Source organism: Mytilus californianus, unplaced genomic scaffold (genome assembly GCF_021869535.1).
Source record: "Mytilus californianus isolate M0D057914Y unplaced genomic scaffold, xbMytCali1.0.p SCAF_1, whole genome shotgun sequence".
Taxonomy (NCBI): Eukaryota; Metazoa; Mollusca; class Bivalvia; order Mytilida; family Mytilidae; genus Mytilus; species Mytilus californianus.
The window spans coordinates 64,326,352-64,468,904 of record NW_026262581.1 but is presented as its reverse complement, the minus strand read 5'-3'; the positions used below and the strand labels follow the sequence as shown (position 1 = coordinate 64,468,904).

General features: G+C 32.6%; 2 protein-coding genes and 1 long non-coding RNA gene across 7 annotated transcripts; 2 read left to right on the top strand and 1 right to left on the bottom strand.

Moving 5' to 3' along the window:
• Positions 1–31,934: 31,934 nt before the first annotated feature.
• LOC127706532 (uncharacterized) lies at positions 31,935–68,489 on the top strand. The gene is made up of 5 exons (XR_007984526.1): positions 31,935–32,062; positions 51,030–51,086; positions 59,220–59,289; positions 60,163–60,253; positions 67,169–68,489. It is a non-coding gene; the product is annotated as an uncharacterized LOC127706532 (long non-coding RNA).
• A 5,277-nt stretch (positions 68,490–73,766) lies between these two features.
• Positions 73,767–95,636, top strand: LOC127706487 (39S ribosomal protein L13, mitochondrial-like). 2 transcript variants are annotated; one of them, XM_052211143.1, is made up of 7 exons: positions 73,767–73,811; positions 85,535–85,658; positions 86,596–86,689; positions 87,511–87,571; positions 90,273–90,359; positions 92,017–92,138; positions 95,466–95,636. In XM_052211143.1, the coding sequence occupies exons 1-7, from the start codon at positions 73,782–73,784 to the stop codon at positions 95,527–95,529; spliced, it is 582 nt and encodes a 193-aa protein (XP_052067103.1). In that variant the 5' UTR covers positions 73,767–73,781; the 3' UTR covers positions 95,530–95,636. The 2 variants fall into 2 exon arrangements, with proteins under 2 accessions (XP_052067103.1, XP_052067106.1); XM_052211146.1 differs by lacking the exon at positions 73,767–73,811 and adding an exon at positions 80,287–80,414.
• A 3,932-nt stretch (positions 95,637–99,568) lies between these two features.
• LOC127706021 (collagen alpha-1(I) chain-like) lies at positions 99,569–140,340 on the bottom strand. Of its 4 annotated transcripts, XM_052210415.1 has the most exons (39): positions 140,155–140,340; positions 139,734–139,793; positions 135,415–135,477; positions 134,474–134,615; positions 133,828–134,056; positions 133,108–133,278; positions 132,322–132,399; positions 131,504–131,533; positions 130,757–130,825; positions 129,838–129,936; positions 128,500–128,607; positions 128,138–128,191; positions 127,785–127,856; positions 127,601–127,660; positions 127,358–127,402; positions 124,929–124,982; positions 124,680–124,733; positions 122,691–122,738; positions 122,193–122,246; positions 121,393–121,437; positions 120,955–121,008; positions 120,717–120,761; positions 120,396–120,449; positions 118,003–118,056; positions 117,506–117,565; positions 117,266–117,319; positions 116,934–117,032; positions 114,887–114,940; positions 111,754–111,807; positions 108,321–108,383; positions 106,895–106,966; positions 106,688–106,723; positions 105,997–106,056; positions 105,729–105,761; positions 104,105–104,251; positions 102,887–102,941; positions 102,582–102,683; positions 101,635–101,802; positions 99,569–101,232 (listed from the first exon to the last, which is right to left on the bottom strand). In XM_052210415.1, exons 2-39 carry the CDS (start codon positions 139,786–139,788, stop codon positions 101,024–101,026), a joined length of 3,003 nt encoding a protein of 1,000 aa, XP_052066375.1. In that variant the 5' UTR covers positions 139,789–139,793; positions 140,155–140,340; the 3' UTR covers positions 99,569–101,023. The 4 variants fall into 4 exon arrangements, with proteins under 4 accessions (XP_052066375.1, XP_052066382.1, XP_052066387.1 ...); XM_052210422.1 differs by lacking the exons at positions 133,108–133,278; positions 133,828–134,056; positions 134,474–134,615; ... (1 more) ...; positions 139,734–139,793; positions 140,155–140,340 and having other exon boundaries at positions 130,757–130,839; XM_052210427.1 differs by lacking the exons at positions 132,322–132,399; positions 133,108–133,278; positions 133,828–134,056; ... (2 more) ...; positions 139,734–139,793; positions 140,155–140,340 and having other exon boundaries at positions 130,757–130,839; positions 131,420–131,521.
• Between the last annotated feature and the right edge of the window lie 2,213 nt (positions 140,341–142,553).

Genomic DNA, 142,553 nt, shown 5'->3' with positions numbered 1-142,553 from the left:
TCTGAGAACCTTTGGCTGCTGCACAGTCATCAGAAATTATACAAATGCATGATTATCTTACTTAATATCTTCATGTCAAAGTTTAGCATGGGGTTAGGTTTTCTTGGCTGCTCTGATTTATGTTGTATATCTTGACAGTACGATGTGTTGCTGAAAGATGATCAACAATGATCTGAAGTTATCACACCTTACAACTTTCAGAAGGTTAAAGACTTGAATGCTTCATACCTGGTATGCAGATGCCTTATCAATGTTACTAAGTTTCCATCTGTCGTCTGTCCATTGTCCTTGACCTCATTTTCATGGTTTAAGCAACTGCTTAATAAATATGTAGAGTTTTTTGTCACGTGAAATACTCACTTATTATGAGTAATATTATAACTATATTTTAGTATATGGGATCCTTGTACATTCAACAGGGTCAACTTGACCTTGACCTCATTTCATGGATCAGAGATCAAGATTAAATTTTTCGTGGTCAAGTCAGTATCTCAAATAATATCAGCAATGGATTAGCTGTATTTGGTGTGTGGAGTGATTTTAAGGTGTACATGTCTCTTGCAGGTTTCATCTGACCTTGACCTAATTTTTATGGTTCATTAGTCAATTTTAAGTGTTTTTTGTGGTTAAGTCTATTTTTGTCTCGCCTTGACGGAGTCAAAAAGCGAGACAGGTATGGTGTTTCCAGCGTCGGCGTCGTCAACAATGTATTAGTTTGTGATTAGGTCTAGTTTAAGGTGAACCACTAGTGGTTGGTTAATGATATTTGGATGCAGTTGTATTAGCACTGGCACATCTCATTTCCATGGAGATTATTTGGCCCTGCCCCCTCAGTCATGGTTTATTAACTTTGAAACTTTTGCTTAGTTTACATGTATTAGTTTGTGATTAGGTCAGTTCAAGGGGAACCATTAGTGTTTGGTATGCAGTTGTATTAGCACTGGCACATCTCATTTCCATGGAGATTATTTGGCCCTGCCCCCTCAGTCATGGTTTATTGACTTTGAAAATTTTGCTTAGTTTACATGTATTAGTTTGTGATTAGGTCAGTTCAAGGGGAACCATTAGTGGTAGGCCAATGTTATTTGGTATGCAATTGTATAAGCATTAGCACATCTCATTTCCATGGAGAATATTTGGTCCCGCCCCCTCAGTCATGGTCTATTGACTTTGAAACTTTTGCTTAATTTACATGTATTAGTTTGTGATTAGATCAGTTTAAGATGAACCGCTAATGTTAAGTCAATGATATTTGGTATGCAAATTTATTGGCATTTGCAAGTCTCATTTCCATGGAGATTATATAGCCCCACCCCCTCATCATGGTTCATTGACTGAAACTTTTACATAGTTTACAAGTCAATGTTTGTGTTTAGATTTGTTGAAAGGGAACGACTTATGATAAGTCTATGGTATTTCGTATGCAGTTGTATTAGCATTGGCACATCTCATTTCCATGTACCTTCAGTCATGGTTCATTGACTTTGAATGTTTGCATAACTTACATGTTAAAGTATTGCTATTTTATTTTCAACATATGCATTATCAAAAGTACAAAAAGGCGAGACATATCTCTGTGTTAATAGTTTATTGAAATACTATAAGCAATGGATCAGCTGTATTCAGTGTCAGGAACGAGTGTAAGGTGTACATGTCTGTCTCAGATACAATAAGTAATTTCCCCACAATAAATTCAATCAAAAATCTGTGCAGAAAACGATACTTGATTACTTTAAAGATAAAACTACACCTGTAATTTCATATACCTATACCAAACATGCTGCTTTCAAGATCTTCCACTACATGAGAGTATTAAAGACTTTTACCCTCAGGGATGTAAAATCCAAGCCTCTTGATTGCTTTTGTATATTATCCCGCTGATCATGTTAATTCCCCAGTCCATCAACTGGAAGAAGACCTTCAGATAATTGACGAATGCAGTTGAGTAATATCCCAGAAAATGGGCAAGCCAGATGAACCAAAACTTAACACATTTCTGAATGGATTAAAGCTGTTCGGTCACGCATTCAGAAGCTCATGTCAAAATCTACGATGTACAATGAGCTCACGGTTTCTGTAGCCCAATGTTGTACATATTTTATCCTTACTCAACGACAAATATGTTGTTGTTCCAGCAGACAAAGCCTCAATCAATATTGATTTTATATCCAAAATCAATTATTTGGAAATCTCACAAAAGAACTCTAAATTCAAAGCAAAATTGAGAATTCCACATTTACCCCTACATCATTCAAGAAAGATGAGATTTTAGAAAATTACAAACCGTCAATCTCTCCTTTGGTATTGATATATTTAAAGGACGATGAAAATCTCTCATCTTTATACTGGATACCTAAACTTCACAACAATCTAAAAAACGATATATATAGATATAAGAAGATGTGGTATGAGTGCCAATGAGACAACTCTCCATCCAAGTCAAAATTTATAAAAGTAAACCATTATAGGTCACAGTACGGTCTTCAACACGGAGCCTTGGCTCACACCGAACAGTAAGCTATAAAGGGCCCCAAAAAATTACTAGTGTAAAACCATTCAAAACGGGAAAACCAACGGTCTAATCTATATAAAAAAAGAGAAGCGAGAAACACTTATGAACCACATCAACAAACGACAACTACTGAACATCAGATTCCTGACTTAGGACAGGTGCAAACAAATGCAGCGGGTTTAAACGTTTTAATGGTACCAAACCTTCACCCTTTTTCTGAAACAATAGTGTAACATCACAACATAGAAAGACACACTATAAAATATCAACTGAAATAGCTTAACTCAATCAAAGGACATATTAACACCATTGAACATACACTGAACAAATAAATTTGACCTATGACACAATGTAAATACAAAATAAATAAACTAAGGGAAGAATAATAAAAGTAACATGTAATATCAGTAAGAAATGTTAAACAACTAAAGAAAAACAATAAGCTCGAACAAAATATAGTCGGTCTTCAAGATTTTTCGACTAAACACCTTTCTAAAGCTCTTACCACAATTCTTTCTACAGTAAAAGATGGTTTTCGGAAATATTTTGATGATGTATATTCAACTAGCGGTATCAATCAGATATGGATTCTTAAAAAATCTAAATATCTACTCTTAAATCTTCAATCAAAGTCCTTACAATTTTGCAGTAATATCAAAACCTTTGATTTTTTATAGCTTTACACTACTATTCCCCATGCTCACTTATTACAAAATCGACAACATTATCTCATGAAACGGAGCTTTTATGCTCACAAAAATGGGAAACGGAAATACAAATCCTTGGTTTAGGTCAGGGGAAAATCTTACTTTGTGAAGAACCACAATGATTCCCACAAAAAATACACCGAAGATGTCATCATCAAAATGTAAGACTTTTTCATCGACAACATATTTGTTGCGCTTGGTGGATTGACATTTCAACAGACAGTCTGTATTCAAATGGGAACTTAATATGAGGTCATACAGAACCTTCTCAAAGACATAAAGAAAAAAAAAACATCTTACTAAGTTCCATAATTTCACTTTCAGTTCTATCAATCAATAACCCACATTTCAATGAGAGCTTACATTTCGTTTGTCACAAGGAACTTCAAAATAAAGATAGTACCGAAAGTAGATGGTCTGCTTCGTATCTTCCTCGATATTGACAAAGATGGAAGACTTTAAATTAGAATCTATTATCAAAGAGAAGATTTTAACTTTCCAATTGTCAACCTCCCATTTCTAAGCAGTAACATACACTCTGCTCCATCGTATGGCGTTTACATATCTCAGTTAATACATTAAACTCGTGTATATAAATAAGAAGATGTGGTATGAGTGCCAATGAGACAACTCTCCATCCAAGTCACAATGTATAAAAAGTTAACAATTATAGGTCAAAGTACGGCCTTCAACACAGAGCCTTGGTTCACACTATACGGACTTCATAAACAGGAGTGGTGTGACCCTAAACGAAAACTGCTCCAACGGAGCTATTAAGGAAAATTGCCTGACTACATAAGTTTTACGATCACCATCACGAATCGATTGACCCGGATACGATGTGTCGGTGTTTCAACTCCCTATCGACATGTCTTCGTTGTATAAGATCTTTAGATACCAGTATAGTTGTTTGAGATCTTTAGATACCAGTATAGTTGTTTGAGATCTTTAGATACCAGTATAGTTGTTTGAGATCTTTAGATACCAGTATTGTTGTTCGATCTGTAATTTACAGATTGTGTCCTATTCCTGATTGTGACATTTTGACTTGAGTGTGAATTCGTAAGGTGGGTGATACATGTATATAACAAGAGACGTTTACCCTTTTGACGCATCCGGGCTTGCTCCTTTCGGAGTTCATGTTATTCCCTCAGTTGTTCTTTGTTATCTTAACTTGCGTCTTATTAATCAATTAACGAGATTTGAACATTTGTAAACTATTGTTGCCTTAATATACCACATCTTCTCAAAAGACTAATCAAAGATTGTCAGAAACACTCAGATTTTGACAAATTTCTCTAAAACAGATATTATCGAGATGGCTACATTTCTGATGACAAACTGTTAAAAATTAAAATTCTTTTATCAAGTCAGACGGTCGTCATTCTTATGGGAATCAAATGTGTTCCTCTTCTCTTCGTCTTGTTTCTTTGTTCGTATGAGACAGTCTTCACACAAGAGCCACGAATTCTCAAGTAAATGAAGGAAACCGTTAACGTTCTGATATATTGATGAGTTCTTATCTCAGAATAATTCAAAGGCCAATGCCTAGATTGATATAATCGGTATTCCATTGAACTTGAAATACAGGATATCACAAAAGGAAAAAGTTTATCCTATACGGTCTCAATTGGCAAATAAAAGTTACAGTAGGGGTTTGTTTGGAACAAAACTTCAGTACAAAAGCGGTTACTTCAATTTCCAGACGAGAACAAGTTACAGGGATTTTGAACATGGTAAAGCTGAAGTAATCTTTCAAAAATGCTAAAGATGCTGTCATGACTTAGCTAACCTTTACAGAAAATCTGTAACAGATAACGCCAAATATATTGCCACAATCCGCCTTCACTTTCTCATTTATAAACGTAGATGTCATCATATAAACATAGCTTTCTTCATACTTTTAAAAAAAACCTAGCGTATAGCCGACAAGCTGAAACCAGGTTAAACATGTATGTCATGTATTGATAATTTAATTGGACTGACCAACGCATCAACAGACACACCTTATATTTACATTTGTTTAAAATAAAATGTCAATGTATGAATAAATTCATACTTAACTTGTTTTAAGAACAGGGAAAATGTAAGTAGATAGAATTATAATTTATAATGTTGGTAGATAAAATTATATTTAAAATAACGTGATAAAACTTAAATAAAGTAAACAAATCGTGAAGTTTCAATTCCACGTCCATTTGCTCTTTTTTACGAATAATAATGGACATTGTATGATTGCGGAAATTCTTTGACATATACTTATACCTTTAGTAAAAGTCGAGATTCTATAAATTTTACAGCCGATACAACGCTTTGAGCCGTTTTTCGCCTTACATAAACGCTGTTACTTTAAGCATTCGTGTACGCGTAATCTCGCGACAGATGATGTTAGTGAGATAGCAGATGAGGTACGAAAATTGTATTTGCCGAGTTAAAAGGGATTTGTCTATTTTTAATCTAACGTAGGGTCTGCCCATCAGTTTCTACAGAATCTCCGTTTTCTGAAAGATATCGTTCTATTTTAGAAATTATCAACATTGACAATAAGGTCTTTCCACTTTTCGTGGAAAAACCCTTTTTTTTTGTTCTGATAATTTTTGGGAAGTTTGCTATAGCAATACTTTCCTAAGGCGGCAGCCTCAAACTTCCGGTGACAGACTATCGCAAATGTTCTGCTCCAAGATAATGTAGTACTAGTGTTTGAATACTGATTCTAGGAAGATGCTTTTGAAATTTTGAGTCCTGTTGAAAAGATTACAGCTTGAATAAAAAAGGAATGAATGTTCACCGACAATTCAGGTGAATTTAACTTCATTTTGAAAATGAGTATCACAAACACTACTTCGCAGATTTGCCATGCGCTGAAGAGAAAATCAAAAGAAATCTACGCGAGACATTGTTTCATTCATGAATATTTCATGAATGAACATTTTCCCGCGCAATTTCTAATGCGTACGATATTGCAAATGTTTATTATTAAATATAAAGTAAAAGCCCGAGTGTATCGAAAGAATCCCGTATGACTGACATAACTGAAACATGTTTATATTTTGACCAAGCCGTCGGATAATTGACAAGTGATAATAGTTTGATTGAAAATTATACACAAGGTGACAGAAATACTCGATAATCATATGGCTTATGTCACACGCCAAGGATGAGTAAAGGTAAATTCCGGTTATCATCGGATAGAAAAGTGCATGTTTATGTCAAAACATCGATCGGAAGGTTTTGATGCCAAAAACATTTGAAAACTTTTAAATTCCGCTAATTAAATACTAGCTATTTCACATTCCAAAATGGGTTTTAGGACCTTCACTCGTCCAGCATGCTCACAGTCACGTGGATCGTACGTATCACAGCCTCCTCAGTGTAACGTTACGATTAACAATTACATTTGTACAAAAATCGTTACAAAGATAAGGCAGACAAGTCAGCTTCTACTTAGAATAACTCAGTGTATCAAGACAAGTGCTGTAGCAATTATTTACATGATTAAATAAAAATCTGTCCATGTAATAGCAAAATGACTTTCTTACTCTTAGTGTTTAACCATGCAGTGGCTGATCCAGAACTTTTTATCCTTACTCCTGGATCAGTATGATTATTAAAGATTGACCTGTAATTAACAGTGTGTCATCTCAACACAGAGAATGATTACTATAGTATATCAAATGAATGGCTGAAAACCAAAAATCTCAAATGGTATTGCCTCAATGCTAAATTTCACAGCATCAACTATAAAATGTGTTACAGGGTTATAAATGAATCTAGTGTATATAAACTTTTTATTCCTGTCGTCATACTGCTATTGTTATGTTCCCACCGTATTAAGTTTTACCCTTTTTCTTCTGTAAGTATGTACGTCCCTTACTTGAACATATATACGTCCGTACATCCCAAAATTGGTTTCTGTTCTCTAACTTTAGTTTTCCTAAACCAAGTTGTATGAAACTTATACGCAATGCTTATTAACACAAAACACAGGTCAAGTTGAGTTTTGGTGGCGTCGATTTTACAATGCTAGAGATATGCTCCTTAACAAATTGAAAAGTTGTTCGAAATTTTTGTTTACGATCTCTAACTTTAGTTTTTCTCAACCAAATGTTATGAAACCTATACACAATGATCATTATCACAAAACACTGATTAAATTTGAGTTTTGGTGGCCTCAGTTTTACTGTTCTAGAGTTATGCCCCTTTACAAATTTAAAAATTGCTGATTTTTGTCGAAGGCTCGCCGTGACTTTTGTCGAAAAAGCGAGACATAGCGATCCTACATTTCGTCGTTGGCGTCGGCGGCGTCCACAAATATTCACTCTGTGGTTAAAGTTTTTGAAATTTTAATAACTTTCTTAAACTATCCTGGATTTGTACCAAACTTAGACAGAAGCTTGTTTATGATCAAAAGCTAGTATTTGGAAGGAAATGTAGTTCAAATTTTGTTCTTGTTTTTCCGTATTTTACTAATTAATTGACTTAGCTTTTCTTCCAGTTAACATTACATACAGTCTGCAGTTAAATTTTTCAATACATTTATTAGATTCATAAACTATCCTGGATTTTTACCAAACTTGGACAGAAGCTTCTTACAATCAAAAGATAGTATATAGAGGAATATTTTTATTAATTTTTGTCCTCATTTTTGTTGAGCCTGCGATTAACAGACAAAGTAGGCGAGACACCGGGTTCCGCGGAACACTTACAATTTTTTTTCAATTCCGTGCTCAAACTTTAGTGTGCCTCAACCAAATGTTACGAAATTTATACACAATACTTTTAACTACAAAACCAAGATCAAGTTTGAATTTTGGTGCCGTCATTTTACTGTTATGGTTAGCAATGGTTAGGGTTATGCCCAGTTACAAATGAAAAAAAACCTATAAAATCACAGGCCCTAGATATGGCATGGGCACATAAAGAAATTAACAGAGCTTTCTGTATATTTGATTTTTTTAAAACAACAGTTTAAAGGTTGCAATAGAGAATATCAAAAATGACAAACATATGAAAAAAAGTGATTTTTGATAATTGCTGAAAAGAAAATGGTTTAGTTAAAAAACAAAAACCGTGATTAAATACATATTTGAAATAATAGGCATCTATAACCTATTTGAAATAATACACATCTACAGTTGCAAACTTCCCAGAGGTGCTATCCAGCACTTTGATTTGTTCTGCCGTCTGAGATGTTTTTTTTTTGTTTGTTTCAAGACATATGGAAAGGATTTTTGGCCCATGCAATCGTACAGTGATTAAGGTTTCACCATTGACCTTGCGTTACCGAAGACTTATTTTTATAGGAGTTATATCCCTGCGCCTCTTCGTTATCTCCAGTCCTTTCTTATTGTAAAAGATATCGACACATTTTTTGTTTCAAATTGTTCGTTCTATCTTAAGGATGCTTCGGTCAATTTGACGGAAGTGATTCAATGACTTCTTATGGAAGTTATTTCCCTTTAGAATTTGACATCAGTACGATAAAAGATCATGGTCATGTTCTTCATTTTGAACTTTGCTTGTTATAATTATTCCACCGAAACCGTAACAGTAAAAAATAAATGGCTTTTGCCAAATATTTGGTTACAACATGGCACAACTTTGATGCATTTGAGTCGAAGTGTTTCGGTGACCTTTCATAGGAATTTTCTCTCCTTATATATTTGAAATCAGTATAACTCCTCAACCATACATGTGAAGGACCTGCGGTCTTTTGTTTTGATATCCTTGTCCTATGACCTTGAAATTGAGGTCAAGGTCAAAGGCTATTTTTTTTTCGAATCTGTGCAAGAATGGTTATCCTCTGACACCGTTTTTTTACGTGTTTTTTTAAAAGATGGTTACTTAATAAAAGTTCATGAAAACCTTTATTATCATCAGATGAGGTGGGAAGACATTCAATTGTTAGAGAACAATTGTTTTATAGTTTGTTTACCATCATTATAATGTTCCACATGTTTATTGGAATTAGAACATGTTATTATTTAACTAGAAAAGTCTCATCAAGGTCACTAAACTATTTGAACCAGTTTTGAGATATACAACGATTTACTATATAAGCTTAAAGGGCGGGGACATGAACTGGGTTTAACTCTTTTATGCATTCAAATATCTTGTCGTGACAAGCTATGATATACATTGTTTTGGGGTGAACATATAAAAATCATTTTTTTTACCTTAAGTTCAAATACCAAATATCAGATATACGCGACACATCGTCTTGACTGATGCACACATGAACCAAATATCAAAAGCAAAATAGAAGGATCGAAAAGTTATGTTCCGGACACGAATATTTCCCAATATCAGCTTTTGTGAACTAGGGTTAATTTTCATGGTCACACGAAAGATCATATATGCGACACACTTTTATGATTTTTTATATGGTATGGGTCATTTTAAAAAAATGTCGAATTTTGAAATTGAAAAATTTATTAAAAGTTACTTATTCAAACAACCCTCTACATAAGCAAATCAAAACAAACAGTACTTATAGAACAACATATTAAAAGATGCAATCTTAATAATGTCATACAAGAATATCTTGAAACATTTTTTGATAAGTGGTACAATATTTTGTCTCTCCTGTTACCATTTTCAAAAGAAATTTTGGGTTATTAAGAAGAGGTTTAGATAAAATTTTATGTTTGTTTTTCGTAGCCAATTAGATGGTTTTCAAGAGAATAAAATTTTATATATATTCATTTTGTGAAATAATAGATTATTTGCCAATTTTCCAGGTTGTACTGAAAAATGCCTCTAAAAATTGGTTTTCAAAGGTTGTAAAAATTACCACCAGTAATGCAAGTCTAAGATAGCAATTCATATTGTTCGGCATTTTTTCTCTCTTTCAAATAAACCCAACATCAAGTAAATCCCTCACATGTTAGTTTACTTTTGTCTTTATTTCATTGGTAACAGGAACGTACGTTAATGATATATCACTATATAAAGTTCTATCCTGTTACCTTTTTGTCTATCCTGTTACCGATATCAGTATTGCACCTGCAAATGCTAAATTGGGAAGATTAAGACGTTATAACCTTAAGATGAGTTCAAACAACGAAAGATTTCATTCTGTTTACAACTATATGTTATGATAAACTTTTTAACGACGTTTCTGTCTACAATTGTCTATCCTGTTACTGTAACCATAGCAACCATAGTAACAGGATAGACATAACAGGATAGACAAATTTCTTCATTTTCGAATGCTGTTGTGAAATAACTACTCCCTTTGGTGAGGTGATAATGTTTTTCTGTTGTGAATTTGGTTTCCAACACGTTATTGCACTTTTTACAAGATTACTTTTGGTGTAATTAATCAAAATTGTTGGTAACAGCATAGACATGAAAAAAAGTACCCTCTAATTTTTTTCACTAAATGTCTTGAAGTTTCTTTTCTCTACACTGTCGTTCAAGAAACGTGCTGTGTTATATGTAAAGGTTACTTTGCACTTTTGAAATCAACACTGACTAATTCAATATTCATAGCCTTTCTTAGAAAAAAAATATGAATAGAAATTCTTATATGATGCTATTAATTCTTTCACTTTGAAAACAAAGCCGTGTTCTTATTCGAACAGAAGATCGGCGGCAAAATATGTGTGACAACGTTTCTCTGTATTTTGACAACGCCAATGATCAAAATGGAAATGTTTGCGGATGTTACGCGGTAGAAAATTACAAAAAAAATCTTCAAAAAAGTCTGCATGAGTATATAGACTTTTTCGTCGATAAGCGGTTGGCTTTTTACAACTTTTTTTTTATTCATCAAATCAAAAATGGCTAACTTTTCAACGTGTAGTATATGATTTGAAAGAAAAAAGTTCTAATTTTTCTTGCTGGAATCAACATATTTCTTCCATGTCATGCTTTATGTTAAAAACATAGGAAGGCATCATATTTGTCAACATTTGACTCCTCGCTTATTTCCTAATTATACATTTGCATTTATCATGTATGAGTTTAACTGACAAAAAAGTTCACCTCTTTCATGTTATACTCATTCTAATGCAATATCAGTACAATTGTTAAAATAAAACATTGAATGATCCCGGAAACGTCGACTGCAATTGCACTACTACGTCGTAAACACCGCCGCTAGCCGTCTAATTGACGACAGACGTCGTCCAATCAAAAGACATTACATGTCATATTCCATCAGATTCTTATTTCTGTATACATGTCTTAAAATTGCCTTTAGATATGATATGTTAATAAAAAAGTATGTGTATAAGTTGCCGATGTCGAAATAGTAAAAGAATACGCGCGGAAAGACATTGTTTGTCTTTAAAAGGGACATTCGCTACGATTAAGACAAAACAAAAAAAAATGTGATATTTTTTTGTTTCAGACTTTTATAAATGCAAAATTAAAAAAAAAAATTGCACTAATAGCAGCCAGTTTGATTCATCTTTGTAAAAATAAGATTAAAAACACATCGCTGATGTATGATTGGCTTGCCGGTCAATAATTTAACCTGAGTTGAAATCGACAGACCAAGAAAAATGTCATTATTGTGTGTATATATATATATATATATATAAACAAGTCTAAATTGAAAACAACGTTCAAACCTATGATTGCGTTGGATAAAAACCGCAATTTTTATACGTGTGCATGCAAAACAAATTTCTTGTTAGAGGGGGTCTAAATACAGCACAAACAACATTTTCCAAAAGACCAAAAGAGTGAAAGAGTATATTTTAACAAAACGCATTTGACTAACAGGTCGAACAACAAATGTTCTTAAACCCTGCTGACTGCCATTGGCGATTGCCAAATAAACGGATCACCGATGTAATAAATGGATCTTAAATATAAATTTAATACTAAACAGAAAACAATAAACTTGCGGAAAAGATGTTATACCGTAAACAAAAGGTGCAAAGGTTTTTGTACACCATATCCGGATTTCGACAATTAATGTCTCTTCAGTGATGTTAGGAATCGAAACGGTATTTGTATATATATATATATAATTATTATATTTATGTTGATTACGGGTCATATGACCGTCGGCATTTTTCGAAGGTTATTTCGATGGTTAAATAGACTAAGTCTAGTCCAAGAAACACACGAAATGCTGATACTTTTTTTAAAAGTCCATTCATTTTTTAATTCTTTTCATTTGGACTTTTTGTACTTCTGGATATACGTTTCAGTATGATATAAATCAAATTTGGAAATTTGAGTAAAATCGGTGAACAAAAATTGTTACAGCAATTGCCCCTTTAAATTGATTTGCGATAACACCATGCAAATAGATTATATTTTATCAATTGTGTTCATCTAATTTTACTTTTCGGTCATGGTCACATCTCTCTCCTTTTGACCTGGGGTTTCTTATTACTACTTATGTTTATTTTATTCATTATGAATTTTAAAATACACAGAAACACGGACTGTTATGATAACTGATTTAGTGAAGTATTCTTAAGATAGTTTCTTGTGTTGCACGCTATAGGCTCAAGCTAGTTGCACACGGTTTACATTAATTGTGAACTTGCAATGATTTTTTTTATATATTTGAAATAACATAATTGTCGTGAACTCACATCTTTAAAGTTTTGACCTGTTAATTACAACCCTTCGAACAAGTTTGAGGGAGATGTTTTTAATGTACACAACTCATGAAAGTGGTTATTTGATTAGGCAGTCATATAGATCTTACTTATACAACGTTTTTGGTTTGAGAGTTACCGATGAAGGAAAATCCAAAAAAGCGCTTCGGACACACCAAACACATAAAATGTTATCACTGGGATGGACTGTTTGTATCCGAGGGTATCAACAGCCAAGTAGTCAAGCTTAGGTACTGACAATGAATTAGAACAATATGTTATTAAATTTTCCGTAGATAAATTTAGAAATTACTTACAAACTAATGTTCCAATTCCAATGAACTCGCTCGGACAAAGTTTACCTGAGATTTATTTTGTAATTCTTTCAAGTCACCCTTGGTCATATGATCCTCACGTTTCCATTTAGTTATATATCATTGGCTTTCAATCTTTTAGGTTTGAGCGTTGATGATGAAAGTTTATCCAGAAAAGCGCCCTGGATGCCCCAATTTATATAGTGTTATTTCACATACTAGCACTTGGTCGACAGCGCTGCTGGTGGACTGTTAGTCCCCGATGGTATCATCAGCTTAAATTCTCCGTTTATAAATTTATAAATTATAAAGAAAATATAGAATTACAACTCACTAAGCAAAGTTGCCTTTAGATGGATCTGCATTTTCTGTTTAGGTCTCTTTAGGTATATAGCTTCTCACGTATATTCAAGTACTTATATCACTGGCTTGCAATTTTTGGGGTTTGAACATTGCTGGTGAAGGAAAATCCAGAAAAGCGCTTCGTACGCACCATATTTGTAAAGTGTTAATTATTGTCATCTATATAACTATTATTGTTTATTTAAGACAACATAAGAAATGATCTTTGAATCTGTTGACCATATTGCGTAGGCACCCAATGTTTATGAAACAGAAATTTTTATTTAATGTTACGAACATTGCATCTTTTAACTTTTAACTCACAAAATTAAAAAATCGCATTTGTTCATTATAATGGTAGAGTGTTTGACGTTTTGATATGTTTTTGATTTACTATCTAATAAATTTGATAATGACAAACATACCAAATTTCCAATACTTTGATAGCTGAAACCATGACGACAAATAGGTGTCATTAGACTGTCTTTTCCTTGACCTTCGGCATTGATGTCATAATTCCAAAATCAGATCTAAACTGAAAATCACAATCATAAAAGTTATCTTGATTTGACCTTACATTTTTTGTTACTAGAGCGCTTATCGCCAGTCTTGTTCGGACGAAACACGCGTCTGATCTATTTGAATTAAAATATAAAAATAAGAAGATGTGATATGATTGCCAATGAGACAACTCTCCACCAGAGACCAAATGACGTAGAAGTTAGCAAATATAGGTCACCGCACGGCATTCAACAATGAGTAAAAGCCATACCGCATAGAAGGCTATAAAAGGCCCTGAAATGACAAATGAGAAAAAAGAGGTTTGTACAAAACAATAAAAAAAAAATGATATACAGCAACAAACAACAGCCACTTTATGACAATATTTGTTTGATTCTGTGGAACAACATTTTTCAAGTATTAAAGTATCAAGGACTTCAGTGATAAAATTTTCATTGAATTATTTATATTTATTTTTTGAGTGATCTCTTTGTACAAAAAACAATTTACCCATTTTCAAAAATAGTATTATTCCAATCAATAAAAACTCCAAGGGAATAACATGAATTCAATAGTACCACAATCGCTTATATTACTTATATATGAAATTTCTAGCCTGGGATACTTTTACTTCAATACACTGAAATACAAATACAACATTATTTATGATTAATACTTTTTGTCTGGTCAAATTCATTAAATTTACAAATTTATGTAAGAAACATTACGCATCCTATTAATTCATGCATAAGCATATCAGTTAGAATTACCAAAAAATACAAATTTTGATAAGATCATAATATATGATAGGCTTGATTTTCATTGTAAGACATATATGATCTGATTACAGTGTTATGCAACAAGTATATTTGTCATCTACAATTTTTCGCTATATATTTCATACAATAACACATTTACAAAAAACAAATAAAAAAAAAGACAATAAGAAGACATTTAGGGCATTTAAAAAGTCAGAATGTGAATATATATGTTCAAACTCTTTTAGGTCATTTTTTAGTAGCAATAAACAAAAAACTATGTCAATTGGACATGCTTTGATACTATATATGCCCTTGAATTTTTACTAGATAACATTTTTGTTCGCTTTGGAGATTCCGTATATCGTCAGGTTATCGGAATTCCAATGGGGACTTACTGTGCACCACTTATTGCGGACCTTTTTTTGTATTGCTATGAGTTACAATTTATGACAAAAATCAGTAAAGACCCATCGAAACAACATCTGATACACAAATTTAATAATACTTTTAGATATTTGGATGATATTTTGGCTCTCAATAATGACGACTTCAGTATGTATACTAAAGAAATTTATCCTGTTGAACTTACTTTAAATAAAGCTAATACTAACAATGACCACTGCCCTTTCCTCGATCTTGATATCTTTATCATTAACGGAAAGCTTAATACTAAAATATATGATAAAAGAGATGATTTTTCATTTCCTATCGTTAATTATCTATTTTTAGATGGTGACGTTCCCTTGTCACCATCTTACGGTGTTTATATATCTCAACTTGTACGATTCGCTCGTGTATGTAACAATGTTTTAGATTTTAACGAGAGAAATTTATGTATTACTGAAAAAATATTACACCAGGGTTTTCGATATCACAAACTAGTCAAAACATTTACTAAATTTTATCATCGGTATAAGGACATCATTCGTAAATATAGCTCAACATGCAGACTTCTTATACGTTCAGGTATTTCACATCCAATTTTTTATGGAAATATTCTTTATAAAGCACAAAAATGTCAGTATTCACCTCTGAAACTAACAAAACATTAAGAAGGGATATAGTTACGATACTGTTGTCAGGTCATTAAAGATTGCATATTTTGGCGTTAATATTGATTCACTTAATTATAGGGTCTTTGCATCGGCACTAAACACATTTATTTAAAAACCAGTTGTTGGCATGACACGGGTTATGTTCTTCTCATATATGTTATGATGGTATGATACTAAACCCCTAACGGGAAGGATTGTGCCTGATATTCATATGATGAAGACATAATCTTTCAATCAGTTTAATTGAAGTCTGGAGCTGGCATGTCAGTTAACTGCTAGTAGTCTGTTGTTATTTATGTATTATTGTCATTTTGTTTATTTTCTTTGGTTACATCTTCTGACATCAGACTCGGACTTCTCTTGAACTGAATTTTAATGTGCGTATTGTTATGAGTTTACTTTTCTACATTGGCTAGAGGTATAGGGAGAGGGTTGAGATCTCATAAACATGTTTAACCCCGCCGCATTTTTGCGCCTGTCCCAAGTCAGGAGCCTCTAGCCTTTGTTAGTCTTGTATTATTTTTAATTTTAGTTTCTTGTGTACAATTTGGAGTTTAGTATGGCGTTCATTATCACTGAACTAGTATATATATATTTGTTTAGGGGCCAGCTGAGGGACGCCTCCGGGTGCGGGAATTTCTCGCTGCATTGAAGACCTGTTGGTGGCCTTCTGCTGTTGTCTGTTCTGTGGTCGGGTTGTTGTCTCTTTGACACATTCCCCATTTCCATTCTCAATTTTATCAATTTCATTTAGGGTTGTCTTTCATCAGACTATGTTATGAATGACACGGAATTGTCTGAAGTAATTTACTTATTTTTTCATAACTTTGTCGTCAGTTATTTTTGTTTTCTTCTGATGACAACAAGTATTATATGTTTTTACAATTTGATTTGGTGGACTGCTATAGAAATTTCCGGACAAAAAATATGACTTGTGCTTTTATCAACTGAAAATGAGAATTTTTTACAATAAAAATATAAACTGGGGGCTAATAACCACATAAACATATGACAATTCTTTTGGTACCCAGTTGATGAAAAATCCAAACACAAATGACCCCACAATATTTGTTTGAAAAACGTAGTTTTTTATGAATTATATAGCCAAAAATATGGAAGGTGACAAATACTTATTGCACACATTGTAGTCGATGCATCACCCTAGACTATACCATATGCCAATTAAGTTTTTGAATCTTATAGTAAAGATGAAAAGTAATATTTATTCACTCTTGTTCTCTTTTAACAGAAATACTTACTTCCAAATTGTATTGGCATGGTTTTATTATTCATTTGTGAGATGAATTTGCCGAAATATTATTCTAAATTTCACTTTTTAGCCATCTTAAAGCAGTCTTTAATACACTTTTAGTCTAGGAAAATAAGGTGTATTTTTTATTTGTAATTAGCTTTAAACTAGCATTCAGAAACTGCGAGAACTCTTATACCGGTGCCTTACGAGGGTTTTTTGTGTGTCTTTTTTATGTTTTAATTTGTGAGTGCCCAGCCGATGAGTCAAGTCCTTTCCCACCTTTTTTTGCAGTTTGTTCTTATTTTGCTTTTTTACACCGGTCTTCCGGGTAAGGAAGAGGTTTAAGCGCTTACTAACATGTTTGACCCCGCCACATTCTGTAAGTGCCTGTCCCAAGCCAAGAGTCTGTAATTCAGTTATTAAAGCTGGTTGGTGTTTGTTTTTCGTTGATTGTTTTAGCATAAATCAGGCAGTTGAGATTTTTGTCTGAATTGTTCCACAGTTCGTCATACCAGGGTCTTTTATAGCTTACTATACGGAATAGGTTGTGCTGTTAATGGTCCTACGGTAACATTTAATTGTTAACACCCTCGGCCTTTGGTCTGTGGTGAAAAGTTGTCTCATTTGCAATTAAACCACACTTCCTTCCTTTCATATAAATTTCTAAAGATGTTCAAAATTAAAATATACTGATGTTTCAACATGAAAGTGAAGACATGCAGCTTTGATGCTATAAATTTTAGTAAAGAATGAAAGACGTTTTGATTGATTGGTTGATTATTGTTTTGTGTCAAAAGACATAGTTTCGTGCATTTTCATGACGAGATAGTATTGACGATATTCCCAATAAGTAAGTTTTGCAAATTGGGTCGACCAGGATGAAGGGCGGGAATTTCGCTAGCCACTGGAAAGTTATTGAATGTTGTACAATGGAAGAAAGTTATCCTTGCAACAGGTCACCTTTCAAAAAGTTGTTCTTTAATGTGAACCGATCGTGCTTCTCTACATACACGAAGCAATGGGGTGTAAGGTCGCCATTCCTTCCAGACGTAGCTGCGTTTTTATACATCCTGCACCGTCAAACGGACGCCCCTCTTTTCCATGGATTTATATTTTGGATGAGAGAAGTCGAGTGATGATGACCTTATTTCTATTTACCCCAGTTACATCTTTTGATAAAGGAAATTTAAAAGAGGTTCAATAGTGTGAAAAAAATTCAGGGGTGTTTGCCCTACCAAATGTCACAAATGGATGATAACTGTGTATATATTTTTTAATTATTATTCGTAAAATTAAAGATTTCAGAATGTTTCGAATCAAAGTAGACCCCCCAAATATTCAGATGTTTTTCATATTAATTCTTACTGTATCAGGACAGAAGCAAATGTCAATTACAACAAACTGTGCCAATTTTACGTTTATGCAGATATAATTGTATTGTCATAATGATTATTATTTTATTCCTTGTAGCTATTAGGTTAATTAATCGATTTTTTTTGGTTATATCGACTTAGAATTTACCCTCACATATAACATGAAGTTTTCTGGTCTTTTCTCGAAATCAATGATATTGGTAAATCAAAGTACTGAAGTACTGAACATCGGATGACCGCAGGTTCTTGTGTATGGTCAAAAGCACATGTCACAGAAACAGATCACATCTCTATACCTGAAACTGAGGTTAATTTACAGAGATTTTTTTTTCTGATACAAGTTCCTGCTTGGATGATGAATAAATGACAGGAAATTCAACCTCACCGTAATAACTATTATATTGTAGTGATACAAATCAGTATACCTTAGACTATTATACTAATATAATAATAGTTCCAGAGAATACACTGGTCTGTTGTTATATATTATATTAATATTACGGTTGCATGTATATATAATTTTCATCTATTTGTATATCATTCTATTCTACTATTATTATAGTGCAGTGCAAGTGCATGGTGGACACTCTTCTGTAAAAAAAATCAAAGCCTTAAAGGCTGTAAAAGCAATTGCTGCCATGTTAATGCTTTGTGGACTTTTATTTTTCATCCATATATATAAGAATTAAACCTGACAGGACAGGAGTGTTGACTAGTGAGAAGCAAGACGGTTTTAACTTTATATCAATAAAAGACTTTAGCAGGAAATCATTTTAAATATGTTTTATATTTCACAAGGAGACAACAAGTTTACCAGGCTAAAGTTGGGGTTAATTATACATGTGCTGAAACATATAACTAAAAAAAAAATCAATATGGATTGTCCCCTGGTAGTGTTTGTAACTGGGCAATAATTTCCTTTATTGATTTAATTTTAACAATTTTCATAATTAATTTAAATTAACCATTCAGTTAAAACATTTCAACTTTCCAGACGCAAATGTTGAAAAACGGGCAAGAAATAAAATATCTTCCAAGACATAAACATGTAAAAAATAAATATATATTTCAGCTTACTAAAAATATTTTCATAATGTTACTTTGACATCATTTCTTAAAACTAAGTCCCAAACATAATTGCTCAGTTGATATGTGTCATCCTCATGCGATACGAGATAACTATAATTCTGATGCAATCCCGAAAAGGGGGGTCATCACAAACAAACATGACATTAAATTGTCATTATACGAACTAGAACAAACAGCTCTATGTTGCTTTGATATTTATCAATTTTCAAGAAACATGTGACATAAATTTCAGGTCCATTTCATTATAGTGCCTAACAAGATTGTGTGAGGTAGACGAAATTGACCTTAAAACGATCGTATTGTCTTTTGATGTCCAAAAATAGGCATATCGGACATATAAGGACTTTATCTAATGACTACATAAATTTGAGATTTATTATTATTATAATATTCTAATGAAACTGAAAATTGTATTTTTTTGTTAGGATAAACAACAATTATACCTGGCGTAGCCGTGCATAAAACGTTTTTCTGCGAAAAATGGCGTATTTAATGGAATAGAACGTTAATACAGTAAACTTTCTCTTTTTTCTCCGCAATAGGCTATCAAAAATAATTTATCTAATGTGTATGTGGAAAATTATGTGAAAAGATAAAAAGTGGCAATTGTTACCTTTCATACCTTAAGTTTCATTCATATGCCGCTATTATTGTTGTTGTTACCAATTATGTAAATCAATTGTATCTGATTTTATGCCATTTATGGGCCCTGTAATTTGGAAAATACAAAAAAAAAAAATCTATTCATTGATAAAACGTAATATGGACTGGTCCAGTGTCCAGTTTGCAGGTCATTTAATTTACTGTACACATTCATGCACGCTCTGATTTAATCGATATACTCGTACGAAAAAGCATGAACAGTTTGAAGGTAATCTAATAATAACTTAATCCAATCAAATTGCATAAGATTCAATAACAATGTCCAGTCCACATCATAATGAGTAATAGGGGTAAACTTGGTAGGGAGATAATGACAGATATTTCAAGTTAATATTTATGCAATAACGAATTAAAATTTGTCAACCAAAAGTTTTGCTACAATTTCAAAAACATGTCGTTCTGTATGGGTATAGTTTTCGGATCTTTCATTAGCGTATTTAAGGCTATAAAAAGTTTGGGCTTCAAAAGTTCACACAATTATTGACTTTATACAGAAAATTCGTCCTTGTAAAACATTTAATAGTTTACAAATGATACGCGATTTTTAAGTAAAATTATTTCTTAAAACACTGCAAAAAAATTCATTCATATTGATAAAGTGGTATCGTCGTAAAGTGCGTTGAAATGAACAGTGGTATAGCAAACATCGAATTTCCTCACAAAATGTTATCACACACTATAGTAAGGGGAGTCATTTAAGTTTGTTTATTTTTAGATTACAGGTAATCATTTGACATTACGTATACAACCTGTGTGACCTGTGTAGTGATTTTGATTTTACGATAAATTCATGAATGAATGAACGATAATTTTATGAATGAACATGAGCACCTGACCTCTTTCTTAAACACCAATTAAACATATAAAACCGTATTTAAAAGGAGATAATTCAGTCAAATTTTCAGTACTAAATCAACAACTGAAATGATTCCATTTTTTGATGAAACATCGTACGAACGGAAAACGGAATCGCAGGTATAAAAATGCACTTTTTTCCCTTGTAATGACCGCGGATCTATAATTTTTATAGATCGGTTGAAATCCCAAAACTAATTTGCATAATGGAAATTTAGGCGATAGCAATACATCGGAATGACCTGAAGGTCATCCTCTGTAAAAACGGCAACAGTTGTTTACCGATGTTCATATCTCTTAAATGCATTCATAGAATACAAAAAAATTGAAAAAATCTGAGCTAATCGCAAGAAATTTCCGGTATCCTGAGTTCAAATATCGCGAAAATATATGTATTTCTCCAATTAAGACACAGGACACATCGTATCGGTCTACCAATTTGTTATGGCGAGCTGAAAAAAAATGTGTAGTGTTGAGCTCAGTCCCCGCTGATCATAATACTGTTTATAAAATGTTGAATTATTCGAAACATTAGAATTCTCTACCCACAAGCATAGATAGCCCTAACCATATTTGGCACATCTTGTTGGAATTTTTTTTCAATGTAGTAGGTCTTAAAAAATTTTAATTACTAGTATCCAAATATCTACAGTAAAAAAAAATATCCGTATTTACCTACATATGAAAACATGTGTTCGCACTTGGTTTATCATTATGCGCGACTGAAATAAGTTTTGCATGAACATATTCATTCATATCATGCGCATATATTACAATTGGGTCTTAAGACACTACAATTACCAAATAATGTGTAAGTTGTCCAAGCTAAGAAGCCATTAAAAGCATGGGTATGCACTATTTATTCACAAGTCAGACATCGTTTGTTTCCTTATATGTTATATGAACGTGCTGACTATGAGTCTGGTTTAGAAGAGAAATCAGCTCTGACTACCAAGTCTTTAAGATTTTTTTTACTTGTGAAAGCCCAAACGGTTGCTCGGTTTGTTAAGTAGCCGAAATGTTCTTCTTATCGCTTTTTATTGTCTTGATTGGTTAAAAAAATCCGTATATAATTCTTAGAGCATGTGTGTGTGGACGGCTTTCAGTACAATACAGGAAATTGCTTAAGGTGGTAAAAATTGGTACTTACACCAGGGCTTGCAGTAAATACCACCTGACACGATTCATCTTCATTTGTTTATGAGTGTCAAGAAACGAGTTTCTAGAGACGGAAAAACTCATCAAAGATACCAGGCTAAATATCTGATATCAAAAGACCAAATCAATACGAAGATGTAGAGCATCTAAAACCAAAACATTCTACAAAGGTTGTGCCAAATCTGACTATGGCCATTCATGCCTGGATCAGAAAATCTTAGTGTTTTGGATGATTTAAACTATTTATGAGCAGTAAATTAACCGTATCAATGATATTTTGCACCAGAACAAAAGTGCTGACTACCGGGCTCAGAGTATTCACTGGTACTCCACCACCAGTGTCATTGTCCTAGTGATGTAAATCAGCATTTAGTTTAAAATATAACCTAGCATCGGATGTGGATGATTCACATTTTTACTTTTACATCAACAACGTGTTAAGAAAAAGTGAAAGAATGAACTAAATCGTAAACTTAGACCAGCCTTCGAGTGTTCAGTATATATATTTGTTTTACACACCAAAACCGTGTGAATAACGTTTACTTTAGATTTTGCCCCAAGCTGATAGACAAGATGTCTTTGAAAATGTATTGTGAAATTAGATTATTTTCATTGCTAATCAAGCAATAAATTAATTTCATTAAGTAGCAAAATGATAATTTAAAAAAATCAACATTGTTATTTGTTATTTCAATATACATTTACACGGATTCATTCGGTATATCGCGTAAAATGATCGTGAAAGAATAAGTAACGGCGGTCAATTAATGCGAATGAAGCGTGAAAGATTGTTATCGGATCGTGAGTGCAATTAGATACAATTCAACTTCAAAATCTGTTGTTTTATCAAAAGGTGGAAAAAATCCACAACGGAGAATTAGAAAAAATATCAATCAAATCGATTAGTATTCTTCAACAAAACTGTGCACTAAGGTAAAGGGGAAAAGCAGTACTTTTTAAGGGAAAAACACAAAAGACCACACAGTATCTTATGTAAATCATTACAGAAAGAAACCGCTTTGAATCGTTCGTCTGAGCTGTAAATTCCATGCGATTAGCTCAGATTTTTTCAATTTGTTTGTAATCTATCATATTCCAATATATTATGATATATTTAAAACTAAATCTTTAGTGTGTAAGATAGTCAGTAAAATATATATGTGTTTATCCTTGAAAAGGTTCATATTATTTTCGAAATAGTGGGATTTTGATTATTTTAATCAAAATTGATCGTGAAAGATCGGACAACAAATTAGTTTGATCGTGAAAGGCAATGAGTGACCGTCATTGTGAAATAAGATTGCATTCACTAATTACTTTTTAGAAGTTGAAGCGGGTAATTTTCACTAATGACTAAACAAGAACGTAAATGAATAGTTTGGTCTTTCCACTTTTCCGTGGAAAGACCTATTGCTTTTGTTCTGATTATTATTATTATTAGGTCTTTCCACTTTTCCGTGGAAAGACCTATTGATTTTGTTCTGATTATTATTATTTTTTTTTTTCTTCCGCCTAATTTTTTTCTTGCGTAGTATTGTTGTTTTATAAGATGTCGCTTAGATATTTGGTATATGATATCAAACAGTTTATACGCTTTTGAAACAGACAACCGCTTAACCGAATACTTTACGTTGTAAGAGTTATCTCCCCAAACACTGTTTTTCTTGTGGCCGGGCCACTACTCCTTCGCAACCGTAAAAGATTACGACAAATTTATTTTACCAAATTGCTAGCTATATCTTCAGGATGTTGAGTTTGGTTTTCACCGAAGCGTTCCGGAGACTCCATATGAGAGTTATTTCCCCTCATGCATTTGATATAAGTGATATGCATTTCTAACTGGTAAACCATAAGTGATAGAGACCTAGGGTCTTTTGATTTGAGGTCCTTGGTCCAAAAAAAAGAAAATTTGGTCAAGGTCAAAGGTCAAGGTCATATTCTAAATTTTGATTTTGGCTTAATTTCACTTCTTTTCAAAAACCGTATAAGATATCGACAACATATTATTACTAAATTGTAAATTGCGACATGTCGTAACACATACATTTTGGTTTAAAGGGTGCGCTAACATTAAATTAGAGTTTTCTCCCCTCTTGTATTTAAAAATACGCGTATGGTGATATAACTCATTAACCATATAAAACTAAGACCTAGGGTCTTTTGATTTGAGGTCCTTGGTTTATGACCTTGAAATTGAGCTCAAGGTCATAGGTAAATTTGACGTTCTAGATTTTGACCTTTGCTTTTACCTCATATGTATACATGATTAAGCCATGGGACTTTTTGCATTAGGTTGCAAGCCATTTGACCTTGAAAAATCCAACCGGAAGTGATCTTGTGTAAACCGGAAGTAGCTATTTTTTGTTTATTTAATATAAAAGTATATAGAACCATATATTTTTGGAATCAGTGTCAAGTAAACATTCAAATTATACCGGAAGTAACATTTTTCAAACCGGAAGTAACAAATTATCTCCCTTATTTAAAAAAAAATGTATAGAAACCATATATTTTTGGAATCAGCGTACAATTAGCTATCATTTGACGCTGAAAATGACATTTTAAACCGAATTTTAATATTTTTATATCAAAATAGATCTTTATGGGTGGAAAGACCTTCAATTGTTCTCTGAACCATTGGTTTTTAATTTTTTTTTTTTTCTTCCGCCTAATTTTTTTCTTGCGTAGTATTGTTGTTTTATAAGATGTTGCTTAGATATTTGGTATATGATATCAAACAGTTTATACGCTTTTGAAACTGACAACCGCTTAACCGAATACTTTACGTTGTAAGAGTTATCTCCCCAAACACTGTTTTTCTTGTGGCCACTACTCCTTCGCAACCGTAAAAGATAACGACAAGTTTATTTTACCAAATTGCTTGCTATATCTTCAGGATGTTGAGTTTGGTTTTCACCGAAGCGTTCCGGAGACTCCATATGAGAGTTATTTCCCCTTATGCATTTGATATAAGTGATATGCATTTCTAACTGGTAAACCATAAGTGATAGAGACCTAGGGTCTTTTGATTTGAGGTCCTTGGTCCAAAAAAAAAAGAAAATTTGGTCAAGGTCAAAGGTCAGGGTCATATTCTCAATTTTGATTTTTGGTTATTTTCACTTCTTTTCAAAAACAGTATAAGTTATCGACAACAAATTATTACTAAATTGTTAGTTGCGACATGTCGTAACACATACATTTTGGTTTAAAGGGTGTGCTAACATTAAATTAGAGTTTTCTCCCCTCTTGTATTTAAAAATATGCGTATGGTGATATAACTCATTAACCATATATAACTAAGACCTAGGGTCTTTTGATTTGAGGTCCTTGGTTTATGACCTTGAAATTGAGCTCAAGGTTATAGGTAAATTTGACGTCCTAGATTTTGACCTTTGCTTTTACCTCATATGTATACATGATAAAGCCATGGGACTTTTTGCATTAGGTTGCAAGCCATTTGACCTTGAAAAATCCAACCGGCAGTGACCTTGTGTAAACCGGAAGTAGCTATTTTTTCTACTTATTTAATATAAAAGTATATAGAACCATTTATTTTTGGAATCAGTGTCAAGTAAACATTCAAATTATACCGGAAGTAACATTTTTCAAACCGGAAGTAACAAATCATCTCCCTTATTTAAAAAAAAAATGTATAGAAACCATATATTTTTGGAATCAGCGTACAATAAGCTATCATTTGACGCTGGAAATGACATTTTAAACTGAATTTTAATATTTTCATATCAAAATAGATCTTTATGGGTGGAAAGACCTTCAATTGTTCTCTGAACAATTGGTTTTTAATTTTATTTATATTTTTTGTGTACTTGTAAACTTTAAAACAGATTGAGTTTACGGGGATAAAAATGAAATAAATAAAAAATCCCACGAATTTTTAATTTTGTTTTCATATGCTACATTATTTTTCAGAACATGAACACACAGGCGTTAGATGTAATATGTAGTATGGAAGTTTACGACAGTTTTTATTTACATTTTAGAAAACAAATACAACATGGTAGAAGTTGGTTAGATGTCATAATGCCATGATAGCAAGGTGAGTCAGTTTATTATATAAATCAAGTGATGTAATTATTTAATTATTATTATCATTATTATTGCTTTAATTTTTTTCAATGTGTACATGGATTATTGTGAACAAAATAGTGACAGCTAGGTGACAAAGGAGTTTAGTACTGCGAAGGCTACTGTAGGTTTAATAGGGTTTACCTGGACTCAACTAAAATAAGTAAAGAAATGCAGTTCATTCAAATTGTAATGTAAAATTTTGTCTGAAGACAATGTTGTTTTCCCAACGCAAAGAATGTTTTTACTGATTTAAAACTTCAAAAAAAATTTCCTGATAAGTGGAGGTAATTTGATAATAGCTTGTGATTTCAATTTCCTCGTTTTGTTCCCTCTTGTCTGACTTCATTAACAGGGATGTGCTCTTTAAACAAATATTGCTCCAACAGAGTTATGAGGAAAACGGCTTAATTCGAGCCCATCAAGAATGGGTGACCGATACCATGGGCCTGTATCCTAACTCACTATAGTGACATGTTTTTCAGTATAAGATCTTTAGATACAAGAATAGTTGTCTGATATGTAATTTAACCGATTGTGTCCTCTTCCCGATGGCGACGATATGCCTGAGTGTGAATGTGAATGCTTACAGATTTCCCGCATTTTTGTTTGACTTCCCGATATTATCTGTCGAAAACTTTATCTAAAATATCACCTGACTCTTTTCATTCCAAATAATTGTGCTTCACCTGTGACTAGATATGAATAAATTTCTTTAAATAAAAAGAATGTTTATTTGTGGCTATAAAGTATATCTTGCCAAGTTGGCAAATTATTTTGTTGTTGCTGTTCAAGGCCAAAGTTATATCGTGTAAAGAAGCAAATTGTTTGTTTTGTTTTGTTTTTTTTTTTTTTTTTGGAAGGGGGGTCTCAATATGAAATAAAGAAATGTATTGTAACTGCCAATGAGACACGTATCCCAAAAATTTTAAGGAAGAGGATGTAAAAAACTGCAAGTCAAAATACAGCCTTCAACGATATGCAAAACAGTGCGCTATAACAGGTTTCAGAATAATCCAATTCAAAAGAATTACCGGCTTTAATGTATTGTTTAGATCTCCACGTGATATTGTGTGTTAGGTTTAAATTTTGATAAGTCAATATTAAGATCGGAACAAAAGAACCTATCCTATTCTTATAAAAGAAAAAATTATTCGGTCAATTTTTTTTTTTTTAACCAAATTTTAACTATAAAAGTAATGAATACATGCGTGTCTTACAACTTTAGAAAAAAACAACTATATAACTGTTTAATTGTGTACACAGGATGAATCGCACCTGTAAACATATTTATAATCCAGACGTTTTAGACATAAATATCGGACGCTTAACATATGTTTAACATGTGTTTACGTACAATTGAAGGGTGTTTTATGGACAAAAGACATTTCATCGATGTAAAATTCATCAAATATACCAGCTTCAATGTTTTAACGCTGGCATTCAATGAAATATCTGCGGCAACAATGATATTAAAATGCAAATGTATATTCTCATCACCGAATGAGACTTAATATTGAATTGTACCGTGAGCAACACGGCGGATACCTCGTGTGGAGCATTGTGCGCTCACCCTTCCGGGGCACCTGATACCAGCCCTAGTTATTGGTCGGGTTCGTGTCACTCAATCATAAGTTTTTCATTTAGTGTTATCGTTAGCAACTCTGTAGGACCAGAACGAGCGACGTTGCATCTGCCGTAATGTTAATTTCAACTATTCTGTGTTTATCTTTTAGTGCAACATTTCTTTGAACATTATGATCTACAGGTTCATATCAACGTACAGTCTTGTGCGAAAAACAAATACATATTTTTAATTTTGAATAAAACGTACTACTTCACATTTAGCGTATTTTTAGTACGTCGCATATGTTGCATTCCAATTTATAAAACAGGATACAGGGGCGGATCCAGGAGTTTTAAAAGGGGGCGTAATTCCTGATGAATTAATGTATATTGCCGAACGGAGCGATGCGCAAAAAAGTGTATCCGCCATTTGCATATAGACTGCACTCCCGGCGCTACCATCAAACGAAAAGGACCTTTAAAGCAGGGCTAGCTATGAGGATCATAGGAAGAAGTGTAAAAATGGTAATGCTCTAAAAAGATAATAATTGTAACCTTTATTTAGCATGTAAAAAAAAAACAACAGTTTTCCTTTTTTTCTTAACGTTAAGGACTTTTTTTGTAGGAGTCACTTGGGCACAATAAAATAACGGTACCAATTTTTCTACACCAGATGCGCATTTTGACAAGCAATGATTCTTCAGTGATGCTCGAGACATTTATGTTCTCGCTCTTTTTGCCGTTTTTTCTTCTTCTAATTTCAAGTATTTTCGTTTTTATCTGTGTCAGAAGGATTATATAAATTTACTAGAAATAATATTTCTTTACTATTTACTAATAATATCTAGTTTACTATCCACAGCGGTTACTAGATTATAATTAGTGTTGCTAAGTCTTAAGAAGTTTTCTATGTTGTCTTTTGTATACTGTTGTTTGTCTTTTTCGTTTTTTGCCACGGTGTTGTCAGTTTATTTTCTACTTTTGAGTTTGAATGTCCCTTTGGTATCTTTCGCCTCTCTTTTTTTTGATCGCTGTGGATAACAAACTGAACATCCTGAACAAACTATTACCTTTCAATAGGATTCTCAAAATGATATATGGGGGTGTTACCAATTTTCAAACAAATTTCTGATACTCTAATGACATATTTGAAGTCATTGCTAATTTTATATCTGGGTCAAAAACTTGTGTTTGATAAAACAGTAAGTATAGACATATTTCATCTCTAGTTCAAAATATCCCACCTTTTAAATGTGTTTGAATAATTTCTAATTGAAAGATATCATTAACCAATATAAATTAATTTGTATCTGAAAGACAAAACATAGCTTTACATCCAAATTAGTGTTGGTTTAGGTTAAGACTACCATTCTTATTCTATTTTTGCGATAAACACTCATATTTGCCAAAATCTACGTAGCAACAAGATCGATCCATTATTTGGTTACATGTTAAGAAATACCCCTATAATTTTGTTTGAACTTCAAAGTACGAAAGAAGAAGCTGTCATACTATGAATTTAAGTATATATATAAAAATATATCAAGGTGAATTTGTCCCTATCTTTTTATCAATAGATATCAACATAATAAATCTACTTACTTGCATTTTTTATGTTAGAGAAAGAGCGAATTCATTCTTCTTAAAATTCGTCTGACTCAATAACTGAGTTTATTAAAAGACATTTCATAAGGTAAAATGAAACTGTTCATATTTTAACTATAGTCAATTCTGATCTTCACAGACATTTACATGTACATCTCCGTACTATGGCATATGAGGAGAGGAAAACACACACACAAATAAAATAAAATAAAAATCACAAATCTAAGTATGATCATCATAGTGATTATACATCTTCCCTTTTTTTTTATATTTGCAGGTGGAATGCAGCCATGACAGCAGAATAATAAACATGGATTTTGAAGCCGAATTATTGTCACAACTGCATGACATAAAGTCATTTTTTAACTCTTTGTTTTTCTTACAGTGTGTAGCCTTATAAAGATCGTCATCTTAATATTGCAGTTTAGTTTTCTTTCAATATAAATGTCATTAAAGTATTATGATATCTCATCAATACTGTTTTGATCATTGAAAAAAAAAACAATTGCTTCGTATGCAAGACATTATTTTGCTTGAAGTTATGAGTCGTAATGTTTTAAATGTTCATAACTAATCAGTGGGAAATCTAGTGAAAAAGAACAAAATAAAATTACCTCTTCTTATGATAGAGTTGAGAAAATCAATTATAAAACAATGCCGGTGACGACACTGACCATAAGATATTTCTAAATAATAATTGTACATTTTTAAGAAATTATTTATTAAACTGTGCTATTAGAAATATACATGCAAATACACGATGTTTTATGTTCAGTATTTATCGAGATAATTGCATTAGAAGCTTGTGAAACTGAAATCTAAAAAATGTTAATCTTTGCTGCATATTCATAAAAAAAAATTGGAAAAAATCATGTACATACAAAATCTAAAGATCTTTCGGGTCACCAATTTTTGGAGTGTTCCACAAAGTCCTTAGCGTGTTACAATTTCCCAAAATATACTTTTTTTCATATTCTAATTTTTCGAGTACACCAGTCTGCTTTTGTCACATGAAAATTCAATATCGAAATATTGTCTTTTCATGAATACAACAATATAAAAGTCTGTCTGTGCAGGTTAAAACATTAAAGATAAATATTTTTATAAAGTAGGTATCTTTTTACTATTTTTTATACAGTTTTAAGTAAAGGTCGTCTCGATTTTTGTTCATGTATTTGCGGTCTTCTCGATCTATTCACATTCAATGTTTACATCGGGATAAGGTCCGTTTGAATTTGCTTAGTAACTTAATTTCAAAAGTGGTAATCTTTGCTGCATACCAAACGTTTCCTTTGGATTTTTTTCCCCGACTTTCTCTGATCTAGCTGCATATATATACGGATAATTGGCATATTCCAGAGAGGTATACAGCCAGTAAAAAATTTATTGAAGTTGGTACTCCAGGAATTTGTCGCATAGCAACATTTTAAACCAGTTTTACACCAAGCTCCTTTAGCCTGCTGTACTAGTCGTTTTCTATTTAAAGAGAGAAATGATAACACTAAATGGAAGTTTTGTTTTTATTTCATTTCAATTTTTACTATTTACCAAAACGTTTTCCTGTGATTTTATAATTGATAGCGTCCTTGCTAAAATGGGACAAACATTGAAAAGATCTAGTTCTTAGTGTTTACAGGGGAGGTAATATTTTGTCACTAGATTTCCCACTGTAATGGTTTTCGCATGTTTCTCGCACTACATCCCCCTTATACTTTTTTCATACGCGGTATGACACATTGGTTCACGGGCAGCTGTCCCTGTCGAAGGACGAACGATTTCCTCTAGATTTTAATTTTTGGTTTACCCTAGTCTACTTTTTGATTAAAAATAAGATGAAATAAAGAGGCTGGGCTTAGGATGTACAAATTATTTAATTGAGAATTAAAGAGTTAAATTCTGTATTAAACGCTTATAAAGAATTTGGGGTGTTACAGTCAGAATTCTTCTTCGTCAAAATTATCTCCCCATTACGCCAGTTATTTTTACAATCGTAATAATGAAAGCTATTGTAGGGATGATGCGCTGCCAATTTAGCTCTTGAAACCCGATAAATTTATCCACATAGCACCATTACGATCCTTATATGCCAGTTGTATATTAAAAGACAAATGTATCTACTAGCTATTGAGCATCATTTAATGTACTGTTCTGCATTTAGTCAACTTAAAACTATTGTCTGATCGGTTGCCAGGTAGAATTTTCGAAAGTTCAAAACATTTAAAAAAAAATCTAATTAAATATTTCGTGGAAGGGCAGACTAAAAATTTTCAGAGGTTGGAGACTAATAACCCTAGATAACACACAGACAAAATGAAGTATTTTTGAAGTTATGCATTTTTAAGATTCACTTGTAAAGTCTGTCGTCAAGTACTTTTAGTAAAAATGTTTTATTCGAAAACATCTCTCTGTTGTTATGACGCATTAAAATTATTTGGTCTACTTTCTCTATTTTTAAGGGAAAAAACGAAAAAATACAATTTAAATACCTAAATCCACTGGAGCGTTGAATTATATAATCCTTATCATAGGGCATGGATCGGCATGGCGTCCATTAGTAGTTATAAATGAACTTCCAGTTAAAATTTAAAAAACAAACAAACAAAGTCTTGATTATAGTTTTTGGCAAATATTTTCCATATAGACTAAGCTATCTTCAGGTAAGACAAGCTGATATATCTTTACAGCATTATCTTATCATTTTCAGTGGCGGATCCAGAGGGGGGCGTAGAGGGCGTACGCCCCCCCCCCCCCCCCCCCCCCCCCCCCCCTTTGCTTGGACTTTTTTTTGTTTTTTGTTTTTGTAAAATGATTAATCAGACTAGACTTCGTGAACTTTGCCATTTCCCGTGTATTTAATTTTTATGCGACAATTCTTTACTTATAAAGATATTTTTCGCTGGTAATTACTGATTATGTCAAAGTCATGTGATTCGCTATGGTGGAGTTGACCAGTGCGTCAAAAAAACGTCACTCAGTCATTTTGAAATTCAAATTACAGTAACACATTGCTTAGGCTGAGGATGACAACCATGATACCTTCAAAGCGACACAGGATTGAGCAAGAACGTAGCGACTTCTATTTCACAATTCAACCAAACAAAGTAATACATTATTACACTCTCATGAAAAAAAAACCACAGCAATATTATTTACCTACGAAAACATGTTTAACCCCAAACGCCCCAGCCTATTTAAAAATAACATGATAACTGAATAATGATCCCCAGTCAGTATATAAGCTCTAGATAGATTTAAAGTCTAAGGTACGAACCATTTGATTTGAGGAGGCAGTCTAAGGTATTTGAGAGAAAAAAATCTGACTCTGATTTTTGCATTAAATAAAATTCCTGGCCGTATCTGGATTGAAAACAATAATCTTGTCCACTTTTTTGCTATTAGAAACGAAAATTTCCAACAGAATTATCTTTAAAAACTTCGCCCCCCCTTTCCAAATTCTTGGATCCGCCCCTGATTTTAGGTGGGTTATATTTCACATTTTTAGAAGAAGAACAAACAAAGAAGAAATAGAACAATAGACTGCATATAATTATTCACATACTAATTGATATGTACAATTACCTTCTTTATACTGTCACATAATGTTGAATTTTTCGAAATTCTAAGGATTTTCTTCTCCAGGATTAGATTACCTTAGCTGTATTTGACAAAACTTTTAGGAATTTTGGGTCCTAAATGCTCATCAACTTCGCACTTTGTTTGGCCTTTTAACTTTTTTTGATTCGAGCGTCACTGACGGGTATTTTTTAGACGAAACGCCCGTCTGGCGTACAAAATTTCAATTCTGGTATCTTTGATGAGTTTATTTACCATCGTACACATGGTACGCATAATGTGAAAAAGGTTTTATAAAACTCGCAAGTTTTCAACAATTCTTCAAAATCATTTACATGTAACTAATAAAAGATGTTTATACAACAAAAAAATGTAGTTCTTTTTATGCCCCACCTGCGGCATTATGTTTTTCGGTCTGTGCGTCCGTTCGTCCGTCTGTCCCGCTTCAGGTAAAAGTTTTTGGTCGAGGTAGTTTATGATGAAGTTGAAGTCCAATCAACTTGAAACTTAGTGCACATGTTCCCTATGATATGATCATTCTAATTTTAATGCCAAATTAGAGTTTTGATCCCAATTTTACGGTCCACTGAACATAGAAAATGATAGTGCGAGTGGGGCATCCGTGTACTATGGACACATTCTTGTTTTCTTTTATTTATTTCTTAGATATTATTTCTGTGGAATTTAATACATTTGTAGAATGTAAATATACAGCCAGAACCCTTACAAGTTCAATTTTCCTTTTATAGAGGAACGGCGGTTATGTATTATGAATTGCTAGGATAATCATCCCGTGAGAGTTTCAAAGTATGGGATTTTACAATGAGATTGAAAATGATAAAAGCTGTGCTTACTAATCTAGAAAACAGTATTTCGTACGACTAGAGTATGTTTTTGTGCATATTATTTATCTGTTAAACGATTAGACACGTTCTTATTGAGTGTACTGATTTTTAAAACAACATCTTTACTGTCAAAATATACATATAAGCACATTTATTCTAAGGCGGAGTAAAGCAAACATCAATCATTCAATCAACTCGTTTAACAGACGGGGAAGACTTAGCGATAGTTTTTCACTTTGATATAAATCACATTCATATTTCCACGAGCGTATTTGTTTTAAAAGACTAGACAGTTACTCGCGGTTATAACTGAACAATCATTTATGAACATTGCATTCGTCGACATGTAATACATTGCTCGGAAGTGTCGGATAAAAGTGCGGATGTCAAATGACCGCTGTATTTTTTAAAGAATATTTACAATGTTTGTTTCATTTTCTAGCATTTTGATTGAAACCGCTGCTGGTTGACCGCTTGTATCCGAGGGTATCATCAGCTCAACAGTCCGTGCTACGACACCGACTTAATATTTTACTAGTCCTATAATATAAAAATTCGGAGTTTCATATCATTTACATTCAACGTTTTTTATCGGATATTTTTTTTTTACTATCAATGTTGAAACCACATCATTTACATTCAACGTTTTTTATCGGATATTTTTTTTTTTACTATCAATGTTGAAACCACATCATTTACATTCAACGTTTTTTATCGGATATTTTTTTTTAACCCGGGTTTCAACATTGATAGTAAAAAAAATATGCGATAAAAAACGTTGAATGTAAATGATATGAAACTCCGAAGTCTTATATTATAGGACTAAATATTTTACATACCTTTCTTAAATTAGAAATTGATAAAATTAGATATTATAAAGAAACTATAGGTTTGAACTACTTTAGGTAAATTTAACCTTAAGTTGATTAACTTATTCTCGTAAGTTTCTTCCTGATGATATAGCTCATCAAGTATTCAAGTATTTAGGGAGCAACCATTTAACCTAAGGGGGGGGGGGGTATGGCTTTTTGTCTGAGTCAGAAAAGTTTTTCGCGCTATCAATCAAGTTATTTTTTTCAAAATTTAACACTATAAGGTATGGGGAAAATCTGGATTCAGAATATTTTTTTCTGAAATCTGCTTGACCATAATTATTTTGTTCATCAAATTGGGGATTAGATACCATACCCCCGCCCCTTGAAGTTAAATGGTCGTTCCCTTATACATCCTAAACATTGATTTGAACATTTTTTGTTTTTTTTTTATGAAACTATAGTAGGAATATAGAATTGTTCACATTAGTATGATAAGAAAACAAGATCTACAAATGTCAAATTAATAAAAAAATATCGGAGAACTCCTTATAGGAGTTATTACCCTTACATATTGATTTTGACCAATTTAAATGTTTTTACTTAGTATCGTTTTCATAACAATGTGGACGAGACCATTTTTTGGCGCGCTCAAGTCTCCCCATTGGCTGGGTTAAATTAGGTGAACGTTCGCCTGTAACGCCTACTTATCACGTCGTATTTATTATAGACATTTAAACTGTGGGGTCCCAAAGGTTCTCAACGCCTTTACATAAAAGCATTATACATGTACAAACAGAAAAGTCTTTTAATTAATTAGATATACATATAGATATATACATAAATAGCGACAATTGAGTTGTGTAGTACTGGAATATCCAAGGCAAACTAATCATATGAGTTCTCTGTATGACTGAATGATTCAAACGATGATCCATGTGAAAAATATCCAGTTTAAAAATTGATTTTTTTTCATCGTCCGAAACTCTTTTCACAAACAAATCCAATACATTGAATAAATGGTAGGTTACTCTTAAATGGTCACAACGTGGGATTATTTTTTCTCTTAAGATATTTTGTGAATTAACCCCATCGATTTAAAGTTTTTACAATGAAAATCCAAATGTGTAAATGTATTTTTCGATTATTTAATGATATTAGCTCTGAACATTTATTATTCTCTAAAATGAAGCTTGTGTGTGATAATATAAAGAATATTTCAAACAAATTCCTTTAAAGTTTTGTGAAAAGAGTTTCATTTTATGTATCGAAATGTGTAACAAGTGTTTATTTAAATCCCCACTGGAGGGCCTCTGACAGACTGAGTGAGCGTAAAATCATTGTTATCGATAGCCGATAACAAACAAGTTATAGGTAAATGATTCAGTACTATTAACAACAAAAGTACTACGGTTGTCCACACTGTTTAGGGAATACCTCTAATGTCTTTAAAACTATTATAGATAAACTGAAACTTTGAACAACAAAAATGGTCGTCAATACATAATCTAAAACAAGTCAAACGATTGAACTTGTCAATAGTACCCTTATTTACAATTTTAACCATTTTTTTCCATTTTGTCTATCATCTCGATAACAAAATATCAATGTCCAAAAAAATGATCAGCAAAACAATATTATGCAAACAGCAAAAACTGCCAAAAAAACCACAATTTAAGATCATTAATATTTATATATAAATAGATAGATATGAGCAAAAGCTTTACCCAAAAAAGAAAAATTGCTATAGAATGTAATTTACAAAGATGTTAAAGAATGTAAAATATCTTTTTATGTACAGCTGTTACTCATATATATTTTTACCTTATTACTATTGTGTGTTAGGTCAAATATGTAAATATCGACATGTTATGACGTCATAGGGACCTTTCTGCACTAATAAAAGTGCCCAGATTATATCAACCTGTTCATTTATCAATTGGATTAAAAACGATTTTAAAAGTCTTCATTAAGTTTACCAGTTTGGCAATTTCACAGGCTAAATAATGACGCGTATTATTCCTTTTCTTTTATGGAAAAATGCCAGGTGAGCAATACTGGCTCCCTTGAGCATCACGATTCCTCTTATGCAGTCAGTAATTATTGTCACAACTGCAAAACGTTATATAACTCTCTCTTTGTTTTTCTTTAAGTGTGTAATCTCATAAGATCGTCATCTTAATATTGCAGTTAAGAACAAACTGCCTACAGATATCGCCACAGCAAAGTCTCTTGAGATATTCAAGTCTCAAGTGACCAAAACTTCTAACTAAATCGATCAACAATTTGTTTTTAACCAGTTTTTAATCATGCGCAACTTGCCAGAATATTCATCAGGTTGAATGTGGGCAGTGTTTGGAAGAAGAAGAAGTCTTCTTTCAATATAAATGAAATTATATGTGATCAAAACTCACACCTTTGATACACTACAGCACCAATCGCTTAGCCTCATGTCCAGCGCTCTGGACCACTCGACCACATCCGCTATATAAAAATATAACTTCAATAGTCCTAGTGTTACCTTGTCACGTAAGGCGAATTTACGTAGAGATAGACATAAGACATGTGTTTTTTAAGCGTATATACGTATAGGTATAAAAGATTAACAACACAATGTCATAGTATAAATATCTATCTTATCTATCTATGCATAAAAACATTACAAAAATATAAACATTCATTTGGGGGGAGGGGGAAAATCCCTTCATCTAAACTTAACTGCACTGTATACGAGCTTCGATTGACAAAATTCCTTAACTTACTTTAACAAGAAAACTATTCGCGCTTAAAAAATCCCGTGCTAATACATATCAAATATCAGTGCAGTTAAGTTTAGATAAGGGGTTTTCACCCCCCCCCCCCCCCCCCCGCAATGAATGTTTGTATTTTTGTAATGTTTTATGCATAGATAGATATACTATGCAGTGCTACACACAGCCCTCAAATTTAAAATTTGTATGTTCAACTACTGTTGAGATAAAAACAACATAAAACTCAAGTGGCTGTCAGCATTCATTTAGTAATGACATTTATCACATTTGTAATGTTATCAGTAAAATTAACATAACACAGGTGCTAGAGTGATAATTTCTGCATCCTTTTTGATTATAGTGTGTACACATGACTGGATGGTATTGTTTTTAAAACATTAAATATAATTTCAGATGTATTATAATACACACAATATAATTCATAAAAAATTAAATCATTTCATGACTCTTTATCTTTAAGAGATGAAAAAAATCAACAAACAATAACTGCATAATAATGTGTATAATTAATATGCAAAGTTTAGCATCTTGTTCAAAATTTACTTTACATTTCTGTAAAACAACTCACAGCACAACATCTACTCACAACACTATATAGCCAGAGTACCGTTGTATGTAACAGCCACTATGTTCCGTCAGTTACTTTGTTCCGGCGGAACTTTTCAACTAGTTATTTCGTTCCGATGGAACTTTCCAACTAGTTGTTTTATTCCGAGTGCAGTCGAAAAGTTCCGGAAAAAAGTAGCTAGTTGAAAAGTCCCGGAACAATGTAGCTAGTTGAATAGTTCTGGCGGAACAGAACAACTAGTTACATCGTTCAAAAAATATACCATATTTCGTCCTTTTTGTAGAAACAGGGGGAAGAATTAGTATCAGTATATATAAGAGCAAATCATTAATTTACAAGAATACCCCAACGCACTGAAAGGGGTTTCTTTGGGGACAAATATCCAAAATTTAAGTTGTATTTCATGGCGCACATAAAACGGAATAAGTTGCATTATCATGCAAATTTAGTATTCATGGTACCCTCAAGAGAGGGAAGAATACCCCCTCCTCATGTGGTTCTTTGCATCAATTCTCCAAATGGAACTTCCTGCCTGGTTGATAATTTTGGGCTAGTTTGTTAGTTCCGGTTTTGACTAATTTGGCAAAAAGGAACTTTCTAACTAGTTGATATGTTCCGTTGGAACTTTTCAGCTAGTCACTTTGTTCCGGTGGAACTTTTAAACCAGAGGAAGAACAAAGTAACTAGTTAATAAGTTCCTCCGGAACTTTTCGGCTAGTTAGTTCTTTCCGCCCGGAACTTTCCAACGTCGGAACAAAGGAGCATTTACAAATATTCACCTCCGGGCGAACGATTCATCGGAGTTGGACTTTGGACTCTGGACGCAATCTAGTTTTCACCGACTATGAGTGCCAACGATCAGATTGGTCGTTTTGATCTGCCGCCTGAGGATCAATCAAAACTTTTATCTGTGGAAAATATGATAAAGGATAGACACCTTAGTAAGATTCAATCTCTCTCTATGGCAGAGCTTCGAGCTTTTAATAAACATTTCCATAAAAAAATTATGATAAATGAGATGAAAGCTCTATTACCAGACTTTAGTGATAGTATTATATCAGAGGCCTGTCACTACGTATCAAACGCATTAAACAACGAGAGTCAAAGGGTCTTAGGTGTATTAAAACGTAGTCGCAAGCAAGCACCAATATCAACCAAATTGAGCCGAGAACAAGACAGTGCTGTTCCTAAATTAGTCACTACAACCAATGATGACCTAGATAATCAAATACATAACGATCTGTCTGACTCGTTGGTTAACCTCTGTCTCACTCAAAATGAACCGATAGACAACTGCGAAAACTACGTTAACAACGCTGCTGATTCAGAAAATTTAGACACCAGCCTTACAGCTCTGAAGGAAGCCGTACAGACTTCACAAAGCGGGGGAATAAGTCATTGCATCGACAAGTCAGATGACTGCGTGGTTGATTCATCTTTGCCAAGATCGAAAAAAACTCAAAAGCCCACCGAATCTAACGGAATCAACGAAATGGCTAGCTGCATCTGTAACGCAACAGAAAAAGGCGACATGATACGGTGCGACTGGTGCCGGGACTGGTTTCATGAGAAATGCATGGGCATAAAGAAGAACGAAAAGATTGGTGTCTGGGTTTGCTCGATAGCGAGACTGGCAAACTTTTGACTAATACTTATAAGCTCAGGAAAGCTAAAGTCCATGAAGCTATCAAAAAGAAGGAAAACGCTCTGAAATTGAAACAATTTCATGACAAATGTGTTAATTCCTCCAATAAAGTTAAAGGCTTCTGGGACCTTTTAAAAGGCAAAAATAAGAGTACTGTCCCCAATCAAATTATGAACCCACAGAATAAGTCCGAACTTTTTACGGACGAAAAAGACATAAATGCTGTTTTAAGTAACCATTTTAACTCTTTCGGCAGAGATTCTTCTTTAAAACGCAATATGCAAAATGAGGTTAAGGAATTTCTTTCGAATATAGAAAAAAATGAAGTTTTTCCTGACTCGCATATCTCAGTTAAAATTGACAGAGAGCAGCTAGATAAAATTATAAGAAATCTTCAGTCGCACAAATCTAGTGGTATCGATGAGATTCCCAATGAATTCTTAAAGTTTGGTGGCGATGCACTTGTGGATTCACTTGTTGATCTCTTCACCATTATTACTGACCTCGAAGCTGTACCTGATGATTGGCAAAATGGCATCATCAAACCCATACTCAAAGCTGGGTCTGTCTACGATATTGATAACTATAGGGGGATTACTTTAACGTCTAATGTGTACAAGGTATATTCGAAAATTTTGGAGGAATCTGTAATGACTTACTTAGAAGAAAATAATATTTTAGGCGAGGTTCAGGGGGCATTTAGAAAAAATAGAAGAACAGAGGATCACATTTTTACTCTACAAGGTATTTGTTCTATTCGAAAAGCTAAAAAATATAAAACATTTCTTGCTTTTCTAGACCTATCAAAAGCTTTCGACAGAGTCTGGCGTGATGGCCTTTTCTACTTATTGTGGAAAACCGGCATTCAAGGTAAGTGTTGGAAACTGCTCAAATCACTTTACAGTAATGTATCAAACAAAGTTTTGTTTGGTGATTGTGAAACAGGTTTCTTTGATCAAGAATTTGGCTTAAAACAAGGTTGTATCTTGTCTCCGGCTCTTTTCTCTGTTCTAATGAATGACCTCGTAAGTATGCTCGAAGCCAACAATTTTGGTGCCGAACTATCCTCACAACTAGTGCCTTTGCTGATGATGTAGTCCTTATCGGGAAGTCCGAGGCGGAACTACATCGTCTGCTTGATATAACAGCTACTTTTGCTTCAAAGTGGAATCTAAAATTTAACCAAAACAAATCCAAGGTTATGATAATAGGTAAGCGTATAGATAAAGATAAGAAATGGCAATTAGGTAATCTTCTCCTTGATGAAACCAATGAATACAAATATCTCGGAGTTTATTTTACCCGCTCATTGACTTTTGCCTACCATATAAATTGCTACTTAAAAGATAACTTCGAGCGCAAGCTCAATTATATGACTAAGTTGCTAAATGAGCACGGATCTTTCAATCGTATATCCTTCGGAGATGCCCTCTGGAACTCGGTAATACGGCCATCTATCGCACACGGTTGTGCTGTATGGCTGCCGTCGTCAGTTTCAAGCAAACACATTCTTGAAACTTGGCAATATAAATCGGCGAAATTTATTTTCAGTACTAATATGAATATCCCTAAATCGGCTTTTTTCGTAGATTTGGGTTGGGAACCGATAAATGATTTCCTTGATAGACAAAGGGTATCTTATTTTGCTAGAATTCATGACCTAGATAAGAATAGATTATGTAGAATCATATTTGACGAACTAAAGGGCTTAACGCTACATCGAGGATGGGAATATCCCCAGTATATGAAAAATGTGTTCAATACTGTTGGTCTTGATCATTTTTACAATTCAAATGTTAACCTGAATATTTTTTTTGGAAAGTTTGTTCGTGAAAGAGAATTTCAAGTTATAAGAAATAAAAGCAGTCTAAATGCGTTCTCCAAATTTAACCGTGCGCCTGGTAGACAACCTTATTTGTCAAACTTGCTCGATTTTAAGTCTACACGGTTAAAATTGTTAGCACGAACAAATTGTTTACCCATGAATCAAGTTTTGTATAGAATGAATATGTGCGAGACTCCCATTTGTCAAATGTGTTCATGCAAATCTGAGGAGTCCGTGGAACATTTCGTTCTCGAATGTTCTGAATATTCCCCTATACGAATTAAGTTTTTTGCCGATATCGATGAGTACCTAAGTACTCACTTCACCGACTTTTGCTTCACAGAGTTACCGTCCTACGAAAAAATAAACATACTGCTAGGTGAATATTTCCATAAGGTTGATCCAAATGTTTGTAAACATGTTGACACTTTTAGTAAAAAGATGTTGAGTGAAATGTACACTTACAGGTCTTCGATTTTAGAAAATTAAGCTAACTGTGATTTGCGTGTGCAGTTTAATTGATGTGATCTCTAAATGTTGAGAAGTTATCTTAATATATAATGCTGTTATGTTTTACATGAAAGTTGACTTGTTTTAAAGAGAATCAATTTTTAACTATAATATTGTCCTATGTGTATTTTATTTCATTGTACATTATTCATTGTATATGCTCTTAGACGCATTTGTAGGTACCCTGCCTGCAAGTGCCCCCGTTGTAAAGGGGTAGTTTCTTAATAAATATATATATAACAGCAAAATACAGTTTTATAATTGAACATACATATTTTTCACATCTGTATGACATTTGCATTTTCAAGGTTTATCTTTTCAGTTATTTAGTATTAAACTACTGTAAAAAAAAAGGGGGGGATGAAAAATAAAAATAAAATTTCATTTATAATATATTGTACAAATGATTAAAATATCCATATAAATACAAGGATTCACAATAACCTGTAATTCATTTAAAAAATTACACTAAGGCTATAACAGAATCCCCTTCCTTTGATAAATCAGGACAAATGCAATTGTTCATATTAGAAACAATATTCTTATTCCTAGCTGACCAGTTTTTGCGGTAAATGGTAAATTCTTTGTGCTTAGCGGAGAAGCAGCAGATACTTATCCCTTTTTTCTTAATTAACAATGAGAACTACCTCCCATTATTTGAATCAAAGTGTAAAGACACTAAATCCCAGGATAAAGATTTCAGTATATATGTATATATAAATGTAACAAAAATACAATTTACAAGTTTTTCAAAAAGTACAAATGAAGCAAAATCAGCATGTGCAATGAGTATATCATTTGTCATTATATAAAGGAAACACTCTTGATAATGCATCGTATAATGTCTCAATTCTTTTTGGGAGTTGATGTCCTGTTTTGAACTTTTTTGCGTCTTCCTTTCTGTGGTGTTTCATTCTGCTTCCGTTTTGATGCTTTTTTCTTTCTTGTTTGTTTGGCCAAATTTTTTTCCAATAAAACGTTTGATGGAACTAATATCATACTATTTATATCTTCAACATGAGCTTCTTCTCCAAAATCGAATTCAATTTCACCAGAAACTGATTTTTTAAGACAACCGTCAGCTAAAAAATTAGGAAGTCTAGTATCAGCAGATCCTGCGGTCATTAAATATTTAATATAGCAGATCACATTTAAAGACAACCTTGTTATCACAGAAGATGCTGGTAGCCACAATTTTGGATTCCTAGTATGGTTGTTGTCTTTAATGGTTGGAACTTTAATAGTAATTTGCCTTACTTCCTCAAACGATAGTTCAGAGTGGTTATAAGCCTTGGGACAGTACAAAATCTTCATTAATTCTACATTCAAATTAGAGTCAAATTCAACTTCAATTTTATTGTTGTTGTGCTGTACTTTGACTAAGTTTTCTCACAAATTTTGGTTTTTCATAATAGTCTGTAAGATAGTTGAATGTGATATCCCATAAAATTTTGGGAGAAAGTCATTTCCACCAAGTGACAAAAAAATGGACATTTTGATTCGAATGTAAGGGTCATTCCAGGCCTGTTCAAGAATCTGGAGGATTTCTGTTATATTGTATACATCCATTACAGATCCAGGTTTTTGTAAAACAATATGCACAGGATGAAGATATTTTCCATCAACTGATCGTGGCCACATAAATGAAAGTGTAAACATGTGAATTGTATTTGCATCAATGTCGCCTTATGATAGAAAACTTACACAAGACTTGCCAGGTTTTAAATCTGGAAGGTATTGGAGGAGCCAATCTACTTGCGCCATCTCTACTTCCCCTTTGCACTGTTTTATATCTTCTAATGTATGAATTGATGATTCTCCCAAAAGACTAAAGTTATACTGAATAGGGCTTGTATATATTTCGCATTGGCATTCTTCCGAAATACAGTTACACTGTGACAAATGGAGCTCACTATCAAAATCAACGACTATATTTCTCTGGAACTTCAGGTCTGCTGCATTACTTGCCAAATATGTACTTATCAAACGTTTACCCTCAGTTGTTGTTATAATTGTTGTCTTGTCAAATTTTGTTGCGCTCAGAATTTCTTCTTTCGTTTTCAAATGTGAAATTGGATAGGTTTGTGTCTTCTGCCTTTGGGATCTTGATGCAGCTTTAAACTCATCTGGTGTAAAGGTATATTTTTCCTCACACACTACTAAACGTTGGAGTGAAGGAGCGATATTTAAAATCTTGTTGATAATGGATTTTTCAACATATTCTAAGTAGAGTTTCCCATCTACAGAGCGTGTCTTAAACTTTACACCAGCAAACTCGACGGTTGCATGAGTTGCTGCTGAAAAAAATGAACTAGGTAAAGCAGTTTGTCCAAGTAGTAGAAAATTACTCAGGTCAGCATTATGTTCACTGGAGGTCTTGTTAATTATAGATAAGCTGTGTTTTATTTCATCAAGTAAAGCTTTTTGAATTCCAGTTGACTTCTGAACTTTGGGTTTTGAACAATCAGAATTCATAAATGCCTGGCACGCATTCATTTCTGAACTTAAACTATCTACTATTTTATGTTGTCGGGTTACTGTCTTTTTGCGTTTACTTTCTTTGACATCCCTTTCACTTTTGATCAGTGATTCTTGCTTTGTATCAGTCCTTCTGATAGTAACACCTTTCGTAACCTTCAGTTTTTTCAACAGTTCTTTAGGACCTTCAATTGTCACAACATCTGGGATATCACACTTCTGGTATCCAAACAATTCAAAAGATGCAATATATTTTGTTATCAAGTACTTTCCTGCTTCATATGTAGCTGAATCAAGCCATGTCTCGGGCAAAATATTTGTTGGCATTGAATAAACATTTACAACTTTAATGTCCTCGTCTGTTGATAGGGCATTCTGTCGTAGGATCAAACGTGCAATTCTAAGGATATAGTTAATGTCAGTTTGGTTTAATGAAAGACCAAGTAAATTGTTCCGCTTATGAGCACTACTTATTTCCTCCCTAGTCTCATTTAAACTTTTTGTACTATTGCTTGCATCATGGGCTTCATTCAAAGAGTCTATTAAAGCCATTCTTGGCACAACAGATGACATTGTTGCTCCAGATCTAAAACTCTTTAGAACATCTTTGTGGTCTAGTTCTCTCTGGGTGTCCAAACCAAAATTGTATGGACTTTTCTGATGTGTTGTTGTTGTGAACAAAGCAGCCTTCACATTTTGATAAAATTTACCAGATTTGTAATGTTCGTGTAATAGATTAACTGCATAGGCTGCATATGACGTAGAACCGTTAAGAAATGCAAAAGGTAAAGACATCTTAACTGCTGCTAACATTAGAGAATATCCTTCTTACCACCAAGTCGCTCAGCAAATGATAATGCACTTATCTCTTCACTGTGATTCAACATTTCAGTATGTAGCATAAATGTAGCATTTTGTGACTTTCCATATTCTAAAAAATTCTCAAATCGATCATTCCATTTCATACAGTTAGCATTCTCATTCTGCAAATCATCTTTCATGGCATTTTGTTCTTCAAGCTGTAAGGTTTTCAAAAATTTTGTAACAAAAGCAACCCTCAGAGCAATGGATAAACGTCTTACGTATTTGGATGCCATATTGATGTGCTCGGCTGATATGAGTTTTTTTCCAGTCATTGAATTCCTCATCTCTCATATATTTTAATATTTCTATAATACCTGCATTCCTGTAAGCAGTACAAAAGTTTGTTATCTTTGATTTACGCAAATGTAGTATTGGAAATTCGGGAAGAAAATTTGAAATTTTTTGGATGAAGACAAGAGTTTTAGCAAATTACTGCCTATTTTTTTGTCAGGAGCAAACAGAATTTTCAAACCACCACGTGCAGCATCATTAGAATTAACCTTTGTCATTATGTCATCAAGTACCTCCCTAAGTTTCTGTATATCGTCATCTCTGCCTGTTGCAGGGGGTGGGTGTCTTGTCAACATCGGAGGTGATTGATGTTGCCTAAATCCAAATCTCCCTGCAACCAGGTCATGGTTAATTGTTGAACTTCTGCTTGTTACCACTTCATCTGTACTTTGTACATTTTCATCTTCATTTTCTGACTAAACAGACTCTTGTGTATTAGCATCGGTGGATTGATCCAAAGGTTTAAAATAAGAGTCCAAATTGTCTAATTCTGTGTCAGATGTTATTTTGATCTCAACATCTTCAAAAATGTTCTGCAAGTAGATTTCTTCTTCAATATCTATCTCTTCTGCTGTTGATGCGTCTTCACTATTCTCATCTTCACTTAAACATACTTCATAATCAATTGTTTTGTCTTCGTCATTTTGAGATGATGAACAGTCACTACCTTCAGAATCTGTTTCTTGCACTAATTCTTCGTGAATCTGAAACAAAATGTTGCCTGTTTAATATGTATCTTTCTTTTAACAACTGTTGTCTTATGATTGTTTGTAATAAACTACCATTTCACCCTTTCAAAGCCTCTTTCTTACCTTCCTAGAAAAAGCAATCAATAAATCTTTTAAATAATTTTCTTAAACAAAAACAATATTGATACATTGTACTTTAAGTATTTTTTTCTGGTAAAAAATAATTGTTGTGTATGCATTTTCTTTAATATAGAAATGACATGCCACCAGTTGATGATGTGTGTAATACAAAACAAATCATGCAAATGTAATGCATTTAACAAACATAACATATTGTTGTCCAAATATATATTTTTTTAAGATATAACACAATCGTCTTGAAGGCAGTTTTTTTTCCCCAAAGATTTCTTATGTAGCATGAAATTACCTCAATATCCCCAATATCCTCCGGTTGAATATCCAATGCTGCAAAAGATCTCTCTAATGTATCATTTTCACAAACTTTTCTTTCCAAACCACCTAGCTGTAGAAATTCATCGTCATCTAAAATTTAGAGTTAAAATGAAAACTATTAAATTCTATTTTTTTAATTGGTTTACTGTATTTATTTAGCTTAAACAGGCAGAATGATAAAGACAAAAGGGAAATTTGGAATCACTGGAAATAAAAAGAGGACATTAGAAATAAGTTAATGTAGCATGTGTCCATGGGACACGGATGGTTGCCCCGTTTGGATTTAATGTAAAGGGGCATAACTCCATAACGGTAAAAGTGATGCCACCCAAATTCAACTTGATCTGAGTTTTGTGGTAATAAGCATTGTGTGTATAAGTTTCATAACATTTTGTTAAGTCAAACTGAAGTTAAAGAACGGAAATCAATTATAAATGGGCGGACAGGGTAAACTTTAATGCCACCTCTGCTACAGTGGAGCCATTTAAATACTTGCAGGGATTTTTGCTGTTTCATTCCATTTGAATAAGTACTACTATAAACAACTTCATGCTCTAAGCATGAATGAGTTAATCATTGTGTACATTCATGTTTGCTTGAGCATTGATGAGTAGAATTAATAGCAGTGTCCATGTTGGCCTAAATTACAGAATATATACCAAGTGATCCATGTGTTATGGTACCTGGTTTACGTCAGTGGTGTGAAGCTAGTATTGTTTTTGTGATGAAATGTATTACCTTTCTTTGAATTGCTAGACAGAAACTTTTTTTTATGATTTGTCATTTTGGGTTTTTCCATACGTAGAAAGTGCTGTCTTTTTTTAAAAATTGTTTTAATTTTACATCATAATATTTTATGAGATATGGCTTTGAAAGATTCCAGCATTAGTTGATTCTTTTCAAGTACACTTCAACCATTCCTTAAAATGGGATTGAGATTACAAATCTACAAGTTATTTTGAAATGTATACTAACCTTCAGCAATCTGTTTCCAAACATCAAATAATGTCCATGTCATCATATTTCTGAATCGTGTAAAACAGCTTTCTTCCTCTGGTAGCAGTGATAGAATTCTATGGTTAAAATCTTCTTTTGTGAGTATTTGGTCAATTTTGCATGGACAACAGTTAGATTGGTCACAGATATTTTGATCATGCCATTTTTCTTCTATCTCTAGTGAATTTATAGGTACACCTTTTATAGTTATAGGCAGTGTGCATAGCTGCATTGATCTATTTTCACCCGGATTGGGGTCTGAATGATACTTCAGCCGTACTAAGTTGTCCATCATTACAACTATCAAACACTCCTGTAAAGATACCAGATTGTTTCTCATTCCTGCCAATGTTTGGTATTTCATGGGGTACCTCCGGATATAGGTATTGTAGTTGCAGATGTCATCTGCAGCTTTCTGTTTTAATTTCATTTCTGCAGAATTCAGACTAAGAGTAGCACCACTACTTGATGAAATGCTGAACACAGTACCAACTGATTGGTAATTCAAGGCAAGTTCTTGTGTATTAAGATCTTGTAAAACTCCACAGTAGTTTCTATTAGTAAGATTCAAGAGTGTATCATATATACTATAAAGTTTTAAAAGTTTTGTCTTCACAAAATTTTATAATTCAGATGACCTGTCTAAGCTTTTCTGGTTGACAAAAGATTCACGTAATAATTGTACTGACAATGGTACATCAAGTGACCATTCTTGTAACAAATTGACATTTTTCCAATGCAATGAAGCTGATGGTTTATTATCACTTATGTGGCATTCTTCACATTGTGGAATATTTTCAGGAATATCAACATCTGGTTTTGTTGCTAGATCAGGTAGTCTGTAAGCAAATATAATGCTCTCTGGAAGACCTGTTTGTTGGAACTCCTCTAAGAACTTAAAACGAGCTATTTTGCCATTATCTGCTAGGAAAGAGGCAAACGTGCCTGGTTGTAATAAAATAATTCAACCACATTTAAGGTCATGCTTTCGGTTTAAGTGCAGCTGAATAGTTTGAATCAGTTCTTCATTATTCAAACAGTGCTCATTTTTCAACTCAGCAAAGACATGCCAGGAGAATTCGTGTTTACATTTGTTGATACAATTTGACACAACAACTTTCTCAATCTCATTTTAAAATAAATCTGTAAGCTCAAACTCTACCTTCTTGACGATGTGAACTTTTTCAGAATATAACTGAATTTCTTCATTTTCAGAAGCAGTGTTCTGTCTTTTTTGTCTTGATTTTATAGTTCTTTTTGGTGTCCGATTTATAGATTTTGTTATCTCTTTGACCGCATCTATGTTTTGAAGAAAGTTATATTTTGCTGCAAGTTGTTCCTCAAACTCTGCATATTCAGCTTCTTCAAATTCAAGTAAAAAATGGTTTTCAAAGAGACAAATTTTAATCCACTCATTTTTAATAAAATCAGATTTATATTGTTTATGAAGTGAAGATATTTTATCTTCATCTATTGATATTTCATTGTAAACAACATTCTGTAATTTTGAATAACTAAAATTTTTCGAAGCTATGACTTTGTACAAGTCTTGTGTATTTTGTAAGCAGAATTCATCTCGTTTTGGAGTAAGCTTACTCTGTATTTGAAGTACAATCTCACTGCATATCTGAAGCTGGTCACAGTGGTTAAAGATGTATCGAAGGAAAGATGTAACATTGATAAATGGTTCACTTTCTTTTTCCAAAACGCCAAACTTGTGTCCCTTAAATTCTTTTAAAATATTGAATCGCTTGATTTCTTTAATATGATCTGTAATAGTATGATGTTGTCTAAGGAATTGGAGAATGTCTTTAAGAGATATCCAGGTAAAATTGTTCTCGGAAAATAGCTTTGTTGATAATTCCCGGAGTAAAGGGACATTTTCAAACATGTTTTACCCAAGACTATCAGTTCTAAAACAATAGAAATATTGTCAATTTCTAATCAGAAATATTGAAAACCAAAATTTATGTGAAGCAGTTTAAACATGCACAGTCTACTTAATTTAAAGTTTAAAACATAAAATAATAGAAATTATCTATAATTATTATCAAACTTTTCAGTCAATTCATAAGAAATAAATTTTGATCCGCAACAGAATACATTCAGGCATTTTTTCCTAAATTTTATAATTATTTATATAAATTTCATTTTTTTTCAACATGTGCGTAAAATTAATAATCTTGAAAATACTTACTTTTCAACTTTCTCTCTAAATTTTTCATAAAGTGAAATCTCCATCTTTGACAAGACCGGTAGTGTTTACATTATTGGGAGTCATATTACACACACCATGCCATTTGGTACATAGTAAAACTTTTAACAGATAATAATTGAAAACAATAATATATCTAATTGAAAGTGACAAGTATTTAGATAATACTAGCTAATCTGACATTTAATACAAGATCAAGGAGCGCTCCAGAACCAGAATAGCGACAGATAGAGGGCTGTGTGGTAGACTGTATGACATTGTTTGGTTAATCATTTATACCTATTCATACTCAATATATCTACGCACTGCGACAAATATTGACCAATCCGAAATATCATATATTTAAAACATAAACCTGTTTATCTAATATAAACACCAATAGATGACCACTATAAAGACACACACTCACGTGTCTTTGTTTACATAAATAGAAACACGTGTATGCTCAACTCTAATAAATACATCTATGTTCTTTTTGGAGACGTTTCCGTCAAATCATGTATATCCTGGTACTGTAACAATAGTAACAGGATAGAAAAAATGTATATTTATGAATGCTGTTGTGAAATAACTTCTCCATTTTATGCAGTGATAATCACGTATTTGCACTTTTTATTAGTATAATATTGCTGTCATTAATAAAAATTTTGGTAACAGCATAGAAAGAGTAAGATAGGGTAGGCACAAAATGTCTTGAATTTTATTTACAAATTATTTAGTTCTTCTCATGTAGTTTTTGTCAATTCTTGTCCATCCATGAAGATTTATATATCACCCTACTGTCCTCAAAAATCCATTTAACAAACACTCATGTCTTCCGACAAACTATAATCTCCCCTAGAAAAATAAAAAAAAGATCCTAATGACAAATAGCGACTAAATTAATATATAAATAGTGTTTAGTTTTCAACGTAAGAGCTTTTATTCGATCGTATTATCCAAACTTGAAAGTGAAATACAGAAAGTGTTTTTGAATTCAGCAAAATTGGATTTGGTTTAATTGTTTGAATCTGATCCCTGTGTATTATTTTATTCATATCATAGAAATGTTATGTCGTTTCGTTCTTCTTATGAAAATTTTCATGGTAGTTTTAGATGACACAGTAGCTGAACAAGAAAAGAAAAGATTAATACACTTAAATGATGGTAAGTGGATATTTGAATACCAATAAGTTTAATTCCTCTTGAGTTTCTCTGATTTTAAGCTCACCTTTCCCAAAGAAATGTGAGCTTTTGCCATCACTTGGCGTCCGTCGTCGTCGTCGTCGGTCCGTTATAAACTATTTCAAACATCTTCTCCTCTGAAACTACTGAATCAATTCCAACCAAACTTAAGCTGAATGATCCTTAGAGTATTTAGAATAAAGTTTGTGTTTAATTTTCTGTTTCGTCAAGAAACATGGCCGCCATGGCTAAAAATAGGACATAGGGGGTAAAATGCAGTTTTTGGCTTATATCTCAAAAACTAAAGCATTTAGAGCACTCTGACATGGGGTTTAAATGTTCATTAGGTCAAGTTCTATCAGCCCTGAAATTTTCAGATGAATCTAACAACCCATAGTTGGGTTGCTGCCACTAAATTGGTAATTTTAAGGAAATTTTGCAGTTTTTGGTTATTATCTTGAATATTATTATAGATAAAGATAAACTGTAAACAGCAAAAATGTTCAGCAAAGTAAGATCTACAAATAAGTTCAATGACCAAAATTGTCAATTGACCCCTTAAGAAATTATTGCCCTTTAAGGACAATTTTACACAATTTGTTTTATCATGTTTTCTAACTTTAAAAAATCTTCTCCACTGAAACTGCTGAACCAAATTAAACCAAACTTAAGCTGAATGATTCTTAGGTTATCTAGAATAAAGTTTGTGTTTTATTTTCTGTTTCCTCAGAAAACATGGTTGCCATGGCTATAAATAGAACTTAGGGTAAAATGAAATGCAGTTTTTGACTTATATCTAAAAAATTAAAGCATTTAGAACAAATCAGACAAGAAGTAAAAGTATTCATTATGTCAAAGTCTACCTGCGCTGAAATTATCAGCCAAATCGTGTATTTGATTTTTAGTTTATTGCTGAAATTTTGCAGTTTAAATTTTGCAGTTTTCGGTTATTATCTTGAATATTATTATAGATAAAGATAAACTATAAACATCAAAAATGTTCAGCAAAGTAAGATCTACAAATGAGTTTCAATGACCAAAATTGTCAATTGACCCCTTAAGGAGTTATTGCCCTTTAAAGACAATTTTTCAATTTGTTCACCTAGTTTGCTTATTTAAAAAAAATCTTCTCCTTTGAAACTACTGAATCAATTTCAGCCAAACTTGGGCTGAATGAGTTTCAGAGTATCTAGTATAAATTTTGTATGTTATTTCCTTGTACGTCAAGAAACATAGCCACTATGGCTAATATGGAACAAATGCATTTTTTTTTTTTTTGGCTTTTGAAGAAAATATGACAGATACAAAGAACATTAAAATTGCATTTTTAAGCCACTCATTAATATATGTTGAAAAGCAAAAAATAATCATTGATGAAAGATTTATGCAAAAAATTACAGGTGAGCGATTCAGGCTCCTGAGAGCCTCTTGTTATTTTATCAAAAGTGACGTATTGTTTTGTTTACTAAAGACACTTCAATAACCAGAGGCTCTAAAGAGTCTGTGTCGCTTACCTGCATCTTCAACAATGGCCACTTTTTTGGTTATAAAACATCTTGAAAGGGCAATAACTCTATAAAGGGTTAGCTGATAATTTCAGAAGATTTGTAGATCTTGTCTCGCTGATCATTTTTGCTTTTTAAAGTTTCTATATATCTATTATAATTTTCAAGATAATAGGCAAAAATGCAAAAAACAAATTGATAAAAATCGTCATTTAAGATCAATAACTCCAATAACGAGATCTTTTTGTAGATCTTGTCTTGTTGCTAATTTTTCATGCTATAAGTTTCTCTCTATCCATCAAAGTTTTCAAAATAATAGGCAAACATCAAATTTGACATTTAATGGCAATAACTCCTATAAGAAAACGTCTGACAGTTTTGACGCAAATGAACAACATTCTGGTCATTTCTGCCCCAGTCAGGTTTTCTCTATTCACAGCGCTTTTCAAGATAATCGACAAAACTTGCATTTTACCCCTATGTTCTATTCTTAGCAATGTCGTACTGTGAGCTTAACATAAATGTGAGTGGTCTTTGAGTAAAATTTCTGCAAAATCATATGCAGTTTGGCCTATTTCTGCTTTTTAACAACATCAATGCTGTGTCTGTACCTTCGTCTCACGGTGCTGTTTTGATTAACAGCCTATAAGCGCGACGCATGAAAAGGAAAATTATCAAGCATAAGAATTTTCAATAGTTGATCGTTTTTCGATTTTCACCATTGCATTGTCAGTTTGTTTTCGACTTATGATTGTAAATATCTCTCTGATATCTTTCGCCTCTCTTTTGCAATCCCATGAAAGTTATGAAAATTATAAAAGAGGGTTTTATCATTATAGCACTGAGGCCATAAATATTTAATTGTAGCAATATTTGTATGGTGTAGGTCTTTTGCAAAAGATCTGTCATACACATATTATACATCTGCCCTAAGCAATCGGTTGATTCAATGGAAAGACCGTTTAGTCCACCATTTTTTTCAACTTCAAAAGGTAAAGTTTAAATGCAATTAACCAAAAAGTTTGTTAAATAATACCGACAGGGAGAGGGAAAATTATTCATTAGGCACAAAATGCAAATTTTGAACAATGTTGAAGGAAACTGTCGTAGTTTCAAACTTATCCTATATAGCAATCACAGGCACTTGTCTCAGAAAAAAAAATTCCTATATACCTTAATATAATGTTATTTTAAGGTATATAGGATTTTTTTTCTGAGACAAGTGACTGTGATATCAATCCATGACAAAAATGACTAGGTTTCATGTATGGGAAACTTAATTTAGAACAAATAATACAAATATGTCGAAAATAGAAGGTGCACATCTTCAATATGTGAGAAATCGCAATGGCTGAATAATGTTGAAGGAAGCCTGTGGGAGTTTACATAACACAAAATAGCTACGATCGATGACAAAATGAATAAGTTTCACAGAGAAAAAACTATTCAAATCTATCTTAAATAGGAGATCCACATTTACAATCTGTGTGCAAAGTTTGATAAAAGTTGGAGGCGAATTTGTAAGGTACGCAAGACACACAATAGGTACTGTAAACCAACTAATTTTCGCGAGCGATTTATTTTCGCGACTTTCGCGAGTAGTAAAATAACGCGAATATAAATCGTCGCGAATATGTAAAACTTGGAAGTTTCCTTATTTAACTGCATCAATCAAAGAGGTAGGGCCATTTTCCCGTGAGTTTTTTCATTTGATTAGCTAGGTAAATCATGTTTTTAAATAGACATTTGCGGAAACTAGGCCTATACCTAGGATTACATTTAGACTTACGATTACGGTTGACGAAAAACAAGGGGTCCTCTCAAAATAAAAAAAAATAAACCCAATTGAGATACATAGTAAAATGAAATGATATTTTGTTTTATCATGTAAATAAGTCTTTTCGACGACACACAAATGCAGAAACTTATAGTCACAACAGATGTGAATCGGCACAAAGTCTCCATAACTTTGTGTTTTTTTTTTTAATTCTCCGATGGCGTGGTCAACCTCTACTCTATAGTGTGTAATATGTCTATTTAATTTTCTGCACTTCTTCTGCATATTCTAGGTTTGTCTTATGTAAGGTGTCAATACTGGATATCTGTTGGATATATTTTGTCGCCTAGCAAAATCAGCTCAGTCAGGAAAGGTAATTCTTGTCCTATATTTCTCATCAACATATATTGCTGATGCCAAAGGAATCCGCACTCAATATAACATATCCTATCTTCGTTCAATATTACAACTTGAGCGTGAATGTAGTGACAATGTCTGTGTCCTGAGAAATACTGTTCCTGTGGTTCCGTTATCGGTCACAAACTTTCAGTCGATAGCCCTACTGCAAACGGAAGTTTTGGCCACTCACCTTACAAGTTCTGCCAATCATCCAAAGAAGGCCAATAAATAAGACGGTTATATGTTTCTTGAAATAGGTATACATGTATTTGTTTCGTCTTTGGTAGTCGAAACACTAACGTCAACTATTTCAGAATACGGGTTCGATTGTAACCATAATATAAAAGAAGAATTCTTTTGCCCGGGCAAAGCTTATTATCCCGACCGGTTCTCTGTCTGAAGAGATCATTAACATCGGCTACAATTTGAAGTAACGTTTCAGGAGTTTCACCTGTAAAAGGAATATCATTTGCTTGCAAAACAAGTGAACACATCTCTCCCATTCCAAAAGTGTACATCATTACCTATAATATTTCCCTGATTGTAACAGATTGGCCGTCGGTGGTCAAATAGGACTTCCAGGGCTAGAATCAGACGACGAATGAAATGTCACGGAACCATAACATCTGGTGGAGTCTGCATCAGGGCAGGTAAAGCTACCATGATGGTTAATCTGGGTTCTTCATAACAGGGGAAATAAAATAAATGCACGAAATACACTTTTGATTTATTCATTTTCCCTATTAATAGTTCCACTCGCTTTACAAAAGTGGGTGGTATATTGTAATTGGGAGTCGTTCGTCTTTTATACGATTACACTTTTGTATCCGCCACTGCTCCCTAAACAACTTAAATAGTGTGTGATTTTTTTTTAGATAATGTTTAAATCTTGCCAAATAATATAAACGGTATTTTTCTACTGTTTTTAACGTTAACGATACATGTAGTAAATATCACGTTGGCGATTGTTTTTAATATCAGCTTATAATTTATTCCTAATGAAATATGAAACTATCTCGTTATAAATGATGTGTCATGTGTTTGATTAAGATTCGGATCCAATTGATATTCGTGTGCATTCAAATATCTATACAAGCAAAGAGCATGTACTAAGTTAAGAATTATGTAATACAATTTTATTTTATAACACATGATTACTTTATTTCTAAAGAAATATAAGAAAAAATCATCGTTTAAAAAAGTTGTTTGACTTTCAAAAATCTAAAATTGGGTTCATAGACATCCGTGCACTTTAAAAGACAACCTGAATGCTTTAAGAATATTTAAACGAAATTCTTGTGAACTCTGACAAATGAGGATAATGTGACAAACCACAATATAAACTGAATCAAGTTGACGCTAATGATAGTCGAAAATTACCATTTGGCGACTGACGGTAAATGGCATTTCAATATCTTGAAAGATTTCTAGGATCACATATTACAACACGGGCCCGTATATGTAAAGACGAATATATATCTGCTTTATATTTTCATTGCATTGTAAGATATTTGTTGTTTTACATTTCTAATTGATCTCGTTAGACCGTCATAAAACAATTTATAGTAACAGAACTTATTAGAATGCATCAAACTGACAAGTTGTCACAGCAAGCTAAGATGGTCAGATAGGGGAAACTGAGTAGAAAAAAATCTAGACAAAAACAAACAAAAATCATATTAAACGTAAAAACCACGAAGAGCCACTGGTCTGACAAGTGTTTTAAACTGGTCTGAGTTGTATTTCAAACTGGTCCGAGCTGTTTTTAAAAGTGGTCCGGGTTATCTTTAAATTGGCCCGAGATTTCACCTCAGGCTGCTAAGAAACCATTTTTTACCGATATTTCGTTGAAATCCCGTTGTTCAACTATAGAAAAACATCATAGGAGTTAGTCTTTGTTTTGAACCGACGGTTTATATTTTCATTTTGAAACGACCCAAAATCTAAATGCTACCTGTAAGTGTAATTGTAATCCTAATCATAGGTGTATAACAGTTTCCGCAAATGTCTACTAGAGATTTCCAATAAAATGACTTTACTCGACATAACCGACCTAACTCACCTAACTCAACATATTTCGTCCTATTGCATTGAAGCATGACGGAGGGGAGCATACACTGCATGCACTTTTTGCTTTTAGAACACGCATTTTTGCTGATATAGACTTAATGTAAAAATCAATCCCAACTACTTTTTTTAATCTTTAAATATTTTGAATGATTTTATTGACAAAAATATTTTAATGGAATACTTAAGCTATCAACTTGTAATCAAATACACCCATCATTTCTTGTCATTTCACTTGACCCATATTTCAGTTCTTCTCAAAATGTGAATTTTTAAAATTACCAAATAAAAATTTAGCATGAAAATATTAAAATAATGAAATCCGAAGCGAGAAGTTTATCTCTTATTTTGCTTTTAAAAGTTTTAACGTTTAAAAAGTAGATTCCAACACACCCGAATGTAAAAGGTGTACGCGACTAACTTAAAAAAAATTAATTTCTATAATTAATTCAAGTTATTTGACAGAAATTTATATCATTGATACATTTATCAAAATGTGTTTTTTTAGTCTTCAACTATAATAATGCATGGGACGAGGTTTTTGTCCATGTATACCTAAACGTGTATTCGCTGAGACAGGGGTAGAGGGCGTACTCCCCCCTCCTTTCGATCGCAAAATAATTTTGAAAATCGCACGTTTTCCACGTTATCTATACAAATGTTTAGTATAAAATCGTCTATTTTTTTTTCGCGTTGCTCCGCTCGGCAGTATAAATTCAATTATCGGGAACTATGCCCTCTTTCAAATATCTTAGATCCGGCCATAATCACAAATTGTATGGCACAAAAAAAAATGATTGTCGTTTGACTTTGATAAATACGTTTTGAAAACAACAATGTTTGAACATTAATTTAGACATCTCGCACGAGATTTAAAAGTTTAAGACTACAAACTGAATTGGATTTTTTTCCTTGATTTAGAGCTCACTTAACACGGAAATGTGATACTGGCGTGTAATCTAATGGACACATATTCTCGTTTCTGATGTTTCTGTTGATATAAATATTCATTTATTTAGCTATATATATTTTCACTAACAAATAATCATGTATCTTTTACTGATTAATTGGAAACTACATATAATCTGCTATACAGTTATGAACACTAATGGTCCTACAGACACTCTGTGCTTTTGACATGACACAAGGTCTTGCTTTTCCAGAGTTTTTATGTACTTTTTTACTTAATTTATGATATGTACAAAAAAGAAGATGTAGTATGATTGCCAATTCGACAACTCTTCACAAGAGACCAAATGACAGAGAAATTAACAACTATAGGCCACCGTACGACCTTCAACAATGAGCAAAGCCCATACAGAATAGTCAGCTATAAGAGGCCACAAAATGACAAATGAAAAATAATTACAACTATAAAACTAACGGCCTAATTAATGTACAAAAAATGAACGAAAACACAGCAACAATCGATAACCACTGAATTACAGGCTCCTTACTTGGGACAGTCACATCCATACATAATGTGGCGGGGTTAAACATGTTAACGGTCCCTCTTACCTAATACAGTGGTATAACAGTACGAAATAATTGATTAATATTCTAGACTGGATAATTATTCTGTATTTATTAGTTGTAGTTGTTTTTAAGATAGTGTTCAGTAGCTGTGAATACTCTAAGATCGGTACATGGAGTTTATTTGGAAATACTAGTAATTGCTGTTTTTGTGCTTCGTTTTAGTCGGACGAGTCAATCCCTTTCTAATTGTTTTAATTGTGAGTAGACATGATCATTTGATAAACATACTTCTATGATCTCTATTAGCTTTAACTTGGACATTTATAAAAACTATACACAGAAAAGAGATGCATGCGTAAAATAAGTTCTCGACAAAAACACGGTAAAATCCGCATATTTGACTTTCATATACTTTTTTGGAGGTTAAATTAACTGTTTTACAGACATAACATAATACATAAAAATCGAGATATTGACCAAAAAACATTTTTATTTCATGTTTTTATCGTAAATTTTATTCTTTCAGCACTTTTAAATTGGCCCTTCTGTGAACAAATTTCAGGGGAAATTGGCCCTACCTCTTTGAAAATCGCGAAATGGGCTAATAAGGGCTAAATGCGAAATAAAGTATCCGCGAAAATAAGTTGGTTTACAGTATCCTCTACGTATTTCGGGAGACGGACGGATGAAGCGGTTACTAGACCCACTCTCGCCTCTGTCGACACAGATGAAACTACGAATGCACTACACATTTATGAAGTAGAATGAGCATTTTGTTGATTTGGTATCATCAATTTTGCATTTAAACGTTGATCAATGTTTAAGTCGTACCACATTAACTAAATTGTGATATATCATTTTTATTGAAATTGACAATTGACTTTATTGCAGAATAAAGTCCTGACGACATACACCTCCTCGAACTTTTTATTCTTACAATGGAAAACTGACGACCATATCGGTAAGCAATATTCAAATAGTTTGCTGAGTCATACATACAAAAATACACAAGTGTGTCCATGATTAAAATAAAACAACAAATACATACATACAGATCCCTGACACGTTTAAAAAGTAAAGACAAAAACAAAAAAATATCACAGTATATCAATCATAAATTTTATACAACTTGTATACTCTGTAATGTTCGCAAACGTAAACTGCTTATATCCACGTCATTTGAACTCTAAGGGATATAGTTCTATCATTGGCAAATATACCACATCTCCTTTTGTTTTTGTAGACCGCTTTCGACTTGCAAATATAGATAAACTTTCATGAACATGATTTTAATAGTAGCCAACCACTTATGCTAATAGAGAGGCGAAAGAAACCTAAGGGATAGGCAAACTCACAAGTCGAAAACGAACTGACAATGCCTTGGCAAAAAAACAAAAACGAAAAACGATCAATAGACACACAACAGTATACAAATACAACATAAAAACTAAAGACTGAGCAACAATAAACCCACTAAACACGAGGATGATCTCAGGCGCTCCGGAAGGGTACGCAGATCCTGCTCCACATGTGGCACCCGTCTTGTTGCTCGTGTAAGTACAAAACCGGTGATAAGTCTAATTCGGTATGTCACATTTAATAAAAAGGACGGATTGTGGTTTCGACCATATCCGTCGTCATCTGTGAAACAGATATTCCATAACGGTCAACCAACTCGTGATGCTAATGAATCAAATTAACAATAAGATTTTTTTTGTAAATTTCAAATGATTATTTTTTTTTTCACAGAAAAGAGTCATAAAGTTTTCATGTTTTTAAAGATAAGATATTTTCCATGTGATAACCTATTACTTATTACAGTGTTTTACATTAGGTTTGGTCATAGGAATGATAACAACTGTCGTTTTGGGCGTTTTATTCGAAAGTCTACATTTAATCGAATCAAAACTACAAAAAGAAGAAACGTAGGTATTAAGTAATATTGTGTAGTACATACTGAAAAAAAATCTGTTCTTTTTTTTATCATCAAATGGCTCTCGTCTGTCGTCGGACAACATTTCTAAGAAGTGAAACCCAGAGCCAGTACGACTAATTATTACAAAAGAACCTTCAACACTTCCCAGGGAGCCAGCTTTCAAAGGAAAGGGCATTATAAGGGCCATTATTTGCTCCCTGCACTTGCAGGATAAAAAAGTAATTCGTACAGTATCTGTTTATGTCTTGTTGACGTCACCGTTCCCGCTCACAAGACATGCATAGGATAAAGGTATACTTGTCCAGGACTATTTACCGTCACTTCCTCTAATTTAACATTTAGATCTACCTAGCATAAAGCCATATAAAATAAAGAGATGTGGTATGATTGCCAATGAGAAAACTATCCGCCAAAGTTCAAACGAATGTCAAGGACTATAGTTACCGGCTATTTCCTCTCTTACCGGTGTCTCGTGGTGGAGTGCTCGCCTCGAGTGCGGGATGTCGTGGGTTTGAACCCAGGCCGGTTCAAACCGAAGACTTTAAAATTGGTATTTGCTGGTACTCCGTTAAGCACGCGGCATTAAGGAGTAAGTATAAAGACTGGTCGGCTCTGAGTCAGAAAAATGTGTCCGGGTAAGGTACTATGTCTTCCTGCCTTATGAACTAGCACGTTAAAAATCCGGCTCAGTATGTTGGTATAGTACAAAGCAGAGTTCAAACTCATATTCATTAGCAAGTTCTTGTCCTGAATGTGCATCTAATTTGCCACTGCACGTTAAACAGCCATCCCTCATCCATCAATTCCCTCTCACTTAACATATAGATCGACCAAGGATAAACCCTTACTTGTAAAGGATTAGTTACTCCCCTCTCACCTGACATACATAGGGAAAAAAAATTGTACGAATCTGAAAGTTTTTTATTTTTGTAAGAGCCATCATTAGGCCCATGAAATTGAAAAACAGTAAAACTCTTTAAGCTTTTCAAAATTTTGATAGTTTTTATCCTTAAATTATTAAGATTATATAAACTAAAAACTTTTAAAGTACATGATTGTACTGCTACTTCATTAACAGGTTGAAAACATATTTGACCAACTAATGAATGAGCCAAATGTTTTTTCTTCGATTAGACATCTTCTAGCAACATATATTTTTGCAAAAGCTCTTGGTTCATGTCCGAATATTAATAACAAGATATAGGTATGAAGCCATTTCTGCAGTTTTTGCCGTTTTATATTAAAAGCGATAAGTAGAATTTTGAAGCCCTGAAGCAAACATGTAAGGCAAATTACAAAAACTTAAATACTAATAGATTAAATTCTTGTGATCTCAAATCAAACATTTTGATTTTTGAATTCTATAGGGGCCAAAAAAGTGGTCTTATCATACCTTTTCCATTTTTCTGCTTTATTAAAGCAAACGCGTGACGTGATGTCATTTCATAACGACATCCGCGATCTCAGAAAATTTGATAAAATTAAACTAAGCAATATCTAAGCTTGCTTTATAACACAATTTTCGTTTAAAAGATTTAACTTTCTGATACTCTACAATATATGTACAATGATATAGTTGATTTTATGATGCATTAATTGTAAATTACGTAGACGAGGAGAAAGATTTTTCGCATTCAAGGACAGAATGCAGATATATATGTTTTGTTTATTTGACGCTTTTGTTCTATTTTCTAGCCAACATTAAAAAATATACTATTAAAGTTCAAATCAATTGATAATTTCTGTCAATCAGTGGATAGATTCATAATTGAAAGTAACTTGGTACCCATAAAATATCACGCAAAGATCTGCACACCAGTTGTCCTATTCTTGTTGATAATTAGTCCAATGTAAAAATACGTATTGCCAATGAGACAGATATACAAAGGAGAACGAAGGGTGTAGACATCTATAGATTATTGTACAGCCTTAAATAATGAAACCCATATTGTATATAGTAAGCTATTAAAGGTCTCGGTATACGAATACGAATACGAAAGTTTTATTTTGATTCGGTTCACATATAACAATACAAACATAAGCTCTTAAGAGCTTTTTACCGAATATAAATGGCATATATATAACATTAAAACACAGAACATGCAGATAAGATATATAAGCAGCAATTATTTTTTTTCAAATGCATAGATACAGTACAGGCATATTGAAATACATGCAAGGCAAAGCACTACTAAACTACACATCTAAACATGCAAAAACTGAAGCATAACTAAAATTGAAGCACAATTAAAATTTAAGCACAACTAAAAATTAAGCACAAATAAAAAATAGAGCACACATGCAAAATTTAAGACATAATGCAAACATTTGGGTCTATAACTAAAAAATAGATGAAAAGATTATCTACATGCAGAAACAACAAAGGTACCAGTAACAGGCTCCTGACATGGGCGAAATACATAAAGAATCAATGTGGTGTGGTTAAACATGTGCGTTTGCGCTCAAATCCCCCACCTAACCTCCTTTAACCTTGACTAGCTGTGTAACAGTACAACATAAGTGCAAACTATAAAAATCAGTTGGAAAAGGCATGACTCATCAGATCGGCACTTAGCACAGAAAAGAAACTAAAAAAAACTAGACAAAGTGATGCCCCCGCACTTAACTCTGAAGTAACTGTATTATAACAAAGTCAATGTAGGACTTTCTTTGAGATATAATTGTGTCTGGAACACAAATGATGCCCCCGCAGATGCAAAGTGTAATTTTAAAATGCACAAAGTTGAGCATGGGAGCACATAGGTCTATGGTTCACTGTAGGAGGAGTTATCCGGAAACGCTATGCACCTCTTATGCAAGTTAATACTCCAAAAAATGACAAAGTTCAACTATATCCAAAAGAGCAAATATTAATAAAAATCAAAAACCTGACCACATGCACACCTTCAATATATGTACAAACAGCCAGCAAAGTGAAAACTTCCTAGCATTCAAACTGTAGGAGGAGTTATCCGGAAACGCTATGCACCTCTTATGTAAGTATATACTCCAAAAATGACAAAGTTCAACTATCTCCCAAAAGAGCAAATATCAATAAAAATCAAAACCCTGACTACATGCACACCTTCAATATATGAAAAAAACAGCCAGCAAAGTGAAAACTTCCTAGCATTCAAACTGTAGGAGGAGTTATCTGGAATAACTATATACCCATAATGGGACGGACGGACAGGGGTTAAACAATATGCCCCCAAACTTTCAGTTGCGAGGGCATAATAAAAAAAGATATAAGGTACAGATTTAAGTGTACTCTCAGTCAAAGCGAACTTCAACTCATACATGACCTATGTTTCCCAAGAATAAAATATCAATTAGTACACACCAAACTGATATAGAATAAAGACATCATAAACAGACTGATAAAAGCGTATTTCTGGACAATGCCAGAATAAAAATATCGACAGAATGCAAGACCATAAGTGCTTATTACTCGTCTGTATAGCAATACTTTAGTTTTGTTTTAATTTATTAAAAACATAATCAATGTTCGTACCGATGGAGACAAAATTTATTTTTTTTTACTGCAACGTTAAATTGATAAACTTTCAGAATATTAGTAAGCTTATTCAAGTGATCAATAAGTTAACACGGATCGTATCTAAATCTACGGACTCTATAAGCAACATAATCGTAAAAATTAGGATACGATGTCCTGTTTGCCGTAATAACGTTTCTAAAGATACAGGAACTTTCAAACCAAATGTTTGTATCTATGAAATAATTGAATAAGAGTTATAAGTAATTTGTTTTAACAAAATCCCTAATAATTTCCCAGTGACACATAGATAATGATAATAATATAATACATTCTTTATCTAAAGAGGGTACTGACACAGTTTGTTACAACAGACTAGCCGTGTTTATAGATACCATTCATTGAAACCTGAAACGTCACTACAGTACAGACACGGGTTGGCGGATACAGACACCGTAAGAAGGGGCCAAAGAAACATCAACGTACAATAAAAAAATTAGCAATAGGAAATGGAAAATCACCTCTTTCTTGTAAATGTTTGTATAGAGTTTCTCGAGTAAAACAGAAATATCCAAATATAGAAAAGAACAATTGCTGTTTATAGTAGATCTATTTAAAGTCAGTTCCATTGGGTAAATTCTCGCGATAAAATTAGATTACCCTTGATTTAAAAAAAAAAACATATTACTAAGGTGTTTTTAAGTGATTTTATTTTTTTTCTGTTAAATGAATTTTGACAGATCGTCTCTGAATTTGGCCATACAATGTGATTCTTAACAATAAAGGAACACGTTTGCTATTAAAAGGGCGCAATTGGTGGTCTTGGGAATATTTATAACCTAGCGGTATATTGTATTGCCGAAACGTACATAGATATTGTCAAGGAGACCATTAACAGCTTTTTTTTTAATTATTTGTTATGGGCTTTGAACTAGCTGTCAGTAACTGCGAGTACTCTTAGATCTGTACTTAATGTCTTATTGTCGGGGGGGGGGGGGATTAATAAGTACCCTGTCACGTCCACTTTGTGTTTTTGTTAGAAGTATTTCTGTGTGTATTATCTGATGAGTTAAGCTGGGGTCACACATTCACGATTTTTACTGCCGTCTTTGACAGGACCTTTCCCGATTAAAATTTTTCAAAAGTCTGATCAAGATCCTGTGAATCGTGGATGGAAATTCAAACTTTAATTAAAATTTGTAAAAAAAATTATTCAATCACGACAACAATCAGATGTTGTTCAGGAAGCGTCGATATTCAACCGTTTCCAAGCGAATTTGTCCCGATAATCCAGTTCTCAATCCGAATCTAATCCTATTTGTATCTTTCGCAGCGTCCCGATTCTACCGAATGTAATCCGACAGAGATCAGACAGTGACCAGACAGTGAACCGACGCTGACGGAAGATATCCGTTAGAAAACTGTCGGCATATTCGGAATGATCAGGTACTGGCGGGACGTAACTCTATCACGGTCCGCTGTACCGTATTGCATACGGCTTTGTCTGGACTCAGTCGTATTGTGTTCTGTAATTGTCGGGACTCTGACGTGGGTATCATTGCCGAATTTCGTATTAATAACGGGACTGTTCCGGAACGGTTCCGGCAAAGACGGTTCCGGCATTCGACAAGATCTGGATGCAATCTGGACTCAATCGGCAGAAAAACAGCAATGACAAATTTATCCGGATCATTCCTGTTCCACAGGACACCGTCCAGAAAACACAGAACATTGTTAGGATTTTTATCCGATACAGCAGAATCTGTCACGACATAGTCACGATTGTAATCCGACTAGACAAAATCGGCTGAGTTTCCCCGAATGTTACGGGAAGCACCTAACTATCGGGGTGCTTGGCCGACCTCTCCGGACCATTCCCGATCCGTAGGAATCTGTTACGAACTTATACGACTGCGTTCAGACAATGATAGAACATTCCAGATAATTGAGGATAGTAATCCGACTTTTTCACTTTTCGTGTCTTATCGCTGTCTGGTCTCAAACGGGAGTCATAATCGGCAATGTGTGAACGCCGCATTAAGCCTTTTTCAACTGATTTTTATAGTTTATTTTTTGTTTTATGTTGTACTGTTACACCACTGTCCCAGGTTAGGGAAGGGTTGGCGCCTTCAAACTAGTTTAACCCCGCCACATTCTGTATGTCACTGTCCCAAGTCAGGAGCCTGTAATTCAGTGGTTGTCGTTTGTTGCTGTGTAACATATTTGTTTTTCGTTGATTATTTTGTACATAAATTAGGCCGTTAGTTTTCTTGTTTGAAATGTTTTACATTTTTCATTTCGGGGCTTTTATAGCTGACTATGCGGTATGGGCTTTGGTCATTGTTGAAGGTCGTACGATGACCTATAGTTGTTAATTTCCGTGTCATTAGGTCTCTTGTGGAGAGTTGTCTCATTGGCAATCATACCACTTCTTCTTATTTTAATATTTATCATCTTCAAGTAAATGTTTCTAGCCTTTACCTTTTTATAAACCATTTTCAAGTCTATGGTTCTGAACGTCTGGAAACTGTTTACATAACTAACCTATACTACAATGTTAAAGAATATCAGAAAAAGCTGTGACATTTTTCAGTACCTAAACAAGTGGGGCTACAAAACATTTGGAAACAAAATATTTGCCAAAGATCTCTAATCTAAAAATGGGCCTCGGTTGACAGGTGGTCTAATTAATTCATCTATTGAATCACTAGCCTTTCAGCACTTAGGTTGTGAGTTTGAACCTCGCAGGTGCGTTCTATTCCGATCGATTGTCAGTTTTCCTTCTGAATGTCGGTGATTCACTCCGGACACTCAGTCTTCTTCCACCAATAAACACCGGCCGCTATGAAATAGTCAGTAGTGCTAAAAATGGTGCTAAACACAAAAAATCAATCAATCCATCAATCTTAATCTAAATCGTTTTATGATAATTTATATATTCAAAGAGAAAACGAAACAATACGAATTCCCGCCGTTTTTATCAGCTCATCGTTAGACTCTGTATATCTTGTATAAGAAACAAACTACATATTATTGTCGACAGCCTTTTGTAAAAGGGGAAAGTAATCAACATTTTATTGCATTTAATAGGCGATATAGTATAATTTACCGTGCTAATCATAGTAACTCTGTATCCTATCCGTGTTTGAAATAAAATTATAACACTTTCCGACAATATCTTGATCGATGTTTAAAGTTATATCAAGTATACCGAGGCAGCAAAAATACAATGAGTCCATTAATAACTAGAAAAATGGGTGCGAGAACATTGCGAAAAGAAGAATCCAAACAGAATAACTAGTTTACATTTTCTCGTTTTTACTAGCTTTTTATCTTAAAATTTTTTTAGCGTTGTGTTGTTTGTGCTTAGGCATTTAGTTCTAAGCATTATTAATTTTATTTTTCTAGGTCAGACAGCAAAAGAACTGTTAAAATGGCAAAGTGTGCTTTTGTTGGTAAAAGAACAGCTATTCACATGACTCGCGTTGTATTGGGATACATTCTGATGTTATGTGTAATGACAATGAATGTCTGGATAATTGGTTCTGTCGTTTTGGGATATGCTATTGGATATTTTTTGTTACGTCCCTGGACATATACAAGAAATTCAACACGTAATACTAAATTTAAAATACCAAATGGACTAACTGAACAATCTGATAAGCTTCTTACAAAGGAGTCAGTTGTTTAAAATGATGGCTGATAAAATTTCAGTTTTTTTAAACAACTATAATGTAAGAGTGTACAATGGTGTTTTTCTGTTTTGTTTTATAACGATTTTATCTTTGAAAACATCAGATAATTACATAACCGATTGTAAAATCACTGATTTTAATGATAACGGGTGTTACTCCTTATTTAAAGTGTTCATGACTAAGGAACATTGTTTTACGTGAAATACTAGTTTTCGTGGTTTTCCATGTATTTATAGGATTCAACAAAGTACAAGGTTTTTTTATAGGCGTGTGTGCAGAGTTTGTCAAAACAATGTTATACAATCCATGAAAATCGATATCAAATTCAAAGGTATATAGAATCAAAGTACTGAACATCGGATGACCGCAAGTTCTTGTGGGTGGTCAAAAGCACTTGTCACAGAAAAAAAAATCACATCTCTATACCTGAAACTGAGGTTAATGTACAGAGATATATTTTTTTCTGAGACAAGTTCGTGCGTGGATGATGAATAAATGACATGAAATTCAACCTCACCGTAATAACTATCATATTGTAGTGATACAAATCAGTATACACTGGTTTGTTGTTATATATTATATTAATATAACAGTTACATGTATATATAATTTTCATTCATTTGTATATCATTCTATTCTACTATTCTAATAATAGTGCAGTGCAAGTGCATGGTGGACACTCTTCTGTAAAAATTCGATTTTTCTAAAAGATTGGATATGAGGAGGCATTCATATTTTCCCGCAAAAACAATTACGGAGTTACCGGTCTTTGCCGGGATTGTCGCTAAACGTTCTTGAGATATTCTTCCGCATGCTTTAACACAATTTTTAGGTACGTGTGCATAGATATTATCAATGATTTTTTACTTATATATATATATATCTAACGACAAAACATTTTCATATTATTAATTTATGTTCTAAACAAAAATATTTTTATCAGTATTCATTGAAGAGATGTATTTATAACAAAATTAGTCCATATATTGTAAATCATCGTTTATTAAACTATAGTACTGTACTGTACTATCATAGATGTTGTTTTCCAAAAAAAAAAGAAAAATCATATTATATGTATTTTAATCCATTCTTCAATTTGGGACTGAAAAGAAGGTCTGCATTTTTATTTAAATGTTTTTCCATTGAAATTTTACATACACATGCACCAGGATACTTCTTTCGTGCTTGGTTGATTTATATGTTACTTTGGATGCAAAATATAAGGGCCCACTTTTGTCTTTATAAGTAAAGATTTTCTCTTTTAAGCCACAGAAGTTTTATGTGTTTATCGAGAACTGAGGACATTAGTTCTGTCAAAAAGTGTGCAAGGTCGCTTTTAACATGTTTTTACAGGCTATATATATATATAGGAGCTTTGTGTAAAATTGGTTTAAAATGTTGCTATGCGAATTCCTGGAGTACCAACTTCAATTTATTTTTCTACTGGCTGTATACCGCTCTTGAACATGCCAATTATCCGTATATGTATGCAGCTATATCAGAGAAGTTCAGGGGAAAAAATACCAGAAGAATCGATAAATATGCTGTACTTTTGAATTTAAGTAACTAAGCAAATTCAAACGGACCTTATTCCTATGGAAACATTGAATGCGAATACAGCGAGAAGACCGCAAATACATGTACAAAAATCAAGAAGACATATTCTTAGAATTGTAAAAACTAAACTTCTACGTCATTTGGTCTCTAGTGGAATATTGTCTCATTGGCAATCATACCACATCTTATTTTTATATTTGCTGTCATCCATACGATTTTACAGCAACAGTAGTTTATATATTTTGCCCTTCTTTTCTTGCTGACTAATGCATAGATATAGACATTTGCTCGATTCCCGTTCTTTTTCGAACTAGTTTAATACAATCGAATCGAATATTATTCTTGAATGGTTTTATCTTCGATTTTACCTTTGAACCGTATGTGTCCTTTGTCGGTGTCGAGTGTTATTGGAAATGTCTAGTTTGTTAGTTGTTTTTTTGGTGTTTCGTGTTGATTTGGGTTAGTTAATCCCTTTCCGACTGATTTTATTTTGTTCTGTTACACCACTGTCCCTTGTAAGGGGAGGGTTGACCGTTCACAAACATGTTAACCCCGCCACTGTCCCAAGTCAGGAGCCTGTAGTTCAGTGGTTGTCGTTGGTTTGTGTGGCCCCGTGTCGTTCACATTTGAAATTAAGTTCCTTAAAAAAATTCAAACAGACCTTATACCGATGTAAACATTGAATGAAAATAAATCGAGAAGACAGCAAATATATGTACAAAAATCGACACGACATATTCTTAAAATTGTAAAAAAAATTAGTAAAAATCTTTAAACGGATAATCTACTTTGTAAAATATTTATCTTAAATTCTAAAACCTGCATAAACAAAACTTTTAATTATTTTTTTTTTTCACGAAAGACAATATTTCGAATTCTATATTGACATTTCACGTGACAAGAGCAGACCAGCGTACTCGAAAACCTCGATGTTTTTAAAAATTGTAACATGGTAAGGACTATGTGGAAAACTTGGTGATCTGAAAGAGCTTTAGATTTTGTATGTACATGTTTTTTTTCTATTTTTGTATCAATAATAAATGAAAATAAAACATCATGTTTTTGCATGTTATATTGCTAACAACACAGTTTAACAAATACTTTCTTTCAAATTTACGATTGTTGTTTAGAAATATCTTTTAATCAGTATCATCACCGGCATTGTTTTACTATTGATTTGTTTTCTTTTTCATAAGAAGAGTTATTTTTCTATTCTTCTCGCGTCATCGGTTTTGTCATTGTATGCAATTTGTATCGGTTACAATTTTGTTTATTTATTTATTTCGTCTCATCATTGATAACCCTGATTGTATTCATCATGTGGGCGATCAACAGACGGGAATCCATTCAATACATCATACTTCCAAACTAATGAAAAAATCTACTTGACTCTTTTCAAGGTTGTCTATATGCTGAAATTTGTTTTAAACTCGAGATTATAAGTGCGATGTAATAAGATATGCAGGTAGCATACTCCATTTAAAAATTCATGAAACACTTTCTGTTGTATACTTTTTGCAATAGATTCACGTTCCTTCCTAGTACAAATACACCAGCTAGTCGTTTTCAAATATACATTGAGGTCCTTCCTGGTACAAATATATCAGTCTGCTTTAATTCTAGAGTATACATGGTATAGGTGTGCCGGGTATTTATATGGATCCAATCAAATAATTGTTGGTTTAAAAATCCAAATAAAGGATAGTCACACATACATACAAATTCAATACTCAGAAATATACAAATTTCAATATAAACAAACACTCAACAAAAACATGTTTAAATATGGCTAATGGCATATGCTTTTCTTGTTTGTAAAGCAATTGTTCATTAAATCACTTTTATCTGAAGAAAGAAAAGACCACAATATTTTGTCCTTTTAAATGATGAACTTTTAATTTCCTTTATAAAATTTGGATCAGATAAAAAAAGAGTAGCTAAGGTTTAATCAAGTAATGTTTTATGTTTTTTGACAAGGCGGCACATGCCTCTACAATGTCTATTAATTATGCATGGCTCAGATGCCCCCACAATGCACCCCTTGCTTGAAAGTATCTGTTTCTCAATTCATCAATACGATATTAATTCAACTTGAATACAATACGGTTAAATTTTCTACATTTCGCTTCAAATTTCCCGCATACGTGGCGATTTGGGTATATTATTTGTGAAGGTTTCATCAGGGCGTAGATAGTCGTACGTGTCGTCATCTATGTGTTTTTTGCTATTCATATCTGAAAGGACCTCATTTATTTGTTTGCTAATTTCTTTTGTAGGATCACATTCTAAATGTTTATAAAATTTGGTGTTTGAGAGCTGACGATTCCCTTCTTCAATGTAGTCGGTTTTGTTCATCACAACAACTGCACTTCATAATTCCTTTGTCTGCTTGTTTAATAACAATATCATCTCGACATTTTAAGTTGTTCATGGCTTGGCTTTCTTGTTCTGAGATATTCCGTATGCGTTTGCCACTGACTGATGATTTTACTTCAGTTTTAATAGATTATATAAAAGATTCTAAATTATCGTTCTTACTTCTGGGTTGATTCCATTCGCCTTTCTTTTTAAATCTAGGGATGTACATGTCTTCTTTATCACTCTCATATTCAGAATCATTCATTCCAGCTTCCTGTAAGTTTTTTTTGTGTTGCCTATTAAAATGTTCCTTTAGGCGAAGACGTCTTGCAAATTGTTCTGAATCTGTCTCCTAATGCAGGTTGTTAATTTTGATGGCTGATATAGGACAGAAATTTAATCCCTTACTCAACAATTTTTTGATTCACTCTCTCTTGAAATCTGATTTATATCAAAAGATGAAACTTGTTGTTTTAGACTATATATTTATAGTTTTGCCAAAATTATACAAAGTGTTCATTTAGAACAACATTTATGAACAATATTCAACATTTGCTGAAGGGATTCTTCGTTGGGCGCCAATAGAACAATGTCATCCTCGTATAACAATATCGAAAAACACAACATACCATTTGCATTCATTAGTAAACTCAAATTTAAACAGTTGATTTCAGGTGCTAGATCGTTTATATATAATTGGATACACAGGCGCTTGGTATATGGACCCCATTTTTTATTTTCCTTTTTTGATGTGTTTAATTTTTTTTAAATTCTTTACTTTTTTTAATTTCTGTTCAATTATTTTTTTATGCCCCATTTATGGGCATTATGTTTTTCGGTCTGTGCGTCCATTCGTTCGTTCGTTCGTCCGTCCGTTCGTCCGTCTGTTCCGCTTCAGGTTAAAGTTTCCATGTTAAAGTATTTGGTCCAGGTAGTTTTTGATGAAGTTGAAGTCCAATCAACTTGAAACTTAGTACACATGTTCCCTATGATATGATCGTTCTAATGTTAATGCCAAATTAGAGTTTTTACCCCCAATTTCACGGTCCACTGAACATAGAAAATGATAGTGCGAGTGTATCATCCGTGTACTTTGAAAACATTCTTGTTTATCGAGGGTTAAGGTCTTGTTTTTTTTTTTGTTGTTTTTTATTTTGCTTCGTGTTGATTTGATTAGTCAATCTCTTTCCGACTGATTTTATGTTGTTCTGTTACACCAATGTCCCTTGTCAGGGGAGGGTTGATCGTTCACAAATATTTTGTTAACGCCGCCACATTCTGTATGTGCCTGTCCCAAGTGATCAGGAGCCCGTTATTCAGTGGTTGTCGTTATGTTTGTCAAATTTTTTTTTCGTTTATTGTTTTAAGCATTAGTCTAAGTTAGTTACATTTTGTATCTAGTCTGATTTTTTCACATTTTGTCAGGCCGAAGCCTTTTATAGCTTACTATACGGTATTGGCTTTCCTTTTCATTGAAGGCCGTACGGTGATCTACGGTTACTTAAATTCACGTTCTTTGGTCACTGGTAGGTAGTTGTTTTATTGGCAATCATACCACATCTCCTTATTCTTGTACTAGTGTGTGAAAGCTGGCTGCATATGTTTTTAATGATTTCAATATTTCATATTATTACTAGGTGCAACTGAACTGACGCAAAGCAAAAAATCAAATCGATCTAAACAAATTATTAAATTGATAACATTACTACTAATCTCTTTGTAGGGTCCACTGGGTACATGTACTTTACCTTTCAAGAGCATCTATATATTGCGTCTGTCTTATCTTTGTATCCATGTAAATATGAATTTTGTAATATATACTTCTGTTATCTCTATACCAATTTGATTTGATTTGTTAAGAAATAATGATATAAGAAGAACAGACCATCCCATGGCCAAAGAAGGTTTTTTTTTTATTTATTTAATTGTATTGTTATAAATTAGGCCGTTAGTTTTCTCGTCAAATGATGAATTGTTTCCATTTATCATGTCGGGGCATTTATAGCTGACTATACAGTATGGGTTTTGCTCATTGTTGAAGGCCTTATGATGACACATTATTGCTAAATTACACGATATTTGAACGTCTCATTGGCATCTCTGTATTTTTATAAAGACCAACAACAAACCAAACACTACAACGAAAACTATAACAAAGATTACCACTCATTAATATCTTGAGATTTCTTGAAATAATTCTCTTTAAAACAATAACTTCATGCAACTTGTGTTTCTTAAAATAATGATACAGTTTATATTTGTACTCTTAATGAATGGTGTCTACATGGGATGAGTACATTTTATAAAATATGTTTTCCTCGAATGCCAACAAATTAAATTGAATAGATTTTGTTTTAGTCAATGGATATTGGTTTCAGAAAATTGAATGATCAGGAATTCAGTATATACATATGCAGTATAAAAGCTTGAAAATTTGTAAGGTAAATATATGTTGCACTTTAAAGTTGTTGCTTTGCTATAAGCTTAAGACAAAAAAGAAGTTTGTGATGTTAAGATTAACAATTTTAGGCTTTAAATGAACAGGGTATTTTTTCCTGAAAGGAAGATAAAAACAAATAAATAAAACAAACAAATATAATAATACTTTATTCCAAAAGCAATACAGCTTATAGGATACATACACATAATAATAATAATTTTATATGCATCAATAATAAGAATTTTTACAAAATATTCTTGAGTTACACAATATATAAATATAAAGGTGTACATGAAATAAAATATAATACAACATAATACAAAATACGAAATACGAGCAGAGAATTATATACTTTAATAAACACAATATGTGAGAACAAATATACTATATACTGCAATTAAATTTTTCTGATTTTAAGAATATACCTAAGTTAATTAATTCTTTAATATTTCTAACAGAAAACAACTGGATAAATAGCAATGGTTGTTTGAAAGAACATGATTAAAATGTATCAAATTTGTACTTAAATGCTTTGAATGAAAAGATAATTCTGAATTGATAAAATGCATTGGTTGTTTAAAATGAACGTAAAACACATCACAAAATATCTACCCAACCATACTCATAAAATATCTAATAAAATAAAATAAAATAAAAATGAGTGGGTAGATATTTTGTGATGTCTATAATATTTAGTTTTGTCAACTGTAACCACAACTTATTTTTTTTTCTCTCAAACAAACGCACATATAAAGCTTTTAAGTACAAATCTATATTTAAAAATAAGTTGTGGTATTTTTTAGTGTTCAGGAAAGATCATCTACTCATCTGGATATGGATATCAAACCTATGATTGCGTTGGAATAAAACCGCAATTTTTATACGTGTGCATGCAAAACAAATTTCTTGATAAAGGGGTCTAAATAACATTTTCCAAAAGACCAAAATGCATTTGACTAACAGGTCGAACAACGGGTGTTCTTAAATCCTGCTGACTGCCATTGGCGATTGCCAAATAAACTGATCACAAGATGTAACAAAATGGATCTTTATTATTAATTTAATACCAAACAGAAAACAATAAACTTGGGAAAAGATGGTATACCGCAAACACGAGGTGCAAAAATTTGTACACCATATCCGGATTTCGACAATTGATGTCTCTTCAGTACTAGTGATGTTAGGAATCGAAACGGTATTTGGAAGGCCCTATAATTTACCTCAATTTAGGATAGACTCTTGAATTTTGAAGAATCGAAATAGGATGAACGAATCATATAAACCCGAAGGCAAATATAATACAAGCCCAAACGAAAAAATATAAATATGTCTAAATTGAAAACAACGTTCAAACCTATGATTGCGTTGGATAAAAATCGCAATTTTTATACGTGAGCATGCAAAACAAATTTCTTGGTAGAGGGGTCTAAATACAGCACAAACAACATTTTCCAAAAGACCAAAAAAGTGAAAAAGTATATTTAAACAAAACGCCTTTGACTAACAGGTCGAACACCGGATGTTCTTAAACTCTGCTGACTGTCATTGGCGATTGCCAAATAAACGGATCACAAGATGTAACAAAATGGATCTTTATTATCAATTTAATACCAAACAAAAAACAATAAACTTGCGGAAAAGATGGTATACCTCAAACATGAGGTGCAAAAATTTGTACACATATATACATATATATATATATATTGGCGGTGTTGTCGAAGAAGTATGAAGTGAAAAATACAGGTTCCAGCCCCGGTCGGGGAGGAAGTAAAGAATCAGATCTACTCTAACATTGTTAGGTTAATTTTCTAGGCACTTTATAAATATTCTAACGCCTGGTATTTCATTTATTTCTTAATCATAGGAAATCCGATGGACAAGATATAATTTACAGTTGTCACTACACATAGGCAGACATATATATATAAATTTACAGTGATTATATGCTTCTAAAAATAGAGTAGCATCCTGTAATTATACTGAAGAGATGAGTAGATAATCATTCCTGTACACTTAAAAATACTTTGGGTATTGCGTTTAGACGTCCTTGTTTAATTCCTACGAGAAGGTAACCCCTCCCGAAACGAAAACTGATTTTTTTATCAGCTATAGTTAGAGGAGAGGATAAGCCTTCATCGAGCGTGCATCTATCCTTGTGAAATCGGGTGCAGATAAGAAATTTATGCAGCTCATTGTACATTGAATTTTCCTGCTTGGTAAATGAATTCCAAATTTGGATGAAGTTCAAGATTATTCATTTAATTACGAAATCTGTTGTTCAAGTAAGGTAAATTTACAATGTCCATTGGCCAATATTACAAAGATATTAAGGACGATGCTTCATAATGAATTATTCTTTATCTTTCCTGTATATTTTCTGGTCTTTTTCATTTAGACCACCAGGTTCTAAAGTATGGCTACTGTAATCACTAGCCAGTCAACACAGGGGTTGTGAGTTCGAACCCCGCTCGTGCGGGTGCACTCGACTCCAATCTTAATTGACTAGGGTTGTCAGTTTTCCTATCGAAGGTCGGTGGTTTTCTCCTGGCACTCCGGCTTCTTCCACCAATAAAAACTGGCCGCCACTAAATAGCCCAAAAGCGGTGCTTAAAAGTGGCGTTAAAACACCAAAAATCAAAATCAATCTAAAGTATGGAGCTGGTAGATCCAAAAGTTTTCTCTTCTCTTTCTCGCCTCGGTGTCCCAATCAGTGTTCACTTCTATAATTTGAAAAGTAACATTATCAAAAGGATGATTCTTTGAGCGAAGACGTCTTGTGAGAGGACAGTTTTTGTTGGTTTTGTACCATGATCAATGGTTATTTAGCAAAATACTAAATTTGTCCATGTACTGAATGCCACAGGTGTTACATGTTGATACATAAATTGAGTTCTCCGTTTTACAGTTGGAATTTACGTAGATGGTATAACTTTGTTTTGTAAAGAAGATGATGAAAGAATTGCTAGTATTGGCAGCTTTACAACATAAACAATTCCTTCTCCCACATTGTTTATAGCAACCAGGAGGTGGAGTAGATTGCTTTGTTCAATACAGCTGTCACTAATTTGTTACGGATGGTTTTAGGTCTTCTGAAGGCCATGACTGGTTGTTAGGAAAATACCTTTTTTTTCAAATTTGAGTCATTCTCTAGAATTTGCCAATGATTTCGAACAATGGATGACACATTTTTAATATCAGGATGGTAAGTGAATACAAGAGGTGTTCTGTTGACTCCTTTATTCTTATACTTGTACTCCATTAGTTCTTTGCGGTTGTTTGCTTTTTCGAAAGCTGTATCAATGCTGTTGTTATTGTATCCTCGAACAACTAGATGTCTACGTAGTTGTACAATTCTAGCATTTTGCTTATTTTTAGTTGAGCATATCCTCTTGTTTCGCAATGCCCAACTGAAAGGGATACCATGGGAGCAGTGTTCGGAGTGGCAACTTTTTGGGTAGAGAAATTGATGTTTGTCTGTTTTCTTTGTTTGGAGATCCGTTATCATGGTTCCGTTCTGGATGTAACTCGTAGTATCAATGAAGTTAATTTTCTTCATTGATGTTTCGTGTGTAAATTTAATTGAAAGTTGGAAAGAGTTACAGTGTTCATGAAATTCATTCAGATGGTCTTGTGAATCTGTCCATTTAAAATCAATATCATCAATAAATAGAAACCATTATAATTGCTGGTATTGAGCATTAGCCAAGAGGCGTTTTTCAAGTTGGTCCATAAATATGTTGGCATATGACGGGGCCATTTTGTGCCCATACCAGTGCCGTCTATCTGTAGATAGTGTTTGTCATAGTTAGAAAAGTTGTTGTTCTCCAGCACTAGTTTCAGAAGTGTAACAAGGCACTCAGTTGGAGGATTTTTGTCCTGCGAATGTTCCATACCTTCTCACACGCTGCTATTCCTTCGTCTTGTGGAATATTTGTATATAAAGAAGACATGTCCACGGATGCGAGTATAGTATTGTGGTAAAGGATTAAGGCTTTCTATTTTCTTTAAATAACCAGTCATATATTGGGAACCAATTGTGCTCCTCTTCTTGCCGACTTGTTTCTTTATTATTATGAGGCTGAATTCATACAGGAACTTCTTAGGAAGAAAGATAAGAAGTTAGCAATATCCTTTAACTCTACGTTCCGCTATATAGATGATGTTCTCTCACTAAATAATACAAAATTTGGTGACTATGTTGAACGAATATATCCCATCGAACTAGAGATAAAGGATACTACAGATACAGTTAAGTCTGCCTCATATCTTGACTTACATCTAGAAATTGACAATGAGGGTCGGTTGAAAACAAAACTTTACGACAAAAGAGATGATTTCAGCTTCCCAATTGTGAACTTTCCATTTCTATGTAGCAACATTCCAGCAGCGCCTGCATACGGAGTATATATCTCCCAATTGATACGATATTCCCGGGCTTGTGTTTCCTATCATGATTTCCTTGATAGAGGATTGCTGCTCACAAGGAAGCTATTAATCCAAGAGTTCCAAATGGTGAAGTTGAAATCATCCCTTCGTAAATTTTACGGACGCCATCACGAGTTGGTTGACCGTTACGGAATAACCGTTTCACAGATGATATCGGATATGTTCCTTATGTCGTAACTACAATACCCTTCCCTTTTCACGAATGTGACTTACCGAATTAGACTATTTACCGGATTTGTAATAACATAAGCAACACAACGGGTGCCACATGTGGAGCAGGATCTGCTTACCCTTCCGGAGCACCTAATATCACCCCCAGTTTTTGGTGGGGTTCGTGTTGCTTAGTCTTTAGTTTTCTATGTTGTGTCATCTGTACTATTATTTGTCTGTTTGTCTTTTTATTTTTGGCCATGGCGTTGTCAGTTTGTTTTCGGTCTATGAGTTTGACTGTCCCTCTGGTATCTTTCGTCCCTCTTTTTGAATGTAATAAGGGAGTTCTTTAACATGAGGTCTTAATTGATTGTCTATAAATTCAGATATATTTTCAGTTTGATGACTATTTGCTGAAACAATTAGTCGACCTAGATTGCCAATTTTGTGTATTTTAGGCAACATATAGAATCTTCCAATCTTGGCTTCGTTCTCAAGCGACCGAAGATAATCAACGGTGTCATTATCAATATACTTTAGTTCGTACATCTCTTGAAGGATAGAGATGATCATTCGAATAGTATTTTGTGTTGAATTTGTGGTTAATTGCTTGTAAAAATTTCGGTTAATTGCTTGTAAAAAGAAACTGTTATTGAGTTTGACAGTTGATAATTCCCCTCTTCTATGTTATCTGTTTTATTCATAACAACTAAAGCGCCCCCTCTGTCGACGGGTTTTATCACTATATCCTCTTGTTCTTTTTATGTTATTTAAAAAAATATATATATATATGACAGTTTTATTGTAAAAGACGGATGTAACCACTAGCTAAAAGGCCCTTTGTCAACTTTTAAAAAGCTAGTTCAGCCGGGGAGGGGGGGGGGGCTAAAAGGCCCTTTGTCAACTTTTAAAAAGCTAGTTCAGCCGGGGGGGGGGGGGGGGGGTCCAAAGTTAATATTAAAAAAAAAATCAATTAAAATATTTTAGGAAGGGCAGAATAAAAAAAATTCAGAAAATGAAGACTAATTGCCCTAAATAACACACACAAAATATGATTTTTTTTCTGAAGTTATGCACAAAAAAGATCAGCACGTAGTCTGTCGTCAAGGGTTTTAATTAGTTAAACTTTAAAAGGGATGTTAGTGAACGGTGTGTCCGATATTTCTTTTTTTTTTGGGGGGGGGGGGGGGGGGTGGGGGGTACATTCCAGTCTTAAAATAATGAATATGCCTAAATGTTAATGCATATTTAGACCCACATTTATTTACATCTACCATAATCGTCTGTGTTGTGAAAATTTACAAATATCTCGAAAAAGCTCCATACTTTAACTTGAGAATAGACGTATTTACACTTGTATGCAAATTTGTCCGCCATTACGTAAAATCACACAGGTTCCCGTAAACTTTGACATCATAATTCAAAACATTTGACGTCACAATTAAAAAGTGATTGTTGCCTGACGTCAAAAGGTGATTCGGAGTAGATCTAAGGTCATTCGGAGGCAAAATATAGCTAAATACCAAAAGTGTAAATACGTTTATTTTCCCGGGTAACGACAACCGTTAAATATAACTAACAACGTGACGCTAGCAGGGAATAAATTGTCTAATTAATCTAGTATCAATATTTTTCTCACTATAAGTAACTAAAGATATAAACAGTATCAAACATTCTCTGAATATAAGATAAATAGGCACAAATCAGTCCCTCCCCTTGATCGACTCTCCCACTCGCGAGTTAATGTAGCCATCGTAGAGCAGTGGAATCAGAGACATGTAATATATGTCTCTGGTGGAATATAACGACTGAATTATTCGGGTTAGGTTAATTGTCCATGCGCTATTATAAGTACAGTCCGGATTCAGTTACATCGCTAAACCGTTTGATGTTTGGATGTTTTCAATACCGGAAGTATGTTTTGAGCACATGAAAAACAAATTTTTACAATCATATCAACATGACGTTGAGAAAAAAATAATCTGAAATGGCACACAACAGAGTTTTAGTAAGTCTGAAATTTCGCTAGTGTTGACTTCTTTCGTAAGTGCTAAAGCATTTGTGCCCAGACGCTTCACCCATTACACTTTGAAGGTTTGTTTATCTGTTCGATCACTATCCAGTAACGTCACAGGAGTTTGAAATCCTAGCATTAAAGGTGTATAAATATGCCAAACTCGACTATCACAGTAGAGCTTCTCCCAAACTCGACTCGAGAGAAGCTCTACTGTGATAGTCGAGTTTGGCATATTTATACACCTTTATTGCTAGGATTTCAAACTCCTGTGGTAACGTCAGCAGTTAAATCAGTGCCTTCCGTTCTCAGATTTTACTAAGCTTGGCATTTCTTTTAATAAGAGACAGGTGTTACCTGTGAAAGGGTATGAACTCAGCAAAACTTTAGAATACTTTAAGATATCCCATTTACAGCAGATTTATACAGGTTATACAATGTACCTGTATAGAGGGATTACCTTCTGTAGAGGGATATATTTGTTTAGACTGGATTTAAAGCAGGAAGATAGCAAATGGCATTTTCTAGATATATTGGCTATAATCTATAGCATGACATGTATCAATTATTGCACTTTACTAAAAAATGGAATGCCCAGTTTTCTGTTAAAGTGACAGTTCTTTCTATCTATTGTGTACCTATCTGAACATCTGATCAACAACAATATGGTCAGTTGACCTTTAAATTTTATGTTAAATCTAACAATTGAAATCTCTTCATTTAGGCATAACCATGATAACTGGGTGAAATTTACCTGATCATCACAGCTTTCAATTCTGATGAACAAAAGGTTGTTTATTCAGTCAGTTTAGCAGTAAACTAGACATGTGCATATTAAATTAAGTACATCAATTGGTGCATCAAATGTTGCAGGCTACTGCCATAATAAGTAGAAATGCGCATTTGCCATGTTTTGCTTTAAATCCAGTCTAAACAAATATATCCCTCTATAGAGGTATAGAATGGTTATCCCTCTATACAGGTATAAACACCATATAGTCATGGTAATAATCTAAGAAAGTATCTCAAAGTTAAAAACACATTCGAATTAGAAAAATATCTCCTAGACCTATTGGACCTTAACAAAAGTGTTATTTCTAAAATGGTAAAAATTAGAATAAGTAATAGCAAATTACTAATAGAAGTTGGTAGATATACTAGAACGCCTTTAGAACAGAGAATTTGTCCACTTTGCATGGATGGAATTGAAGATGAATTCCATTTCCTCATTAAATGTAAAACGTTAGAATTTAATAGAAATATACTATTTTGTAATTCAAGTGATATAGTTCCATCTTTTGTTAATAAGTCTGAACAAGATAAATTTAGTTTCATTTTGAAAAGTAATGATACCAACATTTGTACTGCATGTGTCAGTGTTCTCCCCAGGCCCTTAAAGGACCGCGGGCCCGCGATGTATAATTTTTTACCGTGGTGGTATCGTTCTAACCGTGTTGTATAATTTTTCTCCGTGGTGCTAATATTTTCAGTTAAAAAATCGTAAATCGGTAAAGTTTTAAACGACTTGTTAAATATTTTCCGTGCGGTATAAAATTCCTGGTGAAATTTGACCAGTTCAAACTAGTTCAACACGGATTGTTTACACCACATGATCGATTTACCTTATGAGGTTAACCTTGTTGATTGGGTTTAATCGATGTAATTAACACTTGTAACATGATTCTTTTGTGTTTTAATTAAGAGTTCATAACTTTATGATCACAGATAACTATTTTATGGCTTCACTCACCACCCAAGCACTGACCTGTGACAAGTCGGCAAATACTTTGTACCAGAGACATATATGTCTCTGTTTGTACACAAACAGTGTCTTGACCCGATAGGTACATTTTTTTGTACATCATAAAGGTGGCTCATTACGTATAATTGACAATTATACATTTCTCAATTCTGATATTATAGTATTATATGACTCTGATTAAACCATGGCCAATATTATCTTTAATTATGACATAGTTATTGCATGATAGTCGGGTTTCAAACTGTAGTATCTGTCTGTACATATCACATGACCCTGTTAGTTCACGTAGAATATTCAAGTTTATTTACAATTAATTGCACTCGATTCTATTTAATAAATAAAATGCATGACTGTACCTTCAAACTGGATATCTATATCCATAATTAACGAATAACAGAAGTAATCTTGCAAGTTTTATCCATAAGCACATGTTAAATCTATTTATATCTACTTCCTGTCATTTAGGTGGGAAAATAGGGAGACTTAGTTGTTGACATTGAATATGGTTACTTATAGATCTATAGACCGAATATAAATTTATAGATTTAGGAATTCTTTTTAAATGGTTCATGACAAATAAAGATTTAGATTTCAGTGCAGTACATGTATTAAGTCTGTATCTATGTTTGATTATCAACAAAGACAAGAAAGGTTAATATTTACATGAAATCTATGGCAAAATGTTCTAAAATTTATGAAAAATTTCATTTTATTAAAATCCAAGATACAAACTGGTTCAAATAATAAAACAATATTTGCAATTGTTCTTGTTAATTTTATATCTTCTTATGACAGGAATCCTTTCACTTACATTAAGTCTTACAACAACTTTCTTTCTAGAAACTAGAGAGTATTTTAAATTGAACATTTTTGTTCTCTTTTGAATGATATTTTATTTTTATTGATTTTGGATTTTATAAAAGATTTAATTACTTCAAATTCAGATGAATATTTAATTATGAATCATAATTTATTTATTTTAAAAAATATATTAAAGTATACAAACTGTTTTTTTATTTACTTCTTTTTTACCAATAATTTTCTGACTCAATGTCTACATAACACAGTATCACAGTATTAAAACAAAACAAGAGACATAAAAACTACAGTAACTAGAAATAGAGCTAAGCTAGGCGACGTGACACAACTGATTGTATGAAATATTTCACCAAGCTGTCCACACGCGTTACCCTGGTGCTATCCAAAAATCCTGGGGAGAACACTGTGTGTAGCTGGAATAAGCGATATGTATGATTCGAACATTCATTTAAAGCAAACATAATGTTGTTAAGAACTGTTGTAGTATTTAAGCTTATTGTAATACATGTAGCTTGAATTAATAATATAGTATAAATAATACCTCCACGCAATGTAGATATAAAATATGTGTCTCTTATCATTGAGAAAATATGTATTTGTATTTTGTAAATGTCAGCTGGTATCATTCCTGTATTGGAATTTACACCAATAAAATTATTTGATTTTGATTTTATAGAGGCTTTGTTCCCAACCTGTTACATGCTATAGAATTGTATGTTGAATAAGCCCTAGATTCATTTTCTTACATGTAGGTACGTAGATAAACATAATAAATTAAAAATGTTCGTCCACATTATTCTTTTTGATTATCAGTTATACAAATTTGCTGGTGGCAGCGTCCTTCAAAAGAATAGAAACAGGGTAATGCACAAGTTTAACTGTTAGAAAACAAGTTAACAATTTTGAGTTCATGAGCATATTGATTTTTTTCGTTTTATTTTTTTTTTGTTACTGTTATTGGGGACTTCGCCCCATAATATCCAATATATACATGTATCTCGGCAAATTTATGAGTGTTACCTGTAAATGATATGTACATTCCTGTAAATTGAATTTGCCAATGTGCAGCGCTTTCCGGTGGCAGACTTCAGTGGCATAGCTAGGTTGAGGACCCCTGGAAGCTCACGCCTTATCGAGAAAGAGATACCGTTTCTGTCATTAAAAACTTATCAATAGCAACATACATTTGTACTTTGGAGACTAATTATTTATGTTTAATTTATTCATTGTGTTGATTTGGAATCTATCTTAAATCTTAATGGTCATTGGTTTTAGAGAAAAATGTCTTAACCAGTCATGCCAGTTACTGTAAAATATGTTTTAAAAAAGGAGATGTGGGGTAAAACAATCAATTGACAAAAAAACCAAAACTTTAGAAATAGTGAAAAAGCAAGACTTCATTTCAATGTTGATGTTCTAATAATTATTTTGACTTCATCCAATTTTCTCCCCAATTTATGCACACAGTTCATTAATGGACACATGAAATAGTTAATTTTCATAGATTGCCAGGTGTAATATAAAAATGAAAACCACATATTGTATCTCAGTTTCCATATATATATTTATGATAAGGAACACTTCATTCAAAGTAAGTATGTCTATCAAACAATCAAATGTAAAGGTTTGTACAATGTTGTGAATAAAAGTTACTAGAATAGTATTAACAGCATGCAGTGTACTGCTGGAACCAGAGCATGAATATGGTCCATCAATACTTAAGAAATAAAATATATTTGAAGTACAAAGTCAGTATTAGTACAGCAGAGACATTTTCCTGTTTTTGTGTGAAGTTTTTTGAGTAAAATTGACATATGTAAGTTAATTAAAGTCTTTTATTATCAATATAATCAAAAATAGAGAATGCTTTCAAGCTCTTTGGTAGTGTATTGCTTTTCTAAAATGTACAATGTAACTTGTTACAAATAGGTTCATAGGGTAAGCATTTGAAGTTTAGTTTTTGAGATACTTTTTTGTAACATGAAGTATATTTATTTAATATATAACTGATTCGGTACTACATTGTAGTATAATTTATAACAGTAACAGTCAAAGACATCTTCTGATTTGTATGTAGAGATTTGTCTGTAAAACTGGTTACATATGGCATGTATACAAGCATTAAATAAAACTTCAGAGTTAGATACTCAGGGATGGAAATTGTTCTGGCCAGGTCAAGCCTAGGACTTGCACCAAGAGGCAAGTGATTAAGCCAAGCCCAAATACATTAGAGGAGTCAAGCCATATATTCCTTTCAAAATTTCACTCAAATTCTGGAATTTTTCACACTGTATTCACCCTTGTCAATGTATCATTTCTGTTTGATAAACTCAAATATTTGCTGAAGTAGATACAAAAGTATGCTCGTTAACACGCTATACAAGTGAAAGTTCAGGCGTTCCAACTTGCTTGATATTGAATACCTACATGTCACAGGCAGTGAGGTTCTATGTTCATGAAGTTTGAGTTGTGTATTTATTTTGCCTGAAATTGACATTCCATTTCAACTTAATTCTTCTATTTTGTATTATAGCAATGGTCAGTTATGACAAGAACATGGTGGTTATATGATGCAGAAAACCAGTGTGCCTTTAGATCAGCCAAGAAAATAGTCAAATATCTACAGGGAAAGCACAAACCTATATACCATCCTCTTAGTAAGTTGTTTTTAAACTAGAGCTTGCTCTTCAAAAATGGAATCATAATTTTTTTGTGGAAGAATAATTTTGCTCTATCTTTTTCCAGAAAGAAACAACACATTGAAATTAGTGTATATGCTACATTATAAAAAAATGTGTCTTTGTTGGTAAATCATATTTTTGTGTTTTTTTTTTTCTTATATAATGATCCAATGTACAACAAATAGACTCAAACAGTATGCAGTATCCAGGATTCTGGTCTTGTGGTAAGAGCCCTAAATTTGCCCTTGAAATTGCAAAAAAAAAGTAAAACCATTTGAAGTTTCTCAAAGTATGTTAAATTGATAAATAAACGGGGTATTAAATACAATATGGACACATTATATATAATTAGTGCAGAAAGGTCTTTTGTGGTGTCATACACATACAGAAATTGACATACTTGACCTTAAATGACAATTTTACACATAGTTTTTTTTAACAAAATGCATATGAGCATAGGCATTTCCACAAAATATATTTTACACTCATTTTAAAACATCTTGTAGACACAATCTTTTTACCTGTCTAATGTAATATATAATAGTTCAAAATATTTGGTATTACCAGGATTTGATTTGTCCTTTTCCAATATGGTCCTAGAATACCCATTTGACATTATTGTTATCTATGACTAATAATGATAATGGAGTCTCTGGAAGATTCAAAACGACCATGAAAAATGACATCTAGTGATTTATTGTTGAATATAGACATGTATATAAGTAAACATGGTAAATAAAAAAATCCCTTCTTATCTATCAGCTAAAGATTTTTAACACATAATGGTATAAGAGAATCATTCAAATGTATGTCAAGTTGTCAATCCATAGAAGTACTGTATACATGCAGACCAAAATAATAAGTACAATTATCTAAAATTCAGAAATTTGAATTGTTGCAATTTTACTTACAGGTGATATTGGTGACCATGTGGTTGTAATTAATACTAAATTAGTAGCCATGAGAGACGACAGATGGAGAAAGTTTACCTACCCTCACCATACAGGGTAAGTTGTCATGGAAGTGTAGATAATCATTGTCTTCAATACATTAAACAAATGTAAATAGAACTGGTTTGAGTGCAATTCATCATAATGTTGTCTTACTGCACTGCCTTATCATAGATGCCAACCGTTACGATTTACCCATAATTTTTACGAATATTGGACCAAAATTACAGTGTTACGATTAACCAGTCTACTTGTTACTGATTTTCGTTCATTACCCGTCTGGAACAGTTCCCTGTTTAATCTCATTTTGATCAATGTGACGCTTAATTTTTGGATATAATTTTGTAACAATAAGCTCTTGAGTGATACAGATTATTAAATTCTTTCTGGTTTCTCGGGACTATCTATATTAGTAAGCGATCTATCCATTTCTTGTTTGATTCCGAATAGTTAATTAACCTGCCAAGTACGATGTCTGATGTCTTGCAAATATTTTGTTAACAAGACTTCCATTCAGCGGGATGGTCGTTTTTCCTCGCGTGCTCATCAACTTTGAATCTTAGTTGTCACAAATAAAAGAAGGAAGTCCTTTATTTGTCACTGTGTGCCTAGTTGTTGGTATGATTATTTTAAAATTTTATAAAAAAATATTAGTACTGAAAAATATCAGAGAATTACGGCAATCGTAATAATTTTTTACTGATTGCAACAAGGGGGGGGGGTTGCATCTATGCCTTATACTCTCATTAATGCAGTTAAATAGTTAATTGAACTTTGACTATTTTTTTTTTTTGAAAAGACGTTTCAAATTTTTTATTTTTACATATGAAGGATATTGAAGGATTAGGCTTATGTTCTTATATTAACTATAATTACAGATATGCAGGTGGATTTTCCAGGGCATCAGCATGGAGATTACATGACATGGATCCTACAAAGGTATAACAAAGGAAAAACAGTTATTTTTATCTCAACATTTGATCATGAGATCAGTATTTTGAATTGATTTTTATACGACCACAAAAATTAAAAATTTTTTGGTCGTATATTGGTATGACGTTGGCGTCGTCGTCCGAAGACACATTGGTTTTCGCACTCTAACTTTAGTTTAAGTGAATGGATCTCCATGAAATTTTACCATAAGGTTCAATACCACGAAAGCAGTTAAGGAATTAGGGGCCAAAAAGGGGCCAAAAATAAGCATTTTTGTAACTTCCAGACAATAACTTGTGTGTAAGTGTATGGATCTCTCTGACATTGTACCACAAGGTTCCATATCACAAAGGGAAGGCTGCAATTGATTTTGGGGGTAATTGGCTCAAAATTTTAGGAATTAGGGGCAAAAAAAAGGGGCAAAAAACAAGCATTTTTCTAGTTTCATGACAATAACTTGTGTGTAAGTGTTTGGATATTTCTGAAATTGTACTACAACGTTCCATATCACAAAGGGAAAGCTGGAATTGAGTTTGGGGGTAATTGCCTGAAACGTTTAGGAATTGGGGGCCAAAAAGGGGCCAAAAATAAGCATTTTTCTAGTTTCCAGACAATAACTTGTGTTCAAGTGTATGGATCTCTCTGAAATTGTACTGCAAGGTACCATACTACAAAGGGAAGGCTGGGATTGAGTTTGGGGGTGATGAATCATAAGGGGGTTCAAAAAATTGGGGGGGGGGGGATTTTTTTTTTTCTTTTTTTTTCTTTTTTTCCTTTTTTTTTTCTTTTAAAATTTTCCATTTTAAGTTGGTTATTTCTGATTTATATTTAAAAGCAAATAATAATGATATGGTAGGAGATACACACCAAACAGAATGTGTAAATTATTAATTAATAAGTATTGTGCAATAGCAAGAAATTTTCAATTGCACAGTATTGCACAATAGCAAGAAATCTTCAATTGCACAGTATTGCGCAATAGCAAGAAATCTTCAATTGCGCTGTATTGCACAATAGCAAGAAATATCCAATAGCATAATATTGCGCAATAGCAAGAAATTGTCAATTGTACAGTATTGTGCAATAGCAAGAAATATTCAATTGCACAGTATTGTGCAAAAGAAGATACTTCGTATAAATTGCTTATTTCTTGATCAATTTCAATGGGGTTTTATTCTTGAATTCTTGGGGTTCTTTAATATGCTGAATCTAACCGTGTATTAAGTTTTTGGATTTTGGGCCCGGTTTTTAAATTGGTCCACATTGAGGTCCAAAGGGTCCAAAATTTAACTTTGTTTGATTTCATCAAAAATTGAATTATTGGGGTTCTTTGATATTCCGAATCTAACTGTGTATTTAGATTCTTAATTTTTGGTTCCGTTTTCAAATTGGTCTACATTAAGGTCCAAAGGGTCCAAAATTAAACTTAGCTTGTTTTTAACAAAAATTAAATTTTTAGGGTTCTTTGATATGCTGAATCTAAACATGTATTTAGATTTTTGATTATGGGCCCAGTTTTCAAGTTGGTCCAAATCGGGGTCAAAAGGGTCCAATATTAAACTTTGTTTGATTTCAACAAAAATTGAATTCTTGGGGTTCTTTGATATGCTGAATCTAACCATGTATTTAGATTTTGGATATTGGACCATAATAGGTGAATGTCCAATTTAAAATTTTTAAGTTCTTAGACCACATTCATTCTGTGTCAGAAACCTATGCTGTGTCAAATATTTAATCACAATCCAAATTCAGAGCTGTATCAAGTTTGAATGTTGTGTCCATACTTGCCCCAACTGTTCAGGGTTCGACCTCTGCGGTCGTATCAAGCTGCGCCCTGCGGAGCATTTTATTTATTTTGACAAACTTTTTTATGTAAAAGAAAAAGTATCGTCATTTTATGTATTTTATAATATAATTTTTATATATCTTATTGTATAGAATAAGTTTTGCTAATTTTTTAAGGCTTTATTGTGCAATGTGGTGATGTGAACTTGGTTACATGCTTGTCCTTTGATCTTAGGTGAATAGGTTAATGGTATCTCATTGGCAATCTAACCATATCCCCTTATTTTTATATAAAACTGAGATCTGGAAACTATACAAAATCATAACTTAAAAAAAAACATGCTATGTTTTTATTGCACCTCTGGTAATTATATATAAATAAGGGTGATCTGATTGGTTTAACACCATCATGTGGTGACCCATTATGGATCCATAGAGTGTCAGTAGATTTCATAGGGGTAATATGACATCACTTCTACTATTATTGTTATTATATTTCATTGTTTATTTTTAACATTTTATACAAAATTTGGTAGGAAAAGTCCCTTGTGCGATAAATTCATTATACGGTTTACTACTTAACCCTTACGGATCCATAGAGGGTTTATAAGGGGTCATTAACAAACCATATAACATATGGTAGTTGGTAATGGTGTCTCTGACTCTGTCAATTAATGATAAATGGTTGAATAAAAGGATTTGTTGCTTAAACATCATTGAGACAGCAACTCACCAACACAATACAATAAAAATAAAAACATTTATCTGCATGATTCAAACCTAGAATGGTCCAGAAGACACTGATATTTTCATGTTTCAGTCTGTAATGCATATTTAAACATGACTTTGATTTGTGTGATAGATATGTCATTTTGTGTATTGCATAAAGAGAGGTGTTATGTAATACATGTAAATTTTGTAGGTTATGCACAAAGCTGTTTATCAAAGAATTAAGGGTAACTTATTAAGGCCAAACATTATGAGACGGTTGCATTTATTTCCTGATGATGTAAGTATTTTTCATGTATAGTATAATGCTAATGATTTGAATGTAATAAAAAATATGTCAAATATTGTTTGGATTCTGATTAATGATTTTATTATTTTATTTCAAGTAGAAATGTTATAAATTAGCTTTTAAGGCAATTTTTATATTGATGTCAAATTTGAAAATCAGGTATTTAATTTTGTTGAAGAATAAGATGAAGATCTGCAATAAAAACATTATCTATCTCTCAGACCTGCCAACTATCCCGATTTATAGGGGATATCCCCCATGAGAGATGTTGACCTGAATTTTGAAAATTCTTTCTTATATAAACAGAACATCTCAAAACAGGCATTCAAATGAGTTATCAGGGTATTTAAGCACATATGTACTCATTAAAACAATATAGTAGTAGATTTAGAACACTTATGACAATATTAGAGGAGCATAAGGTCCTCTTGTGCTTAAAATTCCCCATAGAGATTTTAAAAAGTTGGCAGGTATGATCTCTTATGATTTAATGATTTTCATTGAAGTGAACTTAATTTCAGTCATTCATAGACTGAATAAATCATTTATTGTCCCTCTTGTGACAGTTCCCGCATTCTTGCAAATAGAATGAAAGGTCCATGAAAAGATTTAGAATAAAAAAAGAAAACATTAAGCATTAGATTGAAGTCTGCATGATGGATAGAAATTTCCAATTTCAATGTTAAAGTGCTTACAAAGGAGTAGGCCCGGTAACACCCCTTTTTGGCCCCAAAATATAGCATTTTTACAAATATGTTCAAATGTGAACTTTTAGCTATTTATTGGAAAGTAGAATACGTCTGTACCATAAATATGGGCTGTGTTTGACAAAACAATGCACATGCATCAGGTAAAAGCATTGTGAATTCATGCAATATTACTGAAATCTTCACAATTTTAGCATTTGTGCTAATTTTAAGACGGTTTTTGTCTAAAATGGAAGTGGCTGCATTTGTGTTCATTCTTAATATTGAAATGTATGTTGTATTTGATGATAATACATAACATATACAAAGGTTGAGACTGAACACGAATGGGGCCACTTACATTTTAGACAAAAACCATCTGAAAAGTGACGTTTTATGGCATACTTTTTATATTTTTTTATATCTAAGCTTGAATTTGAGCATCTTAAATGACCAAATCAGTCCAAATCTTTTACATAAACTAATTGAATCGACCTAAGTAGACACTTAAATGTTTAAAAAATGTCAAAAATCTTTCATTAGATGTACTTCGAATATTAGGCCATAACTAGCCCTTACTGGACCTTCTCCTTTAAAAAAAAATAGAATGTTCATTATTCAGGAGACTATCCCGTCCGTTATTCTGGTGCATATTCTTTTGAAAACAGACTGATGTTAGAATTGGTGAGAGAATCTTAACTTTACTTTAAAAACCTCAGGAACAATTAAAAGTAGCTTAAAGACAACGTACTTGTACTTGTTAGACAATTTATATAGTTACATCTTTCTTTTTTGTAAGAATTTTATTTTCACTTTTTTCTTTAAAAAAAAATCAAAACAAGATTCTTCAAGGTATATAATTACTTAGAACAACCCTTAGATATAATGGATTTGTTGAGATATGTGTCACATTATTTATACATGAATACTTATAAACATTTGTTATTTATTAAATATTTCAGAATGTTCCTGATGAAATAATGGCAAATATTAGTGATCAGATACAACAGATACAGATAGTACCTAAACATTTAGAAGACTATTCTCAGTTAGAGAAAGATAACTTCCCACAGATATTTGAATGGTATGCACTTAGTTCATATTACTTTTTACAGAGATATGTGTGTCCTTCACATTCACCCAAATATTGATTTTGTTTATATAATTTTTCCTTGATATACATGAAATTTTTGCCACTGAATAATAGGCAAGCAGCTAACAAAAAACTGTTAATTTGAGTAAAAACTTGGATTTCAATTTTTTTTTATAAAGGCTGCAAATATAAATATATCGTGTAGTCTATAGATAGAGGTAATTTATCAAATATTTAGGGGGTAATTCCTAGTTTTTGTATCTGAAATGGTGGGATTTGTATATTTAAGTCTTTTTACATGATAACTAGAATTTGACTTGATTCAAATGATAAGTTCAATGAAGGTTGCAAGTATAAAAATCTTGGATGAGTCCTCAGTTTTTCAGAAAAGTTCAGAAATCAGTCGTAAATTCCAAACCATTTAAATTTATAATATTCTTAATGTATATGTACTGTATAATGAGACATAATGTGTATGAACTATATGCATATGAACATTTTTGCATATAAATCAGAAATAACCATATATTAATTAATGAGGCTTTGAAATTGTGCAAATTCTGGGTGATTTGAAACATATCATCAAGCACTAAGCCAGGGTTTAAGCTAGAATTTTGAGGGCTTTAGTCACTTTTGCGCGAGATGTAAATCAACCTTATTTTGGGTAACAGCAAGGGACCAATTAAGGATGTATGTATATTACTAGCAGTGATATTGTTTGCCTCAAATTACAGCCGAAATTCGGCTTTTTCCCCTAGAGAAAATTCCCAATTACTAAAAAAAATGGCTTAAAATTCCTCCCAAAAAGTTTGACATTTTCCCCAAACAGTGATGGCATTGGTAGTAATGATTGTAAATATCGTATTCATGTTATTATTTTGATATTAGAAAGCACTTTTGAGATCCGGTTTTCTGATCAGAATCATCATGGTGTTTGTAACACATGTGGTTTTCAATGCATTAAGTACCATCATTGCTTCTGTTTCTTTCCCCTCTTAGAAAAGTACCTTTCAGGTTGAAAATGTCTGACAACCAAAATATACATGAAAAAACAGTGCAAAAAAGACTGCAAAGGTCGGCAAAAAATCGGAAATGTGTTTAGAATAAAATATACAAATTTCCCAATTTCAATAAAAAATATGCATTTTTCCCAATAAAAAACGGTAGAGGTAGTTTTGAAAAAAGACAACAATATCACTGACTAGCTATACATCTTTGTCAGACTTTGAAGGACTAAGGCATAAATTTACTAGGCAGTAATTGCATGAATTAACTGATGTGTCACTTCAATATGAAGATTAGGATATAAGATCTGAAAATCTAGTTCAAAATTTTACTTCAATTAGTTTCAGGGGACATTCCTGATCAACAAAAATTGGGCCCCTTTTTTTAAAACCAGGAATCACAGTATAAATGCATGAACTTGTTGAACTTTGTAAAACTATTACACTGCATAATCATTATCCTTATAAAACCGTTTAAATCGATGTTTTGAATTAATTTCTATAAAGTTGGAACCAAGGATTTGTACAAATTCACATGGAACGATTCTAATAACTGTAAATTGTAAATTAATCGAGAATTGATCACGTTTACTTTCCATTTTCAAATGAAATGTAAACAGGAGGTGACAAGTAGATAACAAATTCAGAATGAATCCGGATTCATCTACGGATTGGTTCCTGTTTAAAAAAAGGCAGGAAATTATCATTTTTTTAATTTCAATTTGCTTAGTAAGAACTATATTTTTCTCTCTCATTTATTTTGGCACTAAATTTATTTCGTATTTTACGTTTTAATGTCTATAAATTCATAGGAATACTTTCACCCATGCACAGTATATCGTAAAGGAAGCACCTGTTTGACTCGTTAATGATGATGGAAGTTTTTAACGTGAAAACATTTCTGAACGTTTTAAATAAAGTTCTATCTTTTTAATCGAAATTGAACGTTTTATATCAAAGACGACGAAAAAACGATCATTTGACGAAACTACGACAAAACGAACTGCAAATTATGATCGTTTTAGAAATATTGAAATTAAAAAGCGAACTGTCCGGGGGAAAACAGTTTTGTTCAAATGACGAAACTACTACAAACGAACTGCAAATTGTGGTCGTTGGCTTTGAGAAATACTGAGATTAAAATGCAGACTGACAAATTTTACTGAGGAAAATAATTAACCGGATTAGTAACCCATCCGATGGCGATATGCAGATTAGCTGTAATCACAACTTTATAACACTTGTTGTAAATGATAATTAGCTGAGGGTCATAAACTTGTCAGAAACATGTATACAGGTAGAATTATAGTATTTTTCATGCGGAAATTTTTTACACTTACCTAAATTTAAGTGACGAAATTGATTTGAAATACTTTTGTCATTTTGAAAACAGTTTCGTAAATTATGAAAGTGACGAGCGCTAGCAAAATCACTGACTAAGCATTAATTATCAGTGTCAGTTTTAACTGGGTTTTCTAAATGAAAAATCTGGTTATTAAAATGATTAGCATGGCCAGGGGAAAGCAACTTACAAAAGTTTCCGTGCAATAACTTATGAACCATTGAACCAATGCTTTTCAAATTTAAATAAGTCGTTACTGATGACAAAATCGAGGTCAAGTTAAATATTGTACCGTTCAGGAGTTATGGTACTTGATATATTGGAAAATGGCACTTTATGTTGTTTCAGTGTAATGATTATGAACCGCTCCATCAATGCTTTTTTAAATTTTATATTGTTGTTACAGATGACAAAATGGAGGTCATGTTCAATTAATGACTATTTTCACTTTTACCGTTTAGGAGTTATGGTCCTTGATAGATTGGAAAATGACACTTTTTATTTTGTTTGCATACAATTACGTAGGAACTGTTCAACCTATGCTTGTCAAACTATTGATAAGTTGTTATTGATAGGAAAATAGAGGTCAAGCTAATTTTGGCGATTTGAACATTTGCTGTACAGAAGTTATGGTCCTTGTTAGATTGGAAAATACGCACAGAACATGGTAGATCAAACAAGCTTGGAAACCCTTTTTTAGTCAACTTGACAGCTCCTTTCTTCTTGTTGGTTTAAACAATCAATTGAAGATATTCCTAAAATTACAGTTTTCAACTTTTTACAAAAGGAGATGATGAGAATAAATCAACCAGACTCATGCAATGACACATCTAGAGGTCAAAAAACAGTTTTCAACAATAGACAGGTGTCTATACAATATGTCAAATTAAGGGACCAAAATAGTTACCTTCCCATACCTTCTTCTTTTTGCAACACTTATTTAAACTGAACAATTTTCCTTCAATATTTCAGGCCAGAGAAAGAAATGATGCCAAAAAAGAAACAACCAGAGGTTCTACAAACTGAGGAAATATGAAGGTTTATGAAAGACTTGTGGAATCTTTATATTTTAATGAATGTACTGTTTAATGACTGTTTTGATTATAATATTGTGATATAAATTGTGTATCCATACAATCAAAACATATGTGTTCATTTGTAATTATTTTTTATTGTCACTATGCTCTTTTAATCAGTGTGAGTTATAAGCAATACACACTGAATATACCATTAGCATAATCATTATCATACCCATGGTCACCACTTTTAACTTTCACATGTTTGAAATATGTTTTCTCTAACATCTGAGCCAGTTAAAAAATGAGAAGATACCATGGAACATTCAAAAGAATAAAGCAATTAGCATCATGGTAAAAAAAGACAAATAATAATCCACAAAACAATACAAAGAAAGCTAAAAAATAAGCATCGCAAACCTAGTAGAAAACAGAAGACAGTTTCAGCACTGAAGAAAGATAAGTACTCCATTCCTGTAAAACTATTGGCAGCCCAAAGTGTCACATGACAAGAAATGTAATGTGTTTCATTGCTGGAATAGTCATGTGATCCTTTTATTTTTTAAAACTCATCAAAGATACCAGACTTATAATTTTGTATGCCAGATGTTTGTTTCTTCTTCCTTAGACTCATCTGTTGGGCTCGAATTAACACAGTTGTTAGGCGAAACCAAATACAAAGTTGTAAAGCTTTAAATACCAAAAAATTTGAGGTTTGACTCATCAGAAGTCGATCGTGTCGTCACAAATTTGGAATGCATGAAATACGGTTTGAGATTTGGGTAAAATGGGTATTTTGAAAAGTGTGTCTTTTTTTCTGATATGACAACTTATGATTGTGTATTCAAGCTCCATATTTTTTTGGTCCATCATAATAATTAAACACACAAGTACAGATACAAATCATTCCCAAATAAAATCAATACACAAATATTTACGAAGGTCAATCACTATAAATCATGGAATCACTTGCGGAATGAAACAAGTCCTGAAAGATCATTGTTGAGGGTAATTCAGCTATTCTTAATTTGTCATAATCCTTTTAATTATTGTATTTAATGAATTTTGATTTTAATGATTCATTTTATTTCGGCTTGGGTCATTTAAAACCGTTTTGTTTTTATATAAGGTAAATATGTTCAGCACACTAAAGTTCCGCTTGGAAGAACAACAAAGGTGTTAATTACCAGTTACCATAAACATATCATTTTAACTGTTATACTTGCTTGTTTACTCAGCTTCAATCATTTATGAAAATGATAAGGTTACATAGAAAAACATCAGATTTGAATTTTTATCTTTAAGTCTGCATTTTTCGAAAATTTCTCGCTTTTGAACTTCAAGACATAGGGGTCAATTTTCATTCATTTTACATTGATGGGACTTTAAAATTTATTCGACTTAAAACTGAGAATTCAAAACAACCAAGTCCGACTCATCAAAGGTTAAAATGCATTGATTGAAGGGGAATTTTACTGGGACCGAGAAATTAATTTATCTCATCTAAGTTTTTGACACAACCGAGTTCAACACAACGTGGTTCGACTGTACATTAAATTTACAGAAAAAAAACATATCAATGATATTTCATGTCAACTCAAAGGTGCTGAATACTGGGCTGGAGATGACCTTGGGGATGAAATGTCCATTATCAGTGGAATCGACCCAGTGGTTCTAAAAACTCATCAAAGATACCAGGCTTATAGTTTTGTATGTCAGACATGCATTTTGTCTACATAAGTCACATCAGTGGGCTCTCTAGTTAACACAGTTATTATGCCATATCAAAAACAAAGTTGTAGAGCTTTAAATACTGGAAAAACCGAATAGTTTTTCTAAATACAGCTAAGGCAAAATATATTGGGGAGGGAGGGGGGTATAGAAAAATCTAAGTCTTTTGAATACTGTAAATTCGGAAATTATTGCGATGTTTATATTAATGCAAAAAAAGCATCAGTCTGGGGTTCGCAATAATAAAAAAACTCACAATTTCAGTAGTGATTTGCCTTCACTTTATGTTTGCAATCGCTTTAATTAGTACTTGCATTTTAACCAGTAATCAGTGATTCACAAGAATAAATGCACGCATTAATTTCTGAATTAACAGTAATTCAACTTTTAAACTTTACAGAAAATGAAAATATCATAATATTTTATGTCAACACAAAGGTGGAGACTACTGAGCTGATGATAGCCTTGGGGACAAAACGTCCACCAGCAGTGGCATCGACCCAGTGGTTGTAAAACCTCATCAAAGATACCAGGCTTATAATTTTGTACGCTATACTCACCAATGGTGCTCGAAACAGTTGGTAGGCCAAATCAAATTCGAAGTTTTAGAACTGTGAATAATCATATTAAGATACAGCATGTTAGTGTAACTGTTGTTCTTACTTTGAGACAGGGTGTTTGAACAGCTAAAATGATCAGGGAAATTGCTGTGGAACAACTACTTTAAGGTCATGTCTGAATGAGTGAGTAAAAATGTCTTGTGACATTCTTACCATTTCAGAAAATCCAATCAGGAACCTTGAATTGGTATAATCTGAAAACATTGCATGATAATTCACTAAGTTTAATAACCTGTAAGAAAACATCCTTTTCCATGTTATTATTGTCTGAGAATTGCATGCAAAAGCGAGATGATCTGGAACTAGGCTTCACACATTTAAATACTTGATCGTTTCTTGTGTCAAACAAGTCTGTTTGGAATCGCCAGCATTTCGAATTTTTCTCAGGACTACTGAAAGATGCAAACTCTATTCCGTGATCCTCACATGATTTTGAACCTGGGATAAGGCGTCTGCCATGACAGTTCTACTTCCCTGGAATGTGGACTGCATGAAGATAAATATCCCATTTGAGACACTCTAAAACATGTCAAAAAGAAGAAAAAACCTGCTGTGCGATTTTGTCCCTCCTTGTTTGTTTATATAAGCCACTATCTTATCTGACTAAAATATTCTAACACTGAATTAATGTTGCTTCCAACTCCAGCCATTTGATGTGTTTCTTCTGGTATGAATTGGCCACTGTTGTGAAAGATGAACTGACATTCCACTGATATTCCAAACCCCAAGTTGAGGCGTCTGTCCACAACGTCAAAAAGGAAGTCTTTTGAAAAATATTCTTTTGTCACCATTGAGGATGGACTAGTTACAATTGTTTCATTTGTGTTAACTGAAAAAAGACCTGTTGAGGTTACCAAAATACAACTTTAAAGGGCGCATAAGGGAGTCAATACAAGACACAGGAGCCCAAACAAAAAAGAAGATTCGCTAGAACCACTTTCTTTTCCAAGATAATCAAGATAATTATCAATTCAAAAATCAACCAGGAGTAAAAATGTTTGGCGAACCCTGAAAAAGTTGTACATGGTCTAATTTTGGGCATTGCTTATGGGGTCAAAATCCCAACTGACCTCCTCCCTTGTTGAAAAATGTTCTTTGTTTATGACATTTTCTAATGCAGTTGTTTTGAAACTATACGTTTTTCTGAGTTTTATAATCATTTGAAAACATTTTTTCTCACTGGACCCATAGAATATACGAGATGATCTTTGGTAGAATCAGATTCTTCTTTGTGTTTTCTATTATGTTGTTCTGTGCTATAGTGGAGAATATCAAAGAGCTTTCAGCCAACGATTTTGGCCGAACGGTATACAGTGATAAATGGTTATTTTTGTTAAAGATTTGTTCTCCGTACTATGAGGCCTTTGACACACACAAAAGGATTTAAAGTGGAAGTTGCACGTAGAGCAGTTATAGTTGTGGAAAAGTCGATTTCATTCTCTGCAAAAGAATTTGATGTATGAACCACAAAGGAACTCATTATACTAGATTATGCGTTTCCCACAAGTGAAATCGTCACAAATGTTTTATTAATTCCATAAATTGTCCTCGTAGAAGAACTAGAATGAGTAGTGTCCGTATATAACGGATCCGGAGCCGACTGTGTTTTAGACTGTTTTCATGGAATGCTACTGAGGATTTTGTTATTTTAAAGAGGTTAAGCTGTAGAACTGAGATAAAATATTGCAATATTTATAAAAAAAACCAATTGTATTTGTAAGCTTTTTATTGATAAAAGTTGCTAAGATCAATTTCGTAAAAAACACATAAAAATTAACCAAAAATCGGTGTTAATTATTCACTGGCCTTGAATCATATAAACTAATTCAACAGAAACTATTTGATTGCAAACAATACATGTTATTAGTTTCAATTTTGGAATCATCAATGTAATACTAGTACACCGTATTCGGTTCTACGACCTTTCGAATTTATAAATAAGCCAACTACAGTAGAAATTGCATTATTGTTAGTAGAAAATAAGTACAAAACATCTAACAAATATATTAGAAAAATACGTAAAAAGCAATATTTTTTATCTATATATACAATACAAAAATATAACAATTATAACAAGTATAACTATAGAAAAATGTCCACCTCTTTAATTAAATGACCATTGTTTATCATATGCAAAATGAAGTTCATTTCTTATCTGTACGTTTCACTATGAGTTTCCCCCCAAATCTGTTTAATTTTTCATACAACAGTTTTGACCCCTTACATAAATAAAGTATTTATTTTTCTGCTTGTGTTAAAAACCTTGATTGTAATTGATAATATTCACTTTCATTAGATAAACAACAAAACAATAGAAAGTAATAAATATAAAAAACATAATTCATATATTCTTAAATAATCCAGTAAGAACATTTTACAACCACATGAATACATCACACATAATAGACATGCTCAAACAATTGTGATGAATATGAATAATTCCATTTAGAGTCAATGCTTTTAATTTGTAAAGTAATGTGTGCCTGTGATACCCATAGGGTCCTTAAAAACACGAGAACTAATTCCTGTAGCATGTCTATATAATACTAACATAGGCTTGCATAGAGAATACTGAAAATCTGATATATGACATACATAAGTGACATATATTTTGACACTAACAGTATCAAACATAGGTCGGTTTGTTTTCAGTATTCTGCTTTCTTTTATCCCTGAGATTTACATGGTGAAAGCATGCTGGTTTGCTGGTGATACTGGCCTGATAATGATTATAATGATATCAATCTTTTCTATCACTGTTATAATGTTCAACATGCATGCAATGAAAATATGGCTGCAACTAGTAGCTTGGGGAAAACATACAAAACTGTCAAATATCAAATGGAAAACATTGTATGCTAGAAAAAATGAAAACAAGCTACATGCAAGAGAGGTAAGCTAAATAACTGATACACATTTATATGGGATAATATATAGTATGTAAAAGATTAATATATCCAACTGATCAAATGCAAAACATCCAACAAACAGGTTTTCTAACCATGCTATATATTTCAAACATAACTACAATTTGACTTTTTTAGAACGAGCACTTAATAAATAGAATTTGCATGCTCTAATGGAAAAAGCAGAAAAGGGATTCGTTAGTTTTGACAATGCTACAGGAGATATCACAATTATTGACCAAAATGTTCTAATGTTTTTAAGGTTTCTTGATATCATTTCGTCCAAGTTGTATATATTCTGGCGCTGGTCCTCCTGTTTGGCCTGGTGCAAAGTTACAAAATTCACAATAGCCTGGAGGACCTGATGGCCCAATAGGACCTCTTCTGCCTGGCACGCCATGCACACCTGGTGGTCCCCGTTCACCTGGTCTACCCTGGATGCCTTCACCAGGCGGCCCAGCTGGACCTGTAATGAACAGATTAAAATTAAGAGTATGTCTTTATAGGCAATGATTTAATAAAGAAATACATATAACTTACCGGTATCAATTTTACTGCACAATTAATGTCTCTTCAGAAATGCTCGAGGCCAAAATATATTTAAAAACCAAAACTTATTCATTAATTGAAGAGCTGATAAAACCAAAAAGGACAAAAATGTAGCCAAAGCCAGGCAAGGAATCAGAGTTTTGTTTAAATGATTAGTTAAAATATCGGGTTTTCATTTGGCTCAGAATATCTTAAAGCACAAAAGTGACATTAATTCTCTTAACAATTAACAAAAAAGTGAACGTATACCATGAAAAAGTTACATTATTTTGCAGAAGGAGTTTTTTTCTTCAGTTAAACAAAATATGAATCGTCTTACCAGGTGCTCCGGATTCACCCATTCTTCCGTCTCTTCCAACGCCTGTCTCACCCCGTTTTCCAATGGGACCCTGTTGTCCCGGAGGCCCTGATGGTCCTGATGATCCTGGAGTACCAGGTACTCCCATTGGTCCACGTTCACCAGTCATACCAGGGGGTCCTTTTTCTCCTAGATAAAACAATGAGTGTTATATTTCAAAATGAAAATGTAAAATCTCATCACCAGTCTTATAATATAGTTCGTCAGACGGGAGTTTTGCCTATACAAGACTCACCAGAGGCGCTCGAATAAAATTATTTCTTCTTAAAAAAGATGTAAAGGGATTACAGTATAAGTAAACATTTTCACAGTAGAATTATTTTTTACTGCTGTCACTGGTAGTAAAAAGATAAAAAGCTGAAATATGTACTCATGAACGTAATATGACTACCTAAAATCCTACGAAAAAATAGCATACAGTATTTGTTCGAGTTATAAATAAAATGTTAATCAATATAAAGTTATTAGTTTCTTCTGTGATGTATCTTTTTTACCTTGCTGACTTTGTTTCATATCAAAGAATGGCCAATGTAGATGGACATATTTTTTTGATGCGATAAAGCACACTGTCTCATATCTTGACTTACATCTGGAAATTGACAATGAGAGTCTGTTGAGAACAAAATCTGTTTACCCTTCCACAGCAGCTGAGATCACTCCCTGGTTTTCGGTGGGGTTCATGATGCTCAGTCTTTAATTTCTTTGTAGGGTTTTGTAGATTATTGTTTAGTCTTTTGTGTTTTTAGCAATGTCTTGTCGGTCTCTCCTCGGTTATCAATGTTAATTGTCCCTATGATATCTTTTTTATAAGCACAGTAGATGTAGACGCATTGATGGGAAATGATCTTATTTTATGTTTTAATGTATCTTCTCTAATCATTAGTTACTTATGCAGTTTATATACTTACCCGGTTCTCCAACTCTGCCGGGTGGACCTTGTTTCCCTGTCATACCAACTCCAGGAGGACCCGGTGGACCTTTCAGACCTGCAACCAACTCTTCATAGTTTTCTACAAACAAACAACTTATTTGAATTTTCAATATACAGTGTCAATGAAAGAATATGTGAAAAACAATTTTATCACAAAATATCAAATATCGTAGAATTTATCAATTTCTATTTTTTCATAGCTTTTGAAACTGTTGATAAAGCGTCCTATCCATTCCTAATTAGGACATCACCCGTAAATCAATAATTTAGTGTGCATATTACCTCTTAATAATTGGTAGCATAGCTCCTTTATTTCACTTTCTGGAATACTTTTACCCTAAAATAGATAACGAAAAATTCACTTGAGATATGTAGTGAATACGTCACAATATTAATTGAATAATAAAGGCAACAGTAGTATACCGCTGTTCGAAATTCATCAATCGATTGAGAAAAAAACAAATCCGGGTTACAAACTAAAACTGAGGGAAACACATCAAATATAAGAGGAGAACTACGACACAACAGAAACACAACATTAAAATGTAACACACACAGAAACGAACTATAATATAACAATGGCCATTTTTCTGACTTGGTACAGGACATTTTAAGAAAAAAAAATGGTGGGTTGAACCTTGTTTTGTGGCTAGCCAAACCTCCCGCTTTTATGGCAATGTTAAATATAACATTAAAATGACAACATTACATGACAGGACTACAATACAAATAAATGGGAGAACATTTAGGACAGAGAAACATACCAATAATAGCTAACAAAAGGTACCAGGTTGAAAATTTAATACGCAAGACGCGCGTTTCGTCCACACAAGACTAACCAGTGACACTCAGATCAAAAAAGTTCTAAAGCCAAAACAAGTACAAAGTTGAAGAGCATTGAGGACCAAAAGTTCAAAAAAGTTGTGCCAAATACGGCTAAGGTTATATGTCTGGGATAAGAAAATCCTTAGTATTTAGAATAATTCATACTTTAGCAAACAGTAAATTTATAAAAATGACTATATAATAGATATACATGATAACACCGAAGTGGTGACTAACTACAGAATAAAAACGGATACATAAAACAACATAAACCAGCATATAAAAATTCACAGCCGAGTAAGCCAAAGAGATCAACGCAAAAAAAGTGACGTCGCATTTGAATTTCTGAAATTTCCCCAAAATAGGATAGAATTAGGATAGAATTCATGATTTGGTTTATAATAATCATATAACATTTATTAATAACAATGAAAATTACAATACTAATTAATATAAAATGAGTTTGTATATAAAAAAAAATAAGATAGACCAAGCATGTTTTTTTCTTATTGCATCAAATCATTCATTTCTTTATTTCTATGAACACTTTATATCTTGATTCGTTTTAATGTTGTAAATACTCTGCTTCACAATGAGTAGATGTACTAAATGTATTTCACTATTGAAATATGAATACCGAGCGGTATTTTCTTTTCTATTGCACTTTCAACTTACCGGTAATCCGGGCATGCCTGGCATACCATTTTGACCCCTCAATCCTGTAGGTCCATTTTGACCGGGTGGTCCAGAAAGACCAGGTACCCCCGGAGCTCCTTGCCCTCCTGCTGGACCACGGCTTCCTCCTGGACCTCTCACACCTGGCTGCAAAACATATAACGGTTTGAACGCACAGTTGTACTAAAAAATAACACTTTAAGGATCGTACTTTTCAGAACAAAAATATGTATATAATACTTTTATCATGGACGATTTCCTAATCAGTAGTTTGAGTCTACTTTTGTTTTGTAATGCGGTATAAGGTATAGTAGTATCTACACTTATTTATTTTTTGGTATCCTGCATATCTGATATAACGACATAATTAAATTAAAAACCTTCAAGTCAATTCTTGTATGGCGAGTTATGTCTGTATATTTTCTTCTTCTATTGATAGAAGTAGATAATTTAAAGGACAGGTTGAATGGGAACAAAACCAGTAAACACTGGCTATTTTATGTGTTTTTTCAAGTCAGGAATTCGGCCTCTTCAAATATTTTTACTACACAGACTTTGGTGACTGTCAGATATTTTATTTCTGTGAAATTGATTAACAATACATCTAGTACTTAGGCGATGTAGCGTTTGTAATACTGTAAAGACAACTACCACCCTTCAGTGGTGATTGATGATTGTTGGTTGCTTAACGTCCAGTGGCAAATATTTCATGCATGTTCAGGACGAGAACAAATTAACAATAAATACAATAGGTAGGTCCTGTAATAGAGGCCGGCTGGGATGAAGGTCGGGAAAATTTAGACTACCACTGAATAATTAGGGTTAATTGGATAAGGATAGAAATTTTGCTTTGCAACAGGCCACCTACGGACCCCTTAAACAGTTGTTGCAAGGGTTCTTAACGTGCAGAGAGCATAGCTTTCTCTCAACACGAGGCATCGGATTTATCGTCCCCATTCTGACCGGACGTGGCTGCGTACTTGATACATCCCGCACAGCCTAACGGACGCCCCACTTTGGCAAGGGTTTTACTGCCGGTCGGAAGAAGACCTGTAGGTAGTGACCGTATTTCTATTCCCCAGTCACCCTTGGAGGGTATCTTTGAAGATGTATACTGTGATTAACAAAATCTATAAAGATGTTGTATATGTCTTAATTACATCTACTAATTTTTTGTTAATTGTTATGAACTTGAGGACACCATATTAAATAAAGTTTTACAGTGTTTTATTTTTTAAAATTTGGTATGAAAGCATCAAATAATGATGTTCTCTAAACGCTCATCTGTGTTGTGACTACCATAATCGGGCATGATCCTGCTGAGAAATGGGAAGTTGGCAATTGGAAAGTTGAATAGACCACGTTTGTCATAAAAGAGTTATAAGTCGTCCATCTGTGTCAATGTCGGGGAAAAGATCAAGATAAGAAGTAGACCTTTGAGTTTCGGTAGTATCTTAATCTCAAGTTCACTCGGATATACGAGATGCAAGCACTCACTGACTTGTGGGTTATTGAGTGACAGGACATCCTCAGTACATCTGAAAGTGAAATTGAAGAACTTTGCAAAATTGTTCTTTTTGCTCTGTAAAAAGAGATATTCATCCTCATAAGAAAAAAAACTTACCACACCTGGAGGTCCGGATTGACCAGATGGACCCTGTGAAATATAACAGTATTTTACTACGTTGTTCATGAGTTAAAAGGAAACACAAAATGTCGTACTTTACTATATTTCATAAGATGTCGACATGTTTATAACAAATTGCTGCAGAAAATAATAAATATTGAAAATAAATTTCATGAAAATATAGAGATATTACATTTATTGAAATCAGTTCCTCTTTTTAAATAAATCACTTAAAAGGGTGTTCTTAAAATCATATTCAACTTACAGGAGGTCCGAGCGGTCCACGGAAACCGACATCTTTATCTGCATGACTAATAAAAGCAGTCTGAAAAATAACAACACTAACATGTATAGTATTCCTTAAGGATCATCCTTTAATTAAGGAATATTTATGCATGAATATAAACACATAAAATGTTATAAACTGACACTTAGATAATCAGATGACGTTAGAAACAAGCCATATTCGTCATGGATATAAAATTATAAACATCAGGCTAACCTAACATTATTTTTGGAGAAAAAAATTGTTGATAATGATATATGTATGACGTAACTTTGACATCGTTATTGACATTCTTGACAACACCGGATTGCAATAGCAGTTTTAAATTCCTCCTCCCTCGGCGTCTCAGAGATAATATTCCATGCATTTGACCTATATGGTTTACTTTTATAAATTTCGACTTGGATGGAGAGTTGTCTCATTGGCACTTATACCACATCTTCTCATATCTAATCACTTTTTTCAGTTGTTGTCCTAGCCAATCTTTCAAATATTGAAAATGTTATCCACATAACAAGGATACAGGTGTCTTAAAGTTGAGTACACTTTATCATATTCTTATCTTCAACAATGATAATTGTTACATAATACATTCGTTTACGACTCATTTCCGAGTGGGTTATATTGTAGTAAAGTATTAATGATATAAACATTCTTAAATACTACTTACCCAATCAATCTTATCGCCGGGTGGACCAGGAGGACCCTAAAGAAAAAAGTATGAAATAGATGAAAATATGTTCCAAAGCAGCAAAATGTTCCAAAGTAGCAAATAAACATTTCTTAAAAGAAAATAGCATTGAGTATGGTACAAATAGATTTCTGATAATTTCTATAAAATTACAATGAGTAGCATATGTTGATAAGATATACATACCGGCGGACCTGATATACCAGGCTGCCCAACAGGTCCCATAGGCCCACTCGGTCCCATAGGTCCCATCGACCCCTACAATAAAAATATGTAAAAAATGAAAACTGTGCTGTTATGAATAATGCATTTTAGTTGTAGAACAACTTCGTCTATTCGGAGGGGCATCGGTAGTGGAGTGATTTAAGTAGTTAAACTACTGTATCACTAGCATATCAACACTGAGGTTGTGAGTTCGAACCCTGCAGGTGACAGGTGCATTTGACTCCAATCTTAATTGACTAGGATTGTCGGTTTTCCTATGGTTTAGTGGTTCTCTCTCAGCACTCCGGCTAAAAACTAACTAACCAACTAAAACAAACAAATTAATAAGAAAACACTTTGGTTCCTTTATCTTTTATCACACAACAAACTGATATGGCCAGTTTTCTAAAAAAATAATAATAAACCGTTTGATAAGCGAAGAATATAGATTATAAATACCATAATGATATTCTGTTAGCTTATACACTTATTGACTTGGTGTAAGGGATATATATATATATATATATATATAAGTTTATTGTCCTTGTGTTATTCGCAAATATTTTATTTACAATAATCAAAGCCACGGATTCTCGTTTTTCACATTTTCATAACAGGAAAACAAAGGATATGGAGTATCCATCTATGACACAAAATCAATACATGAACAGCAAAAAGCACAAAAAGCAAAGGAAAAGAGTTTTTATTGCTGTTCTTCATCTCAAAGTCACAGTGAAGCCTTTAACACGGAGCAAAAAACTCTCACCTCCGTGCAATGTTTAAACATTGCTCTTTGCGAGTAATTTATTAATTTGAAAGCAGACTTAGATGATATCCACGACAGACACATAGTTATCAGGCTATTTTACAGTACACATATTGAGTTCCTAAGCAACGCGAGTATTCAATGGCGTCACTATTGTCCAATGATAAATGAATATAAAAAATTCCGGGAAAATGATCCCAAAATTATTTACTGGATTAACAGTCTTTGGAATTTTTGACCGACAAATAGTCTGGGGAAGTATAAATGTAATAAAACGACACGTAAATATTTCATTAATATTTCATACGACACTGAGAAAAAAAAAACAATATGCTGAGGTAAAGTTATAAAAAAATATTGTCGATTATTTTCATCAGCTTTGTTACGATTCTTTTTAATCAAATAATGTCACTTTTCTCCGATACTCATTCCTGTAGTCGGAAATAGAACCCCTTTTACAAAATATCCGCATATCTATTTTTAGGATAAAAGTCTGGCTAAGATACACTTACCATACATAATCTACTATAATAAACATGTGCATTATTAGTTGTCCTAGTGCATTCAGGGTATTGTAGAACTTATAATTTGCAATAAGATAGAATATAAGATAAGTTAATCTTTAAAGTTACAATGACTTACCGGCCTACCATCCGGTCCTGAAGGTCCTCGAATCCCGGGAAGTCCTGGAGTGCCTTGATCACCCTGCATTGATAAAGACAATTCACTATCTTTTAAGTATTTTTCTAAACTTTTTTCTTTTGTAACTAATTTTTCTTCTAATTTTCCTACAGTCTGATTTAATTGTTGTTCTAATTCCTTATGTTTTTTAGCCTTTAATTCTAGTCTTTGTAATCTCAACTTTTGCTTCTTTTCTAATCTCAACTTTTGCTTCCTTGCAAGACGTTCCTCTCGTTTATGAAAACATTCATAATAGTTAAAACAGAAAATTGCTATAACAAAAACTAACGATTGTCCTCTTATACTGATCTTCATTTTTTAAATCTAAAATTTTTCTAACTAATAAAGAAAAATGGAATGCGATGTTTGTCTTAAAGATATTATGTAAAATGACAGTGAAGTTCCATAGAAATGGATTATGTAAGGCCTATTTCAGCAATACGCATGTGCACCAACATCAGCAAATAATATTTGAAGACTAAAATAAATCAAAAGATTTCCTTAATTGTTAGGAGTACAAAGAAACACCCAGACCTAGAAAAGACAAATCTTTTTAATTAGCCTTTCTCTTCACGTGTCAGATATCAAGCATAAAATACTCCCCTAGTTTATATCGTGAGAAATGTTTGATACGAAACAGATATAACAGTTTTAGGCTAATTTAATTGTAATGTCTGTCCAGACTCGTCTTTGTGTTACTTTTACACTCTTTTCAAATTAATGACATACTTTAAGAAGTAAAAATACATAATTTCAATGAATAAACTTCATGCAACATGCATTTTGAATATAAGACTTTTTATGACCGCAATGGCCATTCCAAAGCTTTGACTGACTGAATAGTATTTAAAAGCATAGCATGTATTATATAAAAGTTTATCACAACGAATTGATATATTAGAAATCAGAACTACAAACCCAACAAAAGCAGAATCTTATATCAAGTACATGACACCGTCTGAATTAAGTAAAGATGTTGCATTTTACTTCGACAATTGAGATTGTGCATTCATACGGGGACCCCTAAATTTCTTCTTCCCTGTGCAATTTAGGGTTTATTTAACAGATGATTATCAAATATATTTAAAATTAAAAAAAATAAATACAGATGTGTGAGATAACTAAAACCTGAAAACAAAGGCTTCGGAAATCATTCATTCAAATAAAAACTTCAGATATTGCGGGCAAAACTCACAAAATGATTCACCTGCCCCTGACAAAGTCTTTGATTTGCTAATGGAAACCTCAAAGTAATTTGGACGAAACCAAAATAGGAGTTGCGGAGACAAATGTATGGAATAATGTGCTCATATGACGAGGTGTTTGCCATCCTAAAGTAAACCTCAAAAGCTCTTAAGTGCTCGGACAATATACGCGCGTAATCGGCATATTGCTCAACTGTTAAGCGAGTAAAAAAATCAGACAGTATGCATTTGAAAAAATACGAAGTGAGTACTGAAGAAATCTACCTTAACCGTATGCAAATGAAATATGCACAGAGTTGTATATTTTCGTTTAGCTCAATAACTTTGGAATCTTTCGAATATTTTTTTCTCCTATTTTGCAATACAACAAAAAAGCATTAACAAAAATATCAAACTCCAAGGTTCATTAAAAAAAGGGGGAAGTCTTCAAAACCTGACAAAATCAAATGCTCGACTATATCAGCCTATGGAGCGAATGGGAAGCAACTGTCATATTCCTAACTTGGTACAGGCATTTTCTGAAAAAAATGATGGGTTAAACCTGATTTATAACTATAGCTTAACCTCCCACTCGTATGACAGTTGTTTATAGTTCCTTCATTTGTACAAACTTGGGTGAACAACCACAAAGAGACGGTTATGTATATCATACATTACATTTATACGGTTGTCCGTCCGCCTTGTTAAGTTCAACATTTCAGTTTATTATTTCAAAACTACTGTTATAAATAAAAAAATATTCTTCCTCAGAAATAAAACATAATCGCAAATAAGTTACAAATTTCACGCAGTTTTTTTCTACTATATACACAATGTATATATATTAACATGTCACTCTGAAGGGATACACTTGCACAACGGTACATCATGGCTAATAGAAAAGAGAAGAACAGACAAAATTAAGTTCACAAAACATCAAACAAAAAAATGGAACACAAACTCGGCTAAAATCCGGGGAAGGACTCAGGTGCTCCGGTAAGGTATACAGTTCAAAAAGTAGTGAAACCACAAATAGTACATAAATAACAAATCGTTAACTGGAAAAAAATTCTGTAAAATCTAATGTAAATAAATGACATGCATTTGAAATTCGTTTTAAGACAAACAAATTGTGTGCATCATTAACGGACCTATACATTTCAAATTTTGTCAGGGGAAGTGTAAATTTGTAGTAATTCTATCTATTTCCAATTATCCTACTTTAATGTGTCCAAACAGTCACATTTTTAAAAAACTTCATCACAGAAACACTGAACAGAACATTTTTTTCTGATATTTTTCAAATTACAGAATGGACGACATGTTTATGTAATGCATTTATCTTGATTGTATTATAAATGTAGTTCCTTTAAGGAGACCAGATACAGCATAATGTTGAACATCCTTAAAAAAAAATATCAGCAATTAACCTAAAACTTAATAAAACAATTGTATTCCTGTTATGTTTTCTTTTTATACAAAAGATTTCAAAACTTGTTAGAATCTGTTTTCCGGAGGAAACATATGTGCTGTTGAATTATGATCACACCTGTTAAATATTTTTTTCTTCATTCAATTGAAGTACGGAGAATATATGCCTTTTAATTAAGACTATAATGTAATAAATGATAACGTGGAGAAAATCTGCATTTTTATTACAAGTTATAAAAGAACAAATGGCAAATTAGTATTGCACATTTTCCTGTAGATTAATCCGTTTTCCTATTTTGAACATCGACAAATTACTGTTGCCTCTAATTTCTACCTTCACTTTTGAACGCAATCCCAAGTATATAAAGCTTTACTTTCAACTTTAACAAATTGAAATGTAAATAACATTTATAAATATATTGCGTCTGCAGAAATGTTTTGAATTCAACTTCATCATGAACGTTCGAACACACAGTTTTTAATGGTGTATGAATACTCGATTGCTTGAGGAGATATGTGAGTAAATGGACCTTAAAAGAAAAGCCGACTCCACCTAAGATATAATGTCATTTTTTGGCTGAGGGAGTTATTACTTTAGTGTAATGGGAATGCAGCGACACATCTAATGTGGAAAAATATTCTGTGAGAAAGTACTGATATCTGACAATTGAAACTGCATTTACTTTTCAGATTCGAAATAGGAGCATGAGTGGTGAGAGAATACAATTAATATGCTTAAGACGATGTTTTAAATATTTTCACTTGTTCTCATGACTTACCTTTTCTCCTTCCATTCCTGGCAGACCTGGCTCACCGATATTTCCTATAGCTCCCTATAAATTATTAAATAGACACAACATTACTCAATAGTGTATATGTTTGGAAAACAACATGGAAAATAGGTTATTATTTAAAGTAATTTGCTTGAAATGTGCCGGTGAAGAATAAAAAAATCAAAACAACACGTACTAAGAACATAATAAATGTATAAAATATATATGATTTAAAAATTTCTGTTTTCAACCTTACTATCGCTCACTTTAATCTTTATTTCATTCTGTTCGGGCTTTGTTTTCTTTAGTTTTTTAACGTAACTTTAAATCGATGATCTCGAAATATACGTTGTCTTTGTTACTTCTTCAATGTCATACCAAACATATCATATCATTTTACTTTTTTTATTAGAATAACAATTGTTTTGTTTTTAATAAAAGACATGAAAAATTTTTCAATTATCAGTTCTAGATTATTTTCAACTGTATGTGCAATCATTTTAAAGAAAAGAGCATTTGAAGAATAAAAATAATCTGTACTTTTTACTTTGACTTTGACAGTGGAATGACCTGAGCATAATTCAATAAAACTACCAGAATCAGACATATACAGTATCATGGAAAATAAGTTTCCGATTACTTGAAAGAAAGATGTACTTTTGTTTGGTTTAATAGTGTCCAAGTGAAACCGTGCATATATAAGCGAGAAATATGAGGACAAAGAAGTCTTGATCAAATATCACGACGTGTATCATATTTATTCAGTTACATTTAATCTACCATTTGATTTCTTCATTGTTTTGTTTTCATTGTAGACTTCTATTTGTATTGGTAAAACCTATAATTCGTATACAAGTCGTGAGTGTTTGAACTGAAGATGCTGCTCATAATATAAACATAAAATGCGCTTCGCATACCGACAAAATGATTGCTGTAAATTCTATAATTTGTGAAAGCATGTTCGCGTTACAAAACTCATTTTTATCTTGTAAACTTATCGATGCTGCAAAATTTTATGCTTAATTTATTGTAAGAAATCTATTTAAGCAATGCAGCGATCTTCGAATGTTTTGTATTTAACTTTGATGATTTGCAAGGTGAGAGTAACAGGTTCTTAAGTTCATGTTTCTATGCAAACAGCAAAGGCTTTTTATCAACTAACATGAATTTGTTTCTCTAAAGGTAATTAGTAGAAATCAAGTGGAATTTCAAATTGTCTGTTAGTTTTTTATTTAATTATACAAATTAAAGTAAATTAAGAGGAATTCTGTCTGGACGAATTATTCAAGGTTGATTAAATGCCTACGTGATAAAATAAAGCATTATCATTTTAAACAGGAATTCTGATATCACATGTTGGAAAATCAAATTGACTGAACTAGAATACATTTGCGAATTCCATGACATCTCAAATTGCTGAAAATACTACTACCTGCTTTTGTGTTATTCAGAATTGAATAATATTTTCCCTTATGATTTTGCTTAGAGAAAAGAAAAATAAAATACTTTCAGATAAATATACAATTTATGGTTTAACATGTTTGCGTTTTCTAACAAATTCATGAAGCTAAAAAATGAAAGTAATGGTAGTCTCCTTGCTCTAAGGTTAGTAACAATATTACAATTGTTTAATAAAGATGTATAACATACAGCGGTTTCTTTAATTTTTGTATAAAATCTATTCAGAAGTTGGTAAACTAAAGATACATGTAATTGCCATTTCAATTTTTTGAATGTGTTGTCCATTTAACAGTACTGATGAACGGTTAACTTAGAATTGCAAAACCAGTTCATACCCTTTTTATGCCTTAAAGGACTGTCACCGTTACATTTATGATACAAAATATTCTTAAGTTTATGTTAAGGATACATTGTTACACAAAGGAAATAGTATTGAGGTTCATCCCTCCCGTTTTTAGTTGGGTTCTTGATACTATTCTGAAGGGTGTTTTATGGACTGCTTTTTGTTCTTTTTTCTATTGGCTATTAAGTCATTAGTATTTCTTCGGATAGTGGTGTTTGATTGCCCATTGCTATTTTAACCCATTTTTTATTGAAGTGTATTTACCTCAAATTCTTTAGGGAAATACATATAATATAATTTTAAAGTTCGCGATAAGCCTGTCCTAAGTTTAGTTTCATATGAAGTGGACACATTATCTTTGTTAATTTCTATTATATTCATTCACAACTCGGAATGTTTTACAGCTTCGAATATGTTTTAAAAAGTATTAGCTTAAAAAAAATAAAAATTGAAGCAGCAGTAGTATTGTAAGTCATGTAACTCCCGCCAAAAATTGTTAATTCAACATTTGTGGTAAATTTGGTCACAATTCTACAAAGAACAAACGCATTCGGGCAATCGGTCTTTAAAGAGTAGTGTTCAAAATGAGTAACAAATGGACAGACGAACGGACAAAAAACTTTCACTTTTTCCCTCCTTCCCAGCAAAGGCCGGAAACAGCAGCAGAATATTGAGTCACACTCTTCGAAAACGGTATTTTGACAAGAAGAATGGTAACTATTTTTTCTGTTCTTATTTCCCAATCAATTTCTTATAAATTTGTTCGACCTTTACCGCTATCTCAATTGATTTAGAGGATATTATTAGGAAATAAACTAACGCGAACTTACATTTTTCCCTCTATAAAACGAAGAAATGATTTCAAAAAATTATCAGTAAGTATTTTATAACACAAATACACTGAATTATAACATTGAGATTTATAACAGGCTATAGTAACAACGTTCAACTATTTGTACTAAGCGCTGTGTCTCAGTTAGAACTATAACATAGACCAGGATATCAAGCAATTATCTTTCTGATACAGGTTAGTGGAAACGAGGTCGGTAAAGGATATGGTATAAGGTCAAATAAACAGCGTTTTGAATCAAAATATAACTTCACTTGAATTTAAAAAAAGGTATATGTAGGTCAGGAAACAAACAGCATCAAAGGAACGAGTAAGTAACTTTAATTGTTATCTCTTCTAACTATACAATTAGAAAACCCAAATAGTGTTTGGATGTTAAACCTTAATACAGATAAAACATATTACTTATAGTAGAACCTTCAAAACAAGATAAAACATATTACTTATAGTAGAACCTTCAAAACAAGATAAAACATATAACTTACAGGTAAACCACGTTCTCCTGGATCACCCATTGGTCCTCGCTCTCCTTCAAGCCCCTTTTGGAAAAGATAAATATTTAGATTAGTTACAAATTATTCTAAAAAAAAAATTGAATTTCAAAACGATCGCAAATTGTGAGATAAATATATTGTAAATTGCCATAAAATTGATGTTTTTAACAGTTTTGTTTAATTCCTATAAACTTCATGCTTGCAAACGGTTTTTGTGATGTGAAGCTATTAGTTTCATACGTTATACACGCCATCTTGAAATGATTACCTAACAAAATATATTTCTGATTGGTTTCAAGAGAATGTTGGTGATTCTTTTGGCTCAAATGAATTATAGAATTGGGATGCTTTCCGGAAAGATAGCAATCCAACACAGAAGATCAGTATCCGGATTGAATAAAATAACAGTATGAGTATTGAGACACGATCAATGAATTATATTGTTATAGGATAGCATCGGATACATATTGTTATATGAGCGCTGATAATCTAAATTGATACTTTCATTCTTAATCATTTCCTTAGCTTAATCAGCATTGAATGCATGATTTGTTTTATTCATATTATTTCCTATATATTATGTTCAATAATATATCCTTAGTACATAAACTCATCATAGATACCAGACTTAAAACAATTTACGCCAGACGCGCGTTTCGTCTAAGACTAATAAGTGACGCTCAAATAAAAAAAGTTAAAAGGGCCAAAAAAGTTTAAGAGCTTTGAGGACCCAAATTTCGAAAGGTTTTGCAGAGACAGCTAAGGTAATCTATTCCTGGAGTAGAAAATCCTAAATAATTGTAACATAAAATTCGCAATGAGATATACATAGCTCTGTTCACTGATGTATTTACTCAGTGCTGGCCGATATATCATTATTAGAAATTTATTTGTAACAAGTATTTTGTCACTTGTGAACAACGTACGGGTCTAGAACAGTCACTATAAGTAATAACAATAAAAACGCCAACAATGTATTTGTAACCCTGGGAACAAAGTCAATTTAGATTTAAATCTCGCTGTGTACTTTAGCTGAAGATGAAGTTGAGAGTATTATTTGTTTTACCTGAAACAATGTAAACTATTAGAGAGATCAAAATATTAAAGAATTAACGGTATCGCGTGTCAGTCGAAATATTTCTCATTATGTGCCATTTTACTTCACTATATAAATGATCCTTTGTTTGCTGTTAAAGCAATATCTGATTATTTTATCTGCATTGAACTTGAACTTTTCAGTGAAACTTTATCAACATTTACAATTTTCGAAGTTGAAAAGAAGCAGCCTATTTTAACACTAACAATCACCTGCTAACCTTAATTTTTTAATTTGCATTTTAGGGGATATCTAAATAAATATGCTGAAAAAAAAACAAGTGAAAACCATTTGGAATTTAATTGTCAATTTTAGTATTATTCGACATTTTGAAATCGGTTTCAAATATCATATCAATCCTAATAATTCAGAATCCAAACATTTTTTTTTTGTTGTAATTATGTTTAGGTGACGAGTGGACGATTGGCCATTTGGATAATCAAGAAAATCAGGTATATCAGATTTTGGAAGTGGAGATTTAAGCAATTGCATTGTCTGATAATCTAGTGTTTGTTGTAATTCTGGATTATGATTCAATTTTCTTTTTAAAAATTGTAACGTAACTTAAAAGAAAATTAGAAGAAAAGAAAAGTCTCGTGTTTATACCGTCTAGACCCGCCAAATGAAGTCTTCTAGGTTAGATAACTCAAAATAACTTTTAAAAACTTCAAGAAATATTTCTACTGCAGTGAGTTACAAATGTTTGTACATTTATAAAGAGATATAAAAACGATCAATGGCTTCTTTTTTACATAAGATTTCCTTCATTGATAATGGAAAGATCCAGTAAACTTTGTTCCTTTGAATAGAACACTTGAATTTGACACTGTTTTACACTTTGTTTTTATTAGTTCAACAGACGTTTCTGCATTTCTCTTTGGATGTGAATTATAACATAGTGTATAGGAAACTTTTTTTCTGCTATTTGACATATTGACTTACAGGTGGTCCTTCTCTGCCAGATTCACCATTAGCACCTGGATGGCCTGGTTCCCCGGGTCTTCCGTCTGCTCCTGCTGGTCCTGATTGACCTGGTAATCCCTGAAATCATTTTTTGTCTCATTCAATATTGATACATTCTATTTTTTCGTATTGCAAATTCAGCAATATTGCATTATGTCCGCGGACGTTTGCATTTTTCTTACATAAAAAGAATAATTTTATGAAACTATGATTCGCAGTACGAATTGCATGAATCGGAAAAAAAATCTAGAAAAGCAATATCATCAAAAGCCCTTTTATAACAGTGATATGAGATGAAGGAAGACACTTACAGATTCTCCTTTGGTTCCCGGTGCTCCAGAAGGTCCTGTTGGCCCTGGTGATCCCTGAAATAAAATTCAAAATTGTCAATACTCAACCCATTTCAATCTATTTTTTTTTAATATTACTTATTCTACCAAGTCAAAATATTTTTGGTAAAAAAAAACGAGATGTTGAGTTTTAGATAGAAGTTTTATGTTAATTTAAGTTTCATATATGTTTAAATGTTGTCTTACTAATTGCATACTCACTCGTGAATCTCTTTGTGTTCTATAGAATGAGGTAGCTGGGCCAGGTGGACCTGCAGGACCCTACAAATACATTGCATACAACAGATTTCAAATAAAAATTAACCAGATTTACATGAAATATTATTCTGATGGTTGTTGCTTTTACCATTAATTGACATTTAAATAAGTGATAAGCAAATGCAGCATTTTTTTATTTGGACTTATGATACTGATTTTCTCTTGGTATCTTCTTACTTTTTAATTGTAATTTGTGTTGTTATAGACTATTGTGAAATACAATGTCATAGAGGAATGTATAATCACTTCTACAAGCTACAAAGCAAGATACATGATTATTAGAATAGTTAGAATGTAAAAGTAACTACTTTGACAAAAATAAAATGCCAATTAAATGAAACGCATGCAATCAATTCATATCTGTCATAAATTATGTCTTCTCTATTTAAATGAAATTACATTTTTCAAATTTCAAATGAATACGTAATAATTATGTATACCATTGGACCAGTATCTCCTTTCTGACCCGGCTGTCCATCTCTTCCCGAAAGGCCCTAAAATATTGATCGTTGAATTAAAAAATATTAGTAGGTTTACAAACTGAAAATCATGTTTGTACAGCATATACTTAAATAGCACATATAAAACAAGAAAATATCAAATATCTTAAACTGTAAAAGTTACGAAAAGGTAAACTAAAGGATTTTGGGAAAAAGCCATTAAAGATACCAGACTTATAATTTTGTACCACAGAAGAGTGTTTCTTCTACAAAAGACTCATCAGTAACGTTCAAATCAAGAAAGTTTAAAGGCCAAATGTTGTACGTCTACAAAATACTGACCAGTGACGCTCAAACCACAGAAGTTAAAAGGCCAAAGAGATTACAAAGTTGAAGAGAATTGAGAATTTGTCATTTCGGGGCCTTTATAGCTGACTATGCGGTATGGGTTTTACTCATTGTTGACGGCCCTACTGTGACCTATAGTTGTTAACTTCTGTGTCATTTGGTCACTTGTGGAGAGTTGTCACATTGGCATTCATACCACATCTTTTTATTCGTATATTGAGGGCCTAAAATTCCAATAGGTTTTGCCAAATACAGCTAAGGTAATCTATTCCAGGGGTAGAAAATCCTTAATACTTATTTTAGTATTTCGAACAATTCAAAGTTTTGTAAACAGTCAAATTATAGATATGACAATATCAATGATAATCATGTCAGCACAGAAGTGCTGACAACTGGGCTGATGATACCCTCGAGGAGCAGTGGTATCAACCCAGTTGTTGTAAAAATGTAAAAAAAAACTCATCAAAGAAACAAGACTTAAAATTTAGAGGCTTGACTTAAACGGCTGACAAATCAATCTTCAATTTTGCAGTAAAAGAACAAACAAAATATTTCCGACTTTGTCAAATACTTTCAAATGATGACAGGTGTGTGTTAACTAGGCGTGAGGGCACCTTATATCAACTTATATGATAGACATTTAATTTACATATCGGTACAGACTTCTGAAACCGATATATATGGTCTTCATTAATAACAAAGAATAAGAGGTTCAATATGAGTACTTTGTATACTCTTAATCCTCATTCGTTCAAAAATGAGACGATCATTACATAACTGGTTATAAATTATAAGGCTAGACGTGCGTTCCTTTACACAAGACTCCTCAGTGGTATTCGAATCGTATTAAAGAGCGTTTAAACCCAAACATTCTTTAAATTTGAGCCAAATCCGACTAAGGATATCTATATACAAGGTTAAAAAACATTTGAGATTCAAAGTTTGATTATATAAACTTTCGTGCGAATGATGTCAACATTTTCATTGGAAGACAAAATGATATTATATATTCGAAATGTACACCAATAAATTAAAACCGCAGAACATCAGATATCTACGTTAGAACGAAAAATATAATGCACATATACAAACTAAAGAAGTTACGTATCATTTACATGTGATTAAATCATAAAATCAAAACTTCTTACGTTATATTATTCTATGAGTGGCTAAAAGTAAACTGCATAGCGATCTTTACACTTTCAATGATAAAACTAAAGTTTGCCTTTTTTCGCCCTGTTAGCCCCAATTTTACCAAATAATTGTCATTAATGTACAGTTGAATGTTACAAGCACCTACTAAAGGTAACAATTACTTCGAATGATGAAACTGAAACAGACATTAAATAAAAGATTCATTCATACAACTGGTTACAAAACTTTTCATAATCAAAATTTTCAGGACGTATGATACCACAAAGTCAAACAAACGCCCCCTTTCAGTACGGATTTACTAACGGTTGTAGAAGTTCAGTTGACAATTTGTTTTTATATATTCTAATCAACTTACAATATTTTCCTTTAAATACTTTACAAGTTTCATCTTAAAAAGATTAATAAGTATGTTATTCTTAACGAATTTGCAAACGATAAAGAACCACAGGGTTGACTGGGGTATAGAAACACCCACCCGCAGTAAAACCCATCCCAAAGAGTGTATTGGCATGTTAATCGGTTATCTTATATAAGGCATGCGAAAGGCTCTCTTTGACAAATCTTTGAGGGTCCTTTAGGTGCCTGTTTCGGGGCAAATAATGTAACTGCAGGTCAAGTCAACATTGAAATATATATAAAACGTAGGTCAGAGGAAGACTTATCACTGTAGAAGCCCGGTACTTCAAGTTACAAAATAATTGGTAACTCAGTAATTGAGATAGAAATCTGATACATGTAACACACAAAATATTTGATTAATAACTATTACCAATCTCTGCACAGAACAATGTTTAAGTAAGAGATGCTAGACAACCCATTGTTGAAGTATTTGATATAATTATTATATCTCTATAAATGTACACATTTGTTTTTATTTCTAATAATCTTACCGGTTCACCGGGTTCTCCTGCATCGCCGTCTAAACCTGGAAATCCCTCTAAACCCTACAAATAAAACATTCCAAATTTAGTAACTTTTTTTTAAATTTCAATTCTAACTTTTTGTAATGTTTGGTCAAACACAAAGATTCGGCAGGTCAGTTTCATATTACCATATGAATGCAATATATTTATTTAGAATCTGACAATAGCAATTAAATTATCTATTTATTTCATAATAAACAGCAAAACAAATCGTTCGTTGATCTAATAAGTTAATCAAAAGTTTTTTTCTGCTAATAATAAACGAAAAGATACATAAAATATACGTACTGGCTCTCCATCTTTTCCGGGTAGACCATTCACTCCAGGGCCACCCTGTTTTAATTACAAAACAAAGACAGTTTTAATTATAAAAACAGACACATTATTTTTCATTCTTAGATAACGTTTCATAATCTTCAGGATATCGTTTTTCTTTTTTTTTGGTTTTGTCTAGATTTTGAAAATATCAAATTAAGGTTTTAAGATATTTGTCATAACTGAGTTATTCCCCTTTCATCAGTCTTACCGGTGAGCCATGATTTCCTGGTGTGCCCGCAGTTCCTTGGTCCCCTTTATCACCCTGCAATAAAAAGTATGACATTGATACAATATTACAATTTGTTGTATTGGAGAAAACAAATTTCAGACGTCTCAGAGCAAACAATTTGGAAAACCAAAGAAAAAGGTAAGAGTAAGCAACAAAACCAAGATAATTTTACACGAGAATTAGCTGAAACTTATAGGTTACTTTATTGACGCGTTTGCACCGTAGTTTTAGCAAAAATTTATAAAGTGATTAACATTCTTCTGATGTATTATTGACCCAGTGGTTATAAAAGTTGGAAATTTACAAAAAAGTTGAACTCAATAGTTTATGAATCATAATACAAATATTAAAAATCAAATATTTCAAAATCCACTATATAATTGGAATATAAATCTTCAGCATGATCTAGATGCATACCTTAGACCCAAGTTCGCCTGGAAAGCCTTGTTCACCTTGTGGTCCCTGTCAGAAATATACAGAAGATATTGATAACCTTTAGTACCAAAAACAATTTACATTTCAAATTAGATTTAAATAAATAAAATCAGATTCAAAGATGAAAACTTGAAATATGAAACTTTATAAACCAAGAAAACTTTTTCGTAGTTTTTCATGTGTTTTTAGTTTTTTACATTAAGATATTTCTCAAAAATCAATGATGTTGAGTACAGAGTATATAGCTTACAAACCCGCACACAGTATACCTGATGTTATTACAAGTTTTTTTCACACACATTGTTGTAAATATAATGGAATTCTTTGCGACTGTCATACAAGTGAGGTTTAGCTAGCTACAAAACCAGGTTCAATCCACCATTTTCTACATAAGGAAATGCCTGTACCAGGTCAGGAATATGACAGTTGTTTTCCATTCAATTGATGTGTTTGAGCTTTTGATTTTGTCATATGATAAAGGACTTTCCGTTTTGAATTTTCCTTGGAGTTCGGTATATTTCAAAAGATTCTAGCGTCATTGTTTAATTTTATTGGTGAACGTGTTCTATGAAACGTCCGTCAGTTTTCTTACTTTCTGTCTTTATCTTGAATTATTTTTCAGATTGTCTTGTATTCGAATATATGTTCCGTTTCAAGTTCATTTATTCTCTATTATTTTTACTTTTATTTCAAACTGTAACACCCTTGCTCTACACAAGTTGATTTCAGATTCATTATCAACGTTTAAGGACACATGGTCAAAATTCAAATTGTGATAATACCTGTTTCCCTTGTTGTCCTTGAGGCCCATTCAAGCCTGGTGGACCAGCTGGGCCCTAAATTAAAAGAACAATATATATTGAATTGTATATTTGACTTCTATACAGTATAAGTAGCTTGTTTTTGTTTTGTATGTCTGTTTTTTTTTTCGGAGGAGTCGGGTGTTGTTGGGTTGATGGTGGTCTGTTGTACTGCGAGGTATTTTTAGTAGCCCTTTTTATGTATTTTCATAAATATTGTATACTCGTTAGACTTCAATTTAGTTAACTCATTAAAAAGAGAGTAAGATATAGAAACTAAAATTAACTTTAGTGAAAGTAGTTACATAATATTTCATGGTATATTGCACGGTTATAATTGAAAAATGTAAAATATGTCAACATTTTAACTACAGGAATTATAAAGTTATGCAAGTAGTTTCATTTGATTTCAGTTTAAGTTGTTTATAAATGTTATATATTTATTTTAGGTATACATTTATTAGCAAGTAAAGAAGATACCTGAGCTTGTTGTATAGCATTGGACAGTTCACCTTGAATAACTGGTACCTAAAATATTTATAAATGAATTTATAACAACATTGAATTTTTTATGGGTTAATCATACCTTAAAAAAACTCATCATAAATACCAGTCTTATTTTTGTTTACGCCAGACGCGCGTTTCGTCAACAAAAGACTCATCAGCGACGCTCGAATCAAAAATGTTAAAAAAGCCCAAAAAAATGTTCGAAGTTTAAGAGCATTGAAAACCAAAAATTCCGAAAGGTTTGCCAAATACAGCTAAGGTAATATATTACTTGGGCAGAAAATCCTTAGTATGCAAAGTTTTGCAAACAGTAAATTTATAAATAATTTATGACATTAGTTCTGACTCCGTAAGCGTAAATTGACATATTTCTTTTTTATTTATTGCCAGATTCGTACCATGTATGCATATCAATGACTATAATTTCATAAAAAATCCAAAATATCTGCAGGTGTGTCTCACATACAGATACCTTTGAAAGATAATCTACAAATCTTCAAATGTGTCACAAAATAATAAAAGGTCTACCCGGTGAATCCTTCAATTGTCATTCACTGTGCACATAAACATATAATTTTGACAGATGTTAAAAGGAATCATTCAAACTTGACATAAGGTCTAAAAGACATATTAATAATAAATGTTTGTCATGTGATAATTGTCTGGTAGATATAATCAATGTGAGGCATTTACACTTTATAATAATTTGAATATCTATATGCAATATATTGTATTTATCATGTACCCCTAAAAAACTCAGGTGATATTTAAGGTTATCTTATCTCGTTTTATGTTGCAACTATGACAGTTATAAAATTAGAGTACTCCAAATGTAGGTGGTCTAGTTCCGGATTCTAAAACAGAGATGTTCTACAAAATTTTATCAATTGTTTTTATTCATCGACATAGATTATTAACGGCGAAAGTATATTTTTTTTTTCAATTTTTCTATGCATATGGTTAACACTATATATATATATATAAAGAACATCCGTTGTTCGACCTGCTAGTCAAATGCGTTTTGCTAATATATACTTTTTCTTTTTTTTTTGGTCTTTTTGAAAATGTTGTTTGTGCTGTATTTAGACCCCTCTTCCAAGAAATTTGTTTTGCATGCACACGTATAAAAATTGCGGTTTTTATCCAACGCAATCATAGGTTTGAACGTTGTTTTCAATTTAGACTTGTTTATATTTTTTCGTTTGGGCTTGTATTATATTTGCCTTCGGGTTTATATGAACCGTTCATCCTATTTCGACTCTTCAAAATTCAAGAGTCTATCCTAAATTGAGGTAAATTATATGGCCTTCCAAATACCGTTTCGATTCTTATCATCACTTTAGAGACATTAATTGTCGAAATCCGGATATGGTGTACTAATTTTTGCACCTTTTGTTTGCGGTATACCATCTTTTCCGCAAGTTTATTGTTTTTTGTTTGGTATTAAATTAATATTTAAGATCCATTTTGTTACATCTGGTGATCCGCTTATTTAGCAATCGCCAATGGCAGTCAGCAGGGTTTAAGAACATCCGTTGTTCGACCTGCTAGTCAAATGCGTTTTGTTAAAATATACTTTTTCACTTTTTTGGTCTTTTGGAAAATGTTGTTTGTGCTGTATTTAGACCCCTCTACCAAGAAATTTGTTTTGCATGCACACGTATAAAAATTGCGGTTTTTATCCAACGCAATCATAGGTTTGAACGTTGTTTTCAATTTAGACTTGTATATATAAATATATATTGCTTAATGTAAAAAAGCACATTCACTACAAACAACTGCTTATAAGTTTCCTGATCGATGAACACATGTGGATAAATATCTTCTGGTTAGATAATAAAAATGTTCTTGTTGAATACTATCGTACAGGAAAGCAGTTCCCGCATTTCTACTTAATTGACTTACCTAAACTATTAAATGTTGTCTCAATTGTAAGTCTAATTTTCAATTTGAAAAACTCACCGATGGACCAGGTGGTCCTGGAATACCCTGTAATCCTTGTGGTCCTTCTGGTCCCTAAATGAAAAAAAAAACACATTGGTTTATTGCCATTGTTCATGACATTTTCATTTCACTGTGTCAAAGCGTGATTATTTGATCTGAAAATGGAAAGTTTTTTCATTGACAATCATATCACATCCTCCTTATAAAAAATAAGAATTCAATACTAAAATTTCCTAAACCATTTAATTTGGTGAAATAAATTCATACCTCAAGTCCTCTTGGTCCTGGAGATCCATGCTCTCCTTTTTCTCCAGGGTCGCCCTACAAAGAGATATGACATTAAAACCATAGAAACAACATGCTTTATAAACCATGTCTGTTTGAAAAAAATATATAGACTTCATAGTGGCAATTTGAAAAAAGAAATCAAGAGCACAGATTTATTGTTTGGATAATTAATCACCTTCGTTTTGAAGATGCAAAACCTTAAGATTAGTCCTTGGTTTAAACTTGATACTTTGTAATAGTTTATTTTGTGGTAAGATAAATTTAGTTGGTCAAAAACGAAGAAGATGATTTTTTTTCTCTCTCATTCCATGACTTTGCAAGTTGAAATGTAGTCCCCATTCTAATAAATATTGTATCGCGTTGGTAAAGTTGAAATTCAAAGACTCCTATAAAACTATTTAATTCAATTAGACATACTACTAAAAAAGCAATGGGTTACAGTAAAATGTGAAATTTAATAGCAAAGAATTGGTACAAAAAATAGAGCGACGACCATCAAGCCTGCAGTATGAGTATTCAAAATACATCAATTACAATAAAGGTGAAAAGAAAAAGAAATAGATATGTGAAAATGAAATGAAATGTCCTTTTTTCCCATTACCAGGAACGTAAAATGGTAAATGTCATGTGATTGTGATCAACACTATTATTTGTCAATTAGTATTTTTGAAATAACTTTAAGTTTAATGTTTTAATTTAATTCCTAAATACTTAACCTCTAAGATTGTAACACTATGTGATGTTTGATTTCCAATCAATACATCGATAACATATACAACTTTCTCTTAATTCGAAATGTTATCGTTTTACAAATTAGTCTTTTATAGATAAAATCTGTGTGCAACACGAAAGTATAGTAAACTTGATGGTTTAATGGAATATATACACGAGTTTAAACACTTATTCATATATTTTATTACTGATTTGGATCTTGTGAAACTGTTAGGTTATTTCATACCCTTGGCTGTGGAATTTTGATAATAGACTCAATTCTGTATTAGTCATCCATTGTTTTAGAAGAGAAAAGGAACATTGGTTTTCAATGATTGAAGTGCAAGTCTTTCAAATTTTGACAACTTACATATTTTACTTTTAATCGTTGGTAAATTCACAATACAATAATGTAATCATATACCAAACTTTGCTGTTAACTGCATTTGCGTGCTGCATTATATAGATTTCAATGCTATCACCAGAGTGCGATCAAAGAATCGACTTGCTGACAGAAATAATCAACCATATTTATATTTGATCATTATGTCTGGGGATGGTATTTGATAATCACTAAACCATATACGTGTTTTATATACAAAATTTTGACAGGCTAGAATTATCTATCGGTTCATCTTGACGCAAAGAACTGTATTGTTAACTGTTGAACAATTCTTTGTGTAAGTGTAAAAGCTATATACCAGCAAAAATATCGATTAAATGATTGTTGCTAAAATTTTTGAAAAAATGTTATCTATATATATAATTTGATATGGTATGTCAGAAATTAACAAAACATCAAATGAATTATGTCTGAAATTAATTGTAAACTTTGGTAATTAGCATGACCTATAACCAATCTGATCGTACCACGATTGTACAGGTGGACAATAATTTAATTCACATAAAAAATCATTTACATATCTCTGCAAAGTTGGAGGTCCTGATTATATATTTGACACAGAAAATATATTAATAGTATAAAGTTATTAAATTTAAACTTTACAAAGGAAACGTATATTATTTAGTACCATCCAGGTGTTTAAACTTTTTAAATGTCTTTCATAAAATAAATTCTGATTATTAACAAATTATTTCTTTCTCTAAAACAGATTCGTGAATGCACATCTGCAAGAAATTGCACCAAGTATCAAATAAAGTTCAGGAAACAGGAAGGGGTCTGTGTAATTACTACATCCGTTGACAAGCTAAAGGGCCATACAAAGTATTAACAACCGTTAAACACGCGATCGTTATCAACACTCAATTGTCAAACTTTCAGTGAGCACAACGTTGGCACAGAACATGATAAATGTTTAGGTTGATAAGATAGAATACAACCTTACAGGTGTGTTGATTGTATGAAACCTCAACATATCTCAAGCTGAAAGTGTGGATTTCACACTGTTAATTTGATACTGAAAAAATCTGTAAATTCATAAAACTATCCTTGCTCTAAAGAGTTCCCGAATGATTAAAGGCTAATTGGAATAAACACAGTTATATAAAGACATATCTTCTCTTATTCCTGTCTCAATAGAAAACATTATCCAATGTCCGCTTCGTCTATTTACCGATCACATGAATGGTAATGATCTGAAGTGTATGCATGGGTTGATCTTATATTGCTTGACAAGGACCTTCTACCTCCCACCTGGCCAAAAAAGATTATGCTGTTTCAATTATATTATTATTACCTTTTCGCCTTTGTCACCTGTCAAACCAGTTTCACCAGGTAAGCCCTGTCAAAAGAGAACAATATTTTCAAAAGAAGAAAAATAGCTAAGCATTATTTCGAAATGTTCATAAAAAAAAGTTTGGGGCAGTTTTAATATTTTAAATTGTCAGTTTGCTAATATATCTAGTATATTAAAATCAGTATTTGCTGCAATATATTTCATTATTTAAATTCGAAAGTTGTAGAGCAAAAAAATACATACATTAAAACCAGGAATTCCTTCGTTACCAACGGGTCCCTGTGGTCCTTGTGGTCCAATAATCTAAAAATAGAATATAAACATCAATATACTTTGATTTTACTATGTCTTGTATTCATCATTCTCGGACATTCAAAGTGAATATTGAAATAAATCATGAATATACGTCATAATAAAAACAACTTACGCTTTTTCCTGGTTGACCTTGTTTTCCCGGTTTTCCTGGAATACCATTTGCACCTGCCAATCCATGTGGTCCCTACCAAGATAAAACTCAGAACATGTAATAAGCAACTAAAGATAAAAACTGATGTAAATGAATCAAGCAATGATAAAAAAAAATTGTAAATAGAACGTTTTCTGTCATTTGCTGAAAATATTTCACGGGATTTAAGCTTCATCCAAAACGTTATAAACAATTATTTCAAGCCGAAGGTGAGTCGAGTATAGTTTCTATTGTTTTATGATAACAATACATCATACAACTTTTTTAAGTTATAATGAGAAAAAATGTTAATATAGAACAGATTATGTTATTACCCGTTCGCCTGTAACTCCTTTAGGCCCGGCTGGTCCTGTTCTGCCCTCCATTCCCTACAATACAATAGTAATGCTATATATGCTTGGCAATCACATGAAATGTCAAGATTACTGTTGCTAAAATAAATTTGTGTAGTAACAAAGATCTGTTCTAAATATTGAAAATGGAATCAGTTTGCTATGTTACGTTCAATGTAGCCAACCAAATCAGATAATTGTAAAAGACTAAGGCATCTTGGCCAAACATGTCAAGTAAAAATAAAAGAAAAAATATGCTGCATGTGCAATAAGGAAGACAATAATGTCTGATATATAAGTACATATAGATATTATAAATCATTATAAAATACTCTTCCACTTACATCTGCACCCGGTAAGCCATCCATTCCAGGTGTGCCATCTTTTCCAGGTTCCCCTTGTGCTCCATTTATACCATCTCTACCTGGTATCCCCTGTGCTCCTGGCTTTCCCTTATATGTTAAACAAGATATTCAATTTTAAAACAATGCATCTCAATGTGATTATCCAATTTTTTTAAATGATGAATGCATAATGAAAATATTTGAACCTCAATATACACTTTTGAGAAAAAAATGTGTGAAATCTCTTAATTCTAAAATATACCCCGTTGGTACATTTCCCACACTCTTTGTCAAAAATCTATATTTGAACCATGTAACATTGTCAACTTTTGAAAATGCTCAATTTAGTATGTAGTTTTCTGTATTATTAATGAAAAAAAGATATATGTTTTTTTCATTCACTAATGAACGTGAAATAGTGAAATAATAATTCGCTTTTAGCAGCCAGTTTGGTTCAATTTTGTCAAAATAAGCTAAGAAACATCAATGATGAATTATTCACTTGAAAGTGAATAATTCGACCTCATTGAATCCGTATTCACGTGACCTTCAATTCAACCCCTTAGCTGGAGATGGGTTACGCATGTATTCAGCTATTAAAAGGAAACGAATGTCAACATTGAAAGTGAAACAATGATGAACCAATTCGTTGACTGATTCGATCCACCAAAAATCATTCCTATACAGGTAAAAACGATGATAAACATACTTTTTAACCAACAATGTGAAATCAAACAGACCTAGAAAAATCCAATTGCACGTCGCTTTATATTTCTATTTCTGTTTATGTTCATATCGGGTTATATGACCGTCGGCAGTCTCCGGAGGTCATCTCGATGATAAATTAGATGACGTCTAGACCAAAATACACACGAAATGCTGATATATATTATCGAGTCCATGCATTGTTAATTTAAAAAAAAAGAAGATTTGGTATGATTGCCAATGAGACAACTCTCCACAAGAGACCAAAATGACACAGAAATTAACAACTATAGGTCACCGTACGGCCTTCAACAATGAGTAAAATCCATACCGCATAGTCAGCTATAAAAGGCCCGAAATGACAAATGTAAAACAATTCAAACAAGAAAACTAACGGCCTGATTTATGTACAAAATAATGAACGAAAAACAAATATGATATACAGCAACAAAAGACAACCACTGAATTACAGGCTCCTGACTTGAGACAGACACATACAGAATGTGGCGGGGTTGCTTATTTAAGACTTTTTTTTATTTGGATATACGTTTTAATATCCTATAATTCAAATATGAGAATTTGAGTCAAATCGCTGAACATGAATTTGACAGCTAATGTCCCTTCAATACTTACATCAGAGCCATCCTGTCCACGAGGGCCACGTTGTCCATCAAAGCCTGCTTCTCCTGGCAGCCCTTGAATACCTGGTGGTCCTCTTGTTCCTTGAAGTCCCTACAAATTAACATTTTAATGAATTAGTCAACCCTGGATGAAAAAATTCATACAGTGCATTTAATTTTAAGTGATATTCATTTAAACGGTCGCATAAAATACGTTATTAATTCACAAAGACTTTTGTTATGGGATAAAAGAGAGGCAGAAAGATACCAAAGGGATATTCAAACCCATAAGTCAAAATCGAACTGACAATGTCATGTCAAAAAACGAAAAACTATTTAAAGACACAAAAAAAAAAAACGAAACACAACATAAAGACCGAGCAACATGAACCCCACCAAAAGAAAAGATTTCAAGTGCTCAAGGAGGGTAAGTGATCTTGCTCCATATGTGGTACCCGTCGTGTTCCACGTGTAAGTACAAACCAGGCGATAAATCTAATTAAGTAGGTCATATTCGATGAAAAAGAGGACGGGATAGTGGTAACGACAATTGGAACATATTCGTCTTACTATAGAAAATCAATAGAAATGTTGTGTTATTAATGAGGCGAAGTCAAAACGAGGATATTTGAGTAGTTTTTTTACTAAAAAAAATATTTCTGTAGACAATTATACTGCGGCATGCATTACGAAAAAAGAATCGAAAATATCATGATTAGCACATAAAGCGTGATCTTAAGGATAATAGTGGATAGATTAACAACAAATTTCCTCACTATGAGACAAAGACGGGTCTAATCAAATGTGCTTTCTCCCTCAATGAATGATAAAACAGTTTTTATTTCCAAGCATTATTTAAATGATGTGTTATTCATATAATAAAAGCGACTGACTGACATTCTAAATAACAATACATGTTATTGCAAACTTACATCCATTCCATTTTTGCCGGGTGGACCTTCAGGGCACACCATGTCACATCCTGGATCTGTATCCCCTCTCTGGATAAAAGGAACTGGATGTTAAAAAGAAATACAGCATAGTGTTAAAGTGGGTTAGTTGCTAGTACCGTCACCATCGTGAGTAAATCTAGTCGCCGTGTAGTTAGTATAGTGAATCACTCATATATAATCCGATTACATGAAGAAAAGCTTTGCTGAATACACATTTTTATTTTCACAAATACTTTATGATTATTGTTATTTTATATGGTGTCTACATTGGAACCATTGTTTTAGTTTATTTATATTTTTTTTATCAATTTCTTCTAACAATAATATCGAAAAATAAAGCATTAACGTTACATCGCAATAAATTTCCAAATTGTATCTTTAACTGTTAATGTTTTCTATTAACATAGGATACTGAAATAAATTGTTAAATCTAATGTTTTGTATTTTTATGAGTAGCTATATTTGCAAGAATGAGAAGCTTTATGAACACAAAAAGAACAAGAGTAGTTGATCTTTTGAATGATGTATTTCAAAATACTAGCATACCAAAGTAAAACATAAATTATAACAAGCAAACCAAAAATTTAATTACAGTTAAACTAATAGACAGATCAACTACTCCTGTTCAATTTGGTGTGGTACCTGCCAGTAGCTTGGCTTTACAGTGGTAGTGTCCGGTGCATTATAGAAAAAGACAAAATAAGTATTAGTGCATAATTACTGTACCTTATCTGCTTGATATCCATCCCAAAAATTCTATAGGAATAAATATAATACATTTTTACATTAAAATATTTACACAAAATCAGAACCTACAAGTACTGAACTGAAATATCAATCAATAATTATTTACGTATTCATGTGCTCACATAAGCAATATCAAACATACTTTATTTCAAAGAGATTTAAAAAAAAAAAACTTTTAATTCCTCTGACAAAAACACTTTACCAATTTAGCATTAAATTATGAAACAAATGTCATAAGATAATAACTGAAAACAGTTATATTCTGGAGTTTGTACATGCACTTTCAAAAGGAAGGTTGTTACCTTGACCAGGGGTCTATCGTAGTAAACCTCCTATTCGTGAAACTGTTTAACTAGAATGACTATGCTGTACAAAACTCTATCAAACCATATCCCACTTGTACAACTGTCATTCACAATTTTAGTCGTATGAAACATTACAAACAATAAGAATTTAACATGACAAACCACCAGAGCACTTAAATCTTAATTATATTTGAAAGAAGAATCTGTACAAAAGCCACATCGAACAACTTGTGTATCTTTACTGCTATAAGTGAAAGCTGTATATAACTTTTGTAATGTCTATACATCACGAATAATCAGATGAAAAGTTCATCATCTATAGTTACATTTGTACATAAATACCAAGGAAACTTCTTTCAATTCTTAATACGCAAGAAGGTCCTTGTTACTTAAAACAGACTGAGGATTGAAGTAGTTTATGATACAGACAAGTTAAAATTTCAGATTGCATTTTGATATAGAAATTCATAATAAAAAACTGTTCAATCTTACCACTGGATTTAGTTCATTACATGTAGCTCTAGATGGTTTAGTATAGTCACAGTGAATCACCATCCATTGTAAATCAAACTGGAAATAATAGAATAATTGTAACCTTTTTTTATAATCATGATACTATTATAATGTATATTCTCAATGAAAACAATCGAATATACATGAAACTGTATAAATTTATGGTACTTAAAAGTATAGCACAGAAAATAGATCTACACAAAATTTTGTTTAAAATGAACTATAACGTCGGTTTATAAATTGTTTTCCCAATAGCTTTTCAAGACTGAATAAGAATTGACAATGGAACGGGGATGTGTCAAATAGACAACATTCTGACCAAACGGTCTTCAACGCAGCAATAAAATACAGCACCCGGAGTCGGGCTTCAGTTGGCCCCTGAACAATAATGTATATACAATTGATTAGCGAACTAGGTTTATATCTCGCTTCACAGACCGTTGGACAAACTCAATCCCCTCCCCCCCCAAAAAAAACCTGTTTTTTTTTTCTCTTTTTTTCTATTATTTATCACAGAATTAATTTTTTCACTGGATTTGAACTTGTCATGAGCAATAAGATTTGTGCTCCGAGTGTAGCAGAAAGTGCTTATTATTCTGTAGCATCTGAGTTTTTATTGTCTGTCTTTTTAAATTTTTATCTGTTTTATGTACTGTTTTGTAGACTATTTGTCAACCCGTCTTGCTTTTGGCCCTTGTGTTTCTGTTCTCCAATTTATATCTTTAAATTGCCTCCTCCCCCGGCATAAAAAAATGTTATTATTACCATAACAGTTCTTGTTTTCTGTGCTTGTCCGATGACTATATTTCCTGTGTTATCAATTCTTCCCATTGTGCTGTCTAAAGCAGATACAAATGTATGTTCACAATCAAGAACTAATGTTATTTTCTTCCCTGTGAAACCTATGATTAATTTGTGCCACTTCTTCTGGAAAGCCTGTAAATAAAATAAAAATGGTGTACTCCATTTACAATCAAAGTATGTTTATAAACAGATTCAAAAACAAATTAAACCGATTGGCATCTTCAAAGTCTTGTGTATAGTAATAAAAATTGTTTATTCTGCTAAATCCTTGTAAAGTTTTCTTATCTATATTTTATGTAATTTGTTCTTTCTAATATAGGTAGTAAGAAGATTACATAATGTGAATCTATTAAACAGCATGTTCATCTCTATGTAATCATTGCTAAGCACGAGCCCCATATGGAATTTACTGATCCCGTGTATATCGTATTAGGTCACTATCGTATTGTGTAAAGAATTTTTCTTACCGAAGCATAATCTGCATTCTCTTATGGTTATGGCCTGTTATCTTTTTGAATTGAAGCTTGCAAAATCGAAAATACATTATAATGTTGGTAGTAAGAAGATTGCATAATTTGTATATATTAAACAGCATGTTCATCTCTATGGTATCATTTGTAATTACAAAAAAATCTGCTGTTTGTAATCTGTCAACATCGTATTTAAAATGTTTATACTCACGTTTCTGACATCTTTCTTGTTGAATTTAGCAACGGAAATCTTCCCATAGTTGTTCAAGTAAATCACTTGAATTTCTCTCCCCTTTCCATACAAACGAATAGCAAACTGAGTTTCCCCTCTGTTATCCTGAACGTCAACAAGGTCCCAAGTTTCACTTCGAGTTTTACTAGCCATTTTATAAGTTGAGATAAAAGAAAATTGCGCGGGGAATCCATCAGGAAAAACTTGACTGAAATATGATAAAACAACTGATATTCAATAAATTATTTAAGCAAAAATACAAGTCTTCGAAATTCCCTTTTATTATCTAAATACAACAAGTGTGGACACAGATCAGTGTCGATAGTAATTGTTTATTTATGTTAGTATGTTTGACAGTGTTTTCTCAACCCGAGTGTATGCATTGGTTGTGCCCCACCAAATGTTTCCGGAGCTATTCTGTATCTTTCTCATATGGTTCTATGTGAAACTTTGTTCCACTGTGATAGTCATTCTCAGGATTTTCAGACAAGTAGCAAAAGTTCAAAACTACCAATGTGCATGGTTCGACATTACCCTTTTTTTAACAACTTGCCCTTTGGGAAAGTAACCATAATTATCTAAATGCAACAAATGCTACTAAAATAGCTTGTAATATGATTCATACCTCGTAGAGACGGTCAGAAGATCGGCATCGGTACGACGTGATATCCTATATGCTTTTTGTCGAGGTGATGACCCTGTTTCTGTTCGGATACCTCGTTTTGTATTATGGTCATCAAAGTTTAAAGCAGAAATGAAATCGTAGGCTGAAACAAACGTCATATTATCATAGCTTGTTTTACATAAAACAAAAAAGTCCTATATGATGCAAATACTATTAACATACAAGTAGTTTTGAATAAAACACACAGAGAAGGTTTGTCAAATGAGCCAAGAAAGTGAAGCATCTTACAAATTTCAGGGAACCAAGTATATGCAACAGGTTTTGTACATTTAATCTGTATTAATCTTTTATGTAATTTTATCTGCTACTATATTTTCTGCAAAAGTGACTTAGTAATTCAATCGATTCAATCGTGAAAACACAAAACACAAAACTAGACTATGCATGACCTCGCAAAACTTAGTTATAGAATAATAAGAATTATAATAAGAATGTTTTTGTTACAATTAAGGGCCCTTGCTGGGCAGCATGCCATTTCCATACAAAAAATTACACTTGAGTTCTTAAAAACAGTTTTACATTTAAATGAGATATTAAAGTTAATACGATGTTGAAGTGCAAAAAATGACAAATATGATGTACACTTGAAAAGAAAAGTTCCACAACTCAAAACTTTTCGAAAAATTGAACAAAATATTTAATTTTTAGATATGTGCAGGTATCAAATTATATTAAAAGGTCATACCTTAAAAATTGCAAAGTAGACTGAGGCGATGGATGCCTTGATTTTGTGGAAAACTGATAAATATTTTTGTCAAGAATAGGAGGAAACTAATATATCCATGACTTATTGTCAAAAGAGGAGGACATAAAAAGTTCAACAGCAGCATGTATTTGAAAATCATATAACTAAGAGAGAAAAACTCCCAGATAATACCTACCAGGAGAATCTTCATCGCCTACGACGTTGTCTGAGCATGTTCTAGCAGATACAGAAATAAAACCTAAATGAAATAATATAACAATACAATATCTAAACATCTAAGTAACAGAAATATAACCTATATGACGTAATATAACAATACAATATCTAAACATCTAAGTAAAAATGGTAAACATGGAATATGCAAATGTATAATAAATGATATTTTACAAACCGATTATCGAATAAATGTACTTTTATAACATTTGTACATGCATGCAGACTTTCGAAAATGGAGATAGTTGAATTTGCAGACCAAGGGTAGACGATATAATATCTTGCACAAACTCAAAGAGAACCATCATATTACTAAGATGGAAGTCCAATTATATCATATAGCAAACTAGCACATTTTAGACACCTAAAAACCATTTTTTGTCAAATACCAACATGAGTTTATAATCTTTGACTTTTATTTTAGAAGCATATCAATAATGTTTTCAATTAACTTATGCTTCATGCAAACATAAATGCATTGCATTGACATCTTACTGTCTTAAGATGGGGCTCTATGTTGTTTCAGAATAAGTATATAGATAACTTGGTAGTAATTGTAAATTTCATTATACCATCGGTTTATATATGTGGAAACTGGATACTTAATTCATTTTCTTTTCATTTCCAGTTGCTTTTGCAAAATAAACGATAACTCTTCATTTCCATAATTATTTCAAGTTTTCAGGTTGATATAAGTCATGGTCGAAGATATTTGCACTTAAGCACCCATGATTTTGTTGTTCATGTAGTCTAAAATATACAAAATCTAATTTAAATATTTTAGTGATAATATTTATTAATCAAGCCATGCTCTTTGGTGCTTGATGACAGATAAAGCTCGTGCTGAATATACCTGCTGTTAATCACAAGCGAAATTCAAAATGTATTAAAAACAACTCTGTTTGGTTGTTGCGTTGCACAACGATATTCTTTAATCTAGAATATAGTAGAGTTTTTTTTTAAATACTATTAATCAGAATAAATGTTATAAACAAGAATTTCATTTCTTTTAAGTTTTAAACATTTACGATAGATTTACCAGCTGCGTATCAGTATATAATTGTGCAGCTCTATAAAGATTTGCAACTATTATGTGGTTAAAATAATGATCTTTCTACTTAACCGCAGACAGTATTTCAAAAATAAAACTGACTTTGGAAAGAGTTCAAAGAAATCTTATCAGTGCACTTGTGTGTTTGCCATTAAGTAAAAATTGTCAAATCAGCAAAATTAACAACAAAGATTTACGAAAAACTGTTTTTTGACTTTTAAGGAACTGGTCACAAATAAGCTCACTAAAATGGCATAGAACTTAGTTAACGAATAACCGCTTTGTGAACTATTAAAGAACCTGTCTCCTGTCTGATATTGACCACAGCCATTTCATCCCCTTTTGAACGGGCAACAACACGCTGAAGGTGCGTAAATATTGCCAAGGATGAAAGTCGAAAACTTTATAAAGTATATATTGCTCCCTCCTGAATTTGAAATCTCACATTCATGTGTCCAATACTGTCAGACATATAAGATAATTTGCATTTGTCATTTCGTATATCTTCCTCTAAGCCAGACCTTTTCAGGATTGTTACTAGTATGTGTATATAGGAGCAAAATGGAACGGAAAGTGATCGAACCTTAAGTTACTTCACTTCACGAAGGTTATCATATCGATATTTGCACCACTCGAAATTCGAAAAAGAGATAAGGGGACGACTATTTGAATGGGGGGAAACGTGGGGGGGGGGGGGGGGGGGGGGGGGGGGGGGGGGGGCGGGGGTGAGTTTTGGAAATAAATATCCTAGCGTGGTAAGAATTGAAAAATAATCTTGCCTAAGACAAGTTAAAAATGAATATTCTACCCCAAAAAGTGCAGGAAACAGTCGTGTACACAATTGAAACTAAATAAGTTGACCTAGCAACAGGTGGTATGTGGGTGACTCAGTTCAGGTACAGAACAAAGTAATTTGTACGTCGTATTGACATGATGGCATGGCGTCGATGATGATGTCGTCCGGTTGTAGTCACAATTACGAACTTTTATCTGACCGTTTTTTGTGTGTGCATATCTATATTTTAACTGTAAGCATTGTCACTATTGGAAAATTATTTGATTTTGTGCATTCTTTTCCCAACCTTCTCTAAAAAAAGGACTGAAAGGGGGAAATATAACAGTACTAATTTTAATATGCAAATTACTGTTTTCATCAGTTTTTGCAGTTTTATCTTGTATTTTTTTTTTAAATTGACATAGCGATATTCGAGGACCAATTGGACCAACTGAACCCATTTTACTTTATTTCTAATTATTTTTATATCTTTGAATTTCTAATAGAAAAACCTGCCTTCAATTTTTAGTATTATTTATTGGCAGTGACCGATTTCAAAATAGAAAAAAGCTAAATATTTCGATCTTCAAGATTTTTGTCATAATATTCATTTTGAAATTAATATACACTTGTCCAACTTTGTTAAATAGACATGCTGTGGTTCAATCATGCTGCACCAGGCGCAGCTCTTTATTTATTCAAAAAGGTTAAGAAAAACTTGTTAATACGTGTCAATAGTAATTATAAAAGTTGGAGATAGTTGAGATGTAAGGTGATCCATTTGGCCTGTTGTCTTTCAAATGAGTATTGGTCATAAATCGTTTTGATATATCCGATTGAAGACAATGAGCTTTAATAGAGTCAATGAAAGCCAATAAATTATTTTAGAAACAGTAAACTCATACTTTTCAGCTAGTTAAGCACCAAAAGTTTCATTATATAGAATCGAAATGTCGTCACAAGGGTATATTGTTACTTTGCTTGTCAGTCTAAATTAACTTAGGAAGGACTAATAGTGGGAAAAAGTATTGTTTAACATTAATATTCAATTAACTCTTTGTTACTGTATAAATAAAATAAATGAATTTGGGTGAATGTTTGTGCTTAAATAAAATAAAAGTATGCAACCGCGTTAGTGCAAAACTTCATTATTGACTTGTATATAAAAAAAATCCTGCGGCATTGCACCTCGAAGTTTTTTAAAACGGTAAAAATTTGAGGGTTTTTTTACGGAAAAAATCCAAAATGTAAATGGGCGCTCAGTCGAACGGTTTGGTATGGATATGTTGTGCTTAATAAAAAGCACAAATGCAGTCAAGAGTTTGAAGTGTATATTCTATGCGTCATACAAATCGCCTTTAATTTGTGTCTGATTCTGTGTACTTTATGTTGTTGGTTTGCTGTATAATCGAAGTTTATCCCACACCTCGTGTTCTTCATATTTCACATTGTTATGTCTTCTCGGTTGTTTATATAGTTTTTTTATTAGATATAATGTCTGTATTTACACGCTGAATGTGTTACACCGTATCATTATAATTGATGAAACCGAGAAGTTAGAGCCAACAGGATAAAAAATAACAATTCATTTGAAATATTTCTGATTCTAAGACGTTAATACAACAGTTATCAATTATAAGACAGATATAAATACAAAATCATTGTTCCAAAAGTTAGTGCAAACCAAAAGTATGAGAATAACAATTCTGCACTCTTTGGTATAGTATAGAATTTTAACAATTGCAGCTGTCCATGCCGATTGTAGGCACACGTCTCACTCTCATAAAACTAATTCCTATGTTAATTTGAAAGTTCATACTAGGAGCGAACATATCAAATCATTCTAACAATCATATTTGACAGCGTGCATCTATATTATCAATGTAAGCCGTCAAGCTCCAGACAAAACTCTTTGAGATTTCAATCTGTTCTACCCATCTTATTCGTAGAACATGTGTTTTTCTTGTTAATGAATGTTATCACTCCCTATGTCGAAGGTTGTTAAAAGAAAATATAAAGTTTGAACTTGTATGCAAAGTTACAAATCCTATCCTTTTGAAATATTAACCGAAAGAATAAAAAAAAATCAAAAGTGCGTCTAGACTGATATCAGAAGTAATAAATATTAAAGTAAAGTTTCCAACAGCAAATCATATTAAGTGACAACGATACAATTTAACGAGAAATAACAAGCTGTCATTTCCCATATAATGGACTATAAAATTGAAAGCTATTGACAACCTAAACGTTTTAACAAATATAATATCAGTTTAACTATTATGTTTTTCGTTTCAACAGTTAAATATTTCAACAAGTGTGAAAATTCAAACTCATTGAAGAAACTAAATGCCGAACAATCGGATAAACAGATATCCTTCATGTTAAATTTTCCGCTTTTCTTAACAAGACTTTGGTTAGTTAATTGAAATAAACACGACAACTTAATTCTACTTACTTATACAAAGGACTAGGACGAGGAGGTGACTTCTCCTACACAGGTGGATACCCATTTGGTCTGTAAGTGAAATAAAAACCCTTTTAACTTCTACTTGATCTCACGCAAACAATTTCCAATTCAAAGTTACAGTTTACAAACATATAATTAGTAATGTGTTTAAAATACAAAAAAATATATATTTCAATAAAGGAAACCCGTAATTAAAAACTATCAAAGTAATATTAGAATTTATAAAATAGTAAATGGATATATATGACAGATTAAATATTCTGATATTGAAAATGAGAAGCATCCAGCTAATCAAATAAGTTTAACAATATTCAAGAATTCCGAAAAGGAAAAATATCATTTCCTAAGAAATGTCTTTACATTATCTGCTATATCTATCTGTGTATATTTGCAATTAATTTCTCCTTACCTTTTTATATGAATATTTAAGATTTTCCCTCAAAACAGCATGTAAATTAATCCAATGAATCAATGTTTGATAATACAACTTAAGAACAAGCAAACTATCTCTTCACAGTAGATCCACAACGATCACTATTCCATGTCACAAACCCTTGTCACCTACTCTGCAAAAGAGGTAGCATTTAATTCTAATTGTACTATTTATAACTGTGGGTAACATAACTTCGTACGCTGATTGGACAATATTAAATCAAAGTCAAGAAAATCAAGCTTCAATAATTATGAAAAAAGTAACTCGAAGCAGCATGGATGACTTACTCGAAATTGAGAAGTTCAAACATTGATCCTTGTTGAAGATATTACAGATGACTTAGACAACCTTTGAAATTTAAGCTTTGGCTACGTTCTATTAAAATCTATTGACTAATCGTAACATAATGTCCCCGTTTAGTATTAATATATATCGGCAGACAATGTTACATGAATTGTATGGTAAAATACCCATCAATCTAATAGGTTTACTAGCCAAAGTTGTACACTCTTTTGAAGTTGTAGACAGTTTATTTTTGCTTTAGATGTGTTTTCAGTATAAATACGCAGAATAGCGTAATAACATAAACATACTTTTAGTTAGGTCAACATCGTAAGCATGTTTACTGCAGAGCTAGCCGGAAATTTTCTGTTTGATGAATGTTTATTTAATTGACAAGTAGTGAAACATATACTGATGTCTACGCTGTCGTCAAAATGTGCACAAACGTCTTCATATCATCTCCGTATCATCTTCCTATAAACCTCTGATACATCTTAATTTACGCTTATTATCACTAAATAGTTATGTTCCTTCCCTCCTTATCTCAACAATATAACGGTATTTTTTTTTATGAAATCAAAGAAATTTGCACATTTAAAACAAAAAAAAATCTAAGTAAACTCTTTATACGTGCATCAGAAATCAGTGAAACAGTAATTGCAGATCAAGAAACCATTATAAGAAAAACCGTAGTTATTTATATGCAGTTAAGTATGCACTTGAAGCAAACATCTTTCAGACAGTTTTGAGAAAGATAATGTTGTTTTTTTCCTTAGATAATACATGAAAAGGATAACAGTAATTACCAAAAAACTCAGACCTACTGACCACCAACACCCAACGCCTCCGAGAAAATAGACGTCAAACAAAGACAAATCAGGAATATATTTTTTAAGGCGTGGTAGGAAAGTGTCATATTCTTTGAACGCGAAGAAACCCTTGTAACAACTCCTATTGTGACCTATCACGACAGCATTTCTGATATTAAAGTAAATACCGATTTTCTTGTCGACAATCACACAAAACATGTTTAACCCCGCCGCATGTGTGCGCCTGTCCCAAGTCAGGAGCCTCTGGCCTTTGTTAGTCTTGTATGTTTTTTTTTATTTTAGTTAATTTATATGTTTCGGAGTTTAGTGTTACGTCCATTTTCATTGAACTAGTACACATTTTGTTTAGGGGCCAGCTGAAGCCCGCCTCTGGGTGCGGGATTTTCTCGCTGTGTTGAAGACCCATTGGTGGCCTTTGGCTGTTTTCTGCTCTTTGGTCGGGTTGTTGTCTCTTTGACACATTCCCCATTTCCATTCTCAATTTATTCCTTACCCCTTCATCTTGGTTGGACCACCCTGCAAAAGTTATGTATTTGATAAATTGTTTAATGTGTTCTCGTCCTGAATAAGTATACAAAATTGGTTAGTTGACTTAAAGCAAATAACCATTGGGCAACCAATCTTCACTCAAGAGAACAAGTGATGAGTTCTGTGTAGTTCAAAAACTTCTTCTGCCTAAACTCGAAAGATGTTTTTTTTTTCTTGTCAGGGTCTCCATAAATTATTAGTTTTCGTTTCATTCTTCAATATGTTCATTGTAGTGCGTACGCACGTTTGTCAGTTTGATAGAGGGTTAGGTTTTTACTGTGCGGTACAAATATTTATCCGCAATTGACGCGCACTGAAAATTTGACAAAATACTTGATATTGCAACATTCAAATATTGTCAGAATATTATTGAAGATTACATGAGGTGAATTGTCATCTGAACGGGGATGTTATTTTAACGACCAATGTGAGATTGTCAAGTTCTTTGCGCGCGAATTAGAACACTTACAATAACTATTTGAGGGTCACAATGTCTACAAGAAATTATACAGACTAATTTAATAAGAAATAGAAAAGTATGTCCATATTAATTAAAATAGAACAATTAGACAATCACAAATTCAAGATAGATAACAAAATGCAGGTCAATTATCTCCTCCTGTTCAACATACCCTTTTTTAGTGACAATCCAAATTCCTTGCCTTTTATTCCGGTCGAATCACTTTGCAAAACCTACTATTTTGATTTATTTTTTAATTTGTTAGTAAGGCACAA

Excerpts from the sequence above, each read along its gene's own strand:
- LOC127706021 (XM_052210415.1), bottom strand. The coding sequence starts at position 139,788 with ATGGGTATCCACCTGTGTAGGAGAAGTCACCTCCTCGTCCTAGTCCTT. Across the intron at positions 128,192-128,499 it reads ATGGCTTACCGGGTGCAGAT|GGAATGGAGGGCAGAACAGG; the intron begins GTAAGTGGAAGA and ends ATTGTATTGTAG. Across the intron at positions 121,009-121,392 it reads CAGGCGAACTTGGGTCTAAG|GGTGATAAAGGGGACCAAGG; the intron begins GTATGCATCTAG and ends TTTTTATTGCAG.
- LOC127706487 (XM_052211143.1), top strand. The coding sequence starts at position 73,782 with ATGCAGTATAAAAGCTTGAAAATTTGTAAG. Across the intron at positions 73,812-85,534 it reads AAAGCTTGAAAATTTGTAAG|CAATGGTCAGTTATGACAAG; the intron begins GTAAATATATGT and ends TTTGTATTATAG. Across the intron at positions 87,572-90,272 it reads ATGACATGGATCCTACAAAG|GTTATGCACAAAGCTGTTTA; the intron begins GTATAACAAAGG and ends TAAATTTTGTAG.